The 123,021-nt window shown below is 39.0% G+C and overlaps 8 protein-coding genes across 15 annotated transcripts; 3 read left to right on the forward strand and 5 right to left on the reverse strand.

The window, feature by feature from the left end:
* Window positions 1–1,279: 1,279 nt before the first annotated feature.
* Window positions 1,280–4,793, forward strand: LOC101173321. Its single transcript, XM_020707499.2, has 6 exons — window positions 1,280–1,469; window positions 1,782–1,933; window positions 2,389–2,441; window positions 2,586–2,683; window positions 2,767–2,896; window positions 2,991–4,793. Exons 2-6 carry the CDS (start codon window positions 1,789–1,791, stop codon window positions 4,140–4,142), a joined length of 1,578 nt encoding a protein of 525 aa, XP_020563158.1. The 5' UTR covers window positions 1,280–1,469; window positions 1,782–1,788; the 3' UTR covers window positions 4,143–4,793.
* A 988-nt stretch (window positions 4,794–5,781) lies between these two features.
* Window positions 5,782–32,939, reverse strand: LOC101173562 (rhotekin-like). Of its 2 annotated transcripts, XM_023961072.1 has the most exons (13): window positions 32,533–32,938; window positions 31,550–31,749; window positions 30,597–30,643; window positions 30,461–30,514; window positions 30,247–30,364; window positions 29,938–30,168; window positions 28,437–28,531; window positions 28,247–28,353; window positions 26,041–26,166; window positions 23,794–23,938; window positions 18,714–18,812; window positions 12,287–12,374; window positions 5,782–6,024 (listed from the first exon to the last, which is right to left on the reverse strand). In XM_023961072.1, exons 1-13 carry the CDS (start codon window positions 32,548–32,550, stop codon window positions 6,018–6,020), a joined length of 1,335 nt encoding a protein of 444 aa, XP_023816840.1. In that variant the 5' UTR covers window positions 32,551–32,938; the 3' UTR covers window positions 5,782–6,017. The 2 variants fall into 2 exon arrangements, with proteins under 2 accessions (XP_023816840.1, XP_023816841.1); XM_023961073.1 differs by lacking the exon at window positions 12,287–12,374 and having other exon boundaries at window positions 32,533–32,939.
* A 1,856-nt stretch (window positions 32,940–34,795) lies between these two features.
* On the reverse strand, window positions 34,796–55,273 carry LOC101173800 (transcription factor TFIIIB component B'' homolog). Of its 3 annotated transcripts, none has more exons than XM_023960570.1 (28): window positions 55,151–55,273; window positions 53,129–53,320; window positions 52,415–53,054; window positions 52,236–52,339; window positions 52,098–52,163; window positions 50,246–50,410; window positions 50,032–50,165; window positions 49,853–49,947; window positions 49,721–49,775; window positions 49,519–49,650; window positions 49,216–49,428; window positions 47,698–47,761; window positions 47,420–47,618; window positions 47,228–47,340; window positions 45,918–46,251; window positions 45,651–45,785; window positions 43,254–43,290; window positions 43,048–43,161; window positions 38,668–42,943; window positions 38,460–38,572; window positions 38,236–38,372; window positions 37,023–37,077; window positions 36,794–36,938; window positions 36,620–36,711; window positions 35,920–35,985; window positions 35,669–35,834; window positions 35,379–35,592; window positions 34,796–35,306 (listed from the first exon to the last, which is right to left on the reverse strand). In XM_023960570.1, the coding sequence occupies exons 2-28, from the start codon at window positions 53,311–53,313 to the stop codon at window positions 35,211–35,213; spliced, it is 8,145 nt and encodes a 2,714-aa protein (XP_023816338.1). In that variant the 5' UTR covers window positions 53,314–53,320; window positions 55,151–55,273; the 3' UTR covers window positions 34,796–35,210. The 3 variants fall into 3 exon arrangements, with proteins under 3 accessions (XP_023816338.1, XP_023816337.1, XP_023816339.1); XM_023960569.1 differs by having other exon boundaries at window positions 35,669–35,837; XM_023960571.1 differs by lacking the exon at window positions 45,651–45,785 and having other exon boundaries at window positions 35,669–35,837.
* Window positions 55,274–56,494: 1,221 nt separating this feature from the next.
* On the reverse strand, window positions 56,495–65,345 carry dab2 (DAB2, clathrin adaptor protein). 3 transcript variants are annotated; one of them, XM_004074664.3, is made up of 15 exons: window positions 65,142–65,345; window positions 63,383–63,636; window positions 61,367–61,506; window positions 61,204–61,302; window positions 60,996–61,127; window positions 60,834–60,917; window positions 60,600–60,626; window positions 60,479–60,529; window positions 59,719–59,781; window positions 58,443–59,009; window positions 57,933–58,062; window positions 57,241–57,852; window positions 56,978–57,165; window positions 56,812–56,881; window positions 56,495–56,737 (listed from the first exon to the last, which is right to left on the reverse strand). In XM_004074664.3, exons 2-14 carry the CDS (start codon window positions 63,519–63,521, stop codon window positions 56,828–56,830), a joined length of 2,286 nt encoding a protein of 761 aa, XP_004074712.1. In that variant the 5' UTR covers window positions 63,522–63,636; window positions 65,142–65,345; the 3' UTR covers window positions 56,495–56,737; window positions 56,812–56,827. The 3 variants fall into 3 exon arrangements, with proteins under 3 accessions (XP_004074712.1, XP_020563160.1, XP_011479789.1); XM_020707501.1 differs by lacking the exon at window positions 65,142–65,345 and adding an exon at window positions 64,170–64,189; XM_011481487.2 differs by lacking the exon at window positions 58,443–59,009.
* A 7,185-nt stretch (window positions 65,346–72,530) lies between these two features.
* c9 (complement C9) lies at window positions 72,531–81,621 on the forward strand. Its single transcript, XM_004074512.3, has 11 exons — window positions 72,531–72,664; window positions 72,748–72,838; window positions 73,540–73,690; window positions 73,772–73,913; window positions 75,994–76,132; window positions 76,215–76,436; window positions 76,537–76,777; window positions 76,854–76,982; window positions 78,529–78,704; window positions 80,914–81,148; window positions 81,225–81,621. The coding sequence occupies exons 1-11, from the start codon at window positions 72,588–72,590 to the stop codon at window positions 81,380–81,382; spliced, it is 1,761 nt and encodes a 586-aa protein (XP_004074560.1). The 5' UTR covers window positions 72,531–72,587; the 3' UTR covers window positions 81,383–81,621.
* Window positions 81,622–86,515: 4,894 nt separating this feature from the next.
* Window positions 86,516–90,247, reverse strand: LOC101156752 (growth arrest-specific protein 1-like). The gene has a single exon (XM_011481488.3). The coding sequence runs from the start codon at window positions 88,115–88,117 to the stop codon at window positions 87,326–87,328; it is 792 nt and encodes a 263-aa protein (XP_011479790.1). The 5' UTR covers window positions 88,118–90,247; the 3' UTR covers window positions 86,516–87,325.
* A 4,717-nt stretch (window positions 90,248–94,964) lies between these two features.
* LOC101156992 (fructose-1,6-bisphosphatase 1) lies at window positions 94,965–98,726 on the reverse strand. Its single transcript, XM_004074514.4, has 8 exons — window positions 98,427–98,726; window positions 98,101–98,263; window positions 97,906–97,998; window positions 95,962–96,102; window positions 95,733–95,870; window positions 95,503–95,622; window positions 95,216–95,405; window positions 94,965–95,087 (listed from the first exon to the last, which is right to left on the reverse strand). Exons 1-7 carry the CDS (start codon window positions 98,594–98,596, stop codon window positions 95,217–95,219), a joined length of 1,014 nt encoding a protein of 337 aa, XP_004074562.1. The 5' UTR covers window positions 98,597–98,726; the 3' UTR covers window positions 94,965–95,087; window position 95,216.
* Window positions 98,727–102,355: 3,629 nt separating this feature from the next.
* Window positions 102,356–115,975, forward strand: LOC101174279 (KN motif and ankyrin repeat domain-containing protein 1-like). Of its 3 annotated transcripts, XM_004074665.3 has the most exons (12): window positions 102,356–102,999; window positions 103,111–103,187; window positions 104,360–106,804; window positions 108,189–108,380; window positions 109,329–109,431; window positions 110,099–110,248; window positions 110,333–110,420; window positions 112,158–112,377; window positions 113,309–113,451; window positions 114,503–114,703; window positions 115,364–115,459; window positions 115,536–115,975. In XM_004074665.3, the coding sequence occupies exons 2-12, from the start codon at window positions 103,151–103,153 to the stop codon at window positions 115,596–115,598; spliced, it is 3,738 nt and encodes a 1,245-aa protein (XP_004074713.2). In that variant the 5' UTR covers window positions 102,356–102,999; window positions 103,111–103,150; the 3' UTR covers window positions 115,599–115,975. The 3 variants fall into 3 exon arrangements, with proteins under 3 accessions (XP_004074713.2, XP_011479791.1, XP_011479792.1); XM_011481489.2 differs by having other exon boundaries at window positions 102,356–103,187; XM_011481490.2 differs by having other exon boundaries at window positions 102,356–103,187; window positions 112,161–112,377.
* The last annotated feature ends 7,046 nt before the right edge of the window (window positions 115,976–123,021 follow it).

Consider the following 123,021-nt stretch of genomic DNA (forward strand, 5'->3'; position numbering starts at 1 on the left):
GCCTGAATGAAACACTTTGGATGGCGTTAACCCTTGTGCTATCCTAGGCACTTTAACATTGGGAGTTGGGTCATCTAGACCCACTAGACAGTGCTCTGAACCTTTTTTCTTCGATGATTTGTGATCTTCACTGGTGTCCATGGATTACATGAAATCTTTCCACCTTTATCCACCTTTGTCATGGTAGGGAGAACACGTCAAAGTAAGGGTGGGGTCATCTAAGATAGCACAAGGGTTAAACGTGCAGAACTTTGGGCAAAATCTTGATGTAGGGGGACGTGTCATCACTCCAATAAACATTTATTTTATTTTAAAGAAAAACATTTCTGATAAACTATTTAATGTCATTACGTATTTATAACTTCAAGCAACCAAAAAAAATTAGAACCATCGACATAGTAATTAGAAAATAATAATGTGTTTTCTGCTAAATAGTAATTAAAAAAGGCATTAAAAATGCATAACAAATGTTTTTATGTCTGTAAGAATGCAAATTGACATTTTGAAGAAATCCCGCCTCTTTTGGCTGAACGGCTCAAATACTTTGGCCCAAGAAACCGCAAAAGCATTGAGAAAAAAAATAATGAAAGGTAAACAGTGACTCATTAGCAGCCATAAATAAAGAGGAGGAAACTATCAAGAATAGATCAAATTCTTTCCTGATTACTTCTGGATTTACGAGAAACACAGTAAAAGATAAAAAAATATATATGATAATTTTAGTTAGGATGGTGCTATAGTCCAGACTGCTGCTCTTTCACCTAGTTTTCTGTCTGTCTGTCTGTTTCTAAAGTGTCTTTGAACAGATGATGTCAGAGTTTCAGTGTTTTCTGACTCTTATTAATTTGGGCAGGTGGTCACTCTTACAGAGTCTTGTTCTGCTGGAGGTTTCCTCCCCTTATAAGTTTTCTTCTCCAGTCGCCCAAATTCCTGCTCCTTGCCTGGTTTGACAATTTTTCTTAAAACAACCTATTTTGTCAATTTTTGCCATAAATTGGATCAGAAATTCAGATTTACTTTAAAACAGTTTAAAACAAGTTGCGTCTTTGGGTTAAATGATTACCATGCGATCAAATTAACAGTTTTTGAGGTTGACTACATAAAAAAAAACTTTAAAAATGGATCTGAACAATCCGAAAGACAGCAGTTGTCATTTAATATTCCTGCTCAAACTGTGTTTCTTTGCATTTTTCTAATTTGCGGGGGTGTGTCTTACCGTTTTCCTGTAGATGCTGGAAGCAAGTTGAACTGGTTCTGCCATATAAAATTCTGGGTAGGATGTCGTGACAATAAACACACAGCCTGTGCAGGTTTCTCTCATTGTTGCAAAGATACCAGCGGGGAGAAAGTGTCTGAAGTGGTGGGGCTGCAGGAATTTTTGTCTTTCTTAAAAACTCAGACTTGTGCGTTTTTTTTGTAATTACCCATCAAGCAATGCGATAATTGGATCCACTTTTATCATCTCAGAGGTGAGGAGTCATTTTTTTTTAAATCGGGTTGATCCTTTTTTATTGAATTTTGGTTTTACACAGGTTGTAAAAGTACCAAGAAAAAGTACTTTTCTTGTAATTTTACCTTTACAAAATAGAGATAGTGAGGGGGAACTTTTTACTTATAAATTTGAGATAAATTTTAAATAAAAGACAATACTTTATTACTTTGTATATCAAGTATAGCGACAGGTGGGTTTCTGTTTTGAATTGTATGTCATTGTATGTCATTCCATCAGGCTAATTACAGATAAAACAAGAAAAAAATATGTTTTTATTTTTTTTATTTAGAAAAAAAATGGAGCAGACAAAACTTCCAGAAGACGAAACCAGAGACCAGATGGAGGACATCACAGAGGAAAAGTTCCTCAAAGATCTCTACATTTTCATGAAGAAGAGAGACACTCCAATAGAGAGGATCCCTAACCTGGGCTTTAAGCAAAGTATGATTTTTATTTTTTTTTATTTTGGAGAACATTTGTGTTTTAACATTCACATCTTATTATTGTTGTTGTTGAAACCAAAAGGAGTAAAACAAATATTGTTATTTATCATCTATGCTGTTTTTAATAGAGCTATGGTAACACGATAAAAAAAATACCTTGGTGGAACCACTACATTTTTATTCTGTTCTTAAATCCACAACCACATTTTATTGAATTATGTCACTGTTCTTCAAAAAAAACCATAAAAGTGGCATGTGTTAAAGCTAAAATATTATTTTGGATTATCTCAGGTACCCATAAGGCTTTTCCTTTTTGCCAGCTGTCAACATAAACAGAAAACTGTGATTTGAATAATTGTAAATTGTGATCTAAATCCTTCTAATGTTTTCTTTTTAAGAAAACAAGTGAAAAATAGAAGAGAATTAACGTAAAACTCTTGTGTGTTTTTGCAGTTGATTTATTTGTGATGTTCAAGACCGTCAATGACTTGGGGGGCTACCACAAGGTAAACAGCATGTCTGAACATCCGTGTTGACTTCACGTGACTAATTGAAATGTTTTAAATTCCAGGTCAAAATGTTTGACAGGTTTAGATTGTTCTTTGCACTTTTGCAACACAGAAATCGTAAACTGTCCTGCTTTGCCTTAGGTCACTTCCCATCAGCTGTGGAAGCAAGTCTACAACATTCTGGGCGGAAACCCGCGGAGCACGAGCGCTGCGACCTGCACTCGCAGGCACTATGAGCGGTAAGCAGGACCACGCATGCTCCTATTCCAGCCTGTGGAGTTTTCTGTGAGCGCCGTGTCTCATTCACTTGCTGTTATTTTAGGCTCCTCTTACCATATGAGTGCCACTTGAAGGGCATTTTAATAAACGCTGTGCCTCAGCCAAAACCCTTTCATGACAAGGACAGCTCCAGTGGGCAGAGGCCGTCGAAGCGCAGGCTACTGTCCCCTCAGGTGGGTTTCCATTTCCACACTGAGAATGATGGGAAATGTAGCTTTTTTGTATTTAGATTTAAATTTTAATGATAATTTTTGTGTTTTTTTTTAGGGACCTTACAGTTTCCAATTCGATCCCTACCTCCACTCTTTGCCTCTACACTTCCCGCAGTTCTATCCACCAAGTCAGCCATTTCTACCCCCTATCTTTCCCCTTACTCCCTCAGTGTTACTCCCTCAACACCCTGCCCTCAAACCCACCCACCAGTTTCAGCCACCAACTGTTGACCAGCACACCAACCAGTCACTGATGGACTTGCGGCGACTGGCAGAGCAGTACATGTCCTTGTTTAGACCGAATGAACCCCTGAATCTGAGCACAAAGGCATCCAGCTGCGACTCTGAGAGTCCGGCGTCATCGTTTTCCCCGCCGGCTTCCAACAAGGGTCCAAAGTTTTTGAACCAACCCTCCCCACTCTATGCCCCATGTCATTCAGGGGTAGTTAGAAATGAAGACGCTAGTGACTCTAGTGAAGAAGACACAGCTTTTTCATACCCTCCAAAAGCAAAGAAAGCCCGTGTTGTGAAAGCTTGCACACCGCCACACAGCCCCAAAGGCAGCTCTGCCCTTACAACGGAAGCTGACAAGGGGGCCCGAAAACCGAGCTCTCCAAAATCAAGCTCTTTGCTCGAACAAGCAGAAGACAAACAGACAGTTCAGGAAGAATGGAAGCCTTTTGCCAGCGACATTCAGTGCAGGCTTCCTCAACCAGGAGAAGGAAGGATGGAATTTGAAGTACCACTGTCTGTCTTTTATAAATTGATCAAATCGTGTGGCCCCTCTGCCATGTTGCGCCCTTCCCTCAATCCCGAGGATTCCTCTGGACAGAAGAGCTGCTCTGACGTTGACGCTCTTCCCTCAGGCGAGATATTTTACATGAAACGGCAGAACTCAGCCGAGGATTTAAGCCAGAAGGACGAGGCGAACAGTTCCAGCCGGAGCCAAAACTACAAAAACTACAAACCCTTCCCTTCGAGCAGCAACATGAAGAGTGTCTGGCCTCTGCAGGATGCCCATCGTCACCGGGACGTCACACAGACCAGAGTGTCCTCTCACGCTTCCTCCAGACTCTGTGAAGTTCAGGAGGAGGAGCAGAGAGGCGAGAGAAAGCCTCCAGGCCGGCTGATGAACCCCAGCTCTGAGCTGGAGCTCTCCAGCGAGGAGCTCGTGAAGCTGAGGAAAATCATCTTGAGCACTTCGTGAAGCTAAGATGGAAAGAACCAACACCACGCTGAAGCTAATTCTTAAAAACTTGATTAGTGAAGTTACACTTGCAGTACAGCAGAGGAGTTTCGCACATTGAGAGCAATAAATCAACGTTTAACTTCAGTATTAGTGCCAGGTACAGAACATGAACATGAACATAAGCTTTAAGTCTAAACCAAAGACTTCATTTTCAAAATAAAATTGGCTCTTGCTGCCAAAAAAAGTTTGTATTTGAAAGGAAGCTATTCCATATTTGAAGCTATTTTCCAAACTCCTTATTCTTGAGGATTAAGGACTTTATTCCTGGTCACATAATCTGAATTTATGTGGCTTCTAAAGTGAAACTTTCGTCCTCAAAATAATGCACCAAAAACACTTTTAGAAAAAAAGAAACAAAGAAAGGAAGTATCTGAAAAGCTCTTTTCTCTTTTTTAAATTTTTTTTATCGTGACGTTTAACTTGATATTGTAAAGCTAACAAAAGTAAATCCATTTTACAAAAAACTAAATGTAGCAGATATTTGAGGGGAAAAAATTAAATATGTATTATGAAGTGATTTTTATCTAATTAAAGTGCACATAAGTGTCATTTGCTGATCCTGTAAATATTCTGTAATGATTTAAATATTAATAAATGTGTTAAAATGCATGAATCGTGTTTTTTGTGTATTACTCACTTTGGAACACATCACAAATTAACAATAGGTTTTGTCAAATAAAAATAATTATATTTTGATATATATATATATCTATCTATATTATTTTATTCTTCACAGTGACCTAAAAATATAATCTTTTTGTTCTAACTGTGGGACTTATTGGACAGAGAAAAACACCAAAATGTTAAAAAAAAAAACATTTTTTAAAAAGCCTAAAATATTAGGCTATATTATTAAAAATCAGTGAATACGTAAAATATATTAATATTAAAACTCCCACATGTATGAAAGCCTTCTATAGAGTTTTTTTTTTTTTTTTCAAATCTTCCCTTTGGTTGACAGCTATTCTGTAAAATGACATTAATCTAAAGTATATTTTAAAAAGACACACTCAGAATATTTAAACTGCTTTTGGAATAAATGGTGGAAGTCCAAACTATAATTATTTTAATTTTTACCCTTTGAATCAAAGCGTGCAATGCATTTTTTTTTTCCTTTGAAATGACGGCAGCATAAAAACAGCAGACACTCCCACCAGACGCTGAATGCTTTGCGCAAATTATATATATATATATAATAGTAATTATAGTTCGTGGGATTTAAAAGGCCATTAAAGAAGGAACAATGTGGGACGGATCATCAGCACAAATGCGGAATTCTGTTTCTGGATTTTTGTGGTAGACGTGTTATGTTTTTTCAATCTCCTGATGTTGACAGCAGGACAATTATCAAAGTGATGACGCCCTGAAGCTTGAAGCTATACTGCATCTCACACATGTGTTTCGCAATGACATTCAAGCCCAGAAATGCTTTAACAAATTCATTTTGACAGATCCAGGGAGCAGTTAAAACCCCTATTATCCCTTTAGTTTTCTTATTTGTTAGCTGTGATCATAGAAATCCTCTTTTGTTGTCTTTGTTGATAAAGTTGGCACCCGTGTGGCAAATTCAGAAATAAAGGTCGGCCGCAGGCAAGCATTAAACCGGAATGAGAACAAGTGTTTATTTGACTTTAGTTTTATTATGTACATCTTTTGCAACTATAACTATAACTTAAGTATAGTTACGTTTTTTTTTTCCCACTTTGATTGTTTTTCTCATGAAAAAAACAAAAAAACAGAGGTTGAAGGTTCAACACCACACATCTTGTGATCCCTTAGTGACGGCAGTTCTTCATCATTTCCGTTTCCATTTGGAGTTGTCTTGTCGGGAAATTAATGACTGTAAAATGAAGAAAAGCGTCAATCAAACTTAAAGACAACAATAACAGTGTCATTCAACAGCGTGTCAACCGTCCTGGCTCTCTTCCCAATTATTTTAGCAGGTGACAATGCAAAAAATTCACTTCCACCCTGTTTCTGATAAACGCTCTCTGGAAAATGCCTCCATTAAACATTCCCGGCTTCAAGAGACAGTTAAAACCGTTTTTATTTAACAATCCTCGCCCCAATAAAAGCCGGCATGACGATGTTATTTTTGGAGGAACACAAGAGTAAAAGTTACTGGAAGCAATCGTACAACTGGTGATTCCAGACCGGCACCAAAAAAATGCACAGGCTTTATCAGCTATCTGCTGAAAGGTTGCAGTGTTTAACACACTTTGCAGGATTAGTTATTTTTTTGTTCAAAAGATTTTTAAAGACACTTGAGTGTTTTTCTTGAGATTCAAAGATGATCTCTCTGCTCAAAATAACGTCATTTGAGTTGTATTTATCTATAAAAAAGATTGGGCAATGACAGGTGTATTGATGGCACACGGTCACACAGTTTGAGACAATAGGACTCTGCTTAAGGAAACCACAAACCTGCGCAAACAACAGGTTTTTAAGTAAAACAAAGATTGTATTGTAAGAGTGGAATTCTGCTGAGATGCCAGGCTGCTGGTTTCTATTTATCAGCTATCAAAGCAGGCTGCAAAACCTGTTCCCATGTCCGCTCTGTGGCCTTTCCTTGTACACAGACACACGCTTGAACAAAAGCAGCTATTAGTGCAAACTTAAACTTGCAACCTTTGTTTGCTCGTTGGCAAAAGAGGTCAAATTGCATACAGTTGTCTCACGGTAAAGCCTGTTTTGTACAAATGGACCATTATGTGATTTAGTCTCAGTAGGGCTTGTCCAAAAGCTGTTACATCATGTGTTCAGTCATGAATGACATTGTTGTGATTCATTCTGCTGTCGACTGTGATTTGTTTGGTTTCTTAAAAGTTAAACGTGTGCCCTACATATCCTTTATTGTAAGCTAAAAAAAAGGAAATTTTTTATGCATTATACTTTAGAAACAGGAATCTAAAATGAGAACAGACGGAAACTGACATAAATAGAGTGTGCATGGAGCAGATGCTGGTTGACCTTGATATCAGCGGGATGCACATGTAAGGATGCAAAATACTTTAAAATGACCTCAAAAATACACATCAGGGAACACAGACATGGGCGTCCAGCTTCCAGCTTTTACAAGTCCAAGCTGATCTTTGCCTTCTTTTTGAGACCCACACTGATGAAAATTGTGTTTTTTGGTGTTTTTATTTATTTATTTATTTTTTTACTTGTCCTGTCTAACAGCTGGGCAGGCAGATGAGAACTGAGGGCCTCTTGTGTTGGACATATTTTACTTTAACAATAGGGGTTATTAATCTTCAGACAAACCAAAGGTATGTCTGAATAAACCCCTTTTGTAATTGAGGCCAAACTTTATTGATTTCGATCATGTTTGAAAATCTCTGGTGTTGGACCGGACGGAAAAGGAAAGAAGGGAAGAAGAGAGAGGGATGTTAGGGGGGGGGGGGTAGGAGGGTGATAGTAGGAGGGGGGGGATAAAACCATGAAGCAGCGTAGAGCAGCAAGTTTACTGGTTGTTTATCATTACGGCAAGGTTCAAATGTAGTATAAAAAGGGCGGGGCCTGTCCACACACACACTCCAATGTTATCAACACACCTGCTAGCTGCAAAAATGTCCACATGTCGACATGTACACAAAACAGATAGTGTTCACACGCATACTTATGCCTTAAAACCAACTAGTGTGAAATATTTCATTCATTCAATCATGCAAACTATTAGTGCAAAGGTGAGCTAACACCTGTGCTCAGGTGAGTGTTTATGTTCTTCTAAAATGGATGGTGGAATGTGAAAAGAAGGAGGGGGAGTGCCCAGCCACCCCCACACCAAGACCCCCGCCGCAGCAGCAGCGGCAGCCGGAACCCCCCAACGCCACACGGCAGCAGGCAGGGAACAACTGCCCCCCGGGCGACCAAATCCGCCACCCAGGCCAGGGCCAGCAGGACCGCTGCGAGGCCCCCAGAACCAGAGAGCAACGAGGTATGGGGGGAGAGAGACTGCCGCCCCAGCCCAACCAGGAGAGCAGCCCCCCCGCCGCGCCGGAAGACCCCAACGCAGGGCCCCACCCGAGAAGGGCACCCACAGCCCCAGACGAGCACCCCATCACCACCCAGGAGTTCCGGGCATCCCCCCGCCCCAACCCCAGGTGCGAGCCAGGACCCCCCAAGAGAGACCCACTCCGCACTCCAGGTAGCCACCCACCCGGCCCACGGTTGGTCCAGGGAGGAGCAAGGCAGGGGCCAGACGCCCCCGCCCAGGAGGGGAGCACCCCGGGGAAAAAAGGGGGCCCACAAGGGGTGTTGTAAACATGGCCCGACAAGGCTCGGCCACAGTTGGAAATTTGGCGGGGCCCAGCGCCCAGGGGCAAGGACCAGAACCCACCCGCCAGGGACACGGACACCCCCAGCCCAGGTGTAATGTGACCCCCCCGCGCGCGCGGAGAGAGTACCGCTGGGGCCAGGAAACCGGCACCCAGGGGACACGGCCGCCGTTGCCAGGGGCCCCGTACCCCCCACCAGGGAAGGGGTAAGGGGCAGATGGTCCTAGGTCCCCACTTCCTTGCAAAATGTGTGTGCGTGTATGTTGGAATGTATATTTTGAGGGGGGAGGGGTGTGTGTACTAAGTGGGGTGCAGTTAAAAGTAGCGGGTAGGGCACTGAGGGGACATCTCCTGATTACTCACAGTGATGTCCCCTCACCCTCCCCACCAAGGGGCCCTAAATGTCTAAGGTGCGGTTAAAATTGGCGGGTAGGGTGCTAGGAGGACATCTGCTGCTTGCTGGCAGTGATGTCCAAGCATCACTGCCGGGCTTACTCCGCACCAACAGTCCTGGCTAAAACTCAGAGGGGAATTTTCTAATTAACTACTGCATTAGAAACTACATCCAAAACGTGACTTTTTAAAAATGATTTTGACTAAAATCGAAATAATCATTTTTAAAAGACCACTAGGAATGCTTTTACAGTAGATCAAAATATGATCGGAGTGAGACTTTAGCTCAATGTTTGACATTTTTTGACTATAATAAATCTTCAATGGTTTACGCAATTACCCAAATTCCAGTGGAGAAAAGCAGCTTTGTGCTGATATGCAAGACTTTACAACAGTGAAGTCATTTTATCAACATAATTCATCTGATTCTGTCGTGGTGCAAAGCAGCATTGAACCTTTAAAAATTAGCTTCTCTCCACGTCAGAATCAGCGGATAGACTTTGATCGGGTAAACCAGGGGTGTCCATATCCAGGCCTCGAGGGCTGATGTCCTACAAGTTTTCCAACCATCCTGCCATTAAAGCTCTTTATTGGCTAAACATGATCTAGGTAATCAACAGCAGACAAGGCAGGGCTTCCGGGAAACTAGCAGGAGGCCGGCCCTCGAGGCCTGGAATTGGGCACCCGTGGCGTAAACGGTCAAAGTGTTACAGTATGTCGGAGAGCTTGTGGTATCTATAGTTATTACCTGCAACATCTCCGCTGGTAACCCTTGTGCTATCTTAGATGACCCCACCCTTACATTGACGTGTTCTCCCTACCATGACAAAGGTGGATAAAGGTGGAAAGATTTCATGTAATCCATGGACACCGGTGAAGATCACAAATCATTGAAGAAAAAAGGTTCAGAGCACTGTCTAGTGGGTCTAGATGACCCAACTCCCAACGTTAAAGTGCCTAGGATAGCACAAGGGTTAAAGGGTTAAGAAAAACAGCCGCACCACACCTCATCTTTGCTAACGGGATCCATGACCATCTTTTCTCTCGGCCAAAAGATGATGGGCATAGATGGTCTTTTTCTGTCCTAAACTTGGTGAGACGCTGAGTCAAATTGTATCCTCACAAAAGCCCTTTTTAATAAGGACAACCTTGTATCAGTCAGACATAGTGGAAGTGATATGATGGTATGATCTGCTTTGACCTTGGGATTTTAACAATTATTCTGCGCTGTATCGTAAAATCCATTTGAGAGAATCTTGTTCTGGAGCAAAACACTTATCTACACCAATTATTCTTTAGATTGTTTAAATTTGTGTGAAGTGTGATAAACACTAAAAACAAAACAAAAAAGAAAGGCTCAATAGTTTTTTTAAAGTACTGGGAATGAATGGTGCATGACACAAGGGGAAAAATTAAATATTTGCGTGCATTGGCCTGAATTTTGTCAAAGAATTTCTTCAACCGATTTTCACACTGACCGCATTCAACGGACAACAAACAGATCTAAAACCTGATCACATGGGATCTACCTTATCTTCCTCCCACACAAAAATTTAACTAACCAGCTTCAAAAACGTGTTTGTGTTTCAAGAAATTATGAAACGAAAGTTAAACAATTACTTTTTCTACAAAGAATGTACTGTTAAAACACCCACTTAACTTAGAATATAGAGGAAAACATTATATCTAGGTCCAATAATGAATTTCTCATGCGGTTTTGGAAAGTGAGTCCGACTATGATTCATGTTTTTAGATCTAAAGCTTCATTTTTATTGATCTGAGAGTTTTTGTGAGTCTTTCTTGTTGGTCCTCTGACTGTTGTAATAACCTGCAACTGTATTAAAACCCATTAGCCAAAGGGAGAACCCTTTCTTTATTGTTACTTCTTTGAATTATGCCCGTGTTCTTCTTCTTTTCTTTTTAAATTGAAATATGAACTACTACCATGACTAATTGTCTTACTCTACTTTCATAACTGCTCCAGGGGTTAGAGTGAAAAAGGAAAAGGCACTGCTTAATGATATCTGAAGAGGAATGGGAGCTCACACCCCCTGACCTGAAGCAGACATGTTGTTGATGGTAAAACATACAAAAGAAAATGTAAAATACGAAGGAACTGTCTCTTGCAATCCTTTATTTCCTCCCAAAATGCAGGAATAATGGTTGTCGAAAGAATGTCAACACTGTGGTTAAACAGTGAGCAACCATGTTCACACCGGTTGCAGCAACTAAGATTCAAGCAGCCACTTCTAAAGAAACATTTTTGTAAATGCCTGTTTTGGCCTTCCGTGTTCAGGACTCTTGCTTTGACATGTCACTTCTTACGTTTTTAAGTCCGCTTTCGGGCTTTACGTACTATGTCATTGAACATGGGTTGAAAGTTGACCAATCAGGAACTCAGATTTGGTAGTGACTTATGGATAGCGTCCTTTTAACTTACAGAGGTGCCAACTGTTGATCAGAGAAGAAATTAATAGTTGCAGTATTTGCCAAGCCAAAATTACATGACACCAAGTCTTTCATGAATCGGTATGAAGGAAAAAGCCATGTGCAACATTCACAAGATTTTCCCTGCTTCGACTGTTCACACCAAGCCTCTTTCAACTCTAGGTACATACGCTAGTATCGGGTAGCGATTGTATGCGAAAATCCAAGAACGTGTTCGGCGTGTTACTGGACGCGTGACACATGCCCACCATGTACGTGGCATGACAGGGGAAACAGGCAAACTCAAAATATTGACACAAAACTATTTTGGATTTCTTAAAATACAACATATCTCAAAGAGGTAAAAATCCCAAAACAATTCAAAATAATTTTTGTAGTATTTTCCATGCATAATTTGACACATTGTTCATACACCTAATTTTTAGGTAAACTTATCTGCATAGCACAGAGGACATGATAGCAAGGGATTGTCTATTCGTCAGAGCTGCACACATCAGCTGTGGACAATGACGTGTGTATCCCTTCCACCTCCATGAATAAAGGAGGTAGAAGTGCCAGTTACACGTATAATGATCATGTAACTGCAGAAATATTCCTGTACTTGATGAAACATTTGCTCTGACATGACGTAAGCAAAGCCATTGTGTAAAGATCATAGTAGTAGGTTTAGGGGTTGTCATCCGGACTTACGTACGTTGTAAGACATTTCACCTCTTATCCAAAAGGCTTTGTCAATTCAGAATTGACAAGACAACCCCTAAACCTACTACTATGATGGAATCAACCTGGATGAATGTGAGTCTTCAGCGACATATTTCTTCTAATTGAGTGAGGTTTTTTTTATTCTTTTCTTGAAACAGTACGTATAGATATTTTTGTTGACTGGTTAGAACTGATGCAACTAAGTTTGAAACATAATGTTTTGCACATTACAACTTCCCAAATTTAAGTTTGTGAAGCCTCAAGTGCTAAAAGTCCTACCTTTCCTTGTAGTAGGAGGAGAGCAATGTGCGGATCTCACTTGACAGATCTGGATTCACAGGGCCCTTTCTCGGGGAAGACGGCGTTACTGGTAATGAAGAGGAAATAAACGGATTTTCATAGACCATTTGCGTTATCACAGCATTCATCAGAGGTTTTGTGAAATTTGAGAAGACTGACGGGTGAAGTCGGTGGCATGTATTTTCTTTTTTGATTCCTTGTTTTCTTTTTCTTTTTGTTCAGTTTCATTGCCCATGTAATTGATGAAATATTTGGTAATACAATGCCAACATTTACCTACTGGGAATTTTTAACCTTTGGTTGTGAAATCTATTTATTCTGCGTGCCTCACGTGTTGTTCCTTGGTGCAGAAAATTAAACAGTGACAGCTTCTGGTTCGTTGTTCTTTAGGTTCTGTGATGTTTTCGACTGTTTGCTGAACAAGTTTGACTGCTTTCCGGGATCGTTGCCTCTTCAGATTAATGCAGATAAACATAATATTCAAATTTGGGAAATTGTGGCAGCAGGTGTTGACAAGTGCACAGGTTTTGATGAATGTGCTGGTAGGGAAGGTAAAGGCCTAACATTCTTCACTCTTTTGGTTCTATGTTATTTCTAAGTAACAGGTGTATTGGTATAAATGTTGCAAAGTCATAAAGCCAGAAACTGACATTTTCTTGATATTGATCTGTTTTATGATATAGTTGTTTCACATCACAAGTTTTATTGTCATCTTTAGTTTGCAGATTTATTGAAGCTTATTGGTTTTGTTTTATGACAAACCACTACAAATAAAAAATAAATGTTTCCTTTACACAACAAAATAAAACAATTAAATAATGTAGATAGGGGGGCTAATACGTCGATCTCGATTGCCCAGTCGGTTGCAAAGACAGTGTGGGGAGATTGCCAACAGTTTTCATGGTCATGAATGTAGGCGCGGCAGTCAAGTTTCAGTCAGTTGGGCAGGGATGACGTCACTATGAAATCGGGTAGCAGCCAGATCGCTGGCCGGCCGATGTGTAAATGTCTCCGGATGAACGCCAGTGTCACTGGCCAGCCACCCGGTAGCCCCGGGGTACAAAAAAAGTGGCACATATTTTATTTTGTAGACAATATGCCTCCCAAGAAACCCAGCAAGTGTAACCGTCTCTCTCGTTAGTGCTCTGCGTTGTGTTGTGAAAACCTCAGGAAGCCACGAGACACCGGATGAACTTTCTTGGAGCAGTCTGGTTTATTATCTGTTCATAACATAATATGGCGTCAACACGTGCTGCGCTCAGATAATGCCCAAAACTCTTCCCGATTAGAAAACAGCAGAAAGGGAAGGGGGGGGGGGGGGGCATCAACTTCTTATACCCAGGTCTGAAGGACCCTAATGGCATACAACTCAATTGCCAGATATAAAATAAATAAAATAAAATTGTGTGTAATTATACAATACATTGTGAACCCGTTACATTCACCCCGCTAGAATTACACAAAATAAAGCATGTATAAAGGAACCCAAACACACCGGTCCCAACACTCTGAGGAATAGATACAATACAATTACAGTTTCAAATCCCAGTTTAAAAAGTATTTTAAAGGATCAGCGTGAAGAAAGGAATGGCCTAAACCCGTCCAACACATGGGGAAAAGAATATGCCCACTTACATATCACATACAAATGCAACTGTAATACATGACTCCAGGAAAAAAACAATGGCAACAAAAAGACAGCATTACGAAAGTGTTGCAAACACTTTTAACATCAAACAAGAAAAACTCAATCACACTCCTACATTCAAAAGGCCAACGAGGATCTCTGGAGCAAGTTTAGCCTCTGCTCACACGCATCCAGACAAGCTTTGGACAAAATATAAGTTAATGGGTTATTATCCATCCACACGGTGAACTGATGACCCTTTAACCAATAGTGAAATATATTACACACTGCCCACTTAAATGTGAAAAACTCCAATCTACGCAAAGGATATTTCGACTGAACAAAACTGAGGGACTTGCTTGCAAATGCTATAGGTCTGGCTATCGTAGCACCTACAGGAACTTTGACTGCCGCCTCTTAATTATAAATGCTGCCCCATGGACACCAGTTGGATTTGCAGAATAGTGGCATTTAGGGATATGTGACCCAGGTTTTAGTGTGCCTCATTTTTTTCTCAACTTGCCTGAGGTCATTCACTCGAAAGAACCCAGAAGAGAATGCACGCAGATTGCACGCAGAACATTTCTGATGTCTGAACACTGTACGCTCTGGCGTCATTGAGAAGGCAACTAGAAACAAACTGGTCCAATTCAACAAACTGTTCAAAAGACTTGCAGTCTAAGCTACAAGCTGTGTTCTCCAAGAACCATTGCACTTGGGTTGAATATTTCAATAACCTTTTGATCAACTCCACAGGTTTTTTCCCTGCCAGGTTATCAACCCCTTATCCACCAAAAACAGTCAGGGTCCTGCAGCACTCCTCAAGCAACGCAGACACACCTGGAGAGGTTTCTCAATTAGCTACAGCAAGGAGAGGTTCATCACAAAAGCTAATCAACATAGGATCGCTATTCCCAAGTACATAGTGGGGGAACAGGATGTGGCTTACCTCTGCAGAGGCGCCCCTATGTTGTTGTAAATGATCAACCTTGTAACAGTTAAATCGTGCCCCCACCGCACTTTGAGGATCAATTCAGTCTTTCATGCGAGTAAACTTAAACCAGTGAAAGAGAGTCATCTGTTATCAGCATTGGACAGTTGCCCTGCATTCTGTTTTGTGGATGACGGTCTGGTTTGTATTTAGGGAACTATTTCTTAGTCATCAGTGTCTCTGTATTTTCTCTAGGTGTTTTTCTCGTCCTTTGTATTGTTTGTTGTTGTATATTTTCCAAACTCTGTGTGGACTTTACTTATTAAACTTATAGGACTTGCTTTCTGGCTTTTGTTGAGTTCCTCTTTTATTTTAGGCATGATATGAACAGGCCTGCAGCAGTACTTCTCAGGTTTCCTTACTAAACAAAAAAAACAAAAGACTTGCTCCAAAGGAAACAGCTGGTTCCGTATTATTTTCTATAAATGCTCTAAAATGGGGTTACTGTTCTATGAAAATACAGTGTTCTCCCGCTTATTTGCATTTCAATATTCACTTTTTCACGTATTTGTGGATTCCTCCAGTTCATCACAAAAACTCATACAACTCAAGACGCTTGTGTGAGACTTTTGAAGGAAGGAAGGAAGTGCTGTGGGAATTTCTGAGGAGAGAAGAGATGAAGAGCACGCCGGCCCGACGGCTTCCTTGCCCATTGCTAAACAATATTTCACAGAGAGCAAGAGACCAGGTCCTGAATCGCTACCAACCGAAGTTTGTGCCCCTGCATGGAAAGATCGCATCAGAAGCAGACGGAAAATATCCTGATACACTGAGGAAGATAATTGCGGAGAATAATTATAATCTGGTTAAAGGAATGATGGATGAATCCGGCCTCTTCTGGAAGAAGATACCCTCTCGCACTTAATTGATGATGGAGGAAGCACAGGCTCCGGTCTTTAAGGCATGTTTGGTAAAGTATGCAACGGTAAAGTCAATTGCTCTGAATAAAAAAAAACCTTGAAGTTGAGCAATATTCCAATGTTCTTGAATAAATCTATTACAAAGCATCAGAAATTTTTCAGAAAGGTTTTTGATAAGTAACATTCTTCATTCTGACATTCTTCGGCAGTGGGCGTGGGGGTTGGGGTTCTCCGTATTCACGGATTCTGCCTATTTGCAGATGGTCCCTAACACCCGTGAATATGGGGGTTAAGGGCAGATATGGAAGGGGTATACTGTATGCTCCGAGAGTTCCCAAAGCTGGAATAGGTTTTACCTGAAAATGCATACTAATTCATGAGCTAAAGACTTTTGTGAGTTTACAGCCGCTCCAAATTAATATTGAGACTAATTAAAGGCAGCCAACATTAACCTTTTGAAAAGTTTGCAGTTTATAAAAATACTTTTGCGTAAATAAGGATCTGAAACCATGTAAAAAGAAAAATAAACTAGTTCCCAGGTAGTCCATAATTTATTGCCAAGAAGTAATGTTTTACAAAGTTATCAATCAAGCAATCATTTCCTTTTGGATCTAAATTTAGTGTCTTCATCTGCTGATCTATTTCCGATCAAGGAAAACATTGTCTATTAATTGTTAAACCTCGAAGGTGCCAACAATATTACGTAATACTAAGCCCTTTAATATCACATAAATGCTATGAAATTCTCCTGAACACAAACAGACCTATCAGCACAAAATGAACAGAATGGTGATTGGTAACATCACGATGCATGTGGTACAAATAGGTGCTTCTCTTCAAGAAGATTATGTACACAAGCATTGCTATCCTTTTACTTCTAGCTCTAGCCAGGGTCAAAAACTCTTTCTGTTCCTCCTGTGTTATTTCCTTACCGCTGTCTTATTCCTCTGAGAATCTGTGCCTGCATGTTCCAATCTTTTTGCACCCTAACTGGCCTTTCTCACTCGGAAAAGGGATTTGGTAAGTTGGTCTTTGATTTCGATGAACAATCCCTTCTCTATGTGCCTTGTTTGACTGGGACTTTTGCGGCTGGATACACCAATGATCCACGGTGCAAGTGGGGGCTGATGTGTCTATCCCAGCTCCCTGTGAAAGATGTTGCACCTATTCAGATTATTGATAATAACTTTTCTGACAACTGGGACTAAAGAATTTCTGGCAGTTTCAAAGCTGATAACTGTGAAGTGGGGTGTTGGATCTTTGCTTAGAGACAAACAGTCCACACCAAGCCTGCGATGTGATGGTTTTAGCATATGGAGTTCATACTGGACTGTCGCTAATCTAAACTAGCTTGTGTATTCCTAGTTGCCCAACAGGGGCAGAGTGCTTGCGGTCTTTTAGGTGGTACGCAAACAGGACGACAATTTGGAGAAACGTTCTGCTCGAATCGGAGGAATCTGAAATCCAATTAAACAGTTTTTTTGGACCTAAAAGCCTCGTCATACAGTCAGTCAGACCAATCAACAATACAGCTAGTAGATAAAAAACAAGTGCCAAGAATTATTACTATGTAATCAGACTCTCCTTTGCTGAGGGCACAATGCCCTTAGGGCTCCCAGAAATTCTGCGCTCCAGTGGGTAAAATATTCAGTCTGACGTGCGCTGGCTTGCAGAACACAGACAAGTTGCTTCACTATCTTGTCGCCGGTTCTTCTACACCTACCCCCTAACCACCCAATCCCACATAATGTGTACCATGTTCTGTATTGAGATTTTTCTGTACTACTCCTGAGTATCAATTCAACAAGTAGTGCTGATGTATGGTTTTTTTTTTCTGCCTCCATGGTATGCTCCTTCCTCATGTAATCTCCCCCTTTAAAGACCAACTCTAATGAAAATTGTGTTTTGGTGTTTTTAACACGTTCTTGTGGCATTTTTCCAACATATCTTGAGACAATTAAGCTTAAAATTGCACTACAGAGTATTCCTTTATTTAAATTGTTGTGAATCAGGAGGCGGCGAAAAAAATTTTTTTTAAAAAGATTGCATTTGTGTGGTACAAATACAGTGGGTGGGCCACAAGCTCCCTGCTCATTCCGATGCATCCAATCGTAGACGATTAGATTTATGTACATAATTGTTTTCCTCATCTGAACTGCCATCTGACTCAACACTGTGCAGCTGGATAGCAACAAAATTGCTCGCCATTTTCATTGGACCGCTAATGTTAATTTGGGGGTGTGAGGAGACCTAAGCCAGTGGGGGGCATGTAAACAGAGCCACAATAGCAATGGAAAGGGGAAGGGGGGCGGGGTTGCTGTGCACCAATGGTCCCACCAACACTTCAGAGGCAAGTGTGGCTCTGCAGAAACTTTGTCCTAGAAAACGACACAGGTTTTTAGATTTGGTCTAAAGACGGCATAATAATAATTGAAAGACTACTGGGGACAATTTGAAAATAGATTAAAAGAGTTCAGATTGGAGTGACACTTTAACTGGTGCTGGCAAGGTCGACTGCCGTAAAAGAATTTTACTTTCAGGGATAAATAAAGTATGTATTTTCATTTTCTATCCAAAAAGTATGAGCTGCGTGGTTATAGACTACCAAGGCTGTTTTCCTTTCACATGTGGTACACGGGAGATCGTTATCCTAGCTTTGTCATATTCCTTTCCAAGCAACAGCACATATAGCTTTCTCAGGATTTAAACATTGAAATGTCTGACTTCAAAACATCCTTTTGTTCGGAATGAACAAACACCAGAACCTCATTGAATAGAATGGGATTGAATGGAATGCAATACTAAAAGAGCCTGAAGGAAAGTTATGCATGGTGGTTTGTTGATTGATGGTAAGCCTGGGAGTTGTGTTCTGATTGGCATGCATCAACAAAGAAATGAAGTGCAAGTTGTCACTCTGCTTGTCATTACCTATTTCATGAAAAAGAGATCCTTGCAGTAGCGGGCTGGGTTTCTTTGATTTCGGCACTTCGATCTTCATGAGCTGGTCACAGGAGTGCTTCCACTGTTCTGGAAAATTCAATTTACAAGTCAATTTCTATAGCAGGAAAAGGAAAAGAGGCAGACTTAATAACAGCAATTAAGCTGTCAAAATTTCCAGTAAGCAACTGGCATTAAAGTGGCATTCGAAAGCCAAAAATATTATTCAAATGCTCAGAGAGAATGAGGCACCTGTTTTGCCACATGTCAGTCTCAAGGAGGTGAAAGCCCAATCAGATATTTGGTTTCATTTGAATATTTTGTTTTTGGTCCTTGGCAGTTTTATATCCTTTAAAGCTACTTTGTTATTCTGAGAAGGTGTTTGACAGGCACTGTATAATTAAAAACTGATTTGAAAAGTAGAGTTGGCTGGATAAAGAATGTTTCTTTTAAGCAAAACAAACCAAATATCCCATCAGAACAATACTGAAATGTGAAATGATAATGAAATTACAAATCAAATCTGTTACTAAAACTGGGAGACTACTTGTATTGCCCTAAATACAACAAGTATTAAGCTTGACAGGATAGATTTTTACAATTACAGTTTTACAAATATAACAATATACAAGGAAAGAAGGATTGGCTTTTCTATTGTCAGTCTTGGCTCCGGTAGTTGAGCTGGTCGGCGAATGATTGATGGGTCGATTGTTCGATCCCCACTACCCCCAGTCAACTGTCATTATGTCCTTTGGCAAGATATTAAAATTCATTCGTTTGTAATAAATACCCAACACATTCAAAGTGAAAGGGAATTTGACTCTTGACACAGAGTAGTCATGCAAAAATGTTTATATCAGGGTGAATATCTGAATTCCTTCTGCATGGTTACGGTTTACATGTTTTGAATGGTTTCTGCACAAAACACACACTTTCCCATCGGGGCTTTAAAAAGGAGCAAAACTGTGACATTCACCTTGAAGCAGGTTTAAAACTACAAGCAGCTGAGGACATAAGTTAGAGACAAATTCACTCAGCAAAAAAAACAATAAACTTGGAGAATTTTTTTTTACACTGTCTTCAGATTTAATATCCACGGCAGCAAAGATCAAGTTTACACTTAATCTGGGGGATGATGTTTTGATTGACATGATATCGGGTAGAAATCACCCGGCAAAAGTGATGGTGTAACCTTTTATAGCGAAAATGTTCTAGGTTTAAGGAACAGATTTCTTATTTTTCTTCTCTCAACATCAATTGTTAGTGTGTTCGAACCCTGTTGCAAATGCAGGGTCGTATTCTAATTGGTTCATTGGTTCAAAGGTCAATCTTTGTTCACTAAAAGTTACACAATTTATACCAAAACATTCTTTAGGTCTATTCTACAACAGTCAGACAAAGTGATGTACAAGTTTTTTTTAAGGTCCATTAGTGGCTTTAAACTTGGACCTTTCTCATGGGAATAAATGCAAAATTGCTTCTGAAACCAGCTCCTGGTGGTCACATGAGGAACTGCAATTTCTATGCTTTTGGTTCTGCCCGACATTAGGGAATAGGTGGATGTTTAGCATGTTCAGCATGTTTGCCACCAGCTAATCAGTTTTTAAAGTATAAACATGCTAACACTGTCTGTCCACCCACCTTTATTTTTTTTATGTTACATTGCTCATACATCCGCCATCTTTATTTTTAAACAAACAGATAATGCTTTCATTTACGAATGAAAGTAACAACAAAAAGTGTCACTCAACTCTCAGTTAAACCCTTTAACAAAAATGCTTATTGCTTCGTGAGATGTCAAAATTATTTAGAGCCTCTGTGAAAGGGTTCAATTTCACAAACTACTGTATAGACGTTATCAACTAACTGCTATAGTGTTCCCTTGTTTATTGTGGGGGTCATGTTCTTAAAAATAACCTAAGTTGAACTAAGTAGGACTACAGATACTTTAAGGCTGTACAACTCTTCACTACACACTTTCTATACTTTTCTCAGACAAACCAGAACTTTTTACACTTGTCTCTCTTGGTGAAACTCTCAATGTTCACATTGAAATAAAAATTATTATAGAATGAAAACAAAGATCTCCTCGAGATCAAAGATTTGTTTAGATTTGGCAAACTGAATACATTCTGTACGGACAGCACAGGCAAGATTAAGAAGCAAATCAGCCAATCAGGATGCAGAAAACAGTGTCTAGTTGCTGTCCGGAGGCTTAAGTATAAAGTTGTATTTGCATGCATTTAGTTGGATTCTACATCAATGTTGTCATGTTTATATTTTATAGTAAAAACAAAAAAAGGATGAAGCCACAATGAAGTCATAATGATAGAAAACGTCAAGTTCAACTTGGCTTTCTTGCATTTTAACTCTGTAAATCTGCTGCAGCACAAAAAGAGACTTATTTTGACCCAAGGTTTATTTTATTTTGAAAGGAACTTGTGCTTCTGTCAAGAATAAAAGAAGTTAAAATTTTAACTTTATTACTGCATTTTTATATCATATTCATTTATTTAAATGTAAGCATTTAAAAGTCCTATTTTATAAACAAATATTGTATTTTTCTTTTTTAATCAGTTGTCAATCCATAAAAGCTAAATGCAGGACAAGAAAACAAATCTGCAAAATAAAACCGAAAATAAAACATCGGATTGCAACGGCTCAACAGGTTGTTTTTTTAACATTCTCCAAGTTCTTATGATATTGTCTTTGTGCAGATTGTCCATTTCTTTGACAAAGTTCTTCCTGAATGCATATCTACAGTGGCCCTTAAGGGCAAACCACATCAACAAATTTTGCTGTTCCGTAACGTATCACCTTCACACATTTTTTCAATTCCTGCTGAGCTGATGAGTGAATCTGTTATGTCTTTGTCTTGTAATTGTTTTCTTGCACGCGGCTAGGAAATTTTGACTAAAAATATTTTGCAATTTTTAAAAACTTTTGATTTTCTAGCCCAGGGTCCTGGTAATAACCTGAAGGATAATCTTCAAAAAGGGAATAACTTTGGGGCAAAACCAAAAGATATGCTGGTGCCCCATCCATGTTGGTGCCCCAACATGGATGGGGCACCAACATGGATGGGGCACCAACATGTGCTTGTTTGAAATTTGGGGTTTTATAAAATCTCCGTTCGTATTTTTTCAACAATGGTATTCTTGGTTTGCCAAAAAACGAAGCCAATTATCTCTTGATATGTTTACACCCAGACACCTTTCTCATTTCTTTTACATCTGTGGTGTTTTATCCTTTTTCCATGAGAGTTGCTAAATTTTAACAATAGCACTAGGTGTTCCATTTTCATTTCAATTTGTCTTCTTATTTATTTGTCAGTGCAATCTGCAAAACCTCAAACTATCATGTTTAAAGTGGGTTTTTCTTCTCTAAATGGTCAGGTGGGACTTTGTGGCTCTTGCTGGATTTTGGTCAGTAAGAAACTGGACCAAATGGCTCTTTTAGTATTCAGCCCCGCAGCAGAGCCCCCCTTTTCTAAAAAATGTTGTTTCAAGCCACTTTCCGTTAGGGTTCATAAGAAAACATATGAATTTACAAATTTTTGGCTTTCGAATGCCACTTTAATGCCAATTTACAACTAAGAAACCTAAAGAGCCATTTGACAACAACCAAGTCTTCCTTCAAAATAAAACATTGCTTTGTATCAATGTTATCATGATAAATATAGATGAGCTGTTTTTTTTTTATAAATAAACTTAAATAGGAAACAGCGTCTTTTCAAAATATGATCTAGTTTATAACTTGAGAGAGGGTCAAATGACTTCTTTCCAAAATAAAAGACACCCTGTTCCATAAAATCATCTCTATGTATTCTATGTAGTCTGGTGTCAGCAGTGACTAAAAAAAAAAAACTATGCACAACTTTTCCCATACTGTCTGGTGCATCTTGGACAGAAATTTGTAAATCTCATTAACCAATATTGAATCAGAGCTAATTAAGGGAAACTTACTGTATTTTCTGAACCACAGAACACACTTAAAATCTTTGAATTTGTTTAACAATAGAAAATCTGCCTTCTAATCCAGTGCACCTAAATTCTGGTTGTGCTTCCTGACCTCCAATTGATTTTCTGTGGTACACGGTGCTCAAAAGTCTGCAAAATGTTTTAGTTTGACTTATGACATGTCCTTCTACTGTTTGTCTATGGATTGAATTACGTTTAAATTTTTGTCTTTTAACTTTACTACTAACTTTTTACTTTACAGCTACTTTTTAAATTTCTTTCCCTAAATGGAGAGGTAAAAGAGATACATGTGGCTCTGGAGCCGAGGCAACAGACCCCTGAACTAGCCCAATGTTGCCATTTACTTGCACATATCTGCTACAACTCTGTCTATTCTATTTTATCGGGTTGCGAGGATAAATTCTGGCACTTTGAGGCTAAAGACAGGGTCACAGCAAAAATTATGTAAAGTCATAGAAAAACTCAAGATCCCTTCAGGCCTTATTTGTCTGATCAGTTACTGATGTCAGCGAGGATGCAGCACGCCTGACTGATGAGTTGTCCTCGTTTTTCCTGGCAAACACAGACTTCCTTATGGGTTTTGCTGTAAACTGACACCAAATATTTGCCGCTGAGTCATGAATATAATAATTCATAAGTCATTGTTTTATATGTGCATTCCTGTGTATGTGGGTGCTACAGCTCTCATATGGAGGCAGGTTATTATAAAGTACCACCAGGGTGAAAATAAACATGCAGGAATGACGTTGGAGTGCGCTCTGGCACTCTGCTTGCATATGCATTAAATAAAAACTCTGATTAAAAACAGTGTGGCAGCTTTTTTAACTTACAAAGTTCTGAATCAGACAAGTGGCGCGAGATCTTTGCTAGAATTTTATAGTGATTCTTACTGACTTTTATTCGTGTTAAATAACTTTAGTGTTCAGTTGTTCTGTGTTTTTGTTTGTCTATGTAATTTGACTCTATTTTAACTTGCTGTACAGGAAAAACAAAACTCCTCTGTATTAACTGGAATATTGCCCTACCCAGAGAGAATATGCTGGAACTGTCTTCACTGTCTTCAAGATTATAATTGTTCATCTATACCCTACCCAGGTTGTAGAGATGTTGCCGCAGGGCCTCGTGCCAGCGCTGCGTGTCTTCAGGACTGTGTGCAGAAATGGCAAAGGCTGCATTGTTCCTTTGAGGCTGTCCATTGATGCATATGTATCCTTCCGACTCGCAGATGCAAGTATCCTAGTAAAAAAAACAACAACACACAAATGAGTTTTTGTGAAGATTTTAATTTGTTATGTTTTTTACTTTTAATGTAATTCAAGCTATATTAATGAATGAATGCAATTAAAGTAAAACCAATTTTCTTAACACACCCAAGTAAAAATATAATTTTCGATAAAAACACCTTTTATCTTGTAAGAAAACAAATCATTGTATTGTTTGTTTTTGTAACTGAGCCCACATAAAGTCATAAACCCAACCTTATTGCGTAATCCTCTGCACTTTTTTCAGGTAGAAATGCTTAATCTCATCTCCATATCATACTGTTATATAAAAAATATTTAAACATTTGTAAACAATAATGAAATCACCAATTCTCCCGGAGTAAAAAACAAATAAATATGAACATTTTTCGAATATTAATGAATCCACTGATTCTGATGATAAAAAACTCGGATGGTTTGTGCACAAACTAAATTAAAATACTTTTTTTTACCACAAGAATTGTTCAAACGCAATGCATTGGGGTCTATATCTACCAATCACCAAGCATTGATGCATGCAGAGACTTCTGGGAAATTTCTAGGCCACTGGATTTTTTTAAGTTGTAGATTTGGACAGCTCTGCAAAATGGGGAACACACTTTGTAGTGCACTATGTAGTAGAGAATTCAGACACAAACAAAGTTATGAAATGCATTTTTTTAAGTTTATTTATGAAGATTATTTTAAAGAGTCATATAAAGAATTGCTAATAATTTACTGGAAATAACAGCAGAAAAAACAGCAATTTAGTGTTTTAAAAAAAAGTTCTAGTAAATCTAAGACACTTTTTGGGAAAAATTAATAGATAAATAAAATATAAGTCAACGTTACATATGGCCGGTTTTGCAAAAACTTCCAAATTACAAACACTGTTCTTTTCTTTTTCAGTTTCCACAATGACTTTGAATTTAATAAGCAGGTTTTTCCAGCTCGTCCTTATTGATTTGTGAGGAGATTTTGATGGATTGTAAAATGATAAAGATCTCTTTTGGCGTATCTGAAGGAACTGACCTCTTTATTGCAAACGGGAGAAACAAATGCCAAAGGGGGATTTTTGTGCTTGGCAAGTTTTATGTACAATCAAAAATTCCTATCTTGTATTGTTCTGTCCTCATTTCAATGTGCAGCATGTGATCAGTTGTTCGATAACAAGTGAGAAAAACTTTTAAAACATTAATTTGAGTGAATATTGAGGTTTTGAGGGATTTTAACTTGATTTGTTATTACAAAAATTCAGTGTAAATGTAGTTTTACATTTTAGAGTACATCTTAAAACATACACATAATTCAGAAAATGGTAATTATTTCTTTATCCATCTAATGTGGTTTAAAACCAAGAAGCAAATGTCAAATATTGTTAAAATTGTAAGCTTTATGCATAAAATTAGCTTTTATATATAAGAATAGGGAAGAATTTTTGGAAGATTACAATTGACATACATACAGGAGTTGTCAAATTTTCAAAATAAAACTCAAAAGCAAGGTTAAGCCAGCATACCTTTCAGAGGAAGGCTAGAAATTGTGGGAAGATATGGACACTAAAATAAAAAACAAAGCAGCTGCAGAGAATTTGTTTATTTTAAAATATATAATAATAAAAAGACTGGCAGTGCACTGAAGCAAAAAAAGGGAGGGAAAAGGGGATTTAAATTAATGGGAACATAGTTAGAAGTTTCCTTTGATAATAAATTCATAGTTAAAATTAAGTTATTTTGGTTGGTTAGTTTTAGTAGTTTTATTTATTTTACCAGAACTATGAGATGGGTTTATCGGAAGAAAAAAATAATTACAGGAAGGAACAGCGTGCTACATCTATCAGATAAATAAGAGACACACAGATATGCCTTAAAGCAAAACAAAACAAAGCAGAAAAATCTTTTTGTCATGCACTGTTGCCCATTTCTGGTTTGCACTCGGTCCTGACAAACAGGTGTGTGTGATTGTGCAAGGTGCGCTCCTGTCTGTGTCTGTCTGTGTTGACTCACCACTGCCCTCTGGTGGCTTCTGCATCAAGCTGTAGGAAGAGGAAGGAGCCAAAACCTCACGTCTTTTACAGCTTTTCTGGAAAGAACTCACCTTCCTGATTGGAATTAGAAGCATCAGGTTGTTCCCAGACTCCAGGTCTTCTTTAGTTTGATAACAGCGGAGAGTTTGCCCCTTGAGGTCAGCGTGGATGTTTTCCCAAATGTTGGAGTCTTTCAGCTGAGAAAGAGCAAACGTGAAGAAACACAATGACTGCTTGTAGCAATTTAGATCCATAATGAACACAACCATCTGAATTATTTTTCAGTTTGTGGTTTGATGGGGGTTCTTGTGTAAAACGGAAAGCATTTAGTTTTAAACTGCTGCTTAATAAATATGCCTAATTGAATAAAACTGCGCTCAAATTATCTAAATTGGTTTCAGTCGTACTGAATCACATTGAATCGTGATTCATCGAAATATGATTTATATGTTATGATGATGCAGACGCTACACGCCACACCCCTCTCTGAACTGGCCTCACTGGCTGAGCTGTTACACGCCCCTCACTCTACACATCTCTCCCATTTTGAATTTTATTTTTCAAAATGCCTGCTTTTCTGTTGGTTTTGTCTCCATAGTAACCATTTTACTTTTGGGTCGTCTCAGGGAGACAAACAGGTTTGTAGTTTTTAGACAAATTGGCAAAAATGAACTTTTTTTTATTTTTCTCGGTAACCGAGATTTTTGTTAACTATGCACACATTTCTAATGCAGTCATATTGTTTGGTTCAGCTTCACAATATTGCAGTAAAAAACGTGTGAGCAACAGCACGCCATGCGAACGCCATTCAAAATCTATACATTTTAAAACCAGAATTTTTTCTCTCCAAATAGCTTCCAAGTGAAGCTCAAAGAGTTAGAAAGCAATAGATTGAAATCCCTTGGAGGAGTTTAAATGTGTAGCAGGTGTAAAGGTGATTTAAAAATACATACATACATACATACGTACATACATACATACGTACGTACGTACATACGTACGTACGTACATACGTACGTACGTACATACATACATACGTACATACATACGTACATACATACGTACATACATACGTACATACATACATACATACATACATACATACATACATAATCAAGATAGCTGCCCCTTTGCATGGTTAAAGGTCAACAAAACTTTGATCGTGTTTGTAGACTTGGGCTTTGTCAAAATTCCTTCCCTACTCATTATATAGTGCGATCTCTGTTTTGTAGTGCTGTCCAAATCCAAATCAGTGGCTCAGGTGGTAGAGGCATGTCGTCATATGACCGAAGCGTCGGCGGTTCGATCCCTGCTCCCCCCCAGAAAGCTGTCGTTGTGTCCTTGGGCAAGACACCTCACCCCCCCTGCCTCCAGTGTGGCTCCACAGGTGTGTGAATGTGTGTGAATGATCCCGGTGATGGTCAGAGGGGCCGTAGGCGCGAACTGGCAGCCACGCCTCTGTCAGTCTATATTAGCAGCTGAGGCTATATTAGTAGTTACTATCACCAAGTATGAATGAGGAATGAATGAATAATGGACACAATGTGAGCGCTTTGAGCAACAAGAAAAAGCACAGAGAAATCTAATCCATTAATATTTGAAAAATGTTGATATTTGAAAAAATGTATTTACATTTTTTAAATAAACCTTCAGCGTTTCATCTTCAGAACTCAGTGAATTCATAAAAAGTCATCGCAAAACGCTCCTATCAATTAGATTTTAACTTCGGGAAATCGATGACATAATATTCACCATTTTAAAAAATAGTAGCGAGAATTGTGTCCGAATTGCTTATAAAATCCAGGGCACTGGACAGTCCTGCTGTATTTAAGGATTAGGGTGGGAATTCGGACACTGCCTCTATCTGGTGGAGTGTGAAATTTTGAGACGATCACTTGAACAAAGTATTTTTTTCTTATATTGTGGGAAAATGTGAAAATCGCCAAATTTCACACTTGGCTGCCAAGCTGTAGGTCCTGTTGCCATCCCATAATATTTTTAAAACTTCCTTTGGCTATACAGGACACGTGTGTTTTGAACTACTTATTTTGCGTGCCATCTGAAATTTTGGCCTAATAGATTTTTTTGATAGTTTCGCTTGCTGGGATGTCACCACTCTTTTGGAGGGAGGGGTCATTTAATGTGCCCAAAATGCCTTTTCCCCAGATATTAAGGGTGGCTATTTTGGTTTTATGTGGCATGTTCCCTCAAACATGCAACAGAAAAAGAAGAATTGTGATTGTGATGTGTTTCTATTAAAAACATTTAGGTGATCACCTTAACCGTGAGTTGACCACTCATCACTGGTTGGGTCATACAAAGAGGCTGAGCAACTAAGCGACAGCACAGGTTTCCATACAAGGGCAACCAGAAGGGGCTGTCCTCTGGAAAACAAACAAAAAAACAAAACAAATTAGGATTAAGAGCAACCAAAACCTAAAAAAAAAGAGGGTTTAAAGAAAATCACCTGTAGCTAAAACGGTCAAATCGTGGGTCTTGAACCCATCCAGTACATTTTCGATAGTCAGAGTTGTGTGAGCCAGAAGGTTGTATTTTGGTCCCCTTTGGAGAGAAGACACTTGAGATGTTAAAGCATCCTTTAACAAGTCCCACTCCCATCATATTTTGATCTGTTTTAAAAGCACTTAATTATGATTGGGCCATTATTAGGAAGGTGCGCTGGCCCAACATCATCAGCAAACAAGAGTTATGGGAAAAAATGGAGCAGTAACCAGTAGAGCAATACGTTTCCAACAGACGATGGCAATGGATTGGCCATATCCAAAGAAAAAATGCACCCAGCCCTACAAGGCAGGCACTGACATTGAACCCCCAAGAGCTCTTATGTGGCATATGTCCCAACCTCTGTCACAGGTGGCAGAAGAATAAGATGCCGCTTTTGAGCAAAATCAAAAAACCTGTGTTGTTTTCTAGGATATAGTTTCACAGCGTCAGGAGTTCATTGGAAATTCCCCTCTCTCAATTGTGGGCAGGACTTTTGGTGCAGAGCAACCCCCTTCCCCCCTGTCCCTCTCTGTTTCAATTCAATTTCAGTTCAATTCAATTTTATTTGTATAGCCCAAATTCACAACAACAGTCGTCTCAATGGGCTTCGTATCGGTAATTGATAAAGTGAAACATGAACTCAAAAGGATCATGAATACAAAGAGTTCAATAGAAAAATACCAAATTGAACTAAAAAACTGACTAAGCCATACTGGCATCCCTGCCCTTAGACCCTCCTTCGCGGTAAGGAAAAACTCCTAAAAAAAACGGATTCCGGAAAAAACGAAGAAACCTCAGGGGTGCCCACATGAAGGAGGGATACTCCCCCAGGACGGACAGGCGATTTACCAGAACTCTTAGAGAAGAATTAACTTATCTAAATCTACAACTACACATTTAAAGTCCAGCAGACGAGCTTCATCCAGCCGGAGTTGGGGGGACAGTCAGGGGCGCGAGTCGAGCCGGAGACAGGATCCACACCCAGGTGTGGGAGCAGGAGCATAGACGAGGTACACGGTCAGGTACAGAGCAGCCCCCTCACACCCCCAAGCTAACATTAACGGTGTACCAAAAATGGCGAGCAATATTGGAGCTATCCAGATGTAGAGTTTTGGGTCAGATGCCAGCTCAGACAAGGAGAACCAACACCTACATGGTTGTATTTGTCTGCAAATGGATGCAGGGAGCTTGTCTGTTGTAGTTCCTGCTTCACCAATACAATTCTTTTTTCAAACGGCCTTTTTCGTTTTGCTCCCACAACGATTTCTTTAGAAAAAAACTGAGTATTGCTATTTAAAGTTTTCATTTCTGTCCTAAAAACCAGACAAACAGCAAAAACGCGTTAAAAACATAAAAAACACAAATCTCAAAAACCAAAATTGAATCAGAGCCAATTAAGTGACTTACTGTATTTTTTTAACCATAAAACCCCCTTAAAATCTTTGAATTAGTTTAATGCTCACACTGGAGACTGCTCAAGAGAGGATGAATATCCAGGCCTCCCATCGCCTCCAACAGATCCACACCCAGCTGCGGACTCAAACGCAGCTCGGATCTTCTTTCCTGACGAGTATCCCAATGAGCCTCCCAGGAAAGTGCCTTTCTTGATGGCCAGAACCGCCGGGGAGGCGTCCTCGACCACACAGCTGCTGTACAGCTCCACACGGAGCTGGAACTCTGGGCCCACCTCGTCGCTGCGCACAGACATTTCCACTCGGTTGAGATGAACCTCGACTTCTCTAAAAAAACTTACAGGTAATGAAGGAACTTACAATATGATGGGCTCTTCAAAACAGATGTCTGTCAAAGTCCTGTCCACCATCACGATGTCAGTGTCGTGGATTTCTGAGTCACACCACAGAAGGCAGAACACGGCACAGCGATGGAGCTCTGAAAAGACAGAAAAACACTTTTTGACGTTTACTTTTCCTCATTGTTCAGTGCTTTATGTCTATAATTATTTAAGAGTTCAACAGTCTGCTGTACCTCCTTTGTTTTTAAAGTACTCTGAGTCTTTCCACATGAGGGGAAACCGCAAATCTAGAAAGCACAAATCGTGATCGCAGAAATTTTAAACAAAACTTTAAAAAAATGAAAGGAAACATGTTTAGACTTTGCTGACCTGAAAGCGCAACTTTTCCAGTGCATGGTGCAGCATCCTCTGCAGATCTGGAGGGTTATAGTTCAACTTTTGATCAACTTTTAGAATTTTCATTTGAAAAAAAAAAACAACTGGCATTTCAAAAGATGGGATCACTTGATGGCATGAAATGATGGAAAAAAGGAGGTAAAATGCGGAAAAATATGCTTTTACAAAGTTTAAAGACCCACTTTGATGAAAATTTTGTGTTATTGCTGTTTTTAACATGATCTTGCAGCATTTTTCTGATGCTGAAATATAAAGAAAACTACCCTTACAAAAAAAGCATTCCTGAGTCTTTATTATATTTTGTATTCATTTAATTTATGTTACCATTTATTTTGTTTATTTTTTTGTAATTCTTTGTATTATTATATGTATTTTTTACTATTATTTTATTTTCTATTTATAATAATAATAATATTAATTGCTATTATTATTATTATTGTTGTTGTTGTTATTATTATTAATAATAATAATATAATGACGATTATTGTTATTATTATTATTATTAATTTATTGTTGTTATTAATTTCTTTTCATTGTTTTTTAATAATCTTTTTTTTCTTTATTTACAATTTTACAATTATTTATATAATTGTTGCAAATTAGTAGCAGACAAAAAAATGCAGTTTAAAGAAGATTGTACAGTGTTTGTGATGTAAAGTTTGTAAAACAGAGGTGAAAAGAGGGAAAGGGGGGCGGGTTGCTCCATGTCAATAGCCCCACCTACAACTCAGAGGCAAACTCCTGATGCCCTGCAGAAACTATGTCCTACAAAAAAAAATAAAAGACCACTGTGGACGCTTTAAAAATAGATTAAAAGGTGATAAAAAAAAAAAAGAAGTGGGTCTTGAACAGTTTCTTCCTCTTCACAAAGACTTCGTACACCTTTGTTTAGCCTCACATTCAACGAGTCTGGATCCCCATCTGACCTGAGTCCGGCCCGCTCCAGGATCTGCGCTTTCCGGATCTTCTGCAGCTGGCTGAGCAGAGCCAGAATGCGGGCGTTGCAGGTCAGCAGACTCTTGGAGGCCTCCAGGGCCTGATCCTTTTGGGAACAGGCAGCCAGAAGTTTACTGGCCCCTTCCCGCATCCGCACCTCCCTTTCAATCTGCTGCAGCACCTTGCCATCCTGCAGGAAATTTGTAGAGGACAGCAAAGGTTTCAGCTTCTGTGTGACCCGATAAAAACATCATGACCCTGCTTGTGTCAAACTCTTTCACCAAAAAAGAAAAAGAAAAACCGTCTAACTCCAAAATCAATCTATCAATTTATTATTTGTATAGCACTCGTAAAAGTAGAGGCAACCAAAGTCCTTAACATCAAATCAAATAAAATCATTAAACAATGGGATAATAAACAATAAAAATAAAAGAATAGAATCAATTAAGCAATAAAAGAAAAATTTAACGAGTTGCAGAGGTAAATACAGTTAATTTAGGCATGGTTTAAAATTCTGGGTTTTCTCCAGGTGTTGCCTAATCCCATCATTTAAAAGGAACAAATCCCATCATTGTTGTCTAAAACCATTTTACACATTTCCTAATGAACATGTGGATTCCGGTTTATTTCAGAAAGCTCAGCTTTAGGGATCAGAACACGTTACATAACTCTGCTCCCTTTTCTGAGCACAGGCTGTGCTGCATTGTTTGAAATCGTAAACATTAGAGTCTGTCATTTCAAATGAACTTCTTCACTGCAGTATGGAAAAGTACAGAATTCAAGGAAATTCAATTTTTTTTTGGGGGGGGGTTTGATCAGCAACCTTTTCCTCAACAATTATCAGAAAAAGACAAGAAAAACTTGTTTTAAAGCTAATTTACATCAAAAATTCTAAAAACAAAAGCTAATGGTATAAAGCGAGTGTACTCGCTGTGGTGAACTGCAGCCGACAAACTCCTCTCCTCTCACTGACCTGTGCGGCGTCGTTCATGGTCCTCCTCTGCAGAGCTGCTGGGGTTCTGTTCCGGTCTCTGCACAGTCAGGCAGTTTGCTGAATGAAGGAGCTAATCCCACAGGTGACTGGAACTGGATTTAGAACAGATTTGCAGACCGAGCAGCTAGTTACTCAACAGAGATCAAAACACTCTTAAGCCTCCATACATGAGGAGCTTTAGACTCCAATACTTTTTTCTCCAAAGCTCCCATACAGTACCAAATGTTGATCTGATTTGTACTTTTAGATCATAAATAAAATTAAAGGATTGTACTTATTTTAGGCACACGTTTCTTTTTGTGCATTTATAGCATAAACATGACTGGTTTATAATAACTACCTAAAACAATGAAAAGTTAAATTAAGCATAGTAGGGGTCTTTTTTTAACAAAATTTACATTTGAGTCAATATTTCATGTATTGTATATGTACATGTGCAAAAGTCTATTTATGATTAAAAGAATTTAGAATGGCACCATTTATCTAAGTGTATTATTTTTAATTTTTCCAATCAAGTCATGACTAATCATTGTGTGTGTGTATCTATTTATCTTTTATTTGTCTTCTTTTGTTTTTAGTACTTGAAATAAATCAATTCTAAATCCAAACGGTGGAAGAAAACCTATATTAAGTCTCAAATGTTTATGTGGAAGATGGATTAAAGGTCAGAATGAGTCAGATCTGATGTTTAAATAAGGTTAATTCGCTGTATAGAAAAGCCCAAATGCTTTTGTATGACTTCCATTCAGCTTTTAATACATCTGTAAAAGCTACTGTGGAAAGCCTTTTTTAAAGTTACAGCGCAATGTGTTATCGTGATCCCACTAATCTATTGCTCATAAAATCCAAATGACTCACATTTTCTGACTTTTATAAAATTATAGATGTTATTCAATGATAAAACCACAGAAAAGCTATACACTGGGAGGGAAAATGGGCTTTAAATTGGCTTTAAAAGTCTGAAATGTCATTCTATGGGTGTGCAAACCGCAAAAACTAGCGTTTGTTTCACTATGTGGAGTTAAACTACAGAATAGTTTACATGGAATTGAAGAGGTCTTCAAATAAAGAGTTTTAAAATCAATTTAAGAAAAAAATCTATTAGGAATTTGACTCATGAGGAAGTTTAACTTCTGAATTTTGGAATCTTGGTTCCATAAAGTCGATATGCTACTTAGTAAAGTTATTTATTAATAGAGACTGAAATATGAGTATGTGTTTAACACTTCTTATAATAATGGTATATTAACATGTATGCATTTTGTCTCCAGAAAACATGAAATTATAGAACGAAAGTGAGATGACTTGTTGGATTAAAAGTTCCTACTTTTACAGAACAATCTGAGGTAGAAACTTGGCGGCACTAGTTATACATTTATTTTTGCTTTGTTTCATTTTAGTACTTCTCTTTAAGAAAAAAGGATGTTAAAATACAAAAATAACTAATTGTATTTTCTTAAAGCAAAGTATAATCACTTATAGCAGCTTTATACTTCAAACTATTTTTCTCACTTACTTTTTAAAAGTTTTTAATTTGATTTCTATTTAATTTTCTTTTTTGCTAAAACATCTTTTAACTGACCTGTTGTTAATAACAAAAAATTTAACAACAAATGAAGTTTATTGGATTTCAGGAAAATGTAATTATCTGCAGAAATAATTTGTGCGCGACGCAGCAGCACCCCCTACTGGCTGAGATGTGTAACTGTAATCGAAAGATCTCAATAGTTACATCAGTTTATTTAATAAATTTACAGTTGAAATAGCTTTATTGTTTGTGAAGCCTGTGTGTTGCATTATGATAAAGTAACAAAAAGATAACAGGAAATATAATTTCTTTCAAGTTCAATAAAATAAGTATTTAACCTGCAGTATCTCAACCTATTGATCTACAAAAAAACAAACACTTTTATAGATCAAGGAGGTATTGCTTTCGATTATTACAGTGTAACATTTGAATTACATTCATCTAAAATGTTATTTTAATTATTTTACACTGCAGAACCAATTTCTGTACAACTGAAACATTTTTTCCTTCATATTGATGGTACAAGTACTGGTTTAGATATTCTCTTATGACAACCAGCTTTGAGTTATTGTGAGAGAATTTATTTTTAAAATAATCATTGAACTTCCACTTGTTTTTAAATAATTAAGCCTAATCGTTTAATGCATGTTTCAGTCTCTACAGTTATAAATTAAATATAAAGAAACACATAAAAAAGTCAAATAAAATACCCAATCAAGTGTTTATCTTGATTTATTGTAAACCACTAACTGTTACTCGTCAACCATTCATGGAAACATCCATAAATTCACCTTTGATGGAGTTTGCTTAACTAAATAAAATTATGTACACAAGAGGGTTGTATAAAGCTGTACACAATTTAGAAAGTGGCATCAAGTACAAAATGAAACACACAACATATTTACATTTTCACAGTTGAGTAAAATTTGGGGCTGAACTGAAACATTCAGCTGCCGCCGCTTTAGCTTTCAAACTTTAGCATTTATCGTCTAAGTGCATTTTCAAAAAGCACTGATTTCAACTCCAAAACAAATCCAAAGTGCCAGTGGGGGGGGGGAATGTATTGGACTATAAAAACATCACAACTAAGACTAAAAAACAGGAGCTTCTTTAAATGAGAATCCGATGTTCATGACTCATCCACTTCTGTGAAAATGTCACTAATGAAGTACTGCGACACGCTGGTGGGCTCCTCCTCTGCTGAGCTGATCTCAGCACAGCCTTCCTGCAAAGATCAACACAAACCCAAATGAGAGAAAAGAAATGACATGTTTTTAGCCGCTTGTTACCGTCTTACCCGGGCGGTGCGGAGGGTGGAGCTGGGAGTTGAGGTGCCGGGTGTGTGGTCGGCGGTGGGTCTGGACTGCGACCCCACAGGAGCTGAACGGACTTTGGTTGGTGCGGCATCTTCACGTGACGCAGAAGCTGCTTTCTTAGCAGACGTCTTCCCCTTCGCAGCAGGGGAATCGCTGGGTGACGTTTTTGATTCATGGGAAACGTCTTTTGCTTTTCTGTAAGTGAAAGAAAAACTAGATCTTAACAGGTAATATCATTGACAAATTGTTAATATATAAAAAAATCCCTTACCTAGTCTGATGACCGCTTCTGTTACTTTTTTTGGAGCCCAAACTGCTGTCAGATTTCTTCAAATTTTTCCCTTTTTTACAACTTCGTGGGTCATAAGCGGCTTCAGCGTCACTTCTCTGGCTGACGGTAGCTTCAGCTTTAGTTCTTCTTCTCCTTGTTGAAATAGCTGCTAAAAAGAGGCAATAAAAATAAATACAGAAAAATAAAATGTTTATTATTATAAGCATTTGAAAGAAAAATGTTCTGAATACCTTTATTCTCAGCTGCTGCGTCCGTCTCTCTGGCAACAAAGGTGTCCAGACTTTCTGCAGGTTTTTCTGGTTTAAAACGTTAAAAACCGTAAGACTCAACAATAAGGCATAAAAAAATGAAAAAAACAGGAAAAAAAATAAAAATTTGATCAACCAGCTCACTTTGTGGAGGATCACCCTGCAGCCACAGTAAATCTGGCCCAATCACATAGTTTCAGACTCGACCCGGTATCCGATATTTTTTTTTTATTACTTTGATCGGCGCGGTATATTTCAAGCTTATTCTTTAAAATAAATGCCCTACTAGAAGTGTGCAGGTCATGAACGGATCACGGCCTTTTACTGCCGTAAAGCGCAGCTCTAGTTTCAGCAGGAGGCTCACAAAACCAGTTTGGTAAAATTGGCAAGATATTCATCGGTTCAGACTTACTGACTCAATAACTCTTCTAATAAACGTTTAAGCCAACAGCTTATCTTGTGTTTAGTCCTCATGCAAACAATGACCTACAAAGGTATTTCTAAAGAAAAAGGTCAGCCTTTTGTGGGTATTGTATGTGTTTCATAATTTTGTTTATGTGTGAAAGTCATATATATATATATATATATATATATATATATATATAGATATATATGTAGCACTTTGAGCGACATGAGTATGCAAAGTGTTATAAATAAAGTTTGATTTGATTTGCAGCTTCACCTTCAGATGCAGAACTTGTTTCTGCACTTTTTGTAGAGACGCCAGAGACGGACTTCTCTCCTGCTGCTGCTGTGGAACTCTCTCCAGAATCCCTACACAGGGGAGAAGGTTGTAAGCTCCGACGGCAGATGAAACAAACTCCATTCGGCCGAAGGGGGCAGCAGCAGCACTAACCACGGCCGCAGCGTGACAGCATCTGCGACGGGGTGATGGGGCGGCTTCTCGGCCACGCTGGTTACCGCCTCCTCCCCCGGGATCTCCATCAGAGAAAGGACGAAGAACGGTTCATCCGGATCTGAAGGCACCTGCTCGGGCAGCACTGACAAAAAAAATTAAAATAAAAAGAGAAGGCGTTTAACGGAAACACTTCAAACAAAGCCGCGGCGGTAGAAGAACGACTTACTCTCCATCAGAAGCGGATAAGTGTGGATCCCCTCCGGATTTAAAGCAGACGTATTCTGGGGTTTAAGGAATCAAAGGGAGACAGTTGAGGAAAGGTAGCAGCAGATTTGAAACTCCGCCTCAGATCAAAGCGGTAACTTAATGCAGGGTTTTGTTGGTTCGATACACCTTTTTTACCACAAGTGTTCCAAATGTGAACATTTCAGACACTGATGATCTGAAAACAACATGAAGTACTTCAACCTCAAAGGTCACCGCAGGATTTTCTTTAATATTTCAGTGCTTAAGCACCTTTTATGCCATTTTAAAAATGTTAACTTTTGAATATAAAATGCAAATATTTAAAGAGCTGTAATGAAATCTGAACAAAAACTAGTAAATTCCTCTTTTTTTTAGAGAAAAATACAATTTTAACTAATGGATAAATGGAAGAATTGCTCTTAACGGCTAGCATTAACTGTTTACAAAGTTATCCTGATGAATATAAAATATATATTTCTTTGTAAAAGCTGCTGTTTTGTATTTTCAACTTGTTTTTTCTCACCCTTTGCTTTAATTCCTCAATTTACAGTTTCAATTCAGATTTTATGTTTTCCTAGTTGAGCCTAATTTTACGTGGGGCGGGGCTTTGAGCCCACTGGCTTCTAGAGACACGATTGACATTGGAAACGTAGGTTATGTTGACGTCAGTTCAGCTATAGAACAGTGACTGTTGTCGGCGCCTCCCATATTATCCCTCCTCTGATGTACCAAACTTTGGAAGATCTTCATCACTGCTACTGAACGCCACAACAGAGGAGGGATGACTCAGGCGGCGCCAACAACAGGCGATGTTCTGGAGCGGAAATGATGTCACCATAATCTCTATCACCCGATGTCAATGTCCTGGTAGCCACTGGGTTAAAAGCCCTGACCTTATGCATATTTAATGTAAAGATTTAGTTGATCAAAGCATTTTAAAATAATGCATAAAGCCCATAAGAATTGTTTGCCACACAATATGCAAATAAGATTAAAAAAAACAGATTAGAGTTTAAAAGGAAACGAGATTTTCTCTTCGCCAAAATTCAGAACAAAAACATGAAATAAGGGTTTCAATTCAAGAAGTCCGGAGATGAAACAATCCAAAACAATCAAATTAAAAAAGCCAAATTATCTTCAAATAACTTGTTAGAAATGAATTGCTAAGACTGAGTGACGTATTATTATCTCACTTGCGTGGATGACACTTCTTGAGAAGCAGGATCTAGACAGGACGATTTGTCTCTCGTCTCATCAATGTCTCCACCTACTGGCCATCGACTGCCAGGGCGAGGCTCCAACGCAGCTGTCCTCGAGCTAGTGCCAGAATCTATGGAAAAGAAGAAAATATTCATAATTTTGGAGTTCATAAAGTTGTTTATCCCAGCTTTAGCCATTCAATTTAGCAGAATCAAACCTGCATCCGTCTGTCTGCGCTGTGCAAGACTGCTGCACGTGATGTTGGGAGGTTGAGGAGCTTTATTTGACGTCTCAGAAGAGTCAGCTGCTTCTGATTCAGCAGAATCAATACTTTAAAAGAATAGAAGAACATCATTACTGGATTAAATCCACATTTTCAGTATATGTCAGCATGAACCTTCTTGAGGGCAGAAGGTCACGGTTACCTTTGGGTTGAGGAGTGTCCCTCTGCACTGACCGACCTGGCTTTGGAGGTTGATGTACAACCGACTTGTGTTGAGACCTTAGCATCCACAGCTGCAGATGAATCTATCAAGTCCCTCTCAGCTGGACCTTCACTGTCCATTTTTTCTCCACCTGGTTCCATCTCCACTGATGTCTTAAGGCCACTTGGAGGTGTGGAAGTTTCACCTGAAGGTTTGGAACCGTCACCTGGCTGAACTTTTCGCCGCGAAGCTCGACTGGATGATTCTAGATTAGGTTTGGGTCTGACTCTGGAAAGCCTTGGTCTTCTCTGAAGAAGATTTTGCTCTGAATTGGAGACTTGTTCAACATTTGTCTTGCACTCGGAGGTTGATTCCTCTACAAATTTATGAGATGGGCTCAATTCGACAAACGGTTCCGCAACTGAACTTTTGATTTTATGAGAAGTCAACACAAACTGACCATCTTCTTTTGATGTTGAGCGGTCAGAAGATTTGGAGATGGAGATCTGAGGTTGCTCCACAGATTTAGAGATGGAGATCTGAGGTTGCTCCACAGATTTAGAAATAGAGATCTGAGGTTGCTCCACAGATTTAGAGATGGAGATCTGAGGTTGCTCCACAGATTTAGAGATGGAGATCTGAGGTTGCTCCACAGATTTAGAAATAGAGATCTGTGGTTGCTCCATAGATTTGGAGGTGGAGATCTGTGGTTGCTTCATAGCGAGCGTGAGTTGGACTGGCTCTTTAGGGACTTCGGGTTTAGATTTAGCGCCTTTTGATGTCACAGGGAGGTTTGGTTTAGGTTTCTGAAAACGCCTCCTCTTGGATTGAGACGTAGATGCAGCTTCAGCCTCTTCACCAACATGTTGCTTGGTTCCTGATGCAGCAAGATGGAGCTTCTGCCCCACAAAGGACACTTCTCCCTCTTCTGCTTCTTCACATGCTAAATTTCTCACCTCAACAAAAGAGGATATTTCCTCAATTTTTCCAGTGGTCTGATCTTCATTGGGAACTTCAGAGATGTTCTGGTTTCCTGCAGCTTTCTCAGCAGATGTTTGTTCAATCAAGTCTTGTTCAAATTGAGTTTCACTCAAATCTTTTTCCTTTGGGTCATTTATGGTTGGTGTTCCAATTCTTGCCGTTCTTGATTTATTTGGTAAATTCGGTTTGGGGCGAATTTTCTGTAATCTCCTAAACTTAGCGTTTGACTCAGCTTCTTCTGAACACGCCTGTGCAGATAAATGCCGAACATCTGGTGACTTCCCAACCGGAGATGCTTCCTCTCTCATCTCAGAGGCCGATTCCTGGTCTGCAGATGTTTGTTCTTCCAGCAGGACTTGACAGATGTTCTGTTTCTTTGGAGCACTGCAACCTGTTGTGGCTGCATCCGTGTCCGCCGGATCTACATGTCCAGGATGTTTCTCTTCTGTAGGGAATTCAGTCTGGGACTGTTCTGAACCTGAAGCAGAATTGGAGATGCTGCTGTTTTCTGGTTCAAACTTTTTGCAGGATTCAGAACTTTGTGCTGATTCTTTTGAGATCTGAGGTCTCAATCTTGCAGGTCTTGAGGTTTTTGTCAAGTTGGGTTTGGGTTTAATTTTTGATAATCTGTTCCTCACTGATAAACAAGAAGATGCAACTTCAGAACCTTGTTTGACGGCTGGAGGCCCTGCAACAGATGAAGTTGGATCCAAACCCAGCTTTGGTGCCTCTGGAACTCTTGAATCAGTTGGTTCAATATGAGATTTTAGGTTTTTATCAGAGAACTCCGTCGGAGATTCTTCAACTCTGGCAATACCAATCTGGACTTCAGGGAAGTTCTGGTTCTCTGTGGTGCTCTGATCTGATATTTCTGCAATCATATCAATCGAATCCAGTTCAGTTAATTCCCTTTGCTCTTCATTTGAAGAAGAGTCTGTTAATGGAGTGGATGTTGAGTCTAAAGTCATAATAGGCTGTACTGTTGAAGAAGGAACAGTTTCAGGTTGACTGTCCAAAGACAGGGTTGCTTCCACCAATGACATGGCATCTTCACGGACTTTGGGTTCTATTATGGAACTTGAGTTTTTATCCTGTGAATCTTTTGAGAATTTGGACCTCAGAACTCTTGATGTCTGTACCAGGTTTGGTTTGGGTTTACGTTTTTGGATTTGACCCTTCTTCCTTTCATCAGATGCACTTGGTTCCTCTTCTGGACCAGATGTCAGCTTCTCTGCTGCTGCTGCTGAAGGCTTTCCACTTTTTCCTGGCTCCACATTTGACTGTAGCCCAAAACAGTATGACAGATTTTCTGGAGCTGATTCAGACGTTGCTCCTTTATCTCTCATGGTTTGCTCCTTACATGGCTCAGGCTGATCTTCACAGGGATTTGGGCTTTCTTTGGTGCTCTGGTCTGTTGATACATTGGGGTCTACAAATCCAGCCTCTCTCCGTGTGTCTTCATTTACAGAGAGATCCAGTTCCTGTTCTGGTTCCACCTTCTTTCTGAAATCAGGTCCTTCACCTGGAAACAAGTATTTTTGCGTAGCTTCTTCAGTGGTTTGAGGTCTTGCAGCTCTTGATGTTTGAAGGTTTGGTTTGATTTTTGACAGTCGATCTCTCTTTGTCTGACCTGTTGGCAAAGATTTTTCCTCTTTTTGCATGACTGCCAACTCTTCTACAGACTTATTTAAAGAAGCTGAATTTTCACTTTCAATAAAATCCAAATGTAGCCCTTGTTGTGGTTCTGGTTCTGTGACCTCACAGGCCTTTAAAACTGGATCTTCAACACGGGATGCTGCACTTTCTTTTGTTAAATCAGGAATTGACGGTGCATCTCCAGTTGCCTGCTCCAAACTGGACTCGATGGAGAGATTCTGGGTTTTTGTAGGACCTTGACCTGATGGTGCTCCACCCAATTCTTTTTGATCTTCAACTCCATCTTTTGTCTTTATCTCCCTATTTGCAGACAGTTCTTGTGTGAGTTTTGTTTGTGGTTCCGCCTCTACAGATGGGTTTTTGGTAAGCTCCGGATTTTTTTGGACGGCATCTTCTGTGTTCTGAGCTTTGGATCTTGCACCTCTCAACAACTGTGGTATGTTTGGTTTGGGTTTAACCTTTTGTAGTCGACCCTTTCTTGACTGAGAAGATCCCGTTTTTTTTTCATCTTGATTGGAGGTTGCTTCAGCAGCTGCAGCAGAATCTTCTTTTCCTTCTGAACCCAAATGTGACCCATGTGGAGCTGGTAGTTCCGGGTCTGTTTGTTCAGTTAACACAGTTTCAGAAGTGGCTTCAGAGTCTTTGCTGGTCTGCTCCACACAGAGCTCAGGCACGACTTTGGCAGAGATCAGAGCTTCTGTAGCGCTCTGATCAGGTGCTGCTTGATTTAGAGATTTAAGACTTCTTGTCTCCTCACTTATAGTTCGTTCATCTGGAAGTTCTGCTGGCATTTTGGTTGAAGTATTCTGACTTTCAATTGACTCTTTCTCTGCCACCCCTTCAGTAGTTTGCCGTTTGGATCTAGCTATTCTTGACGTCTGCAGTAGGATTGGTTTGGGTTTGACTTTTGGCAGTCTGCCTCTGGGCTGAGAAGGACTTTTGACATCACCTTCTCCTGTGTGACTCACAGAAGAGTTGTCTGCAGCTGAGGGTTGAGGTTTGCTGGTTCTGTCTGGAACTGGGCTGGGATCGGTGCTTGACGCTTTTTTAACCTCTGGCACTGCTTCAACTGGTTTATTTAAGCCTGCCTTGGACTCTACAGGAGGCCCCGACTGTGACTGAATTACAGTCTGACTCTGGCTTTTCAGGAGATTCTGATCTGCTGCACCAGTTTCAACCTGATCCAAGCAGCCGCGCTGAGAGGAAGTGTTATCTTTAAACAATGCTGCAGCAGAAGCTGATATTCCTGGGGTTGTTTCTTCAGCAGAAACTGATGTCTCATTATCTTGAGAAACACATTGAGCAACTGAGCACCTTCTTCCAGCTCCCCCTTCTGTCGACATCTCGGTGTGAGATACCGGTTTTGCAGTCCTTGAGCTGTGACCGAGGTTTGGTTTAGGCTTCACCTTTATAAGTGAAGACTTATCTCCAGATTTACAACCCAATTGATCAACATTCTGATCACTTGTGTCAACGGGAAGCGAGTTATTGCTGTCCACTTCAGCACTCTGGAGCTTTTCGGTGGAAGGCGATGTCACTTTCTGATCTGCAGATTTCCCAGGAGGGATCTTTTTCTGGGGTGACACTGTCAAAATCTCCTCTTGTGCATATGTGAACTCACTGACACCAACTGATGTTCCTGCAATCAAATACAACGGAATGTAACTTTCCAAGGCAGGAGACAGCCTACACCAACAGAGGAAGCGGGGCTGCTGTTTTTGTTTTGTTTTTTTGGTTGCATACCTGCAGTGCATTCTTCTAAGGTCTCTCCACTTTGTGCTGACTGAGAAATTTGAGCTCGGTTACCAATGGTCAAAAGGGTTTGAGCTGCTTCAGTGTAGCTCTCATTCTGAGACACTGAAAGAAACATGAAAAGTGCAATTTAATTTATGGTATCATGTACCGGAGGCTCCTAAGACAAAAACAAACAAAAAGAACAAGTCGCATACCTTCAGCTTGTTCTGAGGAAATGAAGTCTATAACATCCTGCAGGGAAAAAAAACAAATCTATGACTATATTTCCAAGCATGAAACGGGGTTAACAAGTGCAGCTGCTGGAATTACACAATTTTTGTTTTTTTATTGATGACAGACAAAACACCTTATCAGACATCAGGCAGCTTAGTTTGTCACAAACAGAAAGAGGAGAAGGCCCTTCTGTATCTTTCAAAAAGCTGAAGTACGGTAATGAGGTGAGATTTTCTTATCGACCAAATACTTTTATACGCCATTATACAAATAAAATCTTTTTTTTTTTTTTAAATATCAACGTGATTTCCTGGATTCCTTTATTTACATTCCATTTCTCAGAGTTGAAGTTTATCTATGAGGAACATCTTATCTATAACCAACAAAATCTGACTTGTTATCAAGAAGTCAGATCAGAACAAAAATATATTTTTCTTGCACGTGAACAATGGAAGAAAACATTTGCTGCTTGGTAAGTGGAAATCCAGGACTGTAATGTGATTTAATGCCTTTCTTCCTGCTGCTTGGAAACCGACTGTGTCTTCAAAAAGATTAAATAAAAATGTTTGCATCTGTCATCTCCCTTCAGCTGAACTGTGTAAAGTTATTTGAGAAATTTAGCACATCAGGCATGTTTGGGGCCTCTGCCTGCTTGAGATTTGAGATAACTTAGTATCCAGTTGTTGCCAAGCTGGAGGCGTTTTTAACTGTTTTGTAATTTGTATCTCTTTGAAATTTAGTTTTGAAAATAACAAAAAAAGAAAAGTCATTCACCTGTATGGCTGCGTCCAAATTCCCACCCTACTCCATAACTACTAAAAAACTATATAGTGCGCTGGAAAAGCAATTCTGACACCATGCTCACTTTTATTTTTTTAAATCGGCGAAAATGTGACGGCATCAATTTTAAGAAGTGAAAATCTTATTGATATGAGCGTTTCCTGACAGTCATTTATGAATCCATTGTCTTATGAAGATAAAACATTGATGGTTTATTAAAAATTTAAAAGACACTGGTTTTTCGTCTAGACTTCTTCTGACACAACCTACGTCTCTGACTGTTATTTGTAATATTAATTGTGATATATGGCTTAACCTGCTATCCAAGATCTGGTTAAAGGACACTTCTATAAACCATAACCATAGGTGATAATAATATGTTATGAGATAATATGTGATAGAAGTGTGTTGGATGCTCAGCTATCAGCTTTTACAAGCAACATTTAGGACTTTTTAAACCTTTTAGGGCCCCTTGAAACAGATTCAATGCCGATTTCACAGCGAGCCTCAAACATGTCCCTGCCTTCCTCCGTGGTGGTTGGACATTCTTTTAGTGTCTGTGATCCTATCGCACCATAACTGCTATTGGTTAGGTTTCAGATACTTGCAAAATAAGTTTAAAAGTTGTTTGTTTGTTTACAGTGCCACCTAGTGGTAGCTTGGTGAACTGAATGTCTAAATCAACATGCTTTTAGAATTTTGTCTATTTGTTTTTTGTGGTATTTCCTGATTTCAAACTGCATTAGTTTCAAAGGAAACATTTGTTTGTAAAGAACTACTCCAATAAAAATCGTGTTTTTTACATCTTTAACATGTACTGGCATTTTTCTGATGATAGACAACAAATATAGAACATTTTTGAGTATTTTTAATACTTATTGTTGTGAATCAGGGCCAGACCAAATGTAGTTTGAAAAAGCTCGGAGTTGTGATGTAGAAGCTGTAAGGAATGAGCCACATTCTGCTCCATTCTGATGCATCCACTTGTAGATGACAAGATCCATGTACGTCTTCGAGCTGCATCTGACACAAAACTGTACAACTGGATACCTCTAATACAGCTCACCCTTTTTCTTGCGCCTGTAAAGTTAGGTTGAGGGTGTGAGGGGCTGTAAGATAGCCGGAGACAGTGTAAACCTAGAGCTCTCTGCAACAGGGAGGGAGAGCAAGGTATCTCCACGCCAACAGTCCCGCCCTCAACTCGGATGCAAATGTCTAATAAACTACTGCTGCAATGCAGAAACTATATCCTAGAAAACAACAGGTTTTTTTTTAATTAGATAAAAACAATTTAATCATGATTAAAAAACCACTGAGGACACTTTCACAATAGATCACAAGACGTTTGGAGTGGGTCTTCAAAGAGCTAAATTTGACCACTTGGAATAAATACTCATTTGGGCTCACACACGTAAATCTGTCAGCAAAACACCCAAAGGATATTCAATTATGCTAAAAAGCAACAATAGAATGTCAATGCAAAACACAAAAAGTTACCACAAAGGCCACAAACTAGAAAGAAAAACACATAAACAAAATTATAACTGTAACTGGGAAGTGTAAAGCTGGCGCAAAAACTTTTGACACTCGTGACTTACAACAAGCAGGTCCAGCTGGTGCTCACTGGGTTCAGAAGTGCCTGTGTCATGATCTGCCTGCTGACAGGTGGAGTCAGCACACAGTGCATCTTGGGAAAGGCCCAGCACATCGGGCATACTGTCCAAGATATCAAGCTAAGTGTGGGATGGGAGGAGTCGAGAGTGCATTGTTTGAAATGGTACAAAACAATGTGGGATGACATAAACATGTGATGAAGAAGATGGATGTTTATGGACAGTATGCATGGGGGAAGCTGGTCTCCTTACCTCCACCATGGTGTCATCCACCTCTGAAATCTCGGTGTTGGAGGCGTGCAGGCTGCTCTGAACGAAGCCGTGAGCGTCGCCCTCTCGACTGGAGCTACGGGTGAGGTGGTGCTCCTCCTCCTCCCACTCGTTTTCGTTCTCCTCGTCACTAAACTCTGACCTGGACGACCTCAGGGTGACCAGTTTGGGCTTCTTGGACTTCTGCACTGGTGGAGGTTCCACCGACTTTCCCCTCTTGGCGGGACCTTTGGACGTGTCAGAGGATGCAGGCGAGTGCAAATCGTCTTTGGCGGCGTACATCAAGGGCTGGACGGGTTTGGGCACTCGGCCGTATCTGAAGAAAGCAGACAAATTAAAGCTGTTGAATTTTAGGACTCTCCAGTTTTTGACATCAAATGCTTTTGTGGTTTTTATTCCATCCCGCAGATGTCCTGAACCTCTTTCTTACTGTGTCAAAATCTTTTATGGGGCTCAAAACAAAAGTCTAAATCTATTATAAAACCAAAACAAACGTTTCGAGAACATCCAACAGAGGTTTTCCCCACATTTTACCACAATGTGGGGAAAATAAATAACTTTTGTTCAAGTGCTCTTCACAAAAATTCACATAGGCCTCCATCTTAGGCCTACAGCTAAACCCAAGTTTCATTGACCTTTAACCTCAGGAAGAAGCCGCCATCTTTATTAATTTTTTTTAAAAATCTCCTTTAGTACCAGTTACAAATTTAAATTCATCTTCAATCTATCGCCTCCTGACTCCTCAAGCATAACTGGGAAGCTACTTGGGGGGGGGGGGGGGGGACATTGGTTTTTAAAGTCTGCGGATATTATATGATGTTTCAAGGCGAGTTCACAAAAGTGGCCCCCATCATGTTCCTCGCACATTTTTTACCAGAATATTATAAAAATGTAATACATGAATCGTTGCCTCAGGCTTAATAAAAACATACAAAATACAATATGACTGTATTAGGAATGTGGGTGTAGTTAACAAGAAACCTCCGTTGCCAAGGAAATCCAAAAGTTTACTCATGCCGATTCTTTTAAAAATTAGTAGACCTATTCGTCAAGCTCAGACGACCCAAAAATAATATGGTTGCTATGGAGATAAAACCAACAAAAAGCCGCCATTTGAAAAAAAACATTTTTTTTTTTTTTTTAAAGATTAGTCACATTCAGCTCAAACCATGAAGGCAGAAATTTCTTTTATTGTCTTTGGGTCAGAACATCCTCATCACACAGCATCAAAACAGCATTTTTGAGAAATAAAACTTTGTTTTTTGTAAAAGTATAACACTTGAATGTCGTACCGTGTGGGCCTCTGAGGTTTAACTGCAGCATCTTCCTCACCCTCAGAAGAAACATCACCATCACCCTTCCTCTTCCTTTCTTGGCTCAGCTGGGCTTCATTTTCACTTTCTCCCTGATATATCACAAAATGTCAGACTAGAAAAGTCCAAACAGATAAGGAGGATAAGTCGACTGGAAAAAAGGAGAATTACCTGCTCCTGATCAGCTCCTTCCCTCCCTGTCTCCTCCCGGTTTTCTTCCTCAGTGCCTTTGGCCTTTGCAGAAGGCAGAGGCTTTTTGCCGCGCTTCAGACCCAAAGGTACCAGTGGATTTGGTGCTCTGCCTCTGCAGAGCTTGGCTGGTTTGATGGCTGCATCCTTAGCTGTCTTCACATTTTCAGTCTTGTCCGCCCTAAACACAAAATACGTTTTAAGTTATGCAATAAACGTTTCATTTTTAAACACTGTTGATTTATTTTGTATTTTTTTACGTGTCTGCAGTGGGGAGCTCCTCAGGATGTGCTGCTTCACAGTCTTCAGGTACGCCTGCTTCATCTGAGATGAGAGAAAAGCTGAATTTAGCACAAAATCTAAATTAAAAAAACTTCTAATTTTGACTTCTTTATTTTATAAGAAGCAGTTTCCACAGCATAAGAATTTGGGTCCAAACCCATTTCTTTCCACCGTGATTTAGCTTTCTAAAAAAAAAAAAAAATCTGAAACAATTTTTTTCTGCAGCAAAGTAAAGGTTTCAATCAAGTTTCACTTGTAGCGGCTAACACTCATGAATGGTTTTCAGTTAAAGACCCACTCTGAAAAACATAAGGGCATTCCCAGACGTGTTTGGTTATAATTATGCCATTTTAACCAAAACATGAAAAACTTAATGAATAAACTGTCATTTTCTAGGACATAGTTTCTGCAGAGCAGCAGTAGTTCATCAGAAATTTGCCTCTGAGTTGTTTTTTGTTTTTTAAACAGCATTTTTTTTTTGTGTGCGCCTGACACAACAATTTATTTAAAATTAAATAAAGAGTCATTTTTAAAATATGTCCTCCATCATCAGACAAATGGCACAAGAACACGTTAAAAACACCAATCTTATTCAGAGTGCGTCTTTAAAAACCATAGCAGTGACCAGAAGGGCTCTACGCAAACATCTCTTTTTAAACTAAACAAAAGTGGGTTTTTGGTAGAAAACAGATACAATTGCACACAAAACATTTGCTTACATAGATATGTAGTAGGGCAGCACGATAAATGGAAAACACGCGATATTAGTGATCATTTTGTCAATTTCCATGCAGGAACCTCCCAAATGGATAAATAAAGTTGTCTATCAATATTGCGATGACGATATAACTTGCGGTATATGAACAACTAGCAAAAAAAAAAAAAAACATAATCTCCATTTCAATAAAACAGTTTAAAAATTACACTCCAAATGACCCTCGTCTTCATAGGAGGCGAACATCTATCATAAAAGGGCTCCTTCCGATTGGTCAACAACGTGAAGGGGTGAATCTGATTGGTCAAAAGGAAAAATTGCTTTATTTGATTCATTAAATACTTCAAGCTGCCATAAGATTGTTTCAGCACATTGAAGGCAACCATTTATTGCAGTTTTCGCCGTCTTTTGCGAAATGCATATTGCACAGCTTGATTTCGCGATAACAATAAATGTGCGATTTATTGTGCAGGCCTAATATGTAGGTAGAATAAAAAAAAAAAATTTCCCTCAGTAAAAGTAACCATAGTGTTTGTTACCAAACCCCAGATGCGCCCATGCTTTATGCTTAGCTTTTTCAATAAAATCTATATAATTTTCTATTACATTTGGGTTTTTGACAACTAACCAGAATGTGTTTTTTTTTTTCCTTTTTGCAGCACAAGAAATACAAAAGGGACGATAAAATATCAGTTTTTTTTTTTTGTAAAACAGAAGTACCCTTTCTGAATTTTTTATACTATTGTAATATCTTGAAAAAGAATCGTTTGTCTCTCCAGACCTGTTTTGTTTTTCTTGTCACTCGGTTCCTCAATCAAGGCTTCTGCTCGATTATTCTTTTTGCGTTTTCTCCCCGACTTCACAGCAGCCGCTTCTCCTTCGTTACTCTGGTCCTCGTTCTCTTTCTCTCCTTCCAACTCAGGCATTAGAAACTCCTCTTCCTCCTCCTCCTCCTCCTCCTCCACATCGCTCAGCTTCTTAGCAGATTGTTTACCTGCACAGGTTAGATTTAAAAAAGAACAAAACTCAGCTCATGCAAGTTGTAAAAACATGAGGAAATGAAAAAAGAACAAAACCAGATTACGTTTCGGCTTTTTCTTGCACTTCCCGGAGGTGTTCTCCGAAATCTTTTTGAGTTTCTTCCGGTCTCTCTGAACTTCCAACACTTTTTCCAGCAACTTCGAAAAGTACTCAATGTCCAGTTTACGCCTCTCTCCTGTGTAACAGTCATCAGATTCAGGGTTAATCTATTACCACAAGCAAAGGCAGGAAGCTGCGATGCTCACTGAAGGCTTTGTCGATCCTCCATGAATTCTCCCGCTCTTCTCTTTTGAACTTGTTCTGAAAGGAAACGTTTTTACTGAGACTGTAAGTCAGGTTTTTTTTTTCTAAAGAGCAGACCAGCTCCCATCACTGACCTTTATCTCTGACCGAGCTCTGTGAGTGAAGAGCTGACAGATCATGGAGAAGTCCGTCCCCACCATGCTGATGGCCAGGTAGAACATGTCTGTCTCTGACGAAGACCAAAACAGAACATTTCGTTAATCAGGAAAAAAAACAACACAGAAAACTTTGACGTCTGCCGGATCACTCGTACCTTCAATGGACCAAGGTTTCGTGTAGGTGCCTTTTCTGAAACTTGAGTATGTTGTTGTGGAGCCGCGCTCAAAGATGGGGTCTCGGTCCTGAATGGTGTTGGGACCTTTGGACCGCAGGACTTCCACCGTTAAACTGAGATTCAAAATGAGAACATTTTTAACCAGAAACACAAAGGAAAAAGTTAAAGTCCTTGTTTCTGGAGCTCTCCTGACCTTTCCTCGTCAATAATCAGGGAACCATCTTCTGCCACTTTGACCTGAGGAACCATAATTTCTTCCTCCTGCTCTTCCTCTTCCTCACACGCTGCTCCCTCCTCTTCACTTGAAACCACTTTCATAGGCGGAGGAGCCGGAGGCTCCTGAGCTCGTTCTGGAGGCCTTCAGAGATGAGACGAAAAACCAAGTCAACACAGAAACAAACCCAAATAAACCTGTGATATAAACCATAAAAACACGGTTGATAAAAAGTGATCAACTCTGCAAACCGTGTCATATTTGTTGGCTTTCATTGTGGTCAGTATTTTTGCACACATTTATTTTTGACAAATGAGCAGAAACATTTTCAACTTTTATGAGTACTTTGGTGTTTATGAAACAACAAGAATACATTAATAAAATAATAATTTTAAACAGATTGTATTGTATTTTAATGTTTAGGCTGGTGGATCACTCTAAAGCAGAGTCCTGACAGAATTCTGCCAACACTTTTAGCTGCAACCTCCACCTTAAAGCAACAACAGGGGCTCTAGTTGACGACAACATTATGGTTGTTGGTAGGAAAACTGGGGTCAAGAGTTTCCTGACATTTAACCCACAAACAAACAAACAAAGCCGTTACATTTACAGACAGGAGAATAATCCAAATACACAAAAATCCAGGTTTAATTAAGGTGTGAACAATGAGAAAAAAAACAATTTAAACCTAGATTATCCACTAAAAGCTGCAGCTCAGTCACCAGGATGGAGATCTCCTCTTCACTGAAATAACTAAAAGCACCAACTAACCTCGTTCTTTTTTTAAACAAAGATAATAAAATTTGCAGATTGAGTGAAATATAGTATTTTAAATTTAATGCATAAAGTGCATCATAAATGTTTATGTTATGATATACAAAATAAATGTGAAAAAAGACAACAAAACAATTTAAAACGATTTAGAACCAAAGTTAAATAAAGATGTGGTTACAGTACAGAGTATCAGATTATGGAATGATCTACAACCACAAATAAAACAGGCCAAATGAATAAATATAATTTTAAAAATATGTTGAAAATGTAATATTTCGAAAATAAGAACAACAGGAAATGAAGGTAATTTTGTCTATATGTTATTACATGTTCAAACTAATAAATGTGTTGATATTTGCCATCTGTTGTGTTGTTTTCCTTTTTCATTATTGTTATGAAAGAATCAAAAGTATACCAATGGCTTTATTACTAACCAAAAAGGGGGCAGAAATAATCAAACTTCTTCTTTCTGTTGCTCTTTTGTTGTTAACCCCCCAAAAAACATAAGTCTGTGTGTTTTATTGTTTTGTGGGAAACAAAATAAATAAATAAAACAGATAAATAAAACACAAACAGACAAATAAATACAATGTATATAAACAGATAAGTAAGTAAGTCAGTAAATAAATAAAATCTTTTCATGTTTTAAACACGCTACCTCCCTTGTTGCCAGTCGGTCAAATGCCACATAAAACATTAAATTAATAAAATAGAATAAAATAAAATAAAATCCAGCTCTTGTTAAGTCCAAAAATATATTATAAAAAAAATAATAATAATCAGCAGCTGTTTAAAGAGCCATTACATCCAAAGATCTTGTTGCTAGGATACAAGAGCCAAAACCAGGATAAAGCTACAAAAACATAAGCCCACCATCCTTCTGGTTTTTGAATCATCAAACATAAAAATAAGATTTCAACATGAAAAAATATTTTTTATAGCAACTTTATCCAAATAACACTTTCATTAGTAAAACATTTTCCGAATGTCTATATTGAACCCTATTGTTTTTCAAAACTATAAACCAAACAAGATGATAATGAAAACATGAACGTACTCTTGTCTTTCCACTGCAGGAGGAACCTCAGTCTCATTCTCCTCAACCGAGTCGTCCAAAACAGACCTAAAAGAGAAAAAGTTCCCATTTTATCAACACTCTTTACAACTCCATCTTTAGAGCTGAAACTGCACTTACGTCATGGGGTTAGACGTTGGAAGATAATGGATCAGGTCCCTCATTGTCATTTTGGTGGGATCTAAATCAAACTCCTTACATCTGGCTTTAGCTCTTTTAATGCTCTGTGAATGTGAAAGCAGCTGTTTGATCTGCACCTAAATGATGAAATGGATGATGCTTAAAAAAAAAAACCTCACCTTTTCTTTGCTCCTCTCCCTCCTGAGCAGCTCTCGGAGCTTCTGTGCTTTCACCAGCCGCTGCACATCCAAAGGGCTGTTGAGGAGTCTGCTCAGGTAAAGTGCTGACGACGGCAGTGATCCCGCAGTTTTGGACGACACCAGAGCTCGGGCTTTCTCCGAAATTTCTGTGGCTGCCTTGTCGGGAAGAGAAGGAGGAACTTTATCAGGCACTCTGGGGGCAACTTCTTTAGGGTGACTCCGTGATGTGCTTTCCGGTTTCTTGCTGCCGTCTGCTGCCGGAGGAGTTTGCTCAGGTGAGTCTTCAGCCACAGAAACAGCTGGAGTTTCAGAGGGCGGAGGAGTGAGTTTGGGTTGCGGCTTGTGCTGTTTGCTGTTATCAGAGTGCCTTCGAGTCCTTGGGGACAGGAGTCTGTTGGGGGCTGTAGCGGTCCCAGCTTGGCTGGATGTTGATGGTTTCTCCATCTCAGAGGAAGGTGTTTCACTGAGGGGCGCAGAGGCGGCTTTGATGGGGGACTTTGGAGTCCGCGGGGGAGCGGAAGGGCGACCCGGTGCAACTTTAGGCTTGATGGAAAAGCGTTTCCTCCTTTGGAGGGCTGCTGAGGAGTTGGAGCCATCACCGTTCTGGTCAACGCCGTCCCTGAAACGTTACACAAAACATTACAACCCAGTGATAAAACCCTGTCCCGTCTTTTAAGAACGGCCGTCACTCACCCTGAAGTTGGGTTTTTTTCTAATGGGGGTGCATTTGACTCATCAGGCACACAGCTGCCCTCGCTGGCCTCTTTTGCAGTCCCACCAGTCTCTTGTTTTGCAGCAGGACTTTCCTGAGGTGTCGCAGCAGTTCTCCCTGCAGTGCCGACATTTGGGCGAACGCTAAATCGTGACCGCCGGAACATTTTTGACCTGAAGACACGAACGCGAAGCCGGTCAGATCTCCAACAGGATAACCCGAAAACCACCTGCAACCTTAGTTTTTCCTAAGGTCACAGGTTTCTTCAGCCGTTCTCCGCTGTCTCTGAAGGTGTGAAGATAGAGTGAACCCTGGACAGGTTACCAGTTCGACAACGTTATACACAAATATGTGCAACAACACTTGCTTACAGTCACTTCTGCTCCCAAAAACCATCTCAAACATTACTCTGCACAATAGGATGAAGCCGCAAAATCAATTCAAACCAGGAGCTTCTGACTGAGAGACACTAAATAATCTCCAAACCCCACACACACGGCTTCTCTTTTGCTTTTTTCAACAAAAATTATCACACATGTAATTAATTTATATAGATATATATTACCAGTTTAATTTGAAAAGATGTTACTATGGAAGTCTATGGACCAGCGTTTCTTAACTGCGGTACATCAGTGTGCCTTGAGAAATGGTCAGGTCTGCCAAACAAATTATTCAACTTCCCCTAATTAGGGTAAAAAAAAAACAATTAAAATAGCCAGGATTTTAGCTCTGTTTTCATCTACATAGGCCCAGGTTACACACTGAGTAGATAGAAATATGAAGGACTATAAAATCCTTTTTTCTTTGCGTTTAATACATCTTATTGAATACACTTCGATAACAATAACTGCATTTTGGTAATACAGACTTGTGATTTATATCAAGTAAAAATTAAAAAAAACTCAGAAAAAACACTGCTAAAGAGAACAAAAACATATTTATGGGGTTTTAAGTTTTGTTTTTCCCACAAGAATAAAGATGAAACTAAATCTGCGTATTGGTATCATTCATCTCCAATTTATTCAAAAGCATTACCTAATTAAGACTTAGCTAATTTGAATACTTGAAAAAAATCCAGCTTTGTTGGGGACTTTAACCATTGACAGTATAATAGAACTGGACTGAGTGAGTGTGACATCACCCATAGAAAATTACTTCCTTTCAGCCCATTTAAATTAAGTCATTTCAGTCACCATTTATTTGCGATACGGATGTCACCATGTTGGATCCAGGCGTCATCGGCAGTAAACATTACTAATTACTAACGCCTTCCACCAACCAGGAATGAGCTTGTTGGAAGTCCACACCCCTACCACTTAGAAGTGGGCTCCACAAAATCTATCAACCGAACACTTTGACTGTAGGACGTGAGACCACATACTTATATGTAGACGTCTGATTGATCAGTTTAAAACTTGACGAACTCACAGTATAGAAAAGAAATGTGCTAAAAAAAAAATAAAAGACCAATTCAAAGAAGAAAGGTAGCATAGCAAGAATGGTATTCTGACAAATATAATGACTGAGTAATAGCTGTTTATATAAGGGGTCCTTCAGTCCAGTTCTCTCACAGTCAATGACTTTAACCAGTGTTGTTGTACTTAATGCAGAAAACAATTTTATTGAATAAAATATAATAATTATCTAGATAAATAATGCTCCATCTTCACATCAAGAAGTATGACGTCAACTGCCTGTCAGGCATATTTGTGACAGTTATCTCCCAATAAGGCTCCGAAAAAGGTTCATGCCATAGGTTATTAGTTTCGTATTTATGTTAGATAGATACAATAAATGCGAAAAAGAACCTATATACAGCTAAACTCTTGCATTCGTTTTGACAAAACGTAAACAACTAAAAAAAAAAAGCAATAAGCTAACTCTTGTCTAAACAGCTACACCACCACTGTCAGAGTCAAAAACTCTTCTATATCTTGTTAAAAACCTAAAATAAAGAGAGCTTTAAGTAGTTAATTCAACCAAATTTTCCTAAAGTAACATACCTGGAGCAGAAAAAGCGTCTCTCCTGCTGAAATAAACACTTCGGTGTCGAGGAGGAGGAAGGCGGATAGCGGACCCCATGCACAATCTAATCCGCCATTATTCTTGTGACGTCATATTCCTGCGATTCAATGGAATTGTGGGAAATGTAGTTAAAAGTATCAACGTGGTTACATTAGGTAAGATCAGTGCGATGATGGATTTCTTCTTTGAGGTTAGCCTTTTTGGGGGTTGGGGGGTCAGTTTAATTTCTGATGGGGACTACACTTTAAGCAGTAAATTTAGGTAAAATGTAATAATACATAATACAGATGACAACACAAGAAAATATAGTCAAAAAATCTGTTTTGATCTCCCTAAGGTTCATTTTATTCAAATTTTTGTCTTCATCTATTAAGATTGCATGCTCATCTCTGAAAGAAGGCACATTTTCCCACATAAACGTGCTACAGTGGCAGAGCTAGAACATTTTATAAGGGGGGCCAGGAAGAGGGCAGAAGACTTTGGAAGGGTGGCAAATGAGAACAACAGAATAGACAGCAAATACAAATGAAAGGATCTAAATTATGTATTTCAAACCGTTTTTTTAGTTTATTGTTATTACATTATTGATACCGAAAAAGCATGATCATCTTTTTTTATCTTTGTCAATAATACTTATAACTCAAAAATTGAAATGTGCTCCGCCCCAGATGTGTAAAATTATGCATAAGGTAACTCGCTGGTTACTGATGTAGTTATATGAAAGCAAAAATGGACATCCTATTTTTGACGTCTACGAGATCAGTGCAACTTCAGCAATACAAACGAATAACAAAGACAAAACACATTTAAAAGAACAGCATCATTTAAGACAATTGATAAGTGCTTCTCACATTTTTTTAACATCTATAATATCTATATTTCCTGTTACCATTTCAAATTTACAAAACCTGTATAGTTTTGGGTTTAAAGTTCATTCATTGAACCTTATAGGATTATCAAGAACTGGGACAGCAAAACAAATCTTAAATTAGGGCATCTTAAATTATTGCCAGCCATAAATCAAATCAATGTCATGGACACGACTATAGGATGTGGAAATCTAAAAGACAAATAGTTAAAAGATAAATTAACTTTCCCTCAAGTATCTTAAATAGTCCCCCTAAAATTAGTTTTTTTAAATTGTTCTGTACAATTTAAAATCCACAGAAGATCAGCGTTTGGAAAAGAAAAGTCCAGGTAATTATAACTACAATTTGAGAGTCAATTAAAAAGAAATAAAGTAAAATCCTAGAATTAAAATGTTGATATCTGTATGCTGAAACTTCTTTTTCTGACAGACCAAAAACAAATCTGAGACCGTGTAGCATTATTATGATTTATTTCTTTAACAAACATCAGCAGTGGAACCACAAATTTTCTTTTACACACGTTTCTTTCAGCAGATAACGACATTTACTTTTCTTTTTTAAATCAGTGGGCAACAGAACTAAAGTAAAGGGGAGTCGGGAAAAGAGGAGGCGTTCTTGGATTGTCTTGCACAGAGCAGCTTGTCATCAAAAGGTCTTAGATGGGAAGATCTCCGATGTTTGTCTCATTCTTTTTATCTGTTTAAAAAATAAGTCAATTAAATGTTTTAATACAGAAAATATAAAGAGAACAGAAAAAAACCCAGACATACTCTGTCAAACTTGAGGTCAAGCAAAAGGGTTTCCAAATGCATCTCCAAAAGCATCAGTTGAAGCAGAATTCTGGCAGAAAAACAAGAAGCAGAGGGAAGATGAGTTTTATTCCATATCAGCATTTCATACTGGGGGAGAAGAAGAAAAAAAACAGTTTCTTTATACCACAGCTATGGGCGGCGCTCCAAAAGGATTAGAATTTGGAGCTCCGAATGCCTGATCAAACATATCCTGGTTGACGCTCGCCGGCTGCGCTGAACTGTTCCCGACAGAAGAGAAGGCAGAATCGAGGAGATCGGGGTTAAAGAGCGGAGCCGGGGCAGCAGCTTGAGCAGGAGGGGCTTTGGAAGCACCTAAACAAAAACACACGACACAGTCAACGATAGCCGAACACGGGAAAGTGTAAAGTCAAGATTCAGAGAGTTTACCGTTGTTAGCTAACGGAATCTGGTTGATATCGAAGTCGTCTTGATCTGCTGCATCCTGAGCCACCCCCACTTTACTGGTAAAGTACTGATCAAAAGCCCCTGGATCTTTGCTGCTGGGGGGTGCAGCAGCGTTGGCAGCAAGCTCCCCTTTCCTTGCAGGGATGGCAGGAGGTTTAGCCAGCTGGAAGTCTTTAAACATATCCTTTCCGGTTTTCTTATCCTTATCTCCCAGAGGATCCAGAGCTGTGAAGGCACTGTTCTCCACTTTGGGAGGCGCTTGCTTGACAGGGGCCCTCGGAGGGGGCCGTGCTGGACCTCCCTGGTCTCCCATTGCTGGGAAAGCACCCTGTTGGAAGGGATTGGATGCGGCATGTTGGCCCCAGGAGAGATGAGGTGGAGACAAGGGTGGGGCATTGAACTGTGGTGGCATCTGCTGAGGCCATGCCGGGGCCACCATGGGAGGCCCAAAGGCAGGCTGCGGCATGAAACTGGGTCTGGGGCCCGGAGCGGCCACCCCTGGCATGGGGAACATGGCTGGCGCAGCAGGAGAGGCTCCCCACATACCAACAGGATGGACAGTTGTGGTAGCAGGGAAGCCCAACTGAAGATTTCCTGAAAAAGGGAATAAAAAGATTAAATTTAAAAAAAAGGCACAGACTGAGAAGAAAAGCCAACATTGTTTTATAGATTACCCAGAGCAGCGATGGTGGAGGGGGGTGAATTTGCAGGCATGTTGTTGAAAAGGTCAGCCGGGACAGATGAACCCTCAGAATGGGAAGGAGTGGTAAAGAGTTCTGTCCCAAACAGGTCACTTGATCCCGACTAACCAGAAAATATTAAACATTTTAGGTCAAGTTACACCCCCAAGAACCAGCGTGAAGAACTAAGCTGTGAAAAACAAAGTGGTCAGAACGTGCCTCACAACTCACCAGAGCTTTCATCACTGAAGCATCAGGGTTAGAAAGACAGATGAGCAGAAATGAGTGAAGGAGACATTTCAGAAATTCAGGCAAAGAAGCGTGGAAGCATCAGTTCATGCACCAACAAGTGTCAAAAGAACCTCAGCTGCAGGTGTGAAGTTTCTAAAGTCTGTCCACCACCCAAAGCTCGGGATGTTAGTGCACCTCGTGCCACAAAAAAAAAGGCTTTTTTGCTCAACCCATGCAACCCCACTTGCGATCCATCTGACCGTGTCGTTTCACCTTTGCATTCCGTCGCCCTCGTCCGGACTTAGAGCTCTGCGGGGGCGGGCTCAGGACAACCGAATCCACTTCCGGACGTGGAGTTACGCCGTTTAAGACGGAGGTTTTCAGAGACGGGTCAGAAAATGGGTTTTTGTTTGACAGAATGGTCTCATTCCCGTCTGTCAAGGTGATCCCACTGCCTTGAGCTATGCTGCCGCCTAGTGGCCACTGTCCATCGTTAAGAGCAAGGCTAATGGTTTTTCCAGACAACCCAATACCTCGGTGACCAATTTCTGCCTCGCCGTTCATCTCGCCGTTACAAACAGTCTTAGTGGAGCCACCAGTGAGGTGTTTCAGATAGTCACTGGGGGAAACGGGGGCGTCACCTGCCGATTTAGCGAGAGGGTCATCTCTAAAAGGGTCACTGTCAGGAGCGGGGAAGTAACCAAACTTTGAAGAAAAGGGATTGGCATCGGGAGACGTCACAGAGCCGAGGCCAAAGGCTAGAAAAGAATTTCCTTTTATGCAATTCTGATTGTCGTCAACTTCAGCAGAAAAGTCCAGCAAGAGCGTTTCATTAGAGTCCTGGTTAAGATGAAACAAGATTCATGAATCACTTCTGCAGACAATCATGTTATAAAATCAATGAATCACATGATGAGGAGAAGGAATGATTGTTCAAGTTCTGCTGCATGTAGAAGAACATTTAAATGTAGCTCATAGTCCAATTTGGAAAATAAACAGCCACCCTAGAAATAAATCAAAATTCTTAAAATTCTAAGAATTCTCCTTACATAAATAATTAAGTCTGACAATGTGGGAAGAAAAAAATAGTTTACCAAAATTAATTTTAAGAAGAAAAATATGTCACTAAGACATGTTTTCTTAAACCAAGACTTCGTTGTGGAAAATTTTAATTTAGGATTTATTTTTTTTGCAGTTTGGTCACTTTTTGGACCCCACTGGTTTAAATGATTTAATTTGACTGAATTTAGCAAATATTCTACATGGAACAGCTTTGAACTGAAATGAACACAAATCTGAAGAAAGCATTTGATTTTTTGACTTTGATAAATTATTTTTATAGAACAAAAATTACAAGAAAAATCCTGAACAGAAATGGCAGAAAAAAAGAAAAGAAAAACAGAATTTTTTTTGTTTGTTTACACATCTAGAAAACACTTGTAGAATTATTTGGGTAAGTCTGTCTTGATACAATAAAAATTAAAAAAAATTAAAATAAAAAAAAACAAAGAAAAGGTAATGAAATTTAAAAATATGTGTCTGAACTTACATTGGGAGCCTGGACGTCTGGAGGAGTCGACATGTCTCCAAAGAGATCCAGCTGCTCTACTGGCTAAATTTCAACCAAAAAAAGTTCAATTTGTTTTTGAATTCAATTTCATTAATACATATTTATTGTTGAAGTCCCACTCCGATCATCTTTTGATCAACTTTCAATCCGTTCTCAGTAGCCTTTTAATTATGATTATGTTTTAGCCAAAATTAAAAGACCTGACGTTTTCTAGGACCGTTTCTGCAGAGTAGCAGGAGTTCATTAGAAATTAATCTCAGAGTTATGGGCAGGACTATTGCCCCCCTCCTTTTGGCTGAGACTCCTGTTTAAACTCTCTCCTGCTAGCTTACAGCCCCTCACACCCCCCAACCTAACATTAACAGTGCAGCAAAATGGTGAGCAAAATCGGAGCCATCCAGCTGTACAGTTTTAAGCCAGATGCCATCTCAGACAAGGAAAACAAAGATGTACATGGATCTATTCGTCTACAGGCGGCTGCATCCGAATAGAGCAGAGCAGGGAGCTTGTGGTCCACCCAGCATAGTTCCTATGCAAAAACTACAATCTGTAGTTCAATCTGTGTTTTGTCTGTTCCTGATTCACAACAATAAGAATACAGAAACATACAGAAATGTAATTTAAGGCTTAATTTTCTTTACATATGTCCTCCATTATCAGAAAAACACAACATATTAAAAGACATGATTTACATTGGAGTGCATCTTTTAGCTGAAAAAAATAAAAATAAACAACTCACCTGAGCAGTTTTTACTCCATTGTCTACACCCATCAAGGCATCACCTCCATTCTAAAAAAATAAAAAAAGTTAGGAGTTGAAACAAACAATGTCTGAAGAAGAACAAAATTCAAGAGCTTACCTCGACTACAACGCTGCCGTTTTCACCCTGAAAACAGAAGCATACTGTTAAGGCGGTTTTCTTAAACACACACACACACAAACACGTCATTGGAGTGGAATGTCTGGAGGATGTGATTCACTGCAGGAACACAGAGAGGCAGTGTTGACTTTCAAAGAGAGCATTTCCTGTCCAACACATGCAAGGCTTTTCTTTAAGGAGAAAAAAAAACTGCCATCTGAACGCAGACGTTACCTTCTGCGAAGACTCTGCTTCTTTTTTCTTCACGTTAAAGATCACCTGGAAAAGGTCTTTCAGGTCGATGACCAAAGGCTCCGCCTGCAAAAAAGAAAAAAAAAGTAAAAAGTTGCTTCATTTTTGCAGTTTTCTTTTAATCTGTGAACTTCTGAGCCTTACCTGTTGCGCGGTCTTTATGGCGAAGAACTGATGCTGACCCTCTGCTCCACACACGTATCCAAAAGCCCTGTTGTCCGTCACATCTCTGGCAATGAAGGAGATCTTATTCACCGCATGCTCATGCTCGATCACCTGGAAAGAAAAGAGGAAAACACCAAATAAGCACGAAGACATGAAGCCCTTAAGGCTGGAAGTCAGTGGGACTTACTCCTGATTTCTCATCAATGATCTTTAGACCAGACATTGAGATGTTGACCCAGATCCTCTGTTTATGTTTGCCCTGAGACCGAGCAGCTACTGCCATTCCCTGCAGGCAAGCAAACAAATTCAAATCGTTTTCATAGAAGATCACAGCAAAATTCCAGCTTTACCTTCAGTTTCATCATGGAATCTTGGCACATCTTGTCTCCTCGGGCCTCTGGAACGTCGTCGATGCCGATCAGCTTGGCCTTGTACCTCACCCCATCTCCCTGAAACCTGCTCAGCAGGTAATCGTCTGTCTTCTCTGGAGCTACGGAAAATTTCAGGGATCCACAGAGTAAGACTTGTGTTCAAAAATCTACTCTATAAGGATAGAGACCAAACTGCAGCTCAACTATTGTATTATCCAGTCAGCAACTTTTTTTTTTACATTTTTTGATGCATGGCCAGCAGCTCCATGTGAAATCAAAGGCTGACTAGCAGCTTCATATTCAGAGCAGACGGGACTTCCTGGAGAATGCCGGCTTTATTGAAACGGAAGCAAACCACAAGTTGCCTCGTTATTATTGAGCTGGTCGAGACAAAAGGTTAAGACGGAATGCAATTATTTCTGTGAAAAAACTGAGTTTACTGTCCAGAATACATACACTTATCTAAATAAATTGGAAAAATTTCCATGTTTGGATTTTAGGCATTTTTACATTTATACACAATTTCCTCTCAAAATATATTGACAGTTTTTAATAACAAAAAAAGACTAAAGAGATTTTCAAGGATGCAGCTTCATCGTGACTTATAAGATTACTCTTTAAAAAAAAAAGCCTTGCTTTTGTGCACAACTCTAGTTTTTGTCTTATATGATCAGTCCATTTCCTTGCTTTTATGTATTGCTGACTTTGGAGCCTATCGAGATTTATCAGATGGTAACAAGTGCAGGGCTGTGGAGGTGTGACTACCTATTGGGATGTCCCTTCGAGTCTGTAACTGTGGTGGGTGAGAGGAGGATGTTAGGGAAAATACAAAACATGAGGAACAACCCTCTTCTTCCTCCTCTGCATGAGACTGGGATGCACTAAGGAGCTTTCTGTCAGAGATTTTAACACCTCGCTGAAGGAAGGAGCACATTTGCAGATCTTTTACCTTCAGCCATTAGACAACAATGCCTCAGATGTTTGTCTTTTTTTTTTTATTGGTGCATTTTCGGTCCTGTTATCCATTTGCCGTTTGTAATTAAGCAACAAAGTAACTTCCCCTTTGTGGAAATCAAAGATTTGTTCTTTTCTACTTGATGTATTTGTAAAAACCCAAGGGTGCAGAAAAACAAATAAGTTAGGTAAGAAGAAAAATACAAACAGGGGGAAAATGATTATTGGCTTAAGCTGAAGATTCTATTTAAATTTAATTAAACAATACATTTCGGAAGAAAAAAAAATCATATGGCTACCAAAATGTATTATTTAGCATGCCACCGACCACATTATTACTGTTAATCTAACGGTTTGACGTAAAGTGAACCCCAGAAATGCCCCAACCTGAAAGGAGGGCAGCCCATCATGTGAAAAGGTAAAAAACAAAATTTTAGGAACCTTACTAAACCATTAAGAGACTTCCTTCAAGTATTATAACTTCATATATTAAAATAAGAGGACTATTTAAAATGCATGGATAAATTTTGCCACCCTTGTTAAAAACATAAGACTGTATTTTGCTTTGAGAACAATGGAGGCATGAAGCTTTTGGCTTTAAGTTTAGCTTTAGCCCCCAAAACTTGACCTTCTGCTTTTAGATTCATTAGCAAAGGCCATTTACTCCAGATTATGCAACAGCCAAGCATTAACATGGACGTAAAGCCATATACTTGTGCAGTAGTGAAGAGATTTAAAAAAAAAACTAAAGTTTCCTTTTGACAGTTTTATATCCTCTCAACTGTCAGCTGACACTCGTCCTTGAAGTACTGAAGAACAAAAACTGCTGCCTTAAAGTTCGTACATTTTCAGAAAAGTTAATCAAACAAGTTTTCTGAAAATGTACGAACTGTTCCAGCTGACATTTGAGCCAAAGAGAGACCAACGATGGTTAATTCAGAAAGTGGGTGGAGCTTTCCAAGGGTGGAGAAGGGGTCCAATCAGAGCAGACAAGTGACACAAAACAATAAAATAAGAAAACGATTCAGATTCATAACTCACTTTTCTTCTTTTCCCTCTTGAACGGGACCCTGGATGTGGCCGTGCTGGGGGACGTGGGTGGGGTCCCGGGGGTCGAGTCCGCAGTCTGGGAGCTTGGATCGACAGTTGCGGGCGCGCTGGTTTCCACCTCTGCAGACATGGCGGGGGACTCGAACGAGTGACAACCTGGGGTAAAGCAAACAGCAGCTCCGGGTTGGAGGGAGCAGGCGATGAAGGGAAAATGAGGCCTTCAACACCCGCGCATGCCTCTCCGCCTAAAACGACACAGGTAGATATTTTTGACGTTAAAAACTGATTTCCTAGAGGATTTCTTTTTTATTTGCACACAATAGGCAGAAAATCTTCATCCCCACCAGTAAAGGTTTACAGCACCAGAACAAGACACATGACCAATAAAACATCACACTCATGAGATCCAAACTCATTCCACTCTTTAAAAAAAAAAAAAAGAAGCTGTGTCAGCAGTTTGACTTTAAAGTAGTGAAACATCCTCAGGATGACACGCTCAAGTCACTTCTTCCGAAATCTGTCAGCATAACCAAACCTCACATCCATAAAAAGCCCTGCTGGTTGCACCCTGACACTCCAAGGGAAATTAACATTTAAGCACTCACTCCACAAATACTCTTGTTTATAGTTTAAATTATATTTTTAGTAGATTACCACCATATTTAAAGCCCTAATAAGTCCGTTTGGGATCCCAAACTAAAAGGTGCATTCAGCCAAATCAAAATAGAACAACCAAAAACTACTCAAATTTGACCGAAACAGCAGCAGGAGCTCCTACCTTTTCCGAGGGGCTGCAGACACTACAGCAACCACAACAGTAATGTAAAGAGCTGGAGCACAGCAGCAGACCAAAGGTTGGGAATGAGCAAAGGTTGAGCAATTACCTGGAGTTAATTTTACCCTAAGCGGTGAGAGGATCTCGTGATGCTCAGGAGTAGAAATGAAAATCAACAGTAATTATATATATATAAAGTTAAATCAGCAGAAGGATGAAAAGTCTGTCTCAAAAGAAAACACTACCCAAAATGAAAGAATTTGGTCAGAGCAGAGCAGCTGGGGTTTAATTACCTGTATAAGCAACACCTGAGCTGGACACTCACAAGTTCCTGCTGGACTATAAAGCAATAAATGTCTTACTTTTTACTCATCTGTGCTTATTTTCTAAGTAAATCAACTTTTTAATTACATGTTTAACCTTTAAACACCAGTGGATGCTTCACTCACTCATCATGCCCAGCCTGACTGCACTTGCTCATCAAAGCAGGAGGAGCCCAATAAAAAAAAGGTGTGATGTCAGCCTTTTCTGAAGATTTGAGCTTAAAAGTTTACTTTTTAACCATCAGGAGATGCGCTAAAGCATTAAACAGGAGCCAAATGATCTCCGTCAGCAAAGAAAGAGATGTCACAATAGTGAGCAGTCAGGGAAAAGGGCAGCACATCTGGAGGAAATCAGGGAATGAGTCAGCCTGCATGTGAATGAGGTGGTGAAACAGCACAGGCCCGGTGTGAACAGGCAGGAGAGGCGAACCCCCAAACGAAACATAGCTTCAAACAAAGAGCCTTCTGTGGTTTTGGAGACGCGCGCACGTTTGCGCAAATGAAACCTAATTTCCGAGGAAGCTGAAAATAGACCCAAAACAGAAAAAAGTGATGCTGAATTGTCTCAGTGACAGCCATAGAATCCTTCATCATGTTGGAATTTTAAAGTTTAAAACCTGCTGCACTCATGGAGGAATCCAGAGACGCGTACCTGTATGAAAGCGCGCAGTGAGACGTTCGATTTCCCGCAGACACAACAGCGGTGTTTTTGCCCCGCGGCGCCTTCAGTGGCTCAGCTGCAAAAATCAGTCCAATCAGTAGCAGCTTTTGAATCAGACGCAGAGAAAAGGAGAGGAGAGACGTCTGCGCGCTCCCGTTAACCCCTCCGTCACTGACAGGACAGAAGACTTGTTGCTGATTTCAGCTGGCAGGGGAGGGGAGGGGGGGGGGGCGGTCTCTAAACCAGAATGTACCAGATGAACCCAGACCAAACTGTATAGGAAATCTTATTTTGTTATAGGTTTAGTGTGGTTTGTTTTATGGAACTTCTTTAAAAATGTGCTCAAAAAGATCCAACTGAAGCTGAAAAACTCTACGTATCCCAAAAACGTCTCCTCTGATTGTTTCTTTGAGTCTCCAAACCTTCTTCTGTCAGTTTCCTTTAAGGATACTTTGACTTTTTCTGCCATTTCTTTGCATGTGATAAATTTTTTGACTGTTATCAGCTGCAAAATTAGGTTTTGCGAGGGTTTGGGATGACACTGTGTTCCTGCACTGCCTTTACACAGACAGACAAAGAGAGCTTTAAGTAATTAATAAAAGTATGGAAATCATCAGTAATAACTTTGATCAGCATCTACACACAAATGTTAGGTATGTTTGGTCTGAATTGTAACGAAATACGTAAAAGTTCCCTCTGATATCACTAATAATGAATGAGAAGTAGTAGTTTAATATTTGTTACCACAAAAATTAAGATAATAAGAAAGATTGTCCTAATAAGAAATAAAGACCATGTCGGTAGCAGGTAATTCTACCATTTGCTACAATGACAGCTTGACAGCGATGTCTAATGCTCTTCACTAGCCTCACGATCTTGTTCCAAGGAAATGCAATACACTCTCCAACAATGTAGTTCTGCAGTTTTGAAAGTGAGGTACAATCATCCAGTCTTTGCTTCAGCTGGTTCCAGACATGCTCTATGGGGTTCAGGTCAGGGGTCATTGCTGGCAATACCATATGAGGCACTCTGACTTCCTGAAGTCCAGCTGTGACAATTCTGGTACCATGTTGCATCATCATCCATGAATGATTCGGAGTGTGCTGGTGGAATTCGGGGACGATAATGGTTACATGATGAAAGAATGTGCAAAGATCTACAAAAACTAAAATCGGTTATGCGGTGACTGGTGATGCCTGAAGATTGTCGCACCCCCTCCACCAAAGTAAAGCCAGGGGACCATGTTGACCTTAGAGTATCACTCACCTTACCCTCTCCACCATTGCTGACGATCATCGTTTCTTAGATGACCCAACACTCGTCAATGAACAGGACAGTAGACCATTGCTGCATTGTCCATTGTCCAGTGTCTACTACAAACGTTCACAGCAGTGTCTTGGTGTCAGTGGAGTCACCTGCAACGGTTGTTTGGCATTCAAGTCAAAGCGGTGGAGTTGGTTGTGAATGGTTTGCCTGGAAACCCTAGTACCCCTCACATCTGGTAAACGGGCCTGGAGCTGAGCAGTGTTTGCTAAACCATGTCTGAATGCAGAGATCCTTAGGTTCTGGTCATCGTTGTGGTCCTGGGTCTGCCACAAACTCTGCCAGTAGTCCTGTATCTTGATGCAAGTCTCCTGATGACACTTTGAGACTCACCAAGTTCACCTGCCACATCTGACTCTCCCCTCCCAACCTGAAAGCGTGCTATGGGCAGGTGGCGACGCTGGTCTGTTAAGCAACGTTGTGTGTTCATGGCTTTTTGAATGAAGAATTTAGAACAACTTTTTGGCAAAATCAAGGTTTTTCTTTTAGAGGTTTTTGGTTTTGGTTCCAATAAGTGAGACACACTGTACACAGTGAGACCATTATGTGGAAAATACTGAATGTGGTGTGTTTATCATACCAATATTAATACCTCCCTATCCCGAAAGTCTGTGAAATGAAACAAACACTATGTGTACAACAATTACTGAGTTTTTCCACAGTATTCATAACTTATTTTAAGTAGTATATTTCATGCCTTTTAAAAAGGTAGAGGTACGATTCTCAGTTCGGTGACACAGAGCTTGGGTTCAGATCCCAGAGAGGACACCAATTTGTTACAATTGGCTATTGACAATGACAAATAAGAGGGGAGACGAAGCCGGTTTTTTGAACTCGAAGTACTTTTAATATGTTTAAAGAAGAACCAACAACAAAAATAACAGAAAGCATGAAGACGTATTATTGCATGTGTGTCTGGGGATAAAATGTATGTTTGTAAATTAGATTAAACAAATGGAACTAAACAGATGAGTGCCTGCAGAGGAGTAGATTAAAAGACACAAATCTGCAGCAGGGGATCTGGATGTGGCAGGAAGCCCCAGAGAAAGAGTCACCTCAAGAGCTCCTACGGCAGATCTTTTATCTCTGTCCTCTGACTGTCAAACACCTTCACCTGTGCAGGAAGAGGAGAAAAGGGGCAAACAAACACACTAACAAAGCCCAGGCCCGTAACATGTAGTTCTGAAATGTACACAATTGAAATTCAACACACTGCTGCAGCATTTCAAGCTTTGCGTCAAACCCCACTCAAGCAAAACAACCTGCAATTTACTAACTGGGATGTTTTAAACTTTTTGCATTGTGTTCATTTGGATTGTCTTTGCACAACAAAAAATGAGTTTGATGATCTGAATCCTTGTACCATTTTGCTCTTATCTGACAATTCCAAATCATTTTTGTATGACTTATAAAGGAAAAAAGTCAAAAGACTTCTATCCATAGGGATGCCATGATTCATTTTCGGAATGATTTGGTTCAATGGCGAAAAACATTCAGTTCAGTTTTACACCGAGAACTTTGGCGTTTCTAATGTTTACCCAATCAAGCCATGAAACAGTAAAATATTACACCCTATACTCAAAGACATTGGTTTGACACTAAGATTTAGGTTGCAGTAACTATGCTGTTTACAATTCTGAATTGCAAGCAGTGGGACATTAGGGAGATAAAGACACATCTGTTATAAATAGAAATCTATATGTTTTGCTTTGATAAGTATATCATGTTAAGTGGACTTACTCTCCAATAAAGAGACCCTGTGACTAATACTTTGCTTTTCATTTAGCATTAGTGGTAAAAATGTAGGTCCACAACCGTTTGATGACTAGTAAACTACAACTCGTAACTCTACATTAAAGTAATTGAGGTCAATATTATGAAAGAACACAGAGGCATCAGGGAGGACCCTGAGGGCAGAGAAGCAGGCATGACATTTCCCCTGCCTCACACTAATCTGACTGCAATTACAGTAAACACTTGGCTGCAAATGGGTCATCAACTTCCTTCACATGAATGTGTATTTGGCTTTAGATGCTGCAGTGTGATCCAGTAATGACAGTTTTCATATTTGCAGCTCTAAGCAGTCAGGGGGCAGCTGTTCTGTTCCCAGAGTGAAAATCCACTCGTCACACAGGAAATGTTTGCGTTTCCAGAGGCATCAACTGATTGTTGTTTGGGATAATTATTAGATGAACTGAAATGTTGGTGTAAACTGAGAAAAAAGTACAACATAAACACCCACTGTATTCAACATAGTGACTAACTTGGAGAGTTAAAATCTTTAACAACAGAAAACCCTGGTAAAGGGTCAACTCTATCATCTGTGCCAACATGAGCAGGGACGTCACAAGGGCTGTTCTTCATGAACTCACAAGTTTCACTTCTGTAAACTTGAGTGGTTGAACAGCTATGAACAATCTCTTTTTTTATTTAAACACTAATTGTGTATTCACTGTGTTGAATACACAATTTTGACCCGAACACAATATGAGAGTTCAGATGATGACACAAATGGCTCATAAAAGCTCTTGAAACAGACAACAGACAAATTTAAGCAGGGAGTCTATTTTAGCAAAAAGCGACTTGATGCTTTTGATGAAACTTTTGTTCATTTTAGTACATTTTTACACTCAATGTATTTTTATACACTCAACGATTATGTCGTTTTCAGGGAAAATTAAAAAATCTGTGTCGTTTTCTAGGACATCATTTCTGCAAAGCGGCATTGGAATGTCGTATCTGAGTTGTGGGGGGAACCGCTGGAACTGTTGTTGGCACAGAAAAACCCAACCCCTTTACCCTCCCCGTCGCTCAGAGTAGGGAGCTTTTGACCCAGCCTTTTTTTCAAATGACTTTTTTCATTTGCTTTTGGTTCACAATGATTTTAATAAAAATAAAAAAATACTCAGAAATGGAATTATGAGATTGTTTTTTTTTATGTGTCCACCATCATCAGAAAAATGCACAAGAACAAGGTAAAATCACCAAAAACATGATTCTCATTGGAGTGGGTCTTTAACACAACGACCTTCAAACCCTTGACCTTTCAAGAGCTTTCATCAAAATAAAAGTTGCTTTTGGGTAATAGCAACATAGTAATACACCACTGCTCCTTCAGGTCAAATATGCATCTTCAAATACGACACAGGTGAAAAAACCAAAGAGTAGATCTGATGCAAATTTGTGCTGCCGAGCTGACGGATGAGAGCAAAGACAACAGCGGAAGGATGTCTTTCCCAGCTTTGTATCCTGTGCTCTGCTGACAGAGGCTGGATTTTAGGAGCTGAACCCTTGGAAATCAGATTAGTGAGAAGCCAAGAATTACCACCACCACCCCTTTGGTCACCAGACCGACCTTTTATTTAGAGATGAACTTTCTGCAGATGTTAGATGCCTGTAATAACAAATACAAATAAAAGCAAGCACATTTTGCGCAAATCCAACAAATAAACTGATCATAAATCATCCCAGACTGTTGGAAAAGTCTCCTGGAAAGCATCTTTCTCTAATTTCTGACAGGAAGGCCATGCAGTCTGAACATTTTTGGGCGTAGACGGTGGAACTGGCTGCAGCCACAGCCAGACGCCACCATAGCCTGTTATCTACCGTCTGTAATTAAGGCCTTTTGAGATTTTTATCCTCTGTGTCCCACTTTCCTGCTCTTTTCTTCTGCAGCTCACTCTAAAAATACCAAATGGCAAAGGATCACCTCATCAATTTCTTCCGTACGTAGAGATGAGAAACAAAGAAACGCTGTCTCTAAATTACAGTAAAACTGTTTCCACACTCTTACAGCCCCCCACCCCCACTCTGAAAAACAGGAAGTCTTCCTAGTCAGGAGAAATATTGGCCAAGCGCTTTACCTACCCTCTGGTTTCCTGACAAAGTTAGGAGGAAACTCATAAAAGTGGTGACTTCAGCACATATTTGTGCCTCTCCACTGAGCCACGGCCACATCTATGCCTCTCACAGAAGCAGGCAAAGATTAACTTTGGACAGGGAAAAAGTCTGCTTGTGTTTGTTCAAGTCAGCAGGGAAACACTTGTCATCATGAAGTGTCACATCAGGGGTTCGTCAGCTCCACGATTCAGCTGATTTGACCCATTCTGTGTCAAACTGTCTCCTCTCTTCAGTGGGATGAGTTCTGCTCTTACTTTTTAAGGCCTCTCACACACTCTGCACCGCACTCCCTGCTTTTGTAGAATGCCATGCTGCAGACTCAGCAAAAGCTTCCCGGATCACATGGCAGAGTGCAACAGTTCAAAACTTCCTGTATATTGAGCAAGAACTGCGTTAGACAGTCCTAAAGAAAAATGCACTTTAACATAAAGGAAAGCTTTAATTTGAAAGTATGCAGCAAAGCATGTGAGGCATTTACACACATTTTCAACTTCAGCAAAAACAAGTTAGAGTTTTGTTTGAGCTCTTTTGAATTTCAGCTCTCAATGTTGTCACCTTGTGGTCAAGGGTTTACACTGCAGCACAATTTTATCTGCAACCTGAAGCCCCACAGCCACATGTGGCTCTATTACCCCTCCATTCTGGCACTCTATCTAGTTAAATAATATGAACATGTTTTAAATTTGAAAAAGTAGTGTTTAAAAAATAACGTTTTTTAAATAGCAAATTACATCCGACTACCTACCAACAATTACATTTGCTGAATTGAGATGATCCTGTGTAAGAAGTCATGTATATCTCTGTAGAAAAGGTATATACTATTTTGAATAAAAAAAAGCCCATCTTTATGTTTTATTTGTGGAAAAAAAACTATTTCTGGGTGAGTTGGGGGTGCCATATCTCTTTAAGCCCCTAAAATGCTTATAAAATCATGCTATCAGCATACCACATCAGCTATCCATACATCTGTCCTCTCCTTTGATCTATTTGATATGTCTTATATGTTTTGTGTTGAATCCTCTTCCTGACCGGCACAAGCAAGACACTAGTTTGTTTCTGTTGGGGCTGCATTCATCTTCAATTTATTTCATCTATTTGTCCATCTGTCCACTCTTATGTTTTGTTTCCTTTATAATATATATTTCTCTGTTTGTTTTTTTGTGGGTTCGGAAAAAAGTTTATTCAGTTAATTTTGGATTTTTGCGAGGCATTACAGTTGGGGGGAGCAATCACAGCACTTGCCTTGCCCATGCCCCTATATGTGGTCTTGATTAGAGCTGACCTGCAGACCCCTGGTCTAACCTTTTACAGTATGTTTTGAATGCAGACATGAAAATGCATGAAAAGTTGAATCACAGTAGTATATATTTTTTTCTTTTATTTTGAAAACAAAATCTAGTAAATTCCAATGTGTTACAGTGGAGGAAAAGAAGAATGTTTATTATCTTAGACTCAAGGTCAATTTGCCACTATACACCCAAAACAAATAAAATTAAAATTAAAATCATTCATGATATAACAAGTAAAAAAAAACAGATATCTAAAATGACCAAGTATCAAAGAATAATCTGTTTAAAATGACCAAGTATCAAAGAATAATCTGTTTAAATATTTGCTGTCCTTTCCCTAGCACAGTATGGTTGCCCAATCTTGGAAAAGCAAGCATTTACAAATGCTCAGATTAGAGAGCGTCTATGCAACTTAGAAATGACTGTTTTTTTTGTTTTTAATTTAACCTTTATTTGTCCAGGTAAGACAGATTAAGAGCAGTATTCTTATTTTCAACTGTGGCTTGGTTAGACCTTTTGAGAGAGGGAAAGAAGAAAAAAATATTTAAAAAAAAAAAAGTTGTTCAAATGTTTAGTTTAAGCTTGTTTTTGCAGTATTTGTTTCTTTAGGTTTGCTGCAAATAAAAAAAGATTTTGAATTATTAACTTTAAATACACTCAATTGAATTCTATTCTTCAGTCTTCCTATATTTGTTTGTTTCCACCAATGACACAGTAAGACATAAATTAGAAAATTAAATCGTAACCTATTCTGTCAATATAAAAAAAACAATATTACTATTCAGTTTTTCCAGACTTCTAATCAATAATCCTGAATCTGAAATCTAAATGATTGATTGTTAGCAATGTAGGTGGACAATCATTAACCAAAAGCTATGTGAACAGACTACATAGAGCAGGACTCTGTTTGTCCCTTCAAAGATTCATGATGAGAATCGAGGTCGCGCTTCAGCTGGGCTTCTGCAGTCTATGTCTACTTCTGGGATTCTTTAGAGGAGGAGCGTACGTTTGTGCCACCAGCAGCAAAAATCCTTTTTTTCTTCTTCTGTTTTATCATCTCAGAACGTAAAATGTGCTTCTCGCAGGGCTGTAGAGATTCCTGACCCACCACCTATTAACTGTGTCTGGAGCCGCTGGTCAGAGTGGACGACTTGTGATCCCTGCACAAAGATCAGAGTACGTCTATGAAGTCTGCTTCCACAACCCAAGGCAACAAAATCTAATTTCCCAGTTGATATTATTACTGTTTGAGACCCTTTCTTTTAGCTTTATGAAAAGATTTTTGACATAGCTACAAAGTGATGCAATGTAAATATTCACTTTCAAACCAACAGTTTGATTCTTTTTCTACTTTTTTGGTTACGTGCTGTAATTATAAATGGTTAATTTAGCTTTTTTTTCTATATATTCTTGTTTAACCTCAGCCTCAGTTTTTTTCATTAATTGTTAGCAAATAAAGCTCCTCTGTGGGCTGGTTCATCTTCTTAAAAGACTTAAAACACATTTTTAGGAAATTATCCTTTCTATTCAGAGTCCGACTTCTAACGAGACGGCATTCAAAGCACAGTCAGATTAAATAAACTGAAATAAATTAAAAATAAATAAACACAAAACTCAAAAACTGTAACTTTTAAAATAAGTAAATATCATAATTTTATGCTATATTTTTTATTTTAATGTCAAATAATGACAGGTTTTACCTGATTTGAACATCACTTTGTCTAGTTTATCACACCTAAATGTCTTCTTTCTGGTTTTCGGCTTCTCTCTCTACGGCTTGAATCCTGTTTATAAAAAGCTGCATCTTTATTTTCTTGAATGCATATCATTTTGGGGGGAGATTGCACAGCATCGTGTTTGTTTTTTGATCCCCTCAGAGGCGTTCTCGGGCCATAGAAGTGTTTGGCCAGTTTAGGGGTGATGCTTGCCAGGGATCAATAGGTGAAAGTACGGCTTGCACAACATCTGAGGCGTGCGTGAACCCGACTGCCATCCCTTGCTCAGACATTGAGTTCGAGTGTGAATCAAGTACTGCAGCCTCACATCCCATCTGCAACATTCTGCAGCTTTTATGTTCAAGGTTTTAAGCATCATGTATTTTTTTTAAAGGAAAATGTATCAAGAAAAGGTTAATGTGCAATGGGGACTATGACTGTGAGGATGGATCAGATGAAGACTGCGACCCTGTGCGGAAACCCTGTGGTCAAACAGTTCTCATTAACAATGAACAAGGCAGGACAGCAGGATATGGGTAAGAGCAGCTGAAACATTTTCACACAAATGCAGCCTAACCAACTCATTTTCAAAAGACCCATTCATATTTAAAAAAAAAAAAAAATGCTCACCCTTCTGTTCACTGTCACGCTCCTGAAAGTGTCACACAGTTGCATGATCTGCTCTTGTGGGGGCAGTATTGCCACAAATTGGCTCTGAATTTTAAAACGAGGACTGAAAAGGAAAGCTTATGAGTTCTGCAAGTCCTCCGACTACCATATATTGAAAAACACATTGATCTCCTGTCTGCACCTTCACTCATAAGACATTTTTATGGGGTAAAATTTTGATCAGCTTAAAGTTAAGGAAAATCAGATTGTAAATTAGAAAAAAAAAGGGAATATTAAAAAAATATTTTTCACTCTAAGGTACACATTGTAAACTTGAAGGAATTATTGAAAATGTGAAAAATAAAATTGTAAATTAGAAAAAGGAATTGTGTAAACTTAAAAGAAAAATGGATTTTTTTAATTTATACATTTATTTATTTATTTATTCATTCATTTTCAATAATACCTTCAAGTTTACAATGCATACTTTCGAGTCTAAAACAGTCATTACATTTTTTTCTGTTTTTTCGTTTACTTTAAGCTGATTCGAATTTGACCCTACATTGTTTTCCCTCCCACATTAGCACTTCTTCGGATTTATTTAATCTGTTTGATTAACTTTTTCCAAAATGCACAGTACCTACCTACCTTCCTAAACAAAAAGAAAAGGGGGTTTGGTCTGATGTTGACCAAACATTTGACTCTGAATGCACCAGATGAGACTGAAGAGAGAGTCCAAGGTTGGCATTATTGATGTGGTGCATACTGTACGCGTCCACAAAAATCATATCTTGTAATTGAAAATAATTTTGTAACCCCAAAAAAACAAAATCATCATTACAATTGCTATTATTTTCCATCAGGCTTCAAACGGGCACTTCAAGTTTTCCCACCTTAATACTTATTTCGTCAAATGCACAAGAAAAGTGATGACAAATGCAGAATCAAATACTAGTTTCGAAGCAGCACAATTTTAATTAGTATGTCTCTTCCTTCTTTACTCGCTGCTACTGAGAGAGAACTGGTTAGTTTATATTCCTCATGCTCAACTGATCTGAGGGTGAACACACATACAAATAATAAGGTCCTCCACCAAAAACAAAACAATATGCGGGTCCTGCCAGAAAACGTGGAAATAGTTTCTAGAAGTCTAATGATACCATTGACGTTGAACAGGCTTGGTAAACGTGTTAACATTACCATCATCAAGTTCAGCCTCAATGTTTACCGTTCAGAGTAAACTCACTCAGATTTTCCTAAAAAGTTTTCTACAAGTTCTCTTTTATTAGCTGTCTAATAATGAAAAGTCACATCCTTGTTTTCCAGCTCTGTTTGCGCTATTATTGCTGCACAGCAGTGAGCTGGCATACATGTATTGCCCTTTCCAATATGGCATTCAACTTTCCATGTTGAAGTGCAGCGACTAGCCTATCTATACAACTCATTGGCTGTGGAGGTCTATTCAGTACCCAGTCCTCTTCCACAGAGAACATAAACATATAACTCATTGGGCAATCCAACATGCAAAGTACAGAGTCTGAAACCAGAAGGGAAATTCAACAATATGAGGTGGAACAGGCTTTGAGCGAGATCAAAAACCTTGGAATAAGTCACTAGAAATACTGACTGAGCGGGTAAATATGTGGCTCACCAAAGGTTAAATACTGAACCTGGCAGTTGAGAATGATCAGCCTGATTTAAAGGGAGAAGAGTGGCGATTACCAAAATAAGAGCACCATGCAACAGCTCTCTGGGTTTGTCATTCATTATCGTCAAAACTCTACCGAGTTACATCTTGGTAGATAAACCGTAAACTCAGCCCAGATCCTTTCACTGGTTTCCACAGTCTTGTAGAGCCACAATCTTATTTACTGACAACTGTTTTGTTTGAAAAAAGTGTTACTGCTTGGCATTTAACGTTTGAAGTCACAATGGAGCGATGCTGCAAGTGCTCTGAATGTTCGTTGTTTAACTTTTGAATCAGTCACTTCTACCTTTATACACCAGGATCAACATTTTGGGTGCTAATCCTCGAATGAACCCCTTCAACAATGACTACTTTAATGGGAGGTGTGACCGTGTCAGAAATCCAAACAAAGGGAATTATGACAGGCTTCCTTGGAACGTCGGTGTCCTCAATTATGAGGTAGGATTTTACTCATTTCAGAAGGTCAAACTGGACAGATGAAGGATTCTGACGTGCTACTGAATTCCTTCTGCTCCTCCAGACTCTGGTGGAGGAGACCGTCTCCAGAGAAATCTACGAGAACACGCACAGCCTTCTGAAGACCATGATACAGGATAAGACGTTTAAACTTGATGCAGGGTTCAACGTAAAACTTAGCCCATCTGAACCATCTATGTCCAATCTGTCTGGAACTATTGGAGCAGACCTTGGATTTTCAAGGCAAAACATGCTGAAGGAGGTCACGGAATACACCACCATAAAGGTAGGTACCATCCAACACTTATAGAAAGTTCCCTGAGATTTCACCTTTAACAGCAAAACCAAGAACAATTAAATATTCCATTCTTCCATCATATTCTCAGAACAAGAGCTTTATGAGAGTAAAAGGCAGAGTGCAGATGAGCACCTACAGGATGCGCTCCCGTGAGCTCCAACTCGCAGATGAATTCCTGAAACATGTCCAGTCTTTGCCTGTTGAGTATGAAAAGGGTATTTACTTTGCCTTCCTGGAGGACTATGGAACCCACTACACGAAAAATGGAAAGTCAGGTGGTGAATACGACTTAGTCTATGTTCTAAACCAGGATACCATCAAGACAAAACGTATGTGCACCAGAAACGGATCTCTTTGTGGGTATATGTTACCCGAAAACTTATATTTTTTGTATGTTTCTTGCAGAAATTACAGAGCGAACCCTTCAACAGTGCATCAAAGCAGGCATTACAGCAGATTTTGGGGTCCCAGGGGTCGATGTTTCAGGTCACGTAAAACCTGAGGGATGCGACAACCCCAAGGAAATAACACAAGGTTAGCCTGATATAATCAGTCATAATTCTCGTTTTTATCTGTATTGTCATCATTTACTTAGACTTTACACACAGACTAGAGTGAAAATAGACGATTGAGTGGACTTGATTGAAGTAGTAGAGAATTTTAATATTTTTCGCAGCTTCATCTGGTAAATTTAAAAAGAAAAAAATGTCCGCTGCCCAAAATCTAGCTCACTTGGGGGCGGTATCATCTGACCAAAATAAAAAAAATAAAACCACAAAAAAGTGTTTAGTCCTGCGAATCGCCAAACACTATGTTGTATTAAATACCTGTATCTTCTCACGGCTGTCTTTAACCTCTCAGACAATTCCCGATTGTTGTGATTCTTCTTTTGCACTGTGGACTGTTTTTTGCCCCCCGCCATGAAATGCACAAGTAAAAAAATAGTTCAGTTTTATACCCTCAATTAAATAGACACCCGTAGTTCTCAAGTAAGCCGCACCACGCTTCAGATGAGCTTTCACATTTTGCCATCGAACCTTGGTGCGAATCAAACCTGATAGTTTGAATGTGCATTAAAACCTACATGCAGGAGGTGTTTTATCTTTGAGTTCCCAGCGTCTCCTTCGTATCTCGCTGTTCAGCAGTGCAAGGGGAATCTGCGGTGGACCGAGCCAAGAACTGACATGTTCCGATGTCCATCATCCCCTCTGTTCAGCTTGCAGCAGGACATGAATCAGGAGGAGACGAAAAAAGACAATTTTAGTTACATAGAAAACACCCTAAACTCCCTGCTCCGCTCCATTCTGATGCATCCAAATGTTGGTTTTCCCAGTCTTAGCTGGGATCTGGCACAAAACTGTAACTCCAATATTGCTCTACCTTTTTGTTGTACCGCTAACGTTGGGTTGGGGGTGTGAGGGGCTGCATGCCAGCAGGAGACAGTGTAAACAGAGAGCTCTCAGCAGTGGGGAGGAGGAGGGAGTCAGGGTTACTTTGCATCAACAGCCCTTTCCACAACTCAGACAGGAATTTCTAATGAACTCCTGCAGAAACAATGTTCTAGAAAATGACAGTATTTCTAAATTTCGGCTTAAAATTATTTAATCATAAATAAAAAACCACAAGGAACGCTTTGAAAATAGATCAAAAGATGATCAGAGTGGAACTTTGAATGTAGTAACAGAAGGTAGTGGTTAGTCTTAACAAATGGTTGCCAAAGACTCACTCAAGTCAGTGAGTGCTGCAGATTTTAAAGCTCATTTGCTTCAGTACTGCAACTGAATTACATTAGTCTCTGATAAAAAAAATGAAAATTTCAACATGAAGTCAGGAGAGCTGCTGGATTTTCAAAATAAGACCCATTACCCTTGTTTAAACTCATGATCTTGCTAGTCCCGCCAATTGTAGATCCATCGCACTTGCCAGGTTCATGAAACGTAATGTTTTGCTGCTGGGACCACATGTTTTAATCACTCTCAATGTTTTCAAGGGGTTGAGTTATTTTTTAATTTTCCAATGAGAATATTGTAAACATGTAAATGAGTTAAATTAATGGGCTTCTCGCATTTTTGTTTTACAGCTGACACTGATGGAAAAGCAGTGGTGGATAAGGTTGTGACATCTGTCAGAGGAGGAAATATGGAAAGTGCTGTTGCCATGAGAGGCAAGCTAAACAAAGAGGGGATAATGGACATCGGAACATATCAGTTCTGGGCTCGGTCCATCGCAGATGCCCCTGCACTGCTGAGCAGCGAGGTACGATGGAGACGCTGGAAACGTAAAGATAAAACACAATCATTCTTTACTGGCTCCAGGAGCCGGTTTAGCTCGTGCTGGTTTGCAGCACCTTCCGTCCGTGGTACCAGGGCTCGAATCCAGGCTGCTCCCTATTCCCTTCTCCACCTCTGTGTGCCAGTCCCAAGCCCAGATTAATTGAAAGGGTTGTGTCAGGAAGGGCATCCAGCGTAAAACATTACCAAGTTAACCATGCAGCTGATGGGACAGGCCAAAAGAGAAAGAAGATTCTTTACTGGCTCCATACCAGTGCCACCCACAGAACATTTAGAAGAGTGGTTATGTATAGCCCAACCTGCTGCAGTGTAATCACTATACAAATGGAAATGATAATAGACATGAGTCTCATAGGCCAAAATTTAACAAAACAGTTATGACAATTTTAAACAAAAAAGGTGATATTCACACTAAACAGTCTGAAACAATTCGATTTTTCTTTGTTTTTTTTTTTGTTCTCTGTGTACAGTAAATCAAACTTTTCATGCAGTGCGCAGAACATAAACATATACAAGTATTCAAATAAAAACCCAAGCCACCCTTAACCCCTCCCTCTCCCCCATAAACACTTGATATGGGATTATAATGAGGATTTGGCCACAGTACTGTATATTACCCATCTGTTCAAAAATCTGTCCATGTCTATGTATTGTAATAGGTTTTGGGAATAGTTTGTCAATATGGCCTCTGGTACCACCTGCTGTTAAAGTCTGAAGTTTTGGAAGAGGGTGGAGCTTTGGAATTTTAGATTGGTCGTTTTATATTGGTGACAAAATGAAATGTTGAAAATTGTAATACAATAAGAAACCGTAAAAAGGTAGGTACCATAGGTCATCACTTATTGGATAATGACATCCAGTATTGCTTCATGTCAAATAACTTTCAGTTTAAATGATGGACAAACGTCATCGACCTATCAGCGATGTCCTATAGTGACTATCTTTTTCGATTTCTGTAAAAATGAAAAAAAGCATTTGGGAAAGCACAAGTAATTTTCAGAAATCAAAATGAAATTTTTAAAATTGTAATTCAATAAGAAACCAGAAGAGGTAGATACAAGAACATCACTGATTGGATCTGATGTTGGTCCATCATTTCAACTGAAAGTCATTTGACAAGAAGTGATGCTGGATGTCATCATCCAATCAGTGATGCCCCTCAGTACCTACCTTTTCTGGGTACTTTTTTTGTTTTTGTTTTTTCGTTTCTTAGGTTTTGGTTTCTGGAATTTATTTTGCTTTCAAAATTGTAATGCTGTGTTTTTTTATATGAATTTTGCCTTTTTAATTTACGTTGTGATCTTTGAAATGTTTTTGTGTTGAGTGATTTGCTAATATAATTTGAACTTCATAGCCACCATATATTAGGTCTATAACCCTTGTGCTATCCTAGGCACTTTAACATTGGGAGTTGGGTCATCTAGACCCACTAGACAATGCTCTGAACCTTTTTCTTCAATGATTTGTGAACCTCACTGGTGTCCATGGATTACATGAACACTTTCCACCTTTATCCACCTTTGTCATGGTAGGGAGAACACGTCAATGTAAGGGTGGGGTCATCTAAGATAGCACAAGGGTTAACAAGATTTTTACCCGCAGATTTCTCCCCTAACTTTTATTATTTTTTGTCTCTTCTTGTGGTTGTGCTTAAGATGCAGCAGTAGTGGTCGGCGCCACTGCTTTGCCTAAACAACTACTCTATATAATCCTTTCACAAACGCTTAGAAATTAGAATTAAACCCACAAAGTATGTTGTCTCTACACCTGTAGAGGTGCACATCAGGACAAGGCTGCTTCTTCTTTCTTCCTCTCCTGATTCTTTCTGTTTTTTGTTAAATGGGTAAACAGCTACGGTAGTCAAAAGAATGTAAACACTGAAGCCAAAGCTCTGCTGTAAAAGGGCTAAGAAGCTGAAGCAATACTTAATGGCACACTTCTTTTTTTTATTTAGAGATAATAGAACGAAACACCTTGCAACATTAAAAAAGTGAGAGTAGCCCAGCTTAAGCTTTAGTTTTAACCAGTTCAGAGTCTGTTACATTTGCATTAAATGTACAACTTAGCAAACAAATGAAAAAAAAAAAAAGATATTGTGCTGTCATGAAGTCAATAAACCACGTTGCTTCCACGTTCCAGTGTGAGATAACTCACATCCCCGTTTTTATTTTCAGCCGGAACCCATTTATATGCTGGTTCCACCGAATATGCCAGATTCAAATGCCAGGATCGAAAACCTGAAACGGGCCACACAGGACTACATGGCTGAATACAACGTGTGCAAATGCAAGCCCTGTCAAAATGGAGGCACTCTTGCTCTGCTAGAGGGAAAGTGCATTTGCATCTGCCCCGATGTTTTTGAGGGCTCGGCCTGCCAGAACTTCAAACCAGACAAAAATAAAGGCCCGGGTAGGACATGCATTATCCAAGTATATCTATGTACCAATTTATTTTGGTATGTGTTAACTTTTTAATTTTATATTAGCAACAAGACCTACGGTGGATCAACTGGGTAACTGGTCCTGCTGGTCAACCTGGTCCAGCTGCAGTGGAGGAAAACGCAGCAGAACTCGGTTCTGCAAAACAGATGGAGTCCCTGGAGCGTCGTGTACAGGAGACACCAACAGTGACGAATACTGCTAAGCGAATTCTGAAAGATGTCCTTTGAGATTTTGGTCATAAGAGCAAACAAGTGCAGATGAAGGACAAGCAAAACATTGTTTATGAAACTTAAAAATAAACATTAATCCCGATTAATAGGTCATCTGATATGTTTTAAGTAAAAGGATAAGCAGTAGCATTGCAGTAATTATGATTTCTATTATAATCTCTGAAATTTGTTCACATTCTTGGGTAAAATAAAGCCACAGTTTTGATCTGAATCTCACTTTTTATGACACATACGTGATTGTTGCGCAGCGCAAATGAGAACCAGATGAGTGAAGAACAAGAGAAAAGCAGCACTAGGTCATGCAGAGATTAAGGTGGTGTTCTTAATCAAAACAAGAGAATCTTTTTTATTCTTTTAGCAGACTGTGAAAACTCTTTCATGTCTGCACAAGAATCCATGAACTAAAAATAATTTTTTACTTTAAATAGTCTCTTTTTTGAAGACTGGTTGTTTAGCTTTTGCAAACATAAAGTATATCACACTTTTCCATAAAAAGTGAGAAAATGAAAATGCAAAGAAATTTATTCCGCAATAGAAATATTTTTAAACTAAGAAAGTAAAAACTGAGTTACATTTACTGGATTGACATTTACAGTTTAAAAAAATGTCAATTTTTCAACCATCTCGGAAGAGATGCGAATCCTACATATCATTGCTGGACAGAAGATCATATTTGTGTTACAAAACAGGCAGACGGCTGGATTCAAATGCAGCAGGTTTATTAGCTCAGTTAAAAGACCACAAAGCTAAATAGGGGTCAGGCAGACGGTGGTCAACAACAGGTAAGGGAGCATCAAAGGAATGAGGGGAGAAGTCAGGGTCCAGGCAAGATTCAGGGCAGGCAGCAAGCGAACAGAGACAGAGACAGAGACAGAACAGGGTCAGGAAAGCAGAAGCTCAGGGCTGACTAGAACACTCAGTAATTAAGGCAGAGTGGCACAAAGAATAAACAGCAGTGCATGAGGCTCAGTGAAGTGTTTAAGTATGCTGTGATTGATGGAATAAATGAGAGTCAGGTGTGCGGCCTCTCGGAAATGTGTACTGGGGTTGCTGGGAGATGTAGTGTGGTTAAAACTCTGGAGATGGTTCCCCAGAGGGGGAGAAAGAGCTCTGACTTCTGATAATTGTCTTGGAGAACTTTTTTGTAACATTTTGGTCTATCGAGGTGCTTGCTTTTGCTCTAAAACTCCACACAATTTATGGCAAATGACACAGAAGGCCCTCAGTTAACTGCTAAGGGGCTTGCACAACATAAACAGATTTTTGAAAGCTCTTTTTAAATCTTTATTGAACAAAAAACTGACAAGATACAGTCGAGGGAAAATGTATTTAATTGCTTCATTTCCCCTGGTCAAAAAGACTCACTACTTTGTGGCAACACCCTTAAAATATTGTTTTTGATTTTTGTTGTGATTTTCTATCTCTCACTGTTCAAATGAACCTACCATTTGGATGACAGGCTGTCAATTTCTTTTAGGGGGCAAACCTATAAAAAAAACAGCAAGGCATCAAATTCTTGAAGCTGAAGTGTATGTCAACAAATGCGTATCGTGATCTAACCAAGGAGTTTTTCTATACTTCTATCTTCATCCAAAAATCCATCTGTTTGCCTGTTAAAGAAAGAAGTGTTTTGGTTTGAATGCTTACTTAAGATCTAACCGCTGGGGGTGTTGGCCCCTGGCCTTTAGGGTGTCAGCAAGTAAAAGATGGGACCTTATTGAGCTCCAGGGAGGCCCCATTCACCACAGACAGGGAGTCATTCTCTTAGCAGAAAGTTTTGTTCTTCCTCAGGCATCGGGAGAATAGTTTGGACAAAATAATGAACCCCTCTTCAACTATTGACTCCTCCTTCAGCAATACAAGTGTTTCTCAAATATTTCAAATATTTTTTTTTTAACTAAACAAACTCTGCTTTTGTTTTTTAAAATTGTATTCAATCAAATCAAATCTAATCAAAACTTTATTATAAAGCACTTTTCATATAAAAATATAACACAAAGTGCTTTACATTAAAACACAACAAGATATAAAAACAAGTATGACGATTAAAATAAACAAGCACAAAAATTACAAAAGAGGCCCCCCCTCCCCGTACCTAGCCCCCCACTCCTATATTCTATATTCTGGGTTTTAAGATTTTGGACCACTTTGGTTTTAATCCGAGTTATTCCTTAATGGAGGATGGATTCAAAACTTTTCAAAACCGTTTAGTTTTGTTGTCTTTGCAGTTAAAGAGTAGCAGGAGGGAGATTATTTATTTTTAACAAAAGCGTGAAAGTGCGACCCCTCTGTGCCCTCTTAAGTGCCTTCACACACACCCCCACACCCCCCATCTGCTTTCCCAGGTCACCAAAGGTATTGAAGTTTTAAAGGGCTGTTATGGTGGATTACTCCACACAGCTGTCCCCAGCAGCGTGGAAATGAAGTTATGCCCCTTGTCAGCTCCGTTTTGTGTTCCCCCCTCCTCGGTGGTGAGGGAAAAGCCCTCTGATTGGACGACGTCACTCAGGGAGGCTTAAAATCCCCTCGCCATTCAACTGACCCCTTCCCCCCCATCAACCTCCCATCATAAATCAACCCTTCCTCCACTTTTCCCACTAGTCTAAAGCCTCCCTTCCTCGAGCCCCCCCCAACCTTCAATTATTTTGGGTCACTGATGTCGAGACAGTTCTCTTAGATTTGACCAAATCCACCTTTTTTTTCCAAAATGATAACAGAAATTTGTCCTTAAGTAAATCTAGACAGATGTTTCTCCATCTAAACTCTTAAAATTCTGTTTTTCCCAGAAAGTTGTGTGTGAAAAATTAAAGGAAAAATCATTATTAGTGTCCGGAAAACTCAAAACTCCAAGAAATCATCAGTGATGATCTTATCCGTGCAGCTGCTGCTTATCAAATACTTCTGCTTAAGCACACATAACAAGCAGCTTCCAGCTGCATGCATGCTGCCTTTGCCCCTTCATGCTTTCCCACGTCTTTGATCTCATTAAAACTGTGAACTGTGGTGGGTTATGAATGCTTAACTAACTCAGGGGTCTGCAAGTGTTTCACCTTAGAAAACATTCACAGCTGCAGAGAAAAATATGTTCGCCTCTTTAAATTGTTCTGGAGAAACAGTGTTTGGATGTTAAGGTTGAGGTAAGTTTCATAACTTTTGTTTTTAAGGAAGAAGCCTCTGTTATTTCTTACTTAAATCATTAAAAATGTATGTTTTTTGTTTTTTTTTAACAAGTTCTTGTGGCCTTTTTCTGACGATGGAGGACACACATTGAGAAAATTAAGCTCAAAATTGCACTTCTGAGTATTTCTTTATTGAAATCGTTGTGAATCAGGAGCAAATGGAAAAATGCAGTTGAAAAAAGATCGTGTTGGTGCTGTAGAAAATTCACTGTTCGGGTCAGAAGCTCCGCTCGCCTCCATTCTGATGCATCCACTTGTAGACAACTAAACCCATTTAGCCTACTTCTTCTTTTTCTTGTCCAAACTGGGATCTGACTCATGACTCTGCGGCTGGATAGCTCCAATATTGCTCTCCCTTTTTTATTGCACCTGTAATGTTAGGTTGGGGGAGTGAGGGGCTGTAAGCTAGCAGGAGAGCGTGTAAATAGAGAGCTCCCTGCAACAGAGAGGGAAAGGAGCGCCACCCACAACTCTGAGGCAAATTTCTAAATACAGCATAATCAGAATTGAAAGACACCCAAAAAGCATTGAAAATAGATCAAGCAATGATCAGAGAAGATCTTTAATATTCACATTTCTTTAAAAGTTGGGATATATTTCTGGGTTAATTTTGGAGCAAAACAGGCTTTTGGGGTTATTGCGGTCTGATTTAAACACAATTTATGTTTTGTTTTTTTACTCTTTTTTTTTTAAGGAGAAAAAGAAATGGTAAAAAGTTAGTCCCTTTTTAACCTCGGAGTGGGTTAAAAACAATCTAACTTGGATTATTTTTATTTATGGAGTTTTTAGTGTGAAGGAAAAAGAAACGTTTTTTATCTTTTTTTTTTGGACTGTTTTCTTAGTTTTTCTATTTCCCCACTATAATGTAAGAATCGCATTTTTGGCTGAGTTAATGTCTGCAATTAACTCAAGAATACTTTCATATGTTGGAAATTGAGACGTGAACCACAGATCTAATATTAGCTTAAAAAGTTTGGGTTAAATGATTTGGAATTTTCTTGAAGCCAACAGGAAACAAAAAAAATCGAAGACTACATTCCCAGTTTTAAAATACTTTGCCAAATTTAGATAACTTCTGGAGGGAGAAGTGTTATTTTACATTTTAAAATCCAAATTACTTTAGTCTAGAAAACAAGAAAAATGACAGCTGGCAACCAAAAGTTGCTTATTTAAACACTGACTGTTTTTCTTTTCTTTGATGTAACCAAGGACATATTTGACTTGAAGCAGGGTGCGAGGCTGTTGGCCCAGCAAGAGCTGTAATGTCCAAATGAGGGTCTTAGAACTAAAGCCCCCAGGGACCATTAAGTTTTTTATTGTGGAAAAAAACCACCAAAATCCTACTTTTCTCAAAATCCAAAAGCTAATAAGAACATTTGAGGGGTAATCTAATGCTTGAAGCCCAACAGATGCCAAATATCCATCACTATTTCCAGGAAAGTTAGTAAAATTTGAGTTTTTATTGCTTGGGCCAAGAAGCTTTTCTCCCAAAGGGACAGAAGCAGATTTTATACCTTTGGTTATAATGGTTTTTAGGTTGAAGATGTCCCGTAAATGTTTTGATACGATCAGCTGTGCTAAGAGGGTCAGAAGTAAAGCTGAACTCTCCCACATAACTCCTGCGTCGTTTTCAAGTACAGCTGTCAGCTTGCTTTCCACCGCCCCCCTCACTTCACCAGAAGAGTGACAGAGAAACAGCCTGAATGAAGTGCCCCCACATTGTGTCGCTGCACCATTTTAGTATTTCGCATCTGCATGACAGAGGTGCCACTCGACTCCTCATCCAATCAATGGCCCCCGGGACTTAACTCTTTCTCCTGAAAGGCATGGCTGCCATCAGGGGTTTAAAGAGGCATCGGAGAGGCTGAAATCTGCACCGTGACAACATTTAACCATGGAGAATTCCATAAAAGAGACCTTAACTGCTTTGAGGAGGGCACAGTTTACATTTTACTTGTTTATTTGTTCAGGGACTACATCTTTTAAATCTTAAATCAAATAGAGTTTAAAAAAACACTAAATACTAGAAATGCAAGAATTGATCGACTTAATCGTTGAATTAATTTATGTTCCTATTATTCATACAATTTATCCCTTTATGAAATCTTTTCAATAAATCAATCTATACCATACCATTTGGAATGAGGCATGTTATTTTACAATAATATAAAACACCAAGTGCCACAACACGTGTGATGCAGCAAAAACTGATCAAGCCATCGTCACAGTTCAATGTGTGGAAACACTTTGAATTTACCTTTGAAATGTGACCATACAGTGTGCTAGAATGTTCTAATAATGTTCTATTTGTATTATTTTGATTTGGAAAAAGGTTAGGTCCGATTGTTCAAAATGAGCCAATATCAACAATGATCAACCACAAATAAAGTCATTCAACAGTCAACCTTATTTGTGACTTTTTAGACAAAAAAGGACAGAATTATCCCTTAGGGAGGAAGAAACTAACATTTTATTCCTTCTGCAAAAATTCATCTAAGAACAAGTGTCACACTTTTAAGAGCTTCTTTCTCAGATCTGCAGGGGTCATCAACTTTGGTTCTTTTCATGAAAAGCGTGGACTTAAAAAGCTTATAGGCACTTTAAGGTCAGGTGTCAGTTTTTCCCAAGACAGAAAGGCTGTCCAACTCTCCTCACAGAATAACTTTAGACAACACTCTTAGTTTAAACGTGTTGACAAAACTTCTCAAATTTGAGGAAAATCTCAGACGAGTACTTTTAGATGAATTTGGAAGCAAAAATGATTGTCAGGGTGTTACTGAGCGTCAGAAAAGGCGCAGAGGCGCATGCGTTTTCCACATTTGGATAATCCTCCGGTTCGAAATATTCGTCCTCTCCATCATCCTCATCTGAGTCGGCAAACCCGCTGCCCTCTCTGAAATCAAAGCATAAAGTCCTCATGCTCACTTTGATGTACTCGCAGATGTTCCTCTCGGTGCCGTCGCACACGCACGTGTCCAGCTGCTGTGCTTTGGGGATGGAGCGCATGCTCGCTATGGTCCTGCGGCAGCTTTCCGTGCACCTCTGCCCTCCAAACAGCTTCCGGCAGTGGAAGAGGTAATCCTTCATGGCAGAGCTGCAGGCCGGGTCCAGCCCGCACTGCAGCCGGGCCTCCGTGCAGCCCATGGTGCTCGTCCGCGGCATGCACGGCTCGATGGCCTGTTTGGTCCTCCTGCAGCGCGGGTCCGTGGCGCAGTCGCAGTCCTCCAAAGCCGGACCGCTCCGGGTCAGATTGAGCTGGATCAGAGAGGAGATGCAGTGGCTCGCACACTTCTTCCGCTCACCACTGAGCACGGACGCGCACGCGTAAAGGTACTGATCGTACGCGTAATGGCACTCCGGCTCCGCATGACACTTGAGGATGGCTCTCCAACAAACCAGACGGTGGTTGGGATTCGGAGAACCGAAACAGTTCCCAAGGATGAAAATGAACACAAGCCATGACAGAAGTGGCGCCCGCTCCATCAATGAGGAAAAGCCGATCATTTCATCCAAGACAACGTCAAACATTGGATCCTGTAAGATTGTTCCAGGGCGTCTCCATGATTCCCCATCAGGCCAGCTGGCTGAGGAGCTACAACCCCCGTGAATGATGATCTCTACAACAAGCAGTTCCGGTAGGGTTTCAAAAGTTTCCAAATCCAAACTTTCTTTCTTTGTCCAGGAACGTCTGCTCTTATGTAGCAACAGCAGCACTTTAAGTCCTCCAAAAGTCCAAAACGAAACTTCTTCCTAAGTTAAACCCCGTTTTTCCAAACTGGATCAGCCTCTGCAGCAGCAGCGTGTGATTGGTCAGCTGGGCTGTGGAGAGTCATGTGCGACGGTGACGCACAGCAAGGAGTGGCTGCAGCGGGAGCTTCATCAAGCTGCTTCAGCGCTGAGAGTAGGGGCCTTTATGGAGAATCAGCATCTGACGTCAGTGCAGGATTTGAATACACCCCTCCAGACAACACTGGCCTAAATCTCAGTTCATGAAAACCCATAAGAATGGTGGGTTTTTAACATGTTATTGTGGAATTGTTCTCATAATGGAGGACATATGTTCAGAAAATGAAGCATGAAATTGCATTGCTGAGTATTTCTTTATTCAAATCGTTGTGAATCTGGAGCAGATGAAAAAAAATATGTTTTGTAGAGAATACTTTGGATGAGCCACAAGCTTCCTGCTCTACTCCATTCTGATGCATGCTCTTGTAACCGATTAGATCCTTTTACGTCTTTGTTTTCCTCGTCTGAGCTGGAATCTGGATCAAAACTGTACCTCTGGATAGCTCCAATGCTCACCATTTTTGTTGCACCGGTAATGTTCGACTGGAGGTGTGAGGGGCTGGAAGCTAGCCGGAGAGCGTGTAAAAGAGAGAGATCAGAGGGACTTTAAAGCAAAGACCATGGATCTTAATATTGATTGTGGGAATCTGGACAAAATATTTTTTACAAAAACGTTTTTACAAAAAATATGAAGAAAATTGAAACTTTTTTTATCACAACTTTCCATCTCAAGATTCCTTGCCTCCTCCTTTTTTAAATTTAATTTAATTTTTATTTTTTGGAAAAAGGTCCTGATTTATGTTTGCAAAATTTGAGACATACATCTCTCTAAATGCTGATTGTAATTGGAGAGTTCCGATCTTTTCTGATATTCACTTTCTGACCTTTTCCAACATTTCAATCAAGTTTTTTTTGTAGCATTCGGACTTTTTAACTGTTGGCTTCACTCAGAATTCTGATTTATTTTTTCTTTATTCATAATTCTGATAATCTGGTCTGGAACAAGGAAAAGAGTCAGATATCTGAGTTAATTTAAAAAATTCTCAAAATTCTTAATCTAATTTGAGAGTTCACTCTTTCCTACCACATTTTGTGTCACAGTTTTACCTTTAAACAAGTTTAATTTCCAGCATACAACGTAAACTTGCCACTTCTTTTTTAGATTATGATTGAATGTTTCTCGCTTTTTAACATTTATTTTAAAAACATTGTTGATTGTTTCACACATTTTTTCTTTGTCTGTTTGACTTAATAATTCCGATTAAAAAACTGTGTACACTATTAGATTAATGTCTAATTTTTTCAGAGTTCCAACTTCCCTTCCTGCTGAAACACATTTGCATTTAAAATTCTGTAATTCTATTACTTAAAAGGGGAAATAAAGTCACAAATCTGTTTATATTCAGCACTGAATCAATTGTTGGCTTGTTGAAAAATCAGGAAAAAAAAAATTTCAGCTGCAGTTCCATCCAAAAACATTCTGGCAGGAAGGCACCAAACTCTTATTTTGTTACTGCTCTTGAGAGAAAACTTGTATGATGGTTTTGCGAGCGTGAGCTCTGCAGAGTTTTCTGGCACAAATCACTGTGACATTTGTGCTTGTGGTTTTAAGGAAGGATCCCGCTCTCATTTTGAATCAGGCTCTATAAGAAAGTTTGACATTTTACTGACATTTGGAGGCTTGCAACACATAGTCTGGGTATTTTGGCTAACAGAGACACACTGTAAAAAATAAACTTATTTATCTCCCTCTTGATGGAAAACAGGGCTTGTGGATAAAAACTGGCCTTCAGGGCCAGTTATGGAAACACTTTTTTTTCTTACTTCTTTTACTCCTTTTTTTCCGCTGAATACATTCCTCTTTGCTTCCAGGAATTCTTTTTACTTTACATTTCAGCATATTAATGTTGCTTATTCAGGAATTAAAAGACACATAGAAATCATATCACATTTTTTTCTGTGAAGCAAGAGTGACCACTGCACCACCATGCATATCTGGACATGGACATATCTGTTTTTCACTCAAATTCTATGAATTCTCCAGAAAATATCTGATGAATTACCATCTGGGCTGCTGGGAAAGTACCAAACTCCTCTCCGTAGAAAATGATGACACTAACCAGTTGTCTGTTTTTCTTCACTTTTGAGGCAAATGGGAATTTCCTCTTGAAGTGCAGAAAAATACCATAAAAACAAGCAGCAAGCACAACAGAAATGCAAAGAAAGATGAATTGGAGCCATTCAACAACAGAACCCGAAAATGTTTTAGAAAACATTTCCTCGATCCTTTCACATCACCAAAGTATTTACATCAAGATCTGGCACCTCTCGAGGGGCATTTGGACCCCAAATTCCAATTAAAGAGATTAAGGAGAAGTCAAAAGAAACATATTGGAGTTTTTTAAGCCAAAAATTCCCTTTTTCATTCATCTAGTTCCAGCCCGACAGTCTGACTGCACTTGTGATTTAAGGCGGCAACAAAGTGGAAATCACAAAAAGCCCAAACGCTGATCTGCAGCAGTCTTTTTCAGCACATGAGAACCTGACATCACTGCAAACCACTGAGACTAAAATCAGCACTTGAACAGAAATGTTGCTTTTCTTTTTCTGAAGGCGGCAGCTTTTGTGTACCTCCAACTCTCCTGTGAGTAAAGCTCAACAAGGCTTTTTTGTCTATAACTGAGAGCACGCTCAAGAACTTGGCCAAGGCACACTTGCACTTTTAAGGGGGTTCGTAATGCGTTGCAGAACTAAAATCCAATTATGCCTGGAGGGAGGCCAGATAAGAACAATGGACGGATTCAGTGAAGCCTGCAGCTGCTCCCCCCACCATAACTATGCCTCTTAAATTATATCTCCATATATTCTTCTCCTTAATGCCAAGGTTTTTAGATTTTTTTTCAATGCGACACTCAGACTCCCTTCTTCTCATCTATTTCAAACTGCACGTAGATACGTTAACAACAACTTGCATGTGATGGTGTTTCCAGAATTGGAATGCGGTTCCCTGGAGCGGATTCGCAAATACTCATGCAGAGACAGACATACTCCTCAGTTTGTCTCCACTGCTGTCAGAAGTCATTACACAAACAGCGCTGCCAGAATAATTCACTCGACTTTGGATTCAAGAGCTCCAAACCCGGAGAGAGGCCAAGAGGGGAGGGGGAGTTAGGAAAAACAGAGAATAGCAAATATGTGCCGGTGCCTTTTTTATTGCTGTTTTTTCTATTGGTACTTTCAGCTTGTGAACACTATCCTTTGTCCATTTTTTCTCTCAAAAGAAGAGTCATAACTCATTTTTAAGAAAACAACTGAACAGCTTTTTTTTCAGCTTTGAAAACAAATCAACTGGATGCAGAATTTTTAGCTTTGAAACGACTTGTTCCTACGGTGGCCCTGAATTCCAAATCACACCAACAAACACAAAAACATATTAAAGATCACAACCACAAAAACAAAAACAAAAAATTATATTACTGGCCTTTTTAAAATAAAACAAATGAAATGCCTATAATGCTACCAAATTAACCACTATGTTGTCATTACACGAGAAACATATCTAGTATTATATAAATTGGTTTATGTTCCACCATGTCACTATAAACTTTGATTTGTTGAATAAGTATGCATGATATCCATACCAGAAAAAGCAAACAAGTGTTTCTTTATTCTACAGTACGGAGAAGGAGACAAGACAAATTGCGTAAAATACCCAAAATATGCTCATTTACAGTATGTATTTCATTACAGCGTTGTTACTCAATAAAATGATTTATTTATTTATACATTTTTGCCAACAGACCGAAGCCCATTAATAGGCAAATTCTAAAAACCAGAAACCAGAGCAAATGGAACATGGAATAAAACAGCTTGTTGCTTGTGCTGGCTTAATCATTTATTTTAGGAAATTCTGAGGATAACCTTCGCCTGTTAACTTGTTGTTTTGTTTTTTTCAGTTTTCCTGGAGGAGATGTCAGGCATCTGATTGGCTGGTCCAAGCAGCCCACTGATTGGGTGACAGTGGAAGGCTGCTGATTGGTTGATTTGTTCAGAGGCCAAAGAATTGTAGTTGTAGCTTTCTGTCATTGTAGATCAGCGTTCTCAAACTCCATTTACCATGGGGCCACTGGAGGTAAAGTCTGGCTGAGGCTGGGTTGCAACCTCAGAGCGCTCAGCTCGTGGGTGTCTCAGTTTCAATCAACAAATACATAAACAAATGAATTTTATAAGACGCTGTGATGCTAGCCACCATGAGTAAACTTTCGTATATAAGTATATGCTGAAAACTAGTGATAACCAAGTTTGCCCCCAAAGATTAAATTATGATATATGAATGGTAATTAGTAAGACATTATGGTTTGTATATGGCGTGTATGCGTGCACCCCCATGCAGGTGTGTGTGATCACTGCGCTCGCTCAGACAGAGGGACGGTGCTGCTCCGCCACACTTTCTAAACTGAAATCATCCAGCGTCTGAGCAAAACCAAAATAAACAAGTATGCTTGAAAAATGCTTGTGTGTCTCACAAGGTTTCTGACTGCTGACTCTCCCAAACAGTCGTCCACAAAGCAAGAGGCCCCACTTTGGTAAAAAAAACCAGACTGGATGGATTTCATCCAGAGAAGTGGAGCACCATAATTTATTGTTTAGACTTCATATTTATGGAAAGAAGCTCTTTTAACAGAGCTTAGCATCCTTTTTTAAATCAAAAGTCTGCTTTTGTGCTTTTGGTTGATTTAAATGTTTTGTATAACTTGGGTTTTAATGCGTTTTCTTTCTTTGTTGAATGTTTTCACTTGATATTTTGTCATGTTTGATAGACATCAAGGACACTTTATACATTTCTGACACTTTTTGTAAGACAGGGATAAAATCAACCCTCGGACACAGTAATGTAACAAAGTCTTTCTTTGCAAACAAGAGACATTGGCTCTAAGCCGTAATAAAATTAACCACATTCTGCCACATGGACAGGGGTGTTTCAAAAGCTTTTAGGGGCTCTGGGCTCTTGATTATTAGGGCACCCCAATCCTACCAAATATTTAATACGTTTTTTCTGAACCACAGTTTGTTTCCATCGTTAGGTCATTTTGTTAGGCAGTTGTGAAAATTTACTTGCACTCTGGACCAGAGGAAACATGGGGGGGGGGGGGGGGGAAATCAGCTTTTTGAACTTTTGAGTTCTTCTGTTTCTTAATTCAAGGGAAACCAAATGATAGAGGAGAACCTGACAGAAAAATAGAAGTCCACTTCTTTCCACTCCTTTTCCAACAAAATTTATTTGGTTAATTAAACTATTTGATTGCCATAATATTTACTCCTTAACACCAAAGCTTTAGCTCCAGTGTTTACATTCTTTTGACTACCATAACTCTTGAACTAACTCTTCGGTTAATGTAATTTCAACTGATTCTGACGCTGGGAAAAGCAGCTTTGTGCTGATGTGCAACATTTTACAGAAGTGAGGTGTTTACATAATCAACATAAATCCACTGATACTGATGTGGCGAAAAGGCGTCTTTATGCTGATGTGCAAAGCTGGTTTTCTCTGAGTGAGAATCCGCTGATTTTCATTGATTGCATTAAAAAGTGTATGGTATTTATTTAGATGTTGCCAGCAACCTCTCCGGTGTTAAAGGGTTAATGGATTCTATTTATGTGATATGTGAGCACTATATGTATAGGTGCACATATAGCGTTCTCTCACTATATTGTGGCTCACCTTTTGCAGTCTTGCAGATTTTTTTCTGAGTATTTTTCTTGTTTTTTTACTTTTGTTACACAGTGCACTGCATTCTACTTTCTGATTGGCTGTTGACCTTGTCAATTCATCTCCTTAGTGCCATGTCTTCTGTACAGAATGCATTCAAGTTGCCAAATTTACACAAATCTTCAATTGCGATAAGATCGTCGTTTTTATTTGAGGGTTCAAACAAGAGAGAAAATTTATGTCTGAGAAAAGTATGTAAAGTGTGTAATGAGAGGTTTACCAACCTTAATACATCTATAATCTTTACTTTGTGGAATTCACCTATTGCAGGTCATTTTTGTTACCGTAATTCCAGCTATAAACGTAGGAACACTGTGTGTCTATATATGATCAGGAGCAATTGTAATGTCAAGAAGACAGGAGTATTTTCTTTATCATTTTCTAATAAATTTGTGAATCAATATCCTAAATACAGTCGACATAATGTATGTTTTTTTAATTGTCTTTCTTTTTAAATAGCTTTAAATGAACCAATAAATCATTGTGCATCATTGCAGGTATGAAATACTGCATTTAAAGTTTGTCCATAACAATGATGCTGACAGTATAAGAAGGTAGCTTTTATTACAAGTTGTTGTATTTTTAAACTTTTCAATCCTCAGTTTACTTTAATTTTATTTTTAATTTTTTTATTATTTCCTAAAGAGCTCACATAAAAAGACGATAGACTACAACTTTCATGTCTGGGACATCATGAACCATCTATCTATCTTTTATTCCTGTGTTGTTAAGCCATAAAGTCTTTACAAATGCAGATTGTGGGATGTTTTCAATCTATACTTTGAACACTCATGGTGGTTTTGGTAAAGGACACAAACATTTTTTTTTCCATTTGTCTTTATTTAAAAAATACAGGGTATCTTTCTACAAATAGTATGCAGTACCAAGATGTAATTAGCCCAGTGTGAGGCAGAGTGTCTGGATCCTCTTCCTCCTTCAGTTCTGCGGAGAGACGGGATAAAAAGCAACAGGAATGTCATTGCTTCTGATTTTTCTCTGTCGCCACTGGACCGACCTGCCAAACAAACCCCCACACTTTGGTCTCAATGTCTGCTGGTGTCGTCTACTACCTCATTTGTGATGCTTCTTGTAGATGGCGATGTACTCTTGCACATCGTCCGGGGATCCCATGACCACAGGCACTCTCTGGTGGATGGACGTGGGCTGGATGTCCAGAATGTTCTCTGAGCCGGTCGTGGCCATGCCTCCTGCCTGCTCCATGATGAAGGCCATGGGGTTGCATTCGTAAAGCAGTCTCAGCTGAATGTCAAGAAAGAAAGATGGTGGAGAAATACTTTTTTTAGTTATTTTTTAATCATTTCTAAACTTAAATGTCTTGAGGGTTTCACCATCTCACCTTGCCCTTGGGGCTCTTAACATTTGCAGGATACAGAAAGATTCCTCCATACACCAGCGTTCTATGAACGTCGGCCACCATTGAACCGATATACCGACTGCCGTAAGCTGCAGAGCCATCCTGGATTCAAAACAGTCATCCCTGGCATTATTTGTGATTTAAAAAATAATCTAAAAAGTCTAACAACACAAGAAATCTTTTGACCCTGGATGGTTTGTCTTTGACTTTACCTCAGGGAATTTCTTCTTTTGGAGATACTCTGTCACATCAGGGTAAAACTGCTGCGCATATCCTTCATTCAAACTGTAGATTTTCCCCTTCTTCTTGATTCTCACGTTTCTATCCACCAACATGAACTCCCCGATCGCCTACCGGAAATCCACGCAGGGGGAAAAATACACAACATTTGCGCGTGGAGCAAAATCTGAGCAGTTTGGATGCACTTCAGGGAAACCTTACGGGGTCGAGCATAAAGCCGTTCACTCCCTGACCCGTGGAAAGGACCAACATGGTGGCGCTGCCATACAGAGCATAACCAGCCGCCACGATGTTTCTTCCCGACTGCAGCGCGTCCTTTTCACATGGATCCCCGTTGGATGTCTATAAAAACATCATGAATGCAGGACAGTGATTATTTTATTGTAAATACTCCAACTAAAGCCTTACACCCTTGTAGTTATGGCCTGCAGCAGTATTGGACTGCAAAGACCAGATTGTTTTCGTCTTTTTTTTAAACTGCGCATTTGTGCAAAAATGTCACCTTTGCCAAATACTCAAAAACTCAAAGTTCATCTATTACTCCCACATTGCCTACGAGAAAATTGATCTAATTAAATTTATTCATAGTTCAAACAAAACAACATAACATAAAATATGACCTTATAAGGAATTTGGGTAGGATTAATAAAAAACCTCAGTCACCAAGGAAATCTAATTTGCCAATTCCTTTAAAGATGACACAGACCTGTACGTCACCTCCAGGCGACCAAAAGATACAATGGTTGCTATGGAGATGAAACCAACAGAAAAGCTGCCATTTAAAGAAAAAATAACGTTTTTTGTTTTTATTTTATTAAGTTGTCACCTTCAGCTCTGACCAGGGTGGGAGGGCAGAAGGGGAGAGTGAGGGGCTCATAGCAGCTGCTCCACCAGTGAGGGCGGGTCAAAACAATGTCGCTCATGGCTTAAATTCAAATTATTTTCCTCTTTCTTCCCCTTTTCGCACAGAATAAAAAATATTTGATGAAAGAACAGCTTTTTATTTATAATGTTTTTTATTTCCCACTGATCACAAGTTATTCTGAAAAAAGTTATTCCACTTCAGCCCAAAAATCGTACCTGATGGAGATTATTTTAAACTGGCTTTCACTTGATTTTTTTGGACGGCAGAACTTTTTTTTTGTAGAAAAAAATCTCAATTTAACCTAAAAATATTTTTTTAAATAGTATTAACAACCTAGAAATAAACACATTCAAATTCTAGTTGATGACTTTTTACTGTGAGTCGATTTAACGTTCAAGACAAATGTTGCGTGGGAGTTAATTTTATGACATTTTTTAAAATTACAAATACAAATGGTGCTTAAAGAAAAGTGTGATTCTTTGTGATAATCAAGAGTCTGACTGAGTATCTGAAAACATTTGTCAGGCATGTCCGTGGCCCTCTTGGCCATTTATTGAAAAGTTGGGGTTGAAAAGTTTAAAACCACCTATATCAGTCACATTCAAACCAGAGGTGATGTGTCCATGCTGTCATCCCCCAAATAAAATGGAAAAAGTTGTTCCATTGATAGCAATGAGGTGTGCAAATCACATTAACAATGCACTCAATGCAAAATCATACAAAATATCACAACAACAATTAAAATAGCAAAACAAATTTTAAAAATTCTAGAAACCAAAAACGGATTGGGAAAAAATGAGCCTAATAAGAGGAAACATTTGAAAAAAATACGAGTGATTAAAAAAAATGAAATGTTGAAAAATTGATACAAAAGAAAAAAAAGAAAAGGTAGGCGTCATGGGATGTCCCTGATTGGATGATGTTGTTCACGTTTTTAACAGGAAGTTATTTAGCATGGCCCTATCTTATGACAAAAGATAATTTTCTTTAAACTTCTGACGACAGCCACTGCCAAAGTTCAGAGATTGCTTAATCACCTTTTGACTACAGTTAAGCAAACCTTCCATCTGCTATTCCTCTCCTTCAAGGCTCAAACGTTTCTTATTTTGTTTCATTTTGATTTCTGGAAATCACTTTCATTTCATCAAAAAAAAAATGTCGTTCACCTTTTGGCAAATCCTGTCAGGGATCGCCACAGAATTTGATTTGAACTTTAGGGCCACCGTACAACTACGGGCAGCTTCCACTGTCAAATTCACAGAATGGTTTCATACACCGACCTTTTTGTAGATGGCAAAAATCGTTCCTATGGAGACCAGGCAGTCGATGTTGGAGGAACCATCAAGCGGATCAAAGCACACGATGTATTTTCCCTGCAAAATGAAAGCAGTGGGATAAAATACAGCAACTGATCTAGCAAACATGAATCAGAATGGTTGTACTGTCACTCAAACCAACGATATTACGGCACACACTTGCTTATCGGGTTCCACAATGAGGGCATGCTCGTCCTCCTCTGAGACCAGGACGCAGGCACTGAAAGAGGACTTAATCATGTTGATGACTAGATCGTTGGACAGGACGTCCAGCTTCTTCACCTGGTCTCCAGTCACATTGGTGCTTCCTGCAATGCCATACCTGACAGGAAGGAGGAGCAGGGAGAACGCTAAACCAGTGCTTAAAGGAGTTTTGCTGTCACATTGACCTCTACTCTGGCGGTTTGGTATGACAGAAAAGAAACTTTCAACATTTTCCCTGTAAAATAAGACCCTCCGATGATCACAAAGAGAGTCCTACTCACAGGTTAGCAATCCCAGCCTTCCTGACAGCAGAGGAAATGGCTTTGACCGCTGTGCAGATGGAGTTGAGCAGGTTTGTCAGCTCTCCCGTTCCCTGGGCCTTCCTGCCCTCCTCCAGAACAAACCTGGTGAGCGTCAGCACGTTGGTGTCGAAAGCTGCTTTGTCAGACATTTTCCCGGCAGGTGGAGGGACCCAGTGTGCAAGCGCTGGAGCTGACGGAGACTGCAAAACTTAAAAAGTGGACTCTAGAACAGAGATACGGGGATGAGGAGGGGTGTGAAGCTCTTCCAGCCAATGAGGTGCTGGTTTGAACGCCACTGTGGCTAAGAGCAAAGTTCAAAGGTGGTGTTGTTTTGAACAGACACATAGCGTAATTGAATCAGCCTCTGGTTAAAAAAATCGATTTTTCTTTACCTTTACCAAATCAATTATCCAATTTCATGCATATTTTTCAAGACTTGCATTAAAATCAGAAATTCTCTAAGTGGTTTTTCTTCTATCTAAGCTTTAATTGAGTTTATATCATATTTAATCTAATTGAAAAGGTTTTAAAAGCTTTTGAGAGACAGGATACAAAAATCATTTAGAGATTTCTCCAAAAAGCTCTTGCCAAGACCTTTTTTTTAAAAACAAGTTTTTGCTCAGATGGTTCACACATGCGTTCTCTGCATGATCCTGAGGGAGTTTAAAGTTCAGTTCTTGCAGATGAGGACCCTTGCTCCCACGTATGCTGTCAAATTAGCTAGTTTCTGCATGAAGAATTGCAGAACAAAATGAAAACGCACCAGAACTTTGTTCTTTAAGATATTGTCAAGTAAATCCTTTGCATTATTTAACTAACGAAACTTGAGTAACAAATTGTTCTCACTAGTCAAAGGAATATAGTAATTTACTGAAGAAACAGAAAAGTGATTTTTAAACTTTGGTCTTTCAGATAACGCATGAAAACTACAGGATATGTCCTCACAAACCTTTTCAAAATAACCTTGTTACTTGAGTTTTACAGTGAAGGACCAGTGGGATTTTTCTTCTAGACAAAAAACAATATAACCTCGTGTAAAAAGTAGTGTTGTTCACACTTTGTCCACATGGCGTCGCTGTTGGGTTTAAAGTTAAAAGTGTGGAAAACAAAAGTAAATTTCAGTTTTCTTTATTTGAGAAGGGATTCTTCTAATACGGAAAAAAAATGTATAGATCAGTAACAAAACGTTTTGTTGTTGTTTAAAACTGTTGCTTTACTTTAAAACTGTTGCTTTACTCTTGCTTTACCATGGTGGAGTATTAGGGCTTTCGAAAAATATTAAACAAATAAATAAGAAAAAAAAATCAAATTTTGTGAGGATAAAGTCAAAGGTCAAAATCTAAAGTGAATAAATTCGTAAAATTATGAGAAAAAAGTTGTAGAAATATAAACAAAATAAATTCAAGAATGAAGTTGCAATTGACGTCATAATTTTACAAGTAAAAATTCAGTCTTTTTCTGAAATAAAATGTTATACTTAGCTTTAAAAATATTACTTTTTTATAATTGTGGGCTTACGATGTAATTTTTTTGAAATTACAAATTTATTCTTGGGAAAGAAAAAAAATGTAAATAACTATGACAAATGACATACATTTACAATTTCGCTCTCATATTTTCATTTTTTTTCACATAATTGTTCTAATAATTTTACAGCTTTATTCTAATAAAACCCTGACTTTTTATTTTTTAATTTACAGCTTTTTTTCTCACAGTTTTACTACTTCATTCCCTTTTGTTTATTTGTCTTCTTTGATTGTGTTTGTTTTATTGTGGTCCTACTCCATCATACAATTTTAATACAATTAAGTACAAACCTTTAATTTAAAAATGCCTTACCTTTATTTATTTAATGGATATAGGCTATTAAACAAAATAAGATCTGGAGTCACAACTCTTCAGGGGCCCGTCTTTCGAATTTAGAAAAAATGGTTTCATCAACATTTAGATCTATTTTGAAATAGCTCAAGTATCATGAAAATGTTTCTTAGAAGACTCTTCTACGTTTTCTACAACTGGCCAAATTCATGGTTTACATGTGGTTTTAAGTATAAAAAAAGTACTAAAACTATAATTGTGCCGGTTTTTTATAGTGTATGAATAATATTACATGGACGCAAGTTATCTAGCTGTATTTTTGCTCGTAGTGGCCACAAGGTGTCAGATTTGAGCTCCATTTAGGCAACTCAAGCCATAAAACAAAAAGTTGCACATTATTCACGATTCCATCTAACGGCTTGTTTGTGATCTGTATTTGTCACACCAAAAAATATAATGTATAAGCCAAAAATATACACACATACTCCCATATACATTTGAATATATAATGAAATAACTCATTTTTTTGCACACAAATGAACCATTTAATGTATCTAAAAACACATTGTTGGCAATATTGTAGTATAATTATAATATGATTCAGAATTGTATACATGTATGTACTTATAAAATATACAATGGTTTGCATGTAAATGTATGCATACGTACATAAAATAAATATATACATATTTCGTAGCCTTTGAAGCCACTCCTTTGTGCTGGAAGATCCATCCATGTTCCATTCTCAATGCTCTCAATGATGGAAGAAGGTTTCCCCCAAATTCTCACTATAAATGGCCCCATTCATTCTTACCCTCAAATGGATCAACCTTCATACTCCTTTTGCAGAAAAGCAGCCCCATAGCATGATGTTTTCACCCCCATGCTTTAAAATGGTGTTTTGGGAATACAATTGCACAGGCTGGTAGTGTGGTATTAATACCTTTTCAATTATTATAAAGGTCAAGACGATGTCATGTGTTACTATCATAACCTTTGTGACTGTGGTGCCAGCTCTCTCCAGGTCATTAACCAGTTCCCCGGTGTCATTATGGGCTGTTTCCTCACTGTTCCAGATCATTTGAACCCCAGGTGGAGGGAGATTGTAAGTGAGCTGCTTGCTTATTGGTTACCCTGAACAATCCCAGTCTGGTTCAGGTGAATATTTTTGTTCCTGGAGTCCTTTGACAGCTATTTGGTCATGATGGAGAGGTTGCAGTCTGACTGTTTAAAAGTGTGGACAGGTGTTTTTTAGACAGATAACCAGTTCAAACAGGTGACATTAATAGTTGAGCTTCTTAAAGAAGTAGTAACAGGTCTGTGTTGCTGCCAAATACATATTTCTGCATCATGGTACTATTAAATTATTTAAAAATATTTTATTCAAAAATGCATTTGAAATGATTACATTTACGCTGATCCTATTTTTCTGTGGAATCAGTTTGATGTTCAATGTACACATGTATTTACACAATTAATTAAATTAAGTTTAAAAAAGTTGTTTCTTACGAAATCCATCCTAAATAGTACAAATTTATCATCAAATCAAACTTAAACTTTATTTGTACAGCACTTTTACAAGTGTTGTTACTCAAAATGCTTCACATAAAAGCCCAAAGCAAGACAAGAGACAATTACATAAAAATATAAAAACCATTATAAAACCCATCACATTTAGGGAATTCACCTAAATTCAATTAAAGTTAAGCTCTGATTAATTAAACATATTGAGATTTCACTTCTTGAATTATACTCTAACAAGAGAAAAATTCATGTGAGAAAAAAAACATGTTTTTCAATGAATTCCAGGCTAAGACTACGTGATAATGTATTTGCATTGGTAAAGAAAACATGAAAAATGTTTGTGTGAATTAAAAACCCTTCTTAACTGGAGATTACCTTTGTGAGTTTATTTCTTATTTCCTGGAAACAAGGGGATAAAATGTTGAATTAATTAGAATGAGTTGATGAACCTTATGGTGTCAAAATAGAGCCTAAAGTATTGCGCATCAAAACAGTAAAACCGCGCATCAAAACCCCAAATCTGCGAATCAAAATACTTTAGGCTCTATTTTGACACCATAGAACCTGCTCAACAAAAGGTGGAAAAAGGTGTCTGCCAAAAAAACTTATAGTGACAAAGTGACGTAAAGGTAGTAAAATAGCGATTAACAAAAATAAACAGTCCACATTTCCATCTCCTTTTATATCCCCACTGCAGGAAAGAGTGTGTTTTTTTTTTACTTTTGCCAAGGTGTTAATAATTCATAGATTAAGAAGGTGAAATATATAAAACTATAAATGAGAAAAAGTGCCAAAAAATAAAGTTTTGGCTCCCTCACTCACAAAGACATGAAATTAAGTGTTTTATATGACTGTAGATTCATTTTGAAATTTTTTAGTGTAGATTTTTGAATGTTTTAAATGGTTTGTTGTTGGTTCCCAAAACCTAATGTGATTTATTTTTAGTTTCCTGATCACAAACTTTGTTTGGTTTCTTTCCTGTTTAACCTTACAGGTACATACTAAATCCTTTCAAAATGCTGCAGTATAAAAACTAAAGGAAGGCTCTTTAAATCATCCTGGGAACAAAAGCTGCTTACAGATGGGAAAGTGATATGACATAGCGCTGCACCAACTCAAGGTTGTGCACCGAGGCTGCTCATTTTCCTCCCTGCAGTTCTGCAGAATTAACTGTGTTTGCCGAGGATTGCATTTCCACTAAGCCAGCAGAGTAAGTTTAGCCGTTATTGACTCATGGACTTGCGCTTAGACAGGGAAAGTTGTAGAATAAGAAAAAAAGGATGTGAGGGGAAAATAAAGTTTTGTTTTCTGGTTTTCCAAGCTTGGATTTCTGAACCGTTTGGGTTTTCTGAAGCACCATCATGGCTCAAGGCAGCTACACACTGAGGCTTGTTTCAGGTAAGGTTTTTGATAAAAATGACCAAAATGTAAATGTTTAAAGTATGTTCCTGGTCTCTTTGTACAAGAAGACAGTAGCAGTATCTCTTCTGAGCCTGCAATTATCAGTAGTTACCATACAGAAATATTGTTTACTTGTTTTTTTTTTTTTTGTTTTTTGTTACCATACTCACTGTCTAAATACGTAAAAAATGTTTGTGGTAAAAAAAAAAAACCTTTGCCAAGAGAATGGCGGGCCATTTAGAGGGAGAGCTGCAGAGTAATTACAGAGTGGGTTCAGTCTATCTTGAGAGACATACCATTTGAGGAAAAACAAACTTCTGAAAACAGTGTCTGTGAGAGCGCAAAGTCCTCCTGTGTCCCTCCTTTTCTAGTGGGACAGGCTAAGATAAATTTTTGTCAAGAGCTATCTGAAAGCTTTGGATTCAATTGGGACATCCTCAGCGAGGAGGTAAGACTGGACCAGTTTGGAGTCATGGTTTCACCTGTTTAAAAATAGGTTTTTCATGTGAGAAGTTCTGAGCATTCATAGAAATGTTGCCAATACTGTGTCTGCTATTTGAAAATATGTTGTTTGAATCTTTTTTGGCAAGTTTTGTGTTCCTTTTATGCTACGTTTACACCAGCCTCGGCAATGCATTTTTAAGCGGCCATTTTCAATGAAAAGTCTATGTAAACGCACGTCAACCTGAATTTCTCTCGGGTTCATGAGTCACTATCCAAGTTTTTGAGTCCGGTTACGGGCTCTACGTACAGAACAGGCATTCATTGATCATGCACTGGAAGTTCAACCGGTTGAATTTATTGGCTACTAAAATGGGACAACGCTGAACTGTGACTCGGATGCGGGAATCGGATTTGCTGGTGACGTGAAATTAATAATTGTGGTTTTCTGCTTGGCAGGAATTCTATGGCATCAAGTTTTTCATGTATTGGAATAGAGCAAGATTCACCAGATCTGCACTGCTTTGACATTTTGCAATAAAACTCTTCCAGCTGTGAATACATCAGCGAGTATTGGGTAGTGACAATCCATTGTAAACCCCATATGTTAAAAGTGCAATAAAGAACCCACGTTTAGTCCCGGTGTTTACCACCCGCTGTGTACGTAGCATTACAGTTATTTGTTTTGGAGTGAACTATGAAAGCTGATTTCGTTGTTGGTCCAACAGGTCCAAACGCTGAAGAAGCCATCCCGACCCATCTTGGTGTTGATTATAATTACCAGTTGGACAGATTTCAAAAAGGCGCCACCATTAAACGGCTAAGCCTTAAGCGGAGGCCCAGAGTGGTCCTCAGTGATGCAGAAAAGACAGTTTCCTCTAGTCAATGGCATTCTGCTGAGTCCTTGTCATCGTCCAGCAGTGATGACTTCAGATTGTTGGGCATGTCTTCTTCAGCGAGAGGAAGACCACCTCTTCCTCCATCACACATTTCCTCACAGGACAGTAAAATCTTCAATAGTGAAGACCCAAGTCCTTCTCGGATCCCCTCCGGATCAAAGCCCCAATCAGCTCCAAGATCTTCACAGAGTGGCGTAATGGAAAAGACAGAGACCTCAAAGCTCTTGAATCAGGATGTGGTGGGTCAGACACCACCTCAGCCTCTTCCCCGTAGACGGTTAGCCAGCTTTGGAGGTGTAAGCTCCCCAGGTTCAGTCTCCCCTTTCACAGGTCTGAACGCATACAATCAGAGCAACAACAACCATTCATCTGATGCAGATGTCCACCTTGGCTCATCTCTAGGAAGTAGAGGTAGCACAGGCTGCCTGCAGCTAAGCCCACAGAGCTCTGGCAGGAGCACTCCAGTGTCGGGTCCCATGCACCTCCAACATGTCCGTGACCAGATGGTGGTAGCGCTGCAAAAGCTGAAGGAGATGGAGGAGCAGGTGAAAATGATTCCTGTCCTCCAGGTAAAGATCTCCGTTCTGCAAGAGGAAAAAAGGCAACTTTACTCTCAGTTGAAGAATCAGAATGACAACGAAAATATAAACAACTTGATCTGGAACAGATCGTGTGATGTGGAAATGACTGACAGTGAGAATGATAAAGGTGCTGATGAAGAACTGGCAGATCCTGGAAACTTCAAGGAAGTGAGGCAACTAAGTGAAGAGATGGACGCATTGGAAAAGGCCATCAAAGAGGGACCTTTGCAAGTGTGGCATGGTAAAGGTCCAATCTCCGTGCAAGGCAAGGCTACCAAGTCTGTTGCAGTTGGAACTGATACAGATATGGTCCCTCCTAAACCTTCAAAGGTAGATAAATCTGTGCACACTGAACAGGTGGAGACAAGATCCATAGCAACAGAAGTTTCTGAGGTTAATCTAGGCATTTATGCTGAACAGGAGGCAGAGCTTATTGCCCAGCAGCTACTGAACGGTGCCTTAAAGGAAAGAATTTGCCACTTAGAGGCAGAGTTAAAAGAATCAGCTTTCCAGATAGAACTGACTCGTCTCAAATTGGAGCTTCATGTTGCAGGCGCCAGGAACCGGGCTGACAAGGCCTGCTTGGCCAGGCCGTCCACCGCAAGTATCGGCACAGAAATCAAGCCATTCACAAAAAGCCAGGGAGCCGGTAATCACACGGAATTTCGAGATGCAAGCACAGGAGAGGCAACAGGGGTAAAAAATGTGGGAGTCTCTTGTGGACCAAAGAGGAAAACTGTATGTGTAGGACCTGATTTCCCCATGAGCCACTGGGAGATACGGGAGCGAGTGGAGAACAAAGATGCAGCTGTGGGGATTCAGATTTTCACTAACACCCTTGGAGTAGGAACAGAGATGAAGGTCCGTGATGCTGGAAGCAACACAGAAATGCCAGCTGAGAACAATTGGTTTAAGAAAGAAAAAGTTAAATGTCTCTCAGTAGGTTGTGGAGATTTTTCTATAAATGACAGTGCGGTAAAGGACATGGTTTCTAAGTCTGTAACAACAGATCTTATCAGGGGAGTTGATCTGGGAATCATGGCATCTCCTGACACATCTTCACAGCGAACCAACACTGTCTCAAACCTAGTGTCTCGCTTCACCAACACCAGACAAGCGTTCATTAATGACTCCAGCACAAACACACTGCTCAGCACGCAGGACAAGCACACCAACACTACCCACACTTTGACCCGGACAGTGTCTGTCGGCAGCAGGGTCAGGGACTTCATGTGCACCACAGAATACAGAAGCGTTGGTGTCAATACTGTAAGCCTGCATGAAAGTATTTCCAGAGACACACCCGAGACCGTGATCAAGATAACCCGAGACTCTGGAGTTGGCTTTACAAGCATTTATGAGAATTTTTTGGTTGGACTGAAAACTCGGAACATGGCCTCTGGACCATCCCATCTTCCTGATCCGGTTAAGACGAAGAGCGTTGGGGTTGGAGACGGGAGGGTACAGGAATTTACAGTTACATCTAGTACGTCTGGGCATACAACGCAGCAGTGCCAGAGAGGCCATGAGCTAAACCATTACATAGACAAGTTGCATAGGCTCCTGAGTGAGCACGGAGACCTGCTCACGGGAGTAGGAGTTGGCAACAGCACCTCCAAGACGGTGCAAAGCGGCAACACTATGTCTGAAGAAGGAAAAGAAAAGCACAAACGTTTTTGCTCTGAACCAACGGGTAAGTTTGCAGAATTTGCTCAAAGTAATTTGTAAATAAATGTTAAACCTTTATGTCCAATTAAAATTTAGACTGGGAATTAGCCCTCTTTCATTTACAGAGTTTTACTCCCCATAAAGCGCACCCAATTATAAGGCACACCGTCAATGAATGGTCTATTTTAAAACTTATGTTATAAATAAGGTGCATTAAGCAAAACAAAAGAGTCAAATATAAGTCGTTCAGTCATTCAGACTTTATTAACTGTGTTCACAGCATGACAAAAAACAGACATGGCGCTAAAACAAACATTACTGTGACTGCGCTAACTCCCAACCTTGTTAGCATCATGTAAAAAAAACGTCCGACACCGCTACACATTAACCGCATTTACATCCAAAAATTAGATTGATGCTTTGACCTCTCAAAATCACTTAGACATCATTAAGCCCAACCAAAATGAATCCATGCACAAGGCGCTGTGGATTCTAAGACACACTTTTCTTTAAAAAATCAAGGCTTGCAAGTGTAGAAAATACAGCACTGCTATTTTGCATGTGTGTGTTATTTGCATCTAAATATTAAAAGTATGTTATAGAAATGTCCTCATCCTGTGATCAGAAATTGCGCCTAATCATGTCGTTTCTGACTGGATCGAAATCTGATGTTGCATCCTGAAGAGGGACAGGGTATTTATTTTATTCTCATTAGTATGATCAGCGCTATATATTTCAAACTTGTTTCAGATAAATAATTTACTAGAAGTCTGCATATCATCAACAAATCACGATATATAATATATAAAGCAGGCGTGCAACAACAGTTCATTAAAGTTAACAAGATATTCACAGATTCTGAGATCCGAGCTTAATAACTTTTTGATAAATGTTTAAAACTAACAGCAAGTGTCTCTATTGGTTTGTTTTAATACAAACAAAGACCTACAAAAACTATTTTAAATGAGAATTAAATGCAGACGCGGATACCAAAGATCCATCTACAAAGTGCAAGCTCCAGGAAAAAGTGATCTAAAATCAAATTAAAATCTTCTCAAAAAATAACTGAAATTAACAAATGGTAACATTAATATGAACTATTCATTAATACTGCTCAACGTACTATGCCACAGTGTTTTAGAACAGTTATTTTGACTTTTTATGAATATTTAATGGAAATAAACCAAATCTTATCACAAATGTTCAATAGTTCTGCAGATGCTAAGCTATAGTCACCAAACTTTCTCACATGGCTATCACCTTTATTTTAACTAGTTAATCATTAACTATTTATCTAGTTGATAGTTGCACTATTTTTACGTATTGTTCAAGCTACTGCATCCAGTATTGGATCAGGACTGAGTATCTGACCAAGGCCTAATTAACCTGATTGCGACATCGCTTTGCAGAATTAATCCGATCAGAAAGTTGTCATCTGGATTTTGTTGCTGCAAAACTGGAGATGCTGCCCACACCTCAACCCTTAGATGAAGACTGTCAGAGCACAACCAACGAAGCAGAAATGTGCCATCGGAGCAACTCTGAGGTGAAAAGAATGATTCAACTGTTAGAGCAGCAGGCGTCCTCCGCAGCTCTACAAGGTGCGTAGGCCTCTTTTGTTGGTCCATCATTATATGTGGATGTTGTAAGAAAGAACACTGTTTAGTTCGTATTTTCGACTTTCAAACAACTCTCGTGGCCCCATTTAAACTGCTGTTTTTGTTGTTGTTGTTTTTTTTGGTGGGTTTGGAAAGTCATTTTACCCTACATGGTAGTTTGTGGTTGAAGGTCTAAAACTGAACAACTTTGTAGGAGGATCTAGTGTCTGAGAATGCTGCCTCTCACATTTAGAGGAATGTTTAACCCTGTAAATCCTTTTCATGTCCTTCCCTACCTGTTGTGTTTTTTTTCTTCAGGACATTTAAACAGTTACGCTAGAAATCATTGGTGTTAATCAATTTGTTTGTTTTAGACTTTGTCACAATCTTCTTTTTTTTATTACTATTTTTGTTTACTTCTGCTCTGTTAGATCATTTGTCTGCATTTAAATTCATGCCAGACCACACCAGGGTTAATTTGCAAATTTAAAAAAGTAAAACAGAAGGAGCTTTGACACTTTTGCAGCAGACTGAATAAATCAACTTTGGGACAAATCTAACAGCTTGCTGTTAAACGCGTTGAGTTTTCACTAATGGCTTGTTGGTTTCCAGATTACTTGTGCTGACACAGCAACAGCCTGATCTGCAGTTAAATATCTTAACCTGCTAAATGTTATGTTATGTGTGGAAATTACATGTCATCATCCACTGATGATTTCATCACAGTTCACTTCCCATCAGTGTGTAAGTTAAGTGTCTCAACATTTTCTTGCAACCACACCAGAGAGATGCAGCAAATGAACTGAGCAACGATTGGGATTTGAACCAGTTTTCCTACATAACTCTTTTCATTAGAAGTTCAAATTGGATTTAGACTATAAAAAATGTTTTTTAAAGTAAAAGCTGCTTTCATTAGTATTTGCAACAACAAATCTATATTTTTATCTTTAGACAAGCCAACAAACATGTGTAAATCTGTGATAAAGAAACCAAGCGGTGACCAGAGCTGCAGCAGCAACAGGAAGAACATGAAGTTTGTGGAAGCAGCAACAGGGTAAGTCTTTCTTCTAAATAACCTCTTTAGATTAAACACATCTTGTATAGATTAAAGATTTGATGAAATATTTAAGTAAGTTTTTTTTTCTCTTTTGCTAAAATTTCAAATAATTTAGTGGAATAAAGGCTATATCATTAAAGAGGTGGTTTGAGAACAGGTCTGCTAACTGCCTGCTTAATTTAGGAATGAAAGTTTAGTCCATAGATGCAACCCTCAACGAGCATCAACAGAAAAAAAGCACAAATTATTCGGAAAACTTGACAAAATATTGTTAAACAACACCAAAAAACAAAAAAAGATAAATCCTGAAGGTAAATCCTGACGCAATTGCTAAATTAAACAGAAAAAAATTGGTAGGGAAACCAAATTTGACTCAAAAAGTGAGAACATTGATACATTGATTTCATAAGTAGTAAATGCTGAATAGGTTAAAAAAAACTTTAATGAAGCCAAAAATAGCAGATTTTATTAAAAACTGTGCTAATAAAAAATAATGTTTAGAGAGGGGGAAACTCAAAAATAACTAAAGGTCCACTAATGCTAAAAGAATTGGACAATAATTAAATAAATAAAACAGTGAAAAACACGAATTTGAAAGGTTAACAGTCTACACCATTTAAAAACAAATGAATGCCTGTCATGATCTGTCATGTTTTCCTTTCAGATTAGACTTTATGTTAGTACAAGAGCAACAAGAAAGAGGAGAAAATGAAACATTTGGGAAGTTTTCTCCACAAGGACACCAAGCGACAAAAGGGAAAGAAGGGTTTAGCAAGCGATTAAAAGACACAACTAAGTTACACAAACAACAGAGGTAATGTGAAAGCACAAATGGTCTAAACCATGAAGTATAACATCATCTCATCCAGCTCAGAGCTTTTGTTTATGCTCTTTACAGGTACAGGTTAAATGAAAAGATGTTTTCAGCTTGTCAGATTTTAAAGGCACATCTGAGCGAAGCCACACCCCTGTCCAACAAGGAATTGGTAAGATTTTTACCTAATTATCGAGGTGAAAGTTGTTTGAAAGCGACTCCAGAACCGTGCCATTTAAAAAAAAAATCTTAGTCACAACTGCCCTCACGGGTGGATAGAGTACACCACGTTACAAGACTTGGTCTGCGGAGGTGGAGCCTTGATGAATAAATGTGCATGGGGAGGGAGGCTGTGTTCAGAAAGAAGTGGAAACGTGCTGTGTACTTTTTAACTACTCTTGTAGCATTGCTGATTTTTAAAGAAAGCTGACTGATTTTATTAGAACGATTTGGGGAAAAAATGAAATCAATTTTATTGTTTTGAGAAGTGCCAGCATGAAATTTTAAGACCACTTAATGAGCCCATAAAGCAAAAATGTTCACACACGGTTTTTCTCTATGGACATCCTGCTAGCAACAGGTCGTAGCTAACCCTTTTACAACACACAAGGGTAAGTAAGGATGAAGTAGAAGACCTCCAAAAGTCTGTACACTGCATAAGGAGCCTGTTGGTGCTGTTCACGTGATTAGGGCACATTGCATGCAGCCTGACTATTAGAAATGAAAAAGTTAGACAGTCAGAGCGTACAGGCACTTATGTACTACGTGCACACACTGTGCTTGCAGCATTTATTTGTATTGGGCCAGATCTCTCACCTTTTGAACGACTAGAGTGTGACGTAAGGGCAGTGTACGACAGCACCACTCGTATGTCATAAGTGTGTGCAACTTCGATTGCCCTGACAAATACTTCACAACAGTCCTACCCCACGCACGCCAGTGGTACGCTCCATTTTCATGTTGTCCCTTGAGGTGGTCGTACGAGCCCTAGAGCGTCCATAAAATCCAGACGCTCTAGGGCTGGCCTTCCCTGGTCCTCAGGAGCCTCCACTATGTTGGTTTTCCAGTCCTCCATGGCAAACTTGCTGCTCATTAACTGACTCAAGTAGTTCCACATCCTGATTGGCTGAACACACCTGATTTATGGTTGTCAGCATCAAGCAGTCCAGGGAGAGCTGGAAAACAGATAGCGTTGACGCTCTTGAGGACCAGGGTTGGCCAGGCACCTGTCCTGGTAAACCCCCCCATACGGGTGCTTAACCATTGACTGTATGAAAGAACTGGACTGAGTGACCCCTCCTCCCTTGTGTCCCACACTGGCTCTAAGAAGCCAATATTCCATAGATTTCTATAGAGAAATAAACAGCTATTACTAAATGTTTCTATTTGTCAGAAAAACTGTTCTTGTTCCTTCTTTAACATGTTCTTATTAATCCTGATTTTTTTCCCCCTGATATTTCTTTATTACAAGTTATTCAAGTTTTAAACCGGCCAATCAGATGCCTCAATAAAAGCATGTGGTAATCACTCGCTCCCACCTCGAATATTTAAAACAGATTGAGTCCACTTTTAGTGGAAAGGGTGTGGACTTCTAACAAGCTCCCTCCTGATTGGCGACAGTAGTTTCCATAGAAACATAGACTCAGGCCGAGTCAGACTAATCACTGCATACTAACCTCGTCTGGCAACAAATGGTGGCTTCTGTATTGTAAAAAATGGTGACCGAATTGACTCTGAAGTAAGCTGTTTTGTATGGGTGACGTCACACCCACTCAGTCCAGTTCTCCCGTACAGTCAGTGCATGGGGTTAACTATTTTCTTTATTCAGAGTTTATTCTTCTTTTATGGTCTAATTGTTTTAAATTGATTTATTTCACGACAAAGTTCATTGCTATTTTCTTCTGTGCAGCAGGAGTGTCTTCACACAATCAGTCAGGAGTGGTTCTCTGTTTCCAGCCACAAGTCAGCTTCTCCCGACACAGTTGACAAGTACTTATCAATGTTTGAGCTCATTTCAACCTCGGTGCTGCAGCACATCGCCAACATGGCTGACGGCAGTGGAAACACCGCTCTCCACTACAGCCTTTCTCACTCCAACTTCGAGGTTGTCAAAAAACTGCTGGATGCAGGTACTGTGAGTGCAGGCCAGTTTGAGTTCTGGATTTTATCACCTCCCTTCCCATAATAATTTTAAGCATCATTTTATTTAGATACTTCCTCTTTATTTTTACAATGAAAACGAAAAAGCAGATGGAGACATGTAATCCTGCAGCTCCAAACACAGTGCTGCAATTTTTATTTTTTTACTATTATTAACCGTTGATTGACATAGAGGCAACAAGTGCTCTGTTGAGGCAGCTGTTTATAAAAACAATGAGCGTGAGGCAGCCACCAGGGGGCAGCATTATCCCCATTTAGAGAGCTTCGCTTAATATCATGAGATTGTAACAGAAAATACATCAAAATCTATGATATTGAGTGGGAGAACACAGGTGCTGTTCAACATTTTGTTTAAAAAAAGATTTAAGAAGTTCAAGTAAGCGCAAAAATACAGTTTTGTTATTAAGTTTATATTTAAAATAAATGTAAAAGTATTTTGGGCTATTTTAAATTAACAGAATTGCAAAGAATATGTGTAAAAAGCAAAGACGTTTAGGGCTGTTTTGTCATATTCATATATGATCTGGGCTGCAACTCTGAGGAGGCTGAGTCAAGGGAAAGTCTTTGCAGAGATAAATCAAAAACAGAAGAAAACAAAGACTGAAGTCACAAAGATATAAAAGAGATTTTTTTTCTTAAAAAAAAACACAATACAAACAATTGCATCCCTGAAGGCAAGCTTCTTTGCAATCAAGACATATGAAATTTACTAGTAGTGAAAATAAAAACAGAGCCTTTGTTTCAGGGCAGTCTGGTGTGAGTTGAGCAATCTCAAAACAATGATTTTCAGAAGTTCTGTGAAAGTGAATCCAGAGAGTTTAGATTCCCATTTTTTGATGTATGGAGGTAATTTTTCTCTTTCTGTTCCTGTTTGTCATATATTGCTCCCCATACCCCTAGGGGTGTGTAACGTGAATCTGCAGAACGCAGCAGGTTACACCCCCATCATGCTGGCTGCCCTCTCAGCCGTGGAAAATCCAGACCACATGAGGGTGGTGGAGAAGCTCTTTGCCGCAGGAAACGTCAATGCTAAAGCCAGCCAGGTTTGTCCGCCAGCCTCTCAGTCCGGCCCGAATCTGTGTTTCCTAACTCTGTAAGTTTGCTTCAAAATAAAAGGGCTTTTCAGTGTGTTCTGAGTAACCATGGCTTCCATATACTTTATGTAGGTTTTTATAGGTTTGAAAAGTGGAAGAAAACTAAAGTAAACCTCCAAATTTGGATATTTTGATGGCCATTCTTTAAAAAAAAAACAGAGATAGAAAAATTCCATCACTTTCCAACTAAACTAAAGATAAAATTTAAATAAAGCCACATTCAGCATGGTATGGTGTGCCTGTGGCTGAGCAGTTGCTTCATGCCATTTACTCTCCCCTTCTGCTTTTCCCACCCTGGTCAGGGCTGCATGTAACAAATTCACTACAAGAACACTTTTTTTTTAATGGTGGCTTTTCTCTTGATTTTTATTTCCATACCAACTATTTTATTTGTTGGTTGCCTGGGGGTGACAAACAGGTTTATATAATTTTTACAAGAATCTGCTGAACAAAATTTCTAGATTTCCTTAGCAACAGAGGTATTTTGTTAACCACACCCACATTCTTAATATGTTCACATTTTTCTTAGTTTCATGATGATGATGATGATTTACTGCTAGAGTTGGTTTAATTATGATTTAATGGAAAGTGTGTACTTGTGTTTTTTCGATACTCTTAGAACTTAGATAAAGTTTTACGCATGTGTATAACGCAGCTAGTATTATACGAATGCTCTAAAAATTAGACAAAAGCTTTTAGCAGAAATACGCTCCAGGATTTACTGCATCTTAAATGTTTTTTTTTCTCCTCAATTATCAACAGTTTTGTTTTGCTGAGTTTATGATTAGTTCCAGTATTTTACGACTTACGAGTCAAGAATCAGCCCAGTCTCCTTGGCATAAAATTACAACTAAAAGATGTTTCTAGGAAATTGCTTTCATGATTATGGTGTGAAGTGCTCACATAGGAGATACAATTATCCTTAAACATGACTGAGATGTCTAGACTGAACGTCATCCCTCGCCAAGTCCTGTGATTGACTCCCCCGTCTGCTCTCCAGGCTGGTCAGACTGCTCTCATGTTGGCTGTGAGTCACGGCAGGAGGGACATGGTGGAGACGCTGCTGGCTCAGGGGGCGGATGTCAATATCCGCGACGATGAAGGCTCCACGGCGCTGATGTGTGCAAGCGAGCATGGCTACGCTGACATTGTGAAACTGCTCCTGGCACAGCCAGAGTGCGATGCCACCCTGACTGACAGTGTAGGTGGATGGTTTCCTGTTCTCCACCGGGGACGCCGGCTTACAGCCGAGTAGCAGAAGCCCCCCATCTAACCCTGAACAGAGGCAATGTCCAAATTCCTTCACCACTCCCTAATCCCTCAAATACTATATAGTGCGGGACCTTCCACTAGTGAGTCATACTCACTAATTGTTTTTCATTTAAATAGGACATCACCCGTTATCTGAAGTAAACACCTTGTAAATTTAAACATTTTACAAAGACTATTTATAAATCCACTGTGTTCTAATGATGAAAACTTGAATGGTTTATAAAAAATGTATTTACAGACCTTTTTTCAGATGACAAATTGTTCAAACGCAGTGCATTGTGGTCTATATCCACCAATCTGTTGAGCATCAATGCACACTGGTTTTTCACAGAGGCTTCTGGGAAATTTCCAGGGCACTGGATTTTGTAATTACACATTTGGACATCCCAACAATATAACAAACACCCTTTATAGTGCACTAAGTAGTGAGGGAAGTCAGACTCAACTCAAGTTATGCAGAGACAGAGTAAATATTATTAAGATCAAACCTTGTTTTAGAAGTAATGGAAAAACTATTTAGTTTGATTTTTAATCTTTTGCTCCCTAATATTAAAGGAATTTTAACGTCAGGTATTTTGTGCGTTACCAGGATGAAAGCACGGCCTTGTCCATCGCCTTGGAGGCGGGACACAGTGACATCGCAGTGCTCCTTTACGCTCACACTACTTTCTCCAGACAGACAGGGGTATTACGGCACTGGTAAACTCCACACGAGTTAAACAAGTCCTTTTTGACTGTTCTTTTCTTTTGCACTTTGGCAGGCTGGTGCTCGGCGCAGCGGCAGGTTCTCCTCATCTTCAGGAGGAAGAAGTGTGTTTGAGTGAAGGAATGTATCATCATAAACGGGTGCTTGCTGAATATCAAAGTTTAAACACCTCAAGTCTTTAGTTAGCTTCTTAAAGATCCACTTTTATTTATGATTATGCCAAAATCGTGTGACATTTTCTTGGACCTAATGGCTGCAGAGTTCTGCAGTAGTTCATTAGAAGTTTGCTTCTGAGTTGTGGGCGTACCAACCCCGCCCCCATTCCCTTCCCTGTTGCTGAGAGCTCAGAGCAGGGAGCTTTTTGCCTGTCCAGTGTATTTTGTACAGAACAAATAAGCACTTTTTCAAACAGCATGTTTTCATCTGTCCCTGATTCACAACGATTTGAATAAAGAAATAGTCAGAAATGCAGTTTTAACCCTTGTGCTATCCTAGGCACTTTCCTAGGTCATCTAGACCCACTAGACAGTGCGCTGAACCTTTTTTCATCAATGATTTGTGATCTTCACTGGTGTCCATGGATTACATAAAATCCTCTCCACCTTTATCCACCTTTGTCATGGTAGGGAGAACACGTCAATGGTCATCTTGACCACGCAGGATAGCACAAGGGTTATGCCCAAGGGTTATAACATGTCCTCCATCATCAGAAAAATGCCACAAGAACATGGCACAGAGAAACATGTCCTGCAGCTACATGTGTTTTTGGTCCTCCCAGCTTTTGAACCAGCAATCTAGTTGTTTTTTTGTTTTTGTTTTCATATGATGTCATGTGATGTGAAGGAAGGATTGGAAGTCCAGCATGTTGTCTTTGAGCAGATGAAAAAAAGAGACTTTGTGTTGGGGTTCAACTCGGGGTTCAACCCGAGTTGGTGCTTGAAGAAATTTTGAAAAGAAACAAAACATGGAAGAAAGTGAAATACTTTATATAAAGGGTTTAAAGAGAGCGTAAGAAGGGATGACTGAAATTTATGAGGATAGTAGAAAATTGTACATATATCTGACAAGCCATTAAAACTTTGGGGGTTTGCAAATCAATGCATGAATGTGCTAAATTGTTGTGCAACAACAAGATTATTTCTGCATGGCATAACGTAACTATATATATCTTTACTTTGTGCTTCAAGAACAACAAATGTTTTTTGAAGCTACAAGTTAAAGAACAACAGCTCAGCAAAGGTTTTCATAAACAATTTTTCAGACAGGTTTTGGGGAAAATAACATTTATATAATTTTCAGAAAGCTACCAATTTTTGTGGTGTTTTCTTTTGTGTGCTTGAGAATGATCTTGTCCACGTTGAAATACAGCCCTTAAAACATGTATTGTTTTTTATGCATTAATTTCAATAAACACAAGAAATTTGACTTATTTGTTGTTGTTGTTGTTTTTTTTTGAAAGACCACAGAATTCCTGAAACGGTTTTTATTCATTTTTCAGCCTTTGTTAAATAAATAAAAAAGTATAACTGAAATAAAATGCCTCACATTGTCAGCAATCAGCACCTTCATATTATACTGGACTCGTCTTGATCCGTGGGTCTCTGGTGTCTCTTTTCACAGACATCCGTTCACCTCTCCACATCCGCCATCTCGCAGGTGTAATATTCTTTTCAGGTGCAGCATGTCCTGACTTGCATCAAATCTGTCTTCATTTTTCCAGCATTATCCTGGAAAAGAAGTTGAATTTTAACCTCAAAAGAAAACTGTGAGAAGAGTGTTTATTCGTTCCCGTTGTGTCTTCCTCTGTCTTTACTCACTGATCAAAGTCTGGCTATTGTGGTTCCTTTGTGCTCTACTGCAGGCTCAAACAGCATTTTACATTTCACTGAGTCATGCATCATTTATCACATATGCCGAATAACCTTCAGACTGCAGTTGTGGCTGATTTCATAAGTGATACTGTGTTGCAGAATTGATTTATAACCCAACAAACACCATTTAGATTTTGGAGCTCTAAACGCAAGGGGATTACTGTTAACATTTTTTGATAGAAGTGCAATTTAATCATTCAGCTCTCTTGTCTTTTTTCATGTTCTCGCTTCAAATGCATTCTGCAGCTCTTGAGAGCTTTTAAAAAGGGAGTCCTGAGGTGCAAATGGCAGGGAAAGGTTTGCAGGAAGAGAAAGATGTGAATTACAGTTTTTGCCCTTCCTCCCTGTGGCCTGCAGCCGCTCTGTCTCTCGCAACTCGAGGGCATTTCCACTTCTTGCATTTGTGATTCAACACACTCTGTAGGTTAATTCCCAGCAACAGCAATAAAATACAGTAAGAGGTCTGGCATCTGAAATCTTCCTGTTTCCATGGTAACAGTAGTGTTAGGCAACTAGGTCTTACGAATATCATTCTCAGATATGATCTGCCTTTTTTTATTATTATTCAAGTGGCTTCAAGCTGGCATGCTAAAAAAAAACAATGTTTATATTTATGACGAGACTTACAGATATTAAAGGAAGTAAGGCCAAACATCTGCAAGCAGTTGTGTCTCTGCATGTGCACCACATCTGTGCGCTCGGCAACCCAGTGAATGTGTTTTTGGCATGTGCTTAGCTGTGATTAATGCGTCTTGCAAGCACGTAGAGCCCAAAGTCTTTGTGTTTCTACACCCCTTTTCCAAGCTCCTGCTGTTTCCCATAAAACAGATATTTTAATGCTAAACATCTCAAATCAGATGCCAAAACGATTGGGATTTTCAAACAGAGCTGAGTGCAGACCTGTGCTCTCCACATGCTGAGGGAATGTTTTGAAGTCAGGATCTTGTTTGGAGCAATTAAAATTTTTGTTAACTTTTTGATCAAAAAACAGAAAAGAAATCAAAGACAGAAACAAAGAAGTTTTCGTTATAGAGTGGAGCATCTTAAAATTAGATTCTAAGCTAAAAAATAATTTAAAATGATCGATTTGGCAGACACTTAAAGTAACCTAAGAATTATTTAACAAAAGGATCCTTTTGAGTTCATGTTTTACTTCGAAGCCCATCGAGACGACTGTTGTTGTGATTTTGGGCTATACAAATAAAATTGAATTGAATTGAATTGAATTGAATTGAATTGAATTGAATTGAATTGAATTGAATTGAATTGAATTGAATCATGTAAAATGTTGGCTTTTTTTTATTTTTTTTAAAGAAAGTCAAATTGTTTCGGCTTATCCCTTCTGGGGTCGCCACAGTGAATCAGCCTTTTCACTGATTAGCACAGGTAATTTGGCAAAGTTTTATTTTTCTTTTAACTCTGCCCTTTCTGATGCAACCCTTAAAAGAAGAACTCTTTCTCTTACCCCATTTTTGCTTATTAAAAGAAAAGCTGTCGATGGAGTAAGAACTTTTGACCCTTTTTTAAGGGGCCTGTTTTGGCAGTAAAGTCTTTCACAAGTATGTGTTTCAACTCTTGTTATGTTCGTTTTAAACCAAAAATGTCAAAACTAAAAACCTTTTAGAAACCTTCACGTTAAATCTTAAATGAAATGTGTCTGTGGGGAGGATGCCATCACTCCTTGCACACTACTTCATTGCAACCGGCCTGTGTGATTGGTAAACTCACTAGAGAATACTGAGGGTTAAATTAAGATCTATAGGATTTAAGCAAATTCAGTTAAAAAAAAAAGTCAGTAATTTGGGATTACTAAGAATTTGCTAATTATTTTTAGAACAAAAAAGAGATAAAAAGCATAAATCTGTAGATGGAATTCTCACAAAATCTTAAAATGCTTTAAGATATGTTCACATTCCTTTAAAATCTTAGATTTATAAATGAATTAATAATGTTCAATTTTTTCTAGGGGGGGTAAATTTAGAAATTCAAAATTCACCAATAGGTGTGAATGTGAGTGTGCATGGGTGTGTGATTGTGACCCTGGAACAGACTGGTGACCTGTCCAGGATGTCCCCGGCCTTTGCCCACAAGATAGGCTCCAGCAGCCTGAAAGGGACAAAACGGGTTTAGAAGATGGATGAATGAATGAATTAATTTATAAAATAAATTTCCTTTACTTTGCCAAATTCCTTTTCATTAATTAAAAAACAGAGAAAAATGAAGCATTTGATCCCAAAATAGATGAAAATCCTTCTGTATGAATCAACCTCCCTTTTATAGTTAGTATTTTTATTAAGTATTATTATTATTATTGACAGTATTCAGTGCTGTTTGTCCAGCCTCAATGAGCTGCAAAACAAAGGTTTTCATTCAATCTTATTTTTCTCTTTAAAAAAAAGGGGAGATAGAAAGGACAGCGAAAGACAGCAACATTGGGCTTTGTCTTCATCTAGATTGAGTAAAACAGTGTCTGTTTGCTCTAACATTCATGGAATAAAACAGCTTTCAGGGGGAAATTGTGTTTTCAGCGGCTAAAACAAATCAATACCACTTCTCTGAAACCTCATTCTTTTTATGAAACCATAAAATAAGACTGTCGACAGCGTTCTCATCAAACACTTTAGCGTATCCTGGAAGCACGGAAATGTTATCTTGAGTCTTTAAGCTCTGAAATGGTTGCATGCATCTGTGTGGACTCAGAGAAAAATCAACGGGAGGGGGGGGCTCTTCAGGGAGTTTGCTTGCTTTAATCAAAAGCAGGAAAAGAGCCAAACCGTCAGGAAATGACAGAACTTTCAGGAAGTTTTGAGGAAAAGAATACAGTTTCAGTTTTATTTTCCTGCAGAAAAAGCAGAATTGCCATTCAGGTGATCAATCTATGATGAAATCATTTGTGTTTTTCACCATTTTGGTAACACTTTATATTAAGATTCCTTAACAAGCTGACATTTATTAGTACATTAGTACATTTACAAGCATCATTATTAGGATATTTTAAGGTGCAAATGATACATTTATTGGCATTATAGATGCCTAACACATTTGTCAGTGTTAATTAGCTTAATACGATTTATTAACAACCTTGTTAACAAATTATTATTATTATTGTTTGGGGTTCTAGTAAGACATTAATTAGCATTATAGATGTCTCACACAAGCCTAAGTGTTAATAAGCTTAAATAAGTTTTATAAACTAACTTAACAAATTAATGGGCTTTATTAATGTGTAAGCTGCTATTGAGATACTTATTAGCATTATAGATGTCTTGCAAATACCTGAAAGTGTTAATAAGATTCATTGACAATTTTGCGATGACTTGCAATACAAGAAAAAATAAGATTTTTTTTTTAATTATTGCCACAGTTGTAGTTAAATAAAAGTCAACATAGCTTAAATTGTACTCCAAATGACCCTCGTCTACATAGCAGATGGGCATCTACATAAAAAGACTTCATCCAATTAGTGAAAGATGTGAAGGGGTCCAAATATCCATTCCATTCCTCCATGCAGATCTCCTCCAGAGCAGTGATGTTTTGGGGCTGTCGCTGGGCAACACAGACTTTCAGCTTCCTCCAAAGATTGATACTGGCTAGGCCAGCCCAGGACCTTGAAATGCTTCTAATAAAGCTATTCCTTCATTACCCAGGCAGTGTGTTTGGGATCGTTGTCATGCTGAAAGACCCAGTAATGTTTCATTTTCAATGCCCTTGCTGATGGAAGGTTTTCACTCAAAATCTGATGATACATGGTCCCATTCATTCTTTTCTTTACATCAGTCATCTTGATCCCCTTGCTGAAATAAGCCCCAAAGCATGATGTTTCCACCCCCATGCTTTGCAGTAGGCAAAGTGTTCTTTGGATGCAACTCAGCATTCTTTCTCCTCTAAACACAACAAGTAGAGTTCTTACTAAAAAGTTCTATTTTAGTTTCAACCTCTTCTAGATCATCCAAATCTAAAAACCTTTGGACAGGCATGTACATGTATTGGCTTTAGCAGGGAGACACATCTGGCACTGTAGGATCTCGGTCCCTGGCGGTGTAATGTGTTACTGATGGTAGCCTTTGTTGCTAGGGTCCCAGCTCTCTGCAGGTCATCCACTAGGTCCCCTCGTGTGGTTCTGGGATTTTCGCTCAGCGTTCTTGTAATCATTTTGAGCCCCAGATGGAGAGAGATTATCATTTGTCTTCTTGAATGTCTTCCATTTCCCAATAATTGCTCCCACAGTTGATTTCTCATCACCAAGCTGCTTACCTTTTGCAGATTCAGTCTTCCCAGCCTGGTGCAGGTCAACAATTGTTTCTGGTGTCCATGAACAGTTTTTTGGTCTTGGCCATGGTGGAGTTTGGAGTGTGACTGCATGAGGTTTTGGACAGATGTCTTTTACATAGACAAAGAGTTCACACAGGTGGTATTAATACGGGTAACGAGTGCAGGACAGAGGATCCTCTTACAGAAGAAGTTACAGGTCTGTCATACCCAGAAGTGTGGCTTATTTGTAGATGACCAAATACTTATTTTGCACCATGATTTGCAAATAAACTATTTAAAAATCAGACAATGGGATTTTCTGGCTTTTTTGCCTCATTTTGTCTCCTACAGTTGAGGTATATCTATGAGGGCTAAAATCTTATCATGATTTTAGCCCCAGTGTTTTATTACTGGCTTTGTCGGTTTCCCCACAGCAACACAAAGCCTTAACTTTCTTGTAGTAGTCACCTTTATCAGTATTCAATGTGTTTGGGGTCACTAGTCATATGTGTTAATGGAGGGGAGTGGGATGGGTGAAGGGTGGGTTGTGTTTCTATTATAATATTGTGTGGTTTTTTGTTTTTATTTTATTTATTTTTTTAAATGTTGAAGCGCTTTGAGTTGTGCAAAGTATGCAAAGCGCTTTTTTTTAAAATAAACTTTGATTTGATTTTTTGATTAAAATTACTGGCCTATCTCATCGTTTTAGGTTGCAGAACTTGCACAATCTGATACTTTTTGCCCCTCCGTGTGGTTACTTAGTAAACTGACTTGGCTCCAGTTACCATTTGAAACTGACCACCAAAAAAGCAATGAAATGTCCAGTGTCCAAAAAGTTTGCACAGCTTGGATAATTTAACAAGATTACAGAGAGGAAAAGCTGTGTTCAGATCAGCTTTAATAGTGATTTAATCAATTTATCTTAAGTATTAATTCTACAAGTTTGAAGGAACAGAGTACACGCACCAAATATTAATTTGATTTTCTTTGGGTTTTTTGTATTTGTTTATTACAAAACAATTGTTTTGGTGTAAGTACCAACCGGTTTCTAAAAACCTTTAGTTCTGTGAAAGAAACTTGTGGAAGTTTATTTGTGTCATTTGTGAGAGCTTTCCAGGAAAGCTGGTCGCTTCTCTGAATCATTCTGTCAGGGACAGACATTTCAAAATATTACTGTTTGCCAAAAGCTGCAAAGGGCGTTAAAGAGGATTTGTACTCAACATGCTCAAGTGCACTGAATGTTCTTGACAGAGTTAGAAGAGCTTCTAACAAAAAATTACAATTGTTTGAACTGAGTTTTGGATGAAAGAAGTTCTAGGAAAAATGGTTTTAATGCAGAGATGACCAAAAACATATTAAAATAAATAAATTTAAAAAATGACTCAAGTTTAAAACTGTCCATGATCAGTTTTGAGAAAC

The sequence above is a fragment of the Oryzias latipes genome, chromosome 12 (assembly GCF_002234675.1).
Source record: "Oryzias latipes chromosome 12, ASM223467v1".
NCBI lineage: Eukaryota > Metazoa > Chordata > Actinopteri > Beloniformes > Adrianichthyidae > Oryzias > Oryzias latipes.

What these genes read in the sequence shown, in the direction of transcription:
- LOC101173800 (XM_023960569.1), bottom strand. Translation starts at nt 53,313, where the DNA reads ATGTTCCGGCGGTCACGATTTAGCGTTCGCCCAAATGTCGGCACTGCA. An exon ending in ACCAGCTGGACCTGCTTGTT is followed by an intron (nt 43,291 to 45,650) that starts GTAAGTCACGAG and finishes TTTTCCCTGCAG; the next exon opens with GATGTTATAGACTTCATTTC. An exon ending in CCACCCTCCGCACCGCCCGG is followed by an intron (nt 35,307 to 35,378) that starts GTAAGACGGTAA and finishes TGATCTTTGCAG; the next exon opens with GAAGGCTGTGCTGAGATCAG.
- c9 (XM_004074512.3), top strand. Translation starts at nt 72,588, where the DNA reads ATGATGAGAATCGAGGTCGCGCTTCAGCTGGGCTTCTGCAGTCTATGT. An exon ending in GGATTCTTTAGAGGAGGAGC is followed by an intron (nt 72,665 to 72,747) that starts GTACGTTTGTGC and finishes TGCTTCTCGCAG; the next exon opens with GGCTGTAGAGATTCCTGACC. An exon ending in AGACAAAAATAAAGGCCCGG is followed by an intron (nt 81,149 to 81,224) that starts GTAGGACATGCA and finishes ATTTTATATTAG; the next exon opens with CAACAAGACCTACGGTGGAT.
- LOC101156752 (XM_011481488.3), bottom strand. Translation starts at nt 88,117, where the DNA reads ATGTTTGACGTTGTCTTGGATGAAATGATCGGCTTTTCCTCATTGATG.
- LOC101174279 (XM_011481489.2), top strand. Translation starts at nt 103,151, where the DNA reads ATGGCTCAAGGCAGCTACACACTGAGGCTTGTTTCAG. An exon ending in CCCTGTCCAACAAGGAATTG is followed by an intron (nt 110,421 to 112,157) that starts GTAAGATTTTTA and finishes TCTTCTGTGCAG; the next exon opens with CAGGAGTGTCTTCACACAAT. An exon ending in CAAAAAACTGCTGGATGCAG is followed by an intron (nt 112,378 to 113,308) that starts GTACTGTGAGTG and finishes CCATACCCCTAG; the next exon opens with GGGTGTGTAACGTGAATCTG.
- LOC101173321 (XM_020707499.2), top strand. Translation starts at nt 1,789, where the DNA reads ATGGAGCAGACAAAACTTCCAGAAGACGAAACCAGAGACCAGATGGAG. An exon ending in ACTTGGGGGGCTACCACAAG is followed by an intron (nt 2,442 to 2,585) that starts GTAAACAGCATG and finishes GCTTTGCCTTAG; the next exon opens with GTCACTTCCCATCAGCTGTG. An exon ending in GCAGGCTACTGTCCCCTCAG is followed by an intron (nt 2,897 to 2,990) that starts GTGGGTTTCCAT and finishes GTTTTTTTTTAG; the next exon opens with GGACCTTACAGTTTCCAATT.
- dab2 (XM_004074664.3), bottom strand. Translation starts at nt 63,521, where the DNA reads ATGTCTGCAGAGGTGGAAACCAGCGCGCCCGCAACTGTCGATCCAAGC. An exon ending in TCATTGATGAGAAATCAGGA is followed by an intron (nt 61,128 to 61,203) that starts GTAAGTCCCACT and finishes TTTTCTTTCCAG; the next exon opens with GTGATCGAGCATGAGCATGC. An exon ending in GATTCCGTTAGCTAACAACG is followed by an intron (nt 57,166 to 57,240) that starts GTAAACTCTCTG and finishes GTTTTTGTTTAG; the next exon opens with GTGCTTCCAAAGCCCCTCCT.
- LOC101173562 (XM_023961072.1), bottom strand. An exon ending in TGGAAAAGTTGCGCTTTCAG is followed by an intron (nt 30,515 to 30,596) that starts GTCAGCAAAGTC and finishes TGTGCTTTCTAG; the next exon opens with ATTTGCGGTTTCCCCTCATG. An exon ending in GTGGTCAACTCACGGTTAAG is followed by an intron (nt 26,167 to 28,246) that starts GTGATCACCTAA and finishes GCTCTTTCTCAG; the next exon opens with CTGAAAGACTCCAACATTTG.
- LOC101156992 (XM_004074514.4), bottom strand. Translation starts at nt 98,596, where the DNA reads ATGTCTGACAAAGCAGCTTTCGACACCAACGTGCTGACGCTCACCAGG. An exon ending in TTTTTGCCATCTACAAAAAG is followed by an intron (nt 96,103 to 97,905) that starts GTCGGTGTATGA and finishes ATGTTTTTATAG; the next exon opens with ACATCCAACGGGGATCCATG. An exon ending in TTAAGAGCCCCAAGGGCAAG is followed by an intron (nt 95,406 to 95,502) that starts GTGAGATGGTGA and finishes CTTGACATTCAG; the next exon opens with CTGAGACTGCTTTACGAATG.